At 34.3% G+C, this 122,500-nt stretch overlaps 1 protein-coding gene across 1 annotated transcript; it reads left to right on the top strand.

Annotated features, from left to right (window-relative positions):
* Positions 1-6,956: 6,956 nt before the first annotated feature.
* On the top strand, positions 6,957-99,778 carry LOC115881389 (dynein heavy chain 6, axonemal-like). The gene is made up of 5 exons (XM_030898847.1): positions 6,957-7,113; positions 18,485-18,708; positions 19,762-19,973; positions 56,167-56,422; positions 99,634-99,778. Exons 2-5 carry the CDS (start codon positions 18,506-18,508, stop codon positions 99,671-99,673), a joined length of 711 nt encoding a protein of 236 aa, XP_030754707.1. The 5' UTR covers positions 6,957-7,113; positions 18,485-18,505; the 3' UTR covers positions 99,674-99,778.
* Positions 99,779-122,500: the final 22,722 nt, after the last annotated feature.

Here is a 122,500-nt window from a genome sequence, read left to right as displayed (position 1 = left end):
CTGTAAGCTTTTCGGAGAATTTTGCTGCTAGTTGTTCGGTATTCAAGCTGGGCTGTGGTTTATCTAGTGCAATGAAGCTTTGCTTGATCCAACTTTCTGACTTGCCATCCGGTATCATCTGGTTTAGGACACGGAAGAGGAAAATCTTCCTTTGCTTACAAAGTAAATATATTTGTAGATATACCTCATAAGGACTCTCTTTCTAGGACTTCCCAGTCGATTATCCTTGATAATAGCTTTTCAGTTGTTATTGTTAAGTCTAGTATGGATCCATAGTTTTGTACCTGAAAAGTTGGCTGATCTCCTTGATTAGCGACTGACAAATCATTGGCAGCTATCCATTCTTCCATTACCTCACCCCTTTGGTCTGTGGTACTCATTCCCCAGTGCGGAGATTTTGCGTTAAAATTCCCTGCTATGATAGCTTCTTCTTTTCTTGTTCTGATGAGGTAAGCTATTTCGTCTAAAGTTTCTTCTAGGTTTCGTATTTCATCGTTACCCGAACAGTAACAGCTATATATGGTGTAAGTACAAGTATTTATGTAGGTGAATCCCAGACCCTGTCCCCAGTTATTTATGGCTATGTTAGTGTCTATGATTTTAATGGCAGTTTTTAAGTCTTCACTATGTATCCAGTCTTTTCTACCTGATACAACCTTGCGGTTGGGTTCACTTATGACCAAAATCCCGGCTCCAACTTCCTTTGCCGTAGCTAGTGCCAAGTCCATAGCAGCGCGACTTCTGTTGGTGTTGATTTGAATTATTTTCATTTGTGTTATTGTGGCTCGGTTCTACCCTCCGACACTTTTATTTCTGATCTTTTTGGACATCTTAAGTTTCCGGACTGGTGACCCTCACTATCACAAAATACACAGAAAGGCTGGTTTCTGCAAGTATTTGCTTTGTGTCCCTCTTTTCCACATTTTAGACAGAGGTGTTCTCTATTAGTACCTTTGCAATCCATTTTTGTATGCCCAAGCCTCCAGCATCTCAAGCATCGAGGTTCTTTTTGCCTTTCCTGTATTCTGCAGGTTGACCAGCCAATTTTAAGCGTATGGTTTTTGAGAAGGTCGTTAGCTTCAGTGTCTCCCATGATCAATGTGGCATTCTGTTTCCCACCGTATGATGGCCGTAGGGCTTTAACCGCTATATCTTCAGGACGGGCGCCAATGGCTTTTACAATAGCTTCCTTGACCTCATCTTCCGTTGTTAACTCATCCATATTTTTTATATGTAGCACTTTTTTGCTAGCCAATACTCTAGCTCTAACTGTTGGAAGTCTTTTTTCTAATTCTTGTTTCAGGGTCTCCGCCTTGTCTGTTCCATTCTGGATGGTAAGGATAAGATCATCGTTCCTTGATTTCTTCAAATCTCTTATGTCTACTCCCAATTCGCTAGGGTTCACTGTCGACTTAATCGTTTTCAGCAGATCCGCATAGCTTTTTCCTTCCATCTTTATTAGGAGAGCATCATGTTTAGGCTTGTTGGTTGCGTTCCTTTCTAGAGTACTTTGAATACGCCCCCGAGACCTCTGAGTAGCTCTAGCAGGCTTATATATCACTATTTGGATGGACGTGTCTGAAGGAATTTTAGCATTTAATTTTGCCTGTCGTTTCTTCCATTTCTGGTATTGCAATACTTGTCCTATTTTGTGTTAGCATAAGATCCTTTCTCATTTTAAGAGATTTAAAGAGCAGATCATCGTCTTCATCGCTATCTAAAACTGGGTAGTATATCCATCTGTTTTTGTTGCAGATCTGTCCATTTGCATCAGGAAATCCCAAAGAGTGCGTCATCAGTGCAACTTCTCCTGGTTGTTTATTCTGGCTCTTGAGTTGTGTTTTAGCTCCAAAATTTTCTATTGCTCTGCTCACAAATCTGTTGGTCGATTCAATATTTACAGTGCAGGGCAACACAATATCATGCTCCATGGGTGCATTCCATATACATTCTTGAGAGACTAGTGGTTTTTGGAATATTTCAGTATTCCATTCCTCTTCTTCGACTGACTGAAAGACTTCTAGTGATTGTTGGTGCAATTGCTGCCTTCTAATATGTCTCCTTTGGGTTGCTTTGCATTCTTCACATTTTTGGTTGTCTGTTGCAATCATGTCCAGATATATATATATATATATATATATATATATATATATATATATATATATATATATATATTTGAAATAAACAAAACTAATATATATATATATATATATATATATATATATATATATATATATATATATATATATATATATATATATATATATATATATATATATATATATATATATATATATATATATATATATATATATATATATATATATATATATCAACAAATAAAATAAGTAACTTTATCTGAATACATACTTGTCCATCAAGACAAACTTAACAAAAGTTGCGATTTCTTGATTTGTGTCCAGTATGAAACTTGTGCCTGCGTCTTGCAGGAGGTGCATCCTATATAAAAAAAATTAAATGAAAAAATGACCAGTATTTAATTTTTCTTCCATTTACATCACTGTTTTCATCATGTTGACGATGGCTGATGGATACTTCATTTATTTTTTCAATAGATTTGATTAATTTGATTTTGTTCCCCCGAACATTATTTACAAGAATGCTCACTTCTTCTTGTAGAAGGCACTTTATTACATCGATTCCGCCGATATTTTGCTCTGCAAGAAAACAAAGCATATTTTACCAACAAGACATTCACAATACAAAATATGAACAAGAGCTGATAAAATTTTTTTGGCTCAATTGTAATGAAATATTTACCTTGTGCTACAAATGCTCCCTCATTTAACCTAAGGACACGAAGGATTTCGGGTGAAAAAAGATGGATGTACATCACCAACTTATTGCAGTGCAGTGGCGAAATACCCATAAAGGATTTTTTGGAGAGATATATCCGTCACATAGGTATAGACATTTTTTACCAAATTATTGTCTGTAGTTCTTTCTGATGAAATCACGAATTTTCTAAGATACTTTTATTATTTTGCTAAACAAATAAACTATAACCAACACAGTGCTATAATAATATTATTATACTGTGCTACCAAGGTAAATTTATGTAAAAAACATCTATAACCGAATCGTAGATCGCAGCTTTATATTGCATCTTATTTTTTTAACATTCTATGATTGAATAGTCAAAAGTACAACCAACAATGAGTGAGATATAAAAAAAACAAAGTAAATAGTAAAGTAATCTCTTTGTTTGTTGTTTATAAACTGTATGTAAGTTTATTCCCAGAAATTTAAGCAAAACCTTTTATCACGTTATCTTTGTTCATTCCACCCATTGTTTATTTGTTTTTAAATAAATCCTCTTAGGAAATCATGTATAAACCAGCGACGGCTCGTCAGAATAGGCAAGACCCTAAAATTTTGGCAGAATTTAAGCGGTTTATTACATTACATTATTTACTATCCAATACATAAAAACACTGTTAATACACGGAAGTGTGTTTTAATAATCAATATTATTTTAATATTTGTGGTCTTGTATATTAAAATATTCACTATCGCTGGCGTACGCTGACTGTGCCTACTATGTGTACTTGTGTAGAAAACAAAATAATTTTGACTGTTGGAGTGCCTTTGTTCAGAAGTGTCTAGTTCTAGCAGTCAACTATTAAGCTTGACCAATCAGGTTGGTTAGCGTGGTTATTTGGAGTGTGTTAATTCATTTGCGTTTGTCAAAAACTCTAACGTGATTGGTCGGGCTTAACAGTTGCCTGCTAGGACTAGACACAAGTCCTCTGTTCGGCGATTTCTCCATCGCCTACTATCAGAGTCGATGCACAACGTACGGCAGTCTTCTATCTCTGTCTAACTCATCGTGCGGTAGCATAACGAGACGTGAGTCGGATTGTTATCGTATTAAGGCGGGGCTTAGGTGAAATCTCCGATCGACTTCGCATGAAGTCGTGGAGGCTCGGTAGGCTTTGAAGTTAAGGGGATATTTCCGATATTTCATAAGGGGATATATCACATTTTGTTAAGAGGATATTTCATATGATTCATTATACGTAGCATTTAAAAATTTTATATGAAAATTCAAAAAACGTTTAAAGTAAATTGGAAATATTTTTCGGGCTTGTCCTAAATTATTCAAAATAATATAACCGGTTATATTTCAGAACATGCCACAGAAATAAAATAATATGAAATAAAAGCGCGTTATTTTATTCGGTGCAAGACGATACAAGAGATTACAGAAAAGTCTCAGTGTGCTATTTCAATTCGATATGTTAATAAAAGCGGCTAAGTCAAATATCTTTGCGAATTTTATTTTATGAAATATTAGATAACATTGTTATACATTTAGAAATAAGGCTTGCAGATAGGTACTCGTATGTCTCAATTATTTTTATTTATCTCTTGCGGATCCGAAAGTTAAAGAGTACTATAAAAATTTCCAAAGCGTTTAACATCTGATTTAACAAACTTGTTATATTGATACATTTCCAATACATTTAATAGTGATTTATTGACCAACGTAAATTAATGAATAAATTGCAGGTATTAACAATAGATATAATTTCGATTATAAAATAATTTAAATAGAATAATCCTAGAAATATATTTCCAGAGGCTTTCAAATTGTTTTTTTTATTTGTTACTACACCAGAAGTACTTCGGTTGAAAGAAAATTTTCATGTTTGAAATACATTAAAATTTATAGTAGAGATTCCATGAAAAATAAACGTTTATCGTCACTTGCCTTACTTTCAATCTAAAAAGATCTTTTCACAGCTCTTCAACATCTGATGATTTTACTGATATAATAATAAATCACTTTTCTTTATTAAGAGACCGACTCATCAATTTAATATATAAAACATAATTATTCTTTCTCTCAAAACTACCAATTTTTAAGTTTGCGTAAATAAATAAAAATAAAATAAAATTCTATGATATACTTCAGTGTGACTCCATAATAATAGATAAAAATCATATACTTGTGCATTATGTCAATCGTTATGTCATTACGTTGAAATCTGTTATTTTTGCTTCTGTTTTGTCCTAAATATTCTTGAGTTATGTTTTTAACCTAGAGATAACAGAGGTATTTACAAACTGGGTTAGGGTATTGTGTAAAATTAGGGGGGGGGGAATAGACGCAACTATAATTTTGTCGCCTACCCAGTCACAAGGGTCACGAGCCGCCACTGGCATAAACAAATTCAAACAACGCCTTACTGTTTTTACGTACCTTGAAATGTTGACAGCAAATGTTCTAGGCGCAACTTGGCCAAAAATTCTTCCACGCTGCTCATTGCTCATACTCGTCGACAAAACACGCACCACTTGCTGGTTGTTCAAAGGGACCGATGATAGTAATACTAACATGCACGTAACAGGTTGATCGTGTCACGATGCAAATATAGGCAACAATTGCTACTTATGCCAAGAGCACCGGCTTGCTACCAAAAGCATGGCTTTCAGCTGAAAAGTTTGACATTGGAGATAAAAGCATATAATTCCAATGAAAGGAGTATCCACGAGTAAGTTGAATCCACGGAAAATTTGGTCCAAATGCAATAATTTTCTGCTAATCCGACTTGCCAAAAAAAAACAGGATTTTAAATAATTTTGAAACTCTTAAATTTGACGTGTAAGTAATTCATTTGCTTGAAAGGCACAAGGCAAATGCATGGTGAATTTATCCCAATTCCAGTGGTTTTGTTTGGCACAAAAGCAGTGCTATTGAATTGAAGGAGTCACCCTTGGCAAAAAAGCGAAAACGGCAAATGCGCGGAATCATTTGCCATTAAAGCATTATGTAGTTTTTTCAGTGGGTCACTTCCTGTTTCACCGGAAATGACTACAACTTTCGATTTTCAAATGGCACATGGCAGTCTCGGTTTTTTTGCTTTATTCGATAGAAAATGACATTCTGGACTAAATAACATAAATGACAACTTTTGACATTTGCGACTATGGTTTATTTGAAATTATAACATGGCGGTTCATAACGAAAATTTGACTGAAATACCAAGTGATATCAAATTATTCTAATGAGCCACCTTCGTTCCATTTGAAAAATTGAGATATGATTAAAAATACGATTTGGGCATTTTTTAACCGGTCAGGACAAGACACTAAAAACATTAGTAAATTAGTGTTTTTATCACGGCTATGGTACTCGAGAATGAAATTTAAAATACGATTTATTAAGGGAAAATGTCAAAAGTTCTATTCAGAATGTCATTTTCTATCGAATAAAGTAAAAAAATACCTGGGGTGTTATTTAAAAATCAAAAGTTGTAGTCATTTCCGGTGAAACAGAATGTGACCAAAAACAATTGAATACGTCAATCAATACTAATTTATCTCACATACTAACATACCGAATCTCGTTTTTTATCTGAAAAAATAAAAAAGTTATAGGGGTGAGCCACTTTTAAGACGCACCCGGTATAAAAGCGGTCGATAAAAGAGTATTTAATACAATTTTTTAAATAAAAAACAAGCATCATTACACAATGAAAATAAGATTATGACATATGATTATGATAAGATTATGAGAATATGATGACAATGAAAAGTTGGTTTTCATAACAATTAAATGTATAATTTGTACTTTCTAAACCGTATAAAATTGTGATTATTTTGGAAATACGTGCAACTTTTTATGGGCATGCGCAAAGTAAGGTCCTCGGAAAAGACAAACCTATTAAACATTTCATAAGTGCAACAAAGAAGGTTTGAAAATGGCATGTCGTAATGTTGGAGACATATTTTTTAATGCTAAACTTATGGCGTTAATTTATCCACTAAGTATATATGACCTAGGACCACAATAGATCTGAGAAGGTCGCAGTGGATCAGGCCAATAACCACCTTAAAGAATCTAATCTAATGTAGGTATTACAACTTATTATTGAAATTTAAGTTTTATATGTGTTTAGATGTGGTATGGTATATATTGATTCTGAGGACATAAAATGGCTACCTTTTGTAAAATCATGGATTAATAGCATAAGTAATCAATTACTTATTGATGAATATAAAAGTTTTTTGCTTAGTTTATTTGAACTCTACGTACAAAATGGATTTGATTTTGTTAAGAAAAATTGCATTTATACAATACATCAGGTAATTTTTGCCAATCATATAAATAATTATAAAGCATCATTCAGAATCCAGAAATTAGTGGTTGCTAGACTTTTTACTTAAAAGTTTACGATAATTTACAATGTTTAAAAAAATTAATAGAATAGCTTTAGAGAACGCCTATAATAATAGTTAGCTTATAAAACAATAAACTTTTGATTTTTAACCATAATGTCTGTTGACGGATGATAATCAAAAGCGGCGTTAATCGCAACTTTTGAAGTATGTGGAGTGGCATGGAAGTAAGTGGAGTGGCAAAGTTAAAAGTTTGTTAATTTCTTCTACTAATTGAAAATTAATAGCACTAATTTTGACGTTCTAAATGCTTATATTGAAACCACTAATTTATTTTACTAATTTGGACGTTCTGAATGAAGCTTTATATTGTATACTCGTATAATATTTATATATATATATATATATATATATATATATATATATATATATATATATATATATATTATATATATATATATATATATATATATATATATATATATATATATATATATATATATATATATATATATATATATATATATATATATATATATATATATATATATATATATATATATATATATATATATATATATATATATATATATATATATATATATATATATATATATATATATATATATATATATATATATATATATATATATATATATATATCTAAAAAGTTCACGATCATTTGTAATGCCTAACTAATACAATTAAAATTAAATCAACAATCATTTCTAACTAATTTCTCTGCAGGGATGACAATCAAAGGCCAAAATAACACTACTCGCAAATTTTAAAGTATAATTAGTGGCAAAAAAGTTTGTTAACTTCTTCTACTAATTGAAAATTACTAGCATTATAGAGGAACAAACTTTTACGCTAATCGAAACCACTAATTTATAGGTTCTGAATGAAGTTTAAGCTATAAATATACTATAAAAAATACTTACAAGAGAAAATAATATCTATAAAAAAATCTTCGAGAGACAAAACAAAAGAACATTAAAAATAGACGCATTACTCAAAAAGATACCAAGTAATACCAAAGAATATTTTAATAAATTGTAATATTCTTTGGGTAGAAAGGTTTTTGCAATGGCGGACTAAGACTGTCGGGCGGCGAAGCTAAATGTGGCCACCGGTCTATTCAGATAATGATATACTTCTAATACACATTTTGTATGTATTAAATTATTGAACATAATTTTCCTGACGAGCCATATACTACCATTCACGGGCCATGCAGTATTAGATCAGGAAATCCCCGACCGAATGTTCGCATGTATTTAATGGCATCTGATGATGACAAAGTGATAGAAATACCCGTTCTACATGATATTTGCCGCGTTACTTTTGCGACCGTTCCAGGGAAATACCGCGACAAAATATCGCGATTTTGTAAGTCCTCCAAGATACGAGGGGCCCCTTTGCTGTCTCAGGCCAGTGGCCCCCGATATACTAAAGAAGGCACTGGCTCATCATCGGTAAAGAAGCTAGAATACAAGTTATGCTGTGCATTAGTTGTAATTTAAAATGTTTATTCAGTAAAAATAAATAATGAAACCATTGAAAAATAACTTAAAAGCTAAAATAAATATATTCAGTCTGAAAATACATAAAAAATAATAATTATTAGATATTTTAAACACAGAAAATTACCCCTTGGTTTAATTTCCTAAATAGAAAATGCCATTGATAATTACTGGGGCCTGATAATTGAAAATTAAGTAAATATCCACTTCCATTTATACTGTTTATAGTTTGCGTATACGTATGGTTTGCATACTCCACCTACAAACTGCTTCATAACTACTGAAAACATATTGGCCTTGTTTGCCAGTTGAATAAAAAATTATTTATTAAGATTCGGAGGGCCTTTAAAAGACGGGGCCCGGGGAGAATAGCCCCTAGTAGTATATAATATTCTTTTGTAATACTTTCAAAGACAATCAATGTGGAGTTATTAGTAATTGATTCGTGATCAGTTCATTTCGCTCTTAAAAATTATCAAAAGAAAATGCTCAGGAGTCATGGTTCTGACCGTAATATTATATTTTAAGAAAATTTACACACGAATTTATTGCTTAGGGTGTTTTAAAATTAAGGTAAAAGAACAACCCCTTGATTAACCCTGTATAATGTACCAAATACTAAAGTTAAAAAAACTTAGTTTACGAATTTTACAGTTTGCTAAAAAAATCATGAAAATAGGGCTAAAAATAACAAAAATATAACACTTTAAATTCGATCAAAATTTTCTCCGTTGCGTTTTTGTGTATGAAACCCACACTGAGTGTACTCACACTTCGCTACTTCACTTCTTTTCTTCGCTTCGTCCCTTCGTATAAAATCCTATATTTATCATGGGTTATTGTTGATTTGATACGACTGTTTGTTCCTTCGTCCCTTCGCTCCTTCGTCCATTTACTTCGTCAAAACGGTACTTCGCCGTACTCTAGGTTTTTGGGCGAAGTATCAAAAAACATCGATGATATTTCGAACAAAAAACGAACACAAAAAATATAAAAATATTTAAATCGGTCTTGGATTTCATCCGTAGTTATTTTTTTTATTTGGCAGTACGTCTGTACAGGGTGAGTCAAATTCGGCGTTTTTAAAGGGAAACCTCTTTTCTATAGGAGATAGACGAAAACTAATATTTTTGTTATGTTATGCTATATTTTTGGAAAGGTAGTATTAAATTATTTTCAATGAATTAAAAATATACAGGGTGTCCCATATAAAAAAATTAAATTTTTTGTTGTTAATTCTTCAATTATTAATTTAAACAAAAAATATACTTAAACCATTAAATTCTAAGTAAAAAGGTGCGTAGGAAATGTTTTCACAAAAATGCAAAATTTTCCAAAGCAAAAAGTTACAGCGATTTGTTAAAAATGCACATTTTTGAAAAACACCCTGTAACTCCCGAATGGTAACAGACATCAATGTGCGGTTTTCGCCTTCATATTTTTGATAAAAATTGAAAACTAACTCTAAACTCCAGACACCGATATTAGTTTTCGTCTATCTCCTATAGAAAAGAGTGTTTCCACAGTTTAAAGAATTCTTTAACCTGTGGCGTTTCCCGTTAAAAGCGTCGAATTTGACCCGCCCTGTACAGGGTGTCCCATTCTCGTGTATTTTGCAGGGTTTCTCGTTTATGAATCGAGGTACAAAGATGCGGTTTTCACATTACGACGTTACTTTTTGATGAAAATGAAGATGCTACATATAGATATGTCCTAGCTCTTTTACTTCCTAAAATACAGGGCGAATCTGAAAATATTTTCAATCCCCTTTGTATCTCAGTTATATTAACTTATCTAAACGATGAAAACGGTGTCTCGTAGGTACAGTTTTTCACGTAGAATGCAGTGACGTAACTAGTTCTTCGTTGGAAGCTGTCTTTTTCTAAAGATGACTAAAACTTCTATGTTTTTTTAAATGCGATAATTTGTATATTATTTTATTTTCCTTGTTACGGGCTTTCTAAAATACTTGGAACTAATTAGACAGCTATGTCGAAGTAACGTCAGACATCGCAGCCACCTAGATTTTATGAAATAATAAAGATCTACTCAGATCAAATCATGTAAATGATATCTAGTAAAATTTTTGTTTGAGGGGTAGGCAACCTTAATAGTATTTTGAAGAAACATGAATTCTCCATTGAATATCGGAGTAATATACTGGGTGTTTATAATATTTATTTTTAACACCTATTTAAAATAAAAGAGTAACATGTTTTTAAAGGTGACCAATGTTCAATATTTATTTTGTCTCACCCTGTATAATTTTTTGTGTCAAGTTTTAATTTGATTTAATATACAATAGCTAATTTAACTACGTATTAGATTATAGCGGGTAAATTCCAATTTAGGTAGGTTTTATTGTAATTTAAAAATTGTTCTTTATTTCTAGAAAATGTTAAATAACTATAAACAAATAATCCCAAAACACCATTTTGATATGTAACTTTTTTTGGCGACTCTGTAGAACTCCCTATATTTTTAAAATGTGCTCTGAATTAACCTACATATGCTCACATAATTTCATCTCAATATAAACTGTCGTTCTCCTTGGAGTAGTGATAGGCAAAACTGTTATTTTTAGATAACAGTTGAAACCGTTAAAGTTATTTATAAAAAACAGCTTAAAATAACAGCTTAAAAATAACAGGTTTCTTTATTTTACTGCTAAATATCTGAAAGAGTATGAGGCGGTCCACGCCAGGCGTATTAACGCAGTTGCAAGTTGCAACAATGACGTGCTCGGTGGTAGTATTTCCAGGGTGTCAAAACATTTCCAAATATCGATTGTTATCTAAAATACCTCTCTAAAAACGGTGGTTGTTTACAAATAAGCGCTGTTTACAAACTGCGATATAAAAAAGCCAAAATTCCGCCACTCGTCTATACCTCTACATTCCGATCTACCTACCCTCTATATCCTGAATTGCGTAGCAGTGTACAGGGTGCATCTCACTCGACGAGCGAGAAGCTCTTAGTTATTATTTTACCATTTGCGGTCAAAAATAGCAATATAACAAAATGTGTAGTATATTCTTCATAAGTAAACTAACTACACACTCGAGTACGAATTAATTTTACACTTAAACTAGCGTGTACCCGCGACTTCGTTCGCGTCGAATTAATAATTTCTAATGGTGATGATCAAAACAAGAATCCATTAACATACAAACTGGATAAAAGTTTCCCACATTTGCCAAAAATAAGCTTTAAACGTCGAGCAGTTTAAACAGAATCGTGGTTAATCAATTACTCAACTTTTTGGAATACCCTGTATGATTTTTTAAAAAATTTCAAAATATGTAAAAAAAAATTATGCGTGTCCAGGCGTTTTCCCGAAAGACTAACCGTTTTTTAAATAACAAATATTGTAATATTTGAGGGGCGTTTTCACCCTGTCGGAATTTGAGATTCAAGAAACCCCTCCTTATCGAACCTCAACCCCACAGTCAATCCGTTTGCCAAAAATCAGCTTTAAACGTCAAGCAGTTTAAGCAGAATAGTAATTACTCAATGGTCATATTTTATGAAACAACCTGTATATATTTTTTAAAAATCTTAAAATATGTAAAACAACATAATAAAATATATGTGTTGTAAGAGTTCTTCCGAAAAACTCACCGGTTTTTCAATAAAAAAATATTCTAATAATTGAGGGTAGTTTCACCCCCTTAGAATTCGAGTTTCAAAAAATCCCTTCTTATCGAACCTCTACACCCTAAAGTCAATCCGTTTTCCAAAAATCAGCTATTTACGTCAAGGGCTTTAAGCAGGATCGTGATTAATCAATGACCAGATTTTTTAAAACACCCTGTATACATTTTTAAAAAATCTTAAAATATTATTCTGAAATGTGTTCTTTTTTTATAAATTGGATTAGGATCGAAAGAAATCAACAGAAGTCCTTTGTTTTAAATTTGTCGACGTTTCGCAAAATTTATTTGCATCTTCAGGACACTACAAAGTTAAGAGAGCAAAAAATACAATCAAATAAAAGTTTTTTCAAAAATTTAACAAACAACCTAAAATACATATCAGTGGAATTCCACACATATACAATTGGTAAAACTACCCTAATGTTAACAATTAAATAAAATATATGTATATGTTACTCACATTTAAATCTGGACTTTCTTAGTCATATCCATTAATACACGGATGGTATAGAGGGGAGTGGTATATATCCCTTTTTTCCTTTTAAAACACATAACACACTTACATAAAAAAAAACATATAACACAATTATGTATAGAGAAATATCACGAAAATCTTTTCCTTTCACAGACAAGCAGTGCAGATGTACCTACGTTGACCGTATACAGAGAGCAACTAATTCTAGTTGATAAAATACTAATATAATTTTTACCTGGAGATAAAGAACAGTTGAAAAAAGAAACATATAAAAATATTATTTGGATTTAAACCATTATTTTGAAGTTATATTATTTAATTTTTGAAAGAATATTAAAATATGCTGTACTCAGGTTTTCTACGTCTGTTCTTTTATTAACGCAATTTTTGTTTTTTTGGATTTCTATCATCTCTGCAAATAATCTTTTCTTATAATTAGATTGTGTTTGTAAAATAGTGGTATTGTCAAAATCGAAGTTATGGCCTGTCTCTATTTTGTGTTCTACTAATGCGGTAGGATTAGATTTCAAAAGAAAGTTCCTTTGATCATTTTTATGTTCATTCAATCTTTGTTTTAAATATCTACCGGTCTGCCCAACATAGCTTTTAGGACATTGAGTACAAGGAATGTTATTATTATGCCGGATTTCAGTTCTTTTTTATTCTTTGATTTTGTTTTTGAAAAGAACCGTCTCTTTATGGTGTTATGACTCCTTGTTGTAATTTTTATTTTTTCCTGTTTTTTTGTAGTATGACCCTTAAATGTGTTTTTAATTTGTTCTGACAGACAGTCGATATAAGGTATTTTACAATAAACTTCTCTATCATTTTGGTTAGTAGATTTTACAACGGTTTTCTTGTTAAGAATTTTTTTAATCATAGATATTGGATAATTATTTTTAATCAACATGCTTTCGATATATTTTAAATTTTTATTATGAAAATTAATTGATGATAGTGATGTAGCTCTGATTTTCAGGTTATTAATAACATTAATTTTTTGTTTCAAAGAATGTTCGGAGGAATAATTGAGAAATCTCTCAGAGAATGTCGGCTTGTGATACCAATCTGTCTCTATTAATTGATTGTGTCTAATTAGTCTCACGTCAAGGAATGCTATGCTGTTGTTTATTTCTTTCTCCAATGTAAATTGTAGTTTAGGGTGATAACAATTAAATATGTCTAATATACTTTGTTCTTGATTAATAGGAATTGAAGTTATAATATCATCAACATAACGTTTAAAAAACGGCAATTGAAAAGGAAGTTTTTTAATACATTGATCCTGTAAATCCTGCATAACTAAATCAGAACAAATCGGTGATAAACAATTACCCATTCCCAGTCCATATATCTGTTGATAAAACTCATCTTGGTATTGAAAGTAGTTGTTATCAAAAATAAATGTTAACAGTTCAACAAATCTATGTAAGGGAATTTTTATTTCATTTTCTATAAGATGCCATTTCTTATTAACTATATTAATTACTATATCTGTAGGAATGTTAGTAAAAAGTGATATAACGTCCAAAGATATGAGTTGATAATCTTTAGGTAATTTAATGCTTTTTATATCATTAACAATTCAAATGAATTTCGGACATAACTGTCGTTCTTGACAAACATACCATTTAAAAGAGATGCTAAAAAACCTGTCAGAGAGTACAGAGGTGATCCCACAAACGATACTATGGGTCTGAAAGGTCGATTATTTTTATGTATTGTAAATATATATAAATATATAATATAATATATATTTATGATTGTAAATCACAGTGATGTAGATGTACCAAATGAGGTACAGTATATACTAAGTTTAGGAGAAAATTTTAATTTACCTTACGAAAAAGGAAATGAACCTTTAAAAGACCTAATTATAGATTTGGAGTATATTTTAGATATGTTCGAAGACGAGACGACCATTCAAATACGAAATCAATGTATAAATGTTACAACAAACTTTGTTCGTTCCAATAAGTTTCTTTAAGTTTTCAAAGAAAGCAATTTCAAAACATGATAAAACAAACGGCTATTTTTCTTAGTAAGAATAAAGATAATATATTAGTATTAAAGGCAGATAAGTGTAATACTACCGTTATCATTAATAGAACTGAATATCTTGAAAAATCTCAAAATATTCTAAGAGATGAAACGACATATAAAAAATTAAAAAAAGATCCAACGATAACAGTTCAAAATAAAAACAAAAAAATTATTGACACTTTAGTAAGAGAAGGTTTTATTGACAACGAGCAAGGTAAGAAATTAAAAACTGGTGCTGCTAATCCACCGAAGATTTATTTTCAGCCAAAAATACATAAAAATAATCGACCTTTCAGACCCATAGTATCGTTTGTGGGATCACCTCTGTACTCTCTGACAGGTTTTTTAGCATCTCTTTTAAATGGTATGTTTGTCAAGAACGACAGTTATGTCCGAAATTCATTTGAATTTGTTAATGATATAAAAAGCATTAAATTACCTAAAGATTATCAACTCATATCTTTGGACGTTATATCACTTTTTACTAACATTCCTACAGATATAGTAATTAATATAGTTAATAAGAAATGGCATCTTATAGAAAATGAAATAAAAATTCCCTTACATAGATTTGTTGAACTGTTAACATTTATTTTTGATAACAACTACTTTCAATACCAAGATGAGTTTTATCAACAGATATATGGACTGGGAATGGGTAATTGTTTATCACCGATTTGTTCTGATTTAGTTATGCAGGATTTACAGGATCAATGTATTAAAAAACTTCCTTTTCAATTGCCGTTTTTTAAACGTTATGTTGATGATATTATAACTTCAATTCCTATTAATCAAGAACAAAGTATATTAGACATATTTAATTGTTATCACCCTAAACTACAATTTACATTGGAGAAAGAAATAAACAACAGCATAGCATTCCTTGACGTGAGACTAATTAGACACAATCAATTAATAGAGACAGATTGGTATCACAAGCCGACATTCTCTGAGAGATTTCTCAATTATTCCTCCGAACATTCTTTGAAACAAAAAATTAATGTTATTAATAACCTGAAAATCAGAGCTACATCACTATCATCAATTAATTTTCATAATAAAAATTTAAAATATATCGAAAGCATGTTGATTAAAAATAATTATCCAATATCTATGATTAAAAAAATTCTTAACAAGAAAACCGTTGTAAAATCTACTAACCAAAATGATAGAGAAGTTTATTGTAAAATACCTTATATCGACTGTCTGTCAGAACAAATTAAAAACACATTTAAGGGTCATACTACAAAAAAACAGGAAAAAATAAAAATTACAACAAGGAGTCATAACACCATAAAGAGACGGTTCTTTTCAAAAACAAAATCAAAGAATAAAAAAGAACTGAAATCCGGCATAATATATAACATTCCTTGTACTCAATGTCCTAAAAGCTATGTTGGGCAGACCGGTAGATATTTAAAACAAAGATTGAATGAACATAAAAATGATCAAAGGAACTTTCTTTTGAAATCTAATCCTACCGCATTAGTAGAACACAAAATAGAGACAGGCCATAACTTCGATTTTGACAATACCACTATTTTACAAACACAATCTAATTATAAGAAAAGATTATTTGCAGAGATGATAGAAATCCAAAAAAACAAAAATTGCGTTAATAAAAGAACAGACGTAGAAAACCTGAGTACAGCATATTTTAATATTCTTTCAAAAATTAAATAATATAACTTCAAAATAATGGTTTAAATCCAAATAATATTTTTATATGTTTCTTTTTTCAACTGTTCTTTATCTCCAGGTAAAAATTATATTAGTATTTTATCAACTAGAATTAGTTGCTCTCTGTATACGGTCAACGTAGGTACATCTGCACTGCTTGTCTGTGAAAGGAAAAGATTTTCGTGATATTTCTCTATACATAATTGTGTTATATGTTTTTTTTTATGTAAGTGTGTTATGTGTTTTAAAAGGAAAAAAGGGATATATACCACTCCCCTCTATACCATCCGTGTATTAATGGATATGACTAAGAAAGTCCAGATTTAAATGTGAGTAACATATACATATATTTTATTTAATTGTTAACATTAGGGTAGTTTTACCAATTGTATATGTGTGGAATTCCACTGATATGTATTTTAAGTTTTTGTTAAATTTTTGAAAAAAACTTTTATTTGATTGTATTTTTTGCTCTCTTAACTTTGTAGTGTCCTGAAGATGCAAATAAATTTTGCGAAACGTCGACAAATTTAAAACAAAGGACTTCTGTTGATTTCTTTCGATCCTAATCCAATTTATAAAAAAAGAACACATTATATATTATTGGATCGACAACAATAAAAATTATATTATTCTGAAAATTTCTCAGAATAAATAAATACCTAAATATTGAAACTTAATAAGTAAGTACTGAAACATACAGCGCCATAATATCTCGACCTCCGCCCGTTATGCTCGTAACAGGTTGCAAAACAATGTACTATCTAAAACAACTGATGCGTTATTCTCCAACCTGTTTCGAACCTCCATCGACAATCGACCGATGCAGCAGCGTTCCTTTCCCACTCCGATTATCTCGACCGCCGCTCTGTTATGCTCGTAACAGGTTAAAAAACAACGTATCTAAAATGACTGCTTCTCCAACCCGTTGCGAGCCTCCATCGGCAATCGACCGATGCAGCAGCGTTCCTTTCCCACTCCTGTTATCTCGATCGCCAGGCGTTATGCCCACAACTGTTTCAAAAAACCTGCTTCTTTTATATCCTATTATTTTTAAGCTGTTGCAAACCCAATACGACCATCGACGGCATCGACCGAAGCAGCTACGTTCGCCGTAGCGCATTCCCCACTCTGTTGTCCGTTGTCTTGCCGCCTGTATCGATGGTTGACGAAATAACATGTTTTCCATCCATACTAGTTGTTTTTTGGAATTGCTTCGAGCAGCATAGAATTTCGTGACGGTGCAGAGCGCCGACTTCGTTTTTCGTTTTACGAGCGGCCGATCTCTACGTGTCGTTATTTTATATCTGTTATATTTTAGAAGTAGTAACGGTTGCGTTATCTTATTTACAAATAATTGTTATGAAATAACAGATAGTTAAATAACAACCCATCACTACCTTGAAGCCTCCGCGGCGTATGAGAGGCGAAACCCTGTATTATGTTATTCCATTAGAAAAAATGCAACTTTGATGTATAACTTTTTTTGGGACACCCTGTAAAATTCTATATATTTTTATAAAATGCTTTCAGTTAACCTACATAATATGCTGCCAAAATTTCATTTCTATATAAACTACCGTTCTCCTTGGAGCTTCCGCGGCGTATGAGAGGCGCCACCCTGTAAATCGTTCCGTTTTCGTATAATCAACCGAGGCGAATGAGGTGCGCCACCACCGCAAACCTGTATGTGTTGTGATTTGTATAAATTTATTTTTTTCAAATAAAAAAAGAATTAACAAATTTTTTTGTTAGCAAGTAAATCGAAATTGTATTTTGTTATAGACAAGATACTGATGAAGGCTTAGCCGAAAGGTTTGTTTTTAAAGCTAAATAAAGGTTTTAAACCAAATGAAAACCTCATTAGAGTTCTTCCCAACCTAAATTCCAAGAAAATCAAACTCGAATAAATATATAAAATATAGATGTTCGCCATTAAATCTTTTATCCATTTATAGGTAGATGTGTCCAAAGCAAAAATGGTTTGTTCTTTAATTGAAAGTTTATTTTCTATGCCTGGTGCCATGGAAAAAATTGGAGAAAAACTAAAAGTAAGAAACTTTATTTGCCAAACATTTATCTTCTCCTATATCTGGGGATTAGGAGGCAACATAAACGAAGATAGTCGAGAGAAATTCGATGTTTACGTCCAAAGCCAATTTGATGACTGCGCTGATGCTAGGTAATTTTTGCTGGGATTTATAGACATTATAAAATTTTTCTTCTTTTTCTTCTTAATACTTCAAACCTTTATCTTAGGGTCAAGTGGTGTAAAAATGAGACATTCAAATAAAACTACTGAAAACTTATATTCAGTCAGTTTTCTTTGTAGTAACATTTTACAATAATTAATTGTTAAAAGTGCATCCCCATAATTTGTTTAATCCTTGTGTGATGAATCATGTAAAAACTGAAATTACAAATTGATTGTCTCTTCTTTTGAGATCTAAAGCTTTTGAAACTGACTACTAAACTTTTTTCGAGTGACATTAGTATCATAGCATCAGTATTTTAGAATTAGAATTTGACAACAACACAATCATATTTTTGCTGGTGTTTTAATTGTAGCTTCTTCTGAATCGTATTATAAACTTTTTATTACTCATGCGGGGAAAGTAGTATCTTTTCGCTTTCTTTTGGAGTCGAAAAGATGCTAATTGCCCACTTCACAATAATTTCACCAGTTTTGAGCAAATTTAATGTCGATTTGAGTGTGACAAGTAAACTTCTCGAACCCAAATTTTCATTGGCACACACAAAATTGACAAGCAATAAAGACAGTCTCGAAGTGTCAATATTAAAGAAGGGAGGTTGATATTTAAATTATTTTTTTGTTTATTTGATTACGTTGCATTTTTTTAATTAATAAAAAACATAAATTATTAAACACCATTATGAGTGCGCTCATTCGCTGGAGTTGCACAACGTACTATTACTAATTTGGAGGTATATTTTTGCAAATAATATTTAAATGCCCCTTCCGAACAAAATAAAAAGTGACATTAGTCAACATACATACAACTTTAACGCTTCTTCAAGTCTAATACAACGTTTATATAAAATCTGGGGAGAAAATATTTAACCTTTTCAAAATTTACATGGGATTTCATACGTCCCGTGTTTCGATGCACCACACGGTATATGTTTTTTTTTATTTTTTACGTACCTATTTTCTTACAAATATTAGATTTTACCTTAAAACAATTATTGACCAAAATGCATATTATTAATTAAGGTTGCCTCCTGGTCAAGATTTATGGTATAATTTCATGGATACTCAAACTCACAGACTTACATCTTGGCAGAAATTAATGCCAGAATATAGTTATGACAAAAAGGTTCCATTTTTTGATATATTAGTTCCTACTTTGGACACAGTTAGATTTGGATATATAATGGAAAGACTTTTATATGTAGGTCATCCTGTGTTAGTAACAGGAGATACAGGTACATAGTTGACTATTTATTATTTTGATTTTAAGATAAAAATTGTTTAGTAGAGGGAGATGGGGGTTTCTGCGCCTGAAGGAGCAGGAGCAAGGAGCAAGAAGTAACGTCAAGAAGTCTCCCTCCTCTGACGTCATCTGTCACCTGTCAATCCTGTCAGCTGTCAAACGCCAAACATGTCACCTGTCATCTATCTAACGTCAAACCCAGTACACAGATTAACTCTGACTGAGAGGAATCCATATTATATGTGTCTCAGGTTATTTAATAAACTATCAAATAATATAAAAGAAATATTAAATTTTAGAAGATTCAAACAAAACCTTAAGGCACTTATCATTGGTATGGAACCATACTCGGTCAGAGACTTTCTGGAGGGGACATAGGTGTGTGTGTGGGTATTATAAAACAGCTTGTTTATAGAAAAAAAGTACATTTTTAAGACCTTTATTATCTGTGGCACTATTTCCTTTGTGATATATTTTCAGATTTTCTGTAAAAATTTATGCACAATGTGAAATAAAGATGATGATTATTATTATTGACTTATTATTATTATTATTAAACCTGTCACCTGTCATACGTCAAATCTGTCTTACGTCATATGTCAAACATGTCATCTGTCAAACCTATCTTATGTCACCTGTCAAATGTCAAACCTGTCTTACGTCAAACCTATCACCTATTAAATGTCAAACCTGTCAATCCTGTCTTACGTTATAAATACAGGGTGAATGAAAAAACAAATAGAAATTTTAATCCATACATATATTTATAAAAACTCAAAGGTTCTTTTTACATCCATCCCTCTGAAACTTCTTCACCAAGCTTGACGATTCTTTTTTTAAATAAAAGGTATATTATATCTAGATTTGTTATGAAGTATTTTTATATCGTTTAATGGCTATTTATTTATGTAAAACGAATAAATATTAAAACATACCTGAAAACACCTATCCACAATACCTCCAGAAATAAATTATTCGTCATTGTCAGTGGTGTGTCAGTTAGATTATATATTAAGTTTCTAGATATTTTAAGGGTTAGTTCATGCCGATGCCGCCAGCTTTAGATACATAAATATTAGCACAAAGGTTCGTTTAAATGACATTAGTGATTAGTGAATTAGCTACGTAAAGCGATTTTAGGAACTTCATCCTCTTAGAGTGTAAAATTATGTCGAACAATTTGTTGTATGAAAATTCCTAACTATCTGATCTAGACCCCCCAGGGGACATAGAAATTTGATTAACTTCTGTGTCGCGGGCTTGACGCTCCCGGGGTTCCCCAGTCCTGTTTGTGTGTTCCTGGTTCTGTACTGTTTTCGTCCTTTTGTTTCATATTCGTTGATATCCTTAAGTCAAATTGTTGGCTACCGTGATGAGGACTGAATGGTACCTGAGGATATCAGGTGCCTCGGACGATGCCTATGGAGTATCTCCCGTCCCTCCATAGTAATTAGGGTAGCTGAGGTATTTCATCCATACTCGTGGGACTCCTATGGATAATCTCAATTTAAAATTCCCCTCTTTAGGGTCCAAAAGATTTTTTGTAGTTTCTCGTACTGATAATGATACTTTTGTTTCAGTATCTTCATTTTTTATACACAAGACTTTGACTAATACTGTAGGACAATTAAAAGCTGTTAAGAAATTAAAAAACGGTTCTTTATTACGTGAATCTGATAGTGAAAAATCATCTATAAAGTACATGGACAGGAAACTTTTTGGTTATAATTATGACGTTTGTATCATCTGCGATAATAGTATTTAGTACATGCATACTTTAAATAAATACTAGGAGGGGGAGGGAGACACGAGTTAGAGGACGTGGTCGAGTATTTGTTTTTAGAACTGTTATTGGTTTGGGCATTTTTATTTTTTAAAGTAGCCGAATAGTCTATTTTTGACATGTCACACTGTATACTGATTGAAGTCTCGAGATTGGTTTAAGTTTGGATGCAAAAGAACTCGTTGGAGTTACAACTGAGGACTTTGCTCTTTCTTTAGCTTGATGATACGTCAGCTTCTCTATGATACGTTTTTTTTTGTATGTCATATTCCATTTCATATATTGGACATCCTCTGTACCTTGCAGAATGATCTCCTTCACAATTAGAACATACCGGAGAAGGCAAACAAATTGAATCCGCATGAGTTTTACTGCAAGAAGGGCATAATTGGGGGGTGATTACATGCTGCAGACACATGTCCAAAACGCTGACAATTGAGGCAGCGTAGAGGATTAGGCACATATGTACGGACAGAGAGTTTTAGATAGCCAACATTTATTTTCTCTGGTAGACAGTGAGTTTTAAATTTTAATATAATCGTATTTGTCTGTATAGTTTCGCCATTTTTTTTGAAGGAATCCTTCTAACTTCTACAACCCAAGCTTTGAGACCCTCTAGTAATTCTTTATCAGTGCAGAATTGAAGTTGACTTGAGGATATAACACCTCTACAAAAATTAAGAGTTTTATGCGGAGTAACTGTAACAGGGATTGAACCAACCAGGGTTTGAACTGTCAAAGTGTAATCTGAATGAAAGATATGAAGTTGTAAAAGTTGGACATTCAGAAGGACCAAGTCTCAGCACGACTTGTGCTGAGTACATGAAACCTTGGGTCGAAACTGGTAGCGAATCCGAGCCGTATTTCTAGTCAGTATGGCCGAGTGTGGGTTTTAATTTTTTATCAACCTTATAATTCATTTTAATACTTAAATATATTCTAATACGACTATTGTTTTTAATTTCAATCTTCGCGGAACGCAACGTACTTAAGATGCCCGGTCTAATTTCTTAGGAGGGGATTAACGCGGGGATTAGTTAGCGATTAAGAAAAATAAATATTTATGGAATTTGCAGGGGTCTATTCGTGAACAAATTTATGCCCTAGCTCAGAAAATTCGGAGATTAAGGGCGGGTTAAGAGCGCCACTGACTTTAGACGGAAAAAGTCAGAAATCCCCCAAGGTATATTTAGGACCTCACAAGTTCCACAAATACATAAATAAAATAAACAAAAAAAAATAAGAATTTCAGAGAATTAGGTAGACATAGGGCCAAAGGAAATATAAAAAAAATAATGCAAACTGATTAGTTTCAGTACCTCTATTAAAAATAAAGATAGGAAACAGTAAATAGAAAATACCAAATAGCAATTAATAAATTAAATAAATCGATAAAAAAATTGTGCACCAAGAAATATATATATATCATAATACGCAAGTAGCAAAATTACGTAAATACCTAGGTACCTTTCGTTATCACGTAAGATTTGCAAAAAAAATATATATGTAAACATCAGCGCAACCAAATTGAGATAATATATCAAATTAATCAACAAAGTAATAAATCAAATAAATAATACTAAACTAATTCATTAATAATAAAAATCAATAATATAATTATTAAATAAATAAAATAATCAACTAATAATCACGAATTCATCAATTCAAGAAATATAGATATCGATAATAAAAAATGAATAGATTTAAATTTTAAATAGAGACAAAAAGAAACTGTTTTAAGTTTACAAAAAAAATTAAAGAGAAAAAAAATTAAATATTTTATCAACAGAATTGGGTATGTGAAAATTTCTTCTAATTACATTATAATGTTAAAAAAATTAACTACGCTCAGTATTTGTTGGCACCATCAAAATTCAAATCGTAAGATAGAAAAAAAACAATAAAAAAAATTGGATTGTACGATACCAACTAGTTGAAAATCTTCTATCTATCTTGGGCAGACACCGTCGGCTGTCAACTGTCAACCGTCGACTGTCAACTCCTCCAGAAAAGTAAAATGGGTACCAGCAAAAAAAACTGCTCCAACAAAAAAAACTGCTTCAGAGAAAATGTCTTGCAAGAACGCAGAAGAAAAACTTCTTCGGCCCAGACAAAAAAACTTCTTCGGCCCAGACAAAAAAACCCTACGGAGAAATAATATTACAGTTTCTTCATAGTACGAGATACCATAAAAAAAGTTTTTTTTAAAGAAGAAAAAAGAATGGAAAGAAATGTATTAATATAAAAAATAGGCTTTACCTGCTAACTCAGAGTTTTCTACGAATCCTCAGGTGATTAATTTAGTTCTTCCCCTGGATGGAATGGGGTGCTCAATGACAAAAAAAATGCGGACTGCTTGGTTGACCTACGTCAGCTTTTTGAGGTAAAAATCCTGTTACCGGCAAACTGTAGCACCGTCCAAAAAAACAAAAGGTAAGATAGGGTGCTGCAATCATTTTTGAGGCACACTCGAAAATCCCCAGAAGGGTAAAAATCAAAAACTTGACAAAAATACCGAGATGCCTCTGTACCTCACACTAGCTGAACATAAAGTGACCAAACCAAGGTAGTTCCAAGAAAAACGAAAACCTTTTTTGCCACAAAGAAATAGCCAGATAAAAACACAAGCGCTTGATAAAATATGGATTGCCAACCATGAGCTGAATAAAGACATAAAGAGAGAAAAAGTTATATGTCAAAGGAAAATATAATTAATATCAATCATTTATATAATTAAGAGAATAAATAAAGCTAACGAGATTAATGAAAGTTATATTGAAATTTGCTTATCAAAACATTTAAAAATTAATAAATAACAACAATCTAGAGATATTGCGCATGACACACTTGCCGGATCGATACCTACATTATGCCTAGAAAACTACTTAAAAATTAAAATAGAGCAACATAAATTTAATGAGTTTAACTAAGTGACAATAGGCTCATTAACTACTGTTGATTAAATAAAATACAAAAATATATAATCAGTTTATTAAAGTAAATTTTGGTTAGCCTAATAGTTAATGTTAATAAAAATATAAATAAATATTTGACGTTTCAATTCAAATATTTCTAACCTATGTATTTAGTCAATAAACAGAATTAACGGCGGAAAGAATTATTTTATCTATTTCGGCTAAAATAAATATTAAATTGTATTAAATCGAACTAGTTTTGTGCTGCAAAAAAAATGTTATTAAGTGTGAAATATGTTTAGTTATAAATAAGGATGGAATAATTACTTTTGTTGACATGTAAGTACGATTTATTTATTCTTGGTTTACTGAATTAAACTGATCGATATTTCAGACTAATAAAAATATCTCTAACGTTAAATTATTGAAGGAAAGTAAATAAAAAGTTTAGTGAATTTTTGGCTAACGACCATTGTTATTTAGTGAATTTTTTTTACAAGTGATAACGACCATTCTTTTGTTACTTTTTCGCACTATCATTAAAATTTGCTAAATCTATAACGAACATGTGTGTTTTTTTATGACTATTACCCCTAGACAACTGAATAAAACCCTACAAATATAAGTCACTTGATCAGGTCTGATGTAGTCTTAAACCTAATTTTACAAGTAACTCTAAAATTCAATTTAACTAACTCTCGATTTAAAATTACTCGAATGTCCTCCATCGTGAAACAAAACGGTCCATCCAAACACGTCACTGTAATTATCTACTATTCTAAGAATTTGCTTGTTTTAACGGTGAAATTTGTAGATAGTGCTTGAAAAGTTTTCTCCATTTTCTCATCTTCAGGCACCAAAACAAATGATGATGCAATGTTCAAAAACTCGAAGCAATCGGTAACGTCGAAAGATATTGTCATTAATTCATTGGGTGGGTTGAATAATTTGTTCACATTTCAATTGATTCACATTTCATTTTAACTGATGGTACCAATCCTCTTGCGATACTAACACCAGCAACAATATCAAAGTTCTTGGTGGAATAACACGTTTCAGCCAACAATCTGCGTTCCTTCTTGATTTCCATATTACTTCGTAAAACTATACTGTTTAGATACACGAAATAATCTTGTGAGGAACATGATGAATTTGAGGTTATGTCTAACGCTTCCATGTTGACATACACACAAGCAGCTGTCTTCACAATTACTAATCGATCGTATACGTTTATTTCCTATATAGTTATCCCTATCACCAAACTAATTAATTTGTTTAAACTTGTTTATATTCAATTCTAAAAATAGAATCTTACGTAACGATCAACCGCTATCTCTTTCTTGGAAAGCACCAGATTTCGTCACTAAGACTTGTTTAAACTAGTCTAATACTTCATCCAGATTTGTATTTTCGTAAACAACATCATATCGGGAATTAAACGATTTAATATCTTCTCTCGTTTCAGATCCTAATATATATGAACAAAATAATTCTATATTGATTTTGATACAGGTAAGAATCGACATATTTTCTTGCAGTAAATGTACAATAGTATCCTTAAGAGCATCTATATATTAGGATATATTATTCGGATGCAATCCAGAGGTTATCCTATAAGATTTAATTCGATTTTTAAAAGAACACCTAACAAGCTGAATTCCAGGTTCTAATTCTACACAACACTTATTTTTATATTGAAAACTTAAACAGTGAAGATTACACTCCTTACACAATAAATTCATTTTGAATACTGTAGAGGTTTAGACAATGTTTTTACTTTTATCAATCCCACTGTTATGTGATCAATCAATCACAACCAAAAAACAATTAATCGCAACCAAAATATATTTATACCCCTTATTCTCTCGAGAATATTGATCTAATTGAGCAAGATCTGGGGCAAAAATATCGTCTATACCATACTGAATAAATCTTCGTCTTTTGAATGTAATACGAGCGGGTCTATAAGTTCCCTATCAACTTGTTCTCTAGGGCTTATCGTATTGTCTAACAAAATAGTACTAGTATACTTGTATTTATACTTATTTTTGGTTAGAATTTCTACTTAATAACAAATCTTCAAGGACGCCTTTTACAGCACCCAAATCGTTTGATAGATAGTTTAGTTTCTGGTTCGATTTTTTCTTAAACGAATCAAGCGCCCTCTAATACTGCGTTTTTATATCGATATGAATGTTCTGTAAATCATACTCAATGTTGTCAGCTCTATCTAGTTCTAGAGGTTTAGCCTTATTGGCTTTTTCAATCACTGTATCTATATAATTCATTATCGGACTTTCCAGCACATCAAGGTCTATATGCAATTTCTTGACTATCTCATCCATTGTTTCAAATTTCTTATTTAGTTCTCCGTTAGACAGGATTAGGTCTCCGTTAGACTTAAGAGATTAGGTCTCCGTTAGACTTGTGGAAACTTTTGAAAATTCATCCTCTAATGTTTCCTATTCGTCTCTAATCTTTCGGGAAGAACATCGCTTAAAAAATCAGCTTAAAATATCCAAACGAAAAGCTTGAAAGTTTATCTCGAACTTTCCCTGAATCAGTATATCGTTTAGTTTGACACATCGCTATTCTCTGTAGGGTAGTGCTGTAAAAATTCTAAGTAATCGTTACAAAGTAACAGTTACTTTACGAGGATTCGAAGTAACGCTTACCATTTGAATTTAGGACTCGTTACTAAGCTAATTCGTTACTTTTGCGCCGGCAGTTATCGTAATCCCTGAAAATGCACGAATCGATAGGACTCGAAACTCAATACTGAAATTATCAATACTCTCTCGACACTGAGTTATCAATATATTTATGTTTAAAGTGTTGACGTCGGCCGGTGTTTTGGATGACAAATGTGTGATATTTTTAAAAAATGCCTGTACCTATGTGGCTGATTCATCTATCCAAAAAATCCTTTATGGGTATTTCGCCACTGCACTGCAAGAAAAATCTACAAAATGAAATAGTTATTTTTTGTAAACACTTCTGCGTTAAACCTAAACGGACGCTGCTTGTCAGAAGTTGTATTTACAGTAATAAAAATTTGTCTAACAAAGAAAAAAATGCATAACGTTTCGGAAAGTTTTCTCTTTCCGACGTCGGAAGCAAAAAAAAATATAAAGAATGAAGAAAAAACGATTTAAAATATTTAAATTGAACTATTCGAGAACACTTTACTTTTTAAAACAGATACGTCTACAAGACCACCTGAAAACGATGTACAGATGACAAGGGTACACCACCCCGTATTCAAAACCATTTACCGATGCGTAGGGAAAGGGCCAGAATCAAAAAACTGTAATTTTACCTAAAATTAGACAGAAAAAAAACCGCCGCCAATTTGTTAAGGGTTGTGTCGCAACGAGACCATCTGGAAACGATGTACAGATGACAAGGGTACACCAACACCTATTCAAAATCATTTGCCGGTCCGTAGGAAAAGGGCCAAGTGCAAAAAACCGCTGTTTCTCTTGAAAATTAACAGAAAAAAATTTGTAGCTCATTTATTAAGGGTTGCGCCGCAACGAGATCACCTGGAAACGATGTACAGATGAGAAGGGTACCCCACCCCGTATTCGAAATCATTTGCCGGTCCGTAGGAAAAGGGCCAAGTTAAAAAAAACCGCTGTTTTTCTTGAAAATTAACAGAAAAAAAATTGTAGCTCATTTATTAAGAGTTGTGCCGCAACGAGACCACCTGGAAATGATGTACAGATGACATGGGTACACCACTCCGTATTCAAAATCATTTGCCGGTCCGTAGAAAAAGGGCCAAGTTCAAAAAACCGTTGTTTCTCTTGAAAATTAACAGAAAAAAATTTGTAGCTCATTTATTAAGTGTTTTGCCGCAACGAGACCACCTGGAAACGATGTACAGATGACAAGGGTACACTACCCCGTATTCAAAACCATTTGCCGGTCCGTAGGGTAAGGGCCGGTATCAAAAAACTGTCATTTTACTTAAAATTAGAAAGAAAAAAAGTCGCCGCCAATTTGTTAAGGGTTGTGCCGCAACGAGACCATCTGGAAACGATGTATAGATAATAAGGGTATACCACACCGTATTCAAAATCATTTGCCGGTCCGTAGAAAAAGGGCCAAGTTCAAAAAACCGCTGTTTTTCTTGAAAATTAACAGAAAAGAAATTGTAGCTCATTTATTAAGGGTTGTACCGCAACGAGAGCACATGGAAACGATGTACAGATGACAAGGGTACATCACCTCGTATTCGAAATCATTTGCCGGTCCGTAGGGAACGGACCGAGTTCAAAAAACCGCTGTTTCTCTTGAAAATTAACAGAAAAAAATTTGTAGCTCATTTATTAAGTATTGTGACGCAACGAGACAATCTGGAAATGATGTACAGATAATAAGGGTATACCACCCCGTATTCAAAATCATTTGCCGGTCCGTAGAAAAAGGGCCAAGTTCAAAAAACCGCTGTTTTTCTTGAAAATTAACAGAAAAAAAATTGTAGCTCATTTATTAAGGGTTGTACCGCAACGGGACCACCTGGAAACGATGTACAGATGACAAGGGTACATCACCTCGTATTCGAAATCATTTGCCGGTCCGTAGGGAACGGACCGAGTTCAAAAAACCGCTGTTTCTCTTGAAAATTAACAGAAAAAAATTTGTAGCTCATTTATTAAGAATTGTGACGCAACGAGACAATCTGGAAATGATGTACAGATAATAAGGGTATACCACCCCGTATTCAAAATCATTTGGCGGTAAGTAGGAAAAGGGCCAAGTTAAAAAAACCGCTGTTTTTCTTGAAAATTAACAGAAAAAAAATTGTAGCTCATTTATTAAGGGTTGTGCCGCAACAAGACCACCTGGAAACGATGTACAGATGACAAGGGTACATCACCCCGTATTCGAAATCATTTGCCGGTCCGTAGGGAACGGGCCAAGTTCAAAAAACCGCTGTTTCTCTTGAAAATTAGCAGAAAAAAATTTGTACCTCATTTATTAAGGATTGTGACGCAACGAGACAATCTGGAAAGGATGTACAGATAATAAGGGTATACCACCTCGTATTCAAAATCATTTGGCGGTCCGTAGGAAAAGGGCCAAGTTAAAGAAACCGCTGTTTTTCTTGAAAATTAACAGAAAAAAAATTGTAGCTCATTTATTAAGGGTTGTGCCACAACGAGACCACCTGGAAACTATGTACAGATGATAAGGGTACACCACCCCCTATTTAAAATCATTTGCCGGTCCTTAGGAAAAGGGCCAAGTTAAAAAAAACGCCGTTTTTCTTGAAAATTAACAGAAAAAAAAATGTAGCTCATTTATTAAGGGTTGTGCCGCAACGAGACCACCTGGAAACGATGTACAGATGACAAGGGTACACCACTCCGTATTCAAAATCATTTGCCGGTCCGTAGAAAAAGGGCCAAGTTCAAAAAACCGTTGTTTCTCTTGAAAATTAACTGAAAAAAATTTGTAGCTCATTTATTAAAGGTTGTGCCGCAACGAGACCACCTGGAAACGATGTACAGATGACAAGGGTACACCACTCCGTATTCAAAATCATTTGGCGGTCCGTAGGAAAAGGGCCAAGTTAAAAAAACCGTTGTTTTTCTTGAAAATTAACAGAAAAAAAATTGTAGCTCATTTATTAAGGGCTGTGCCGCAACGAGACCACCTGGAAACGATGTACAGATGACAAGGGTACACCACCCCCTATTCAAAATCATTTGCCGGTCCGTAGGAAAAGGGCCAAGTTAATAAAAACGCCGTTTTTCTTGAAAATTAACAGAAAAAAATTTGTAGCTCATTTATTAAGGGTTGTGCCGCAACGAGACCACCTGGAAACGATGTACAGATGACAAGGGTACATCACCCCGTATTCGAAATCATTTGCCGGTCCGTAGGGAACGGGCCAAGTTCAAAAAACCGCTGTTTCTCTTGAAAATTAGCAGAAAAAAAATTGTAGCTCATTTATTAAGGATTGTGACGCAACGAGACAATCTGGAAGGGATGTACAGATAATAAGGGTATACCACCCCGTATTCAAAATCATTTGGCGGTCCGTAGGAAAAGGGCCAAGTTAAAAAAACCGCTGTTTTTCTTGAAAATTAACAGAAAAAAAATTGTAGCTCATTTATTAAGGGTTGTGCCGCAACGAGACCACCTGGAAACGATGTACAGATGACAAGGGTTCACCACCCCCTATTCAAAATCATTTGCCGGTCCGTAGGAAAAGGGCCAAGTTAAAAAAAACGCCGTTTTTCTTGAAAATTAACAGAAAAAAATTTGTAGCTCATTTATTAAGGGTTGTACCGCAACGAGACCACCTGGAAACGATGTACAGATGACAAAGGTACACCACTCCGTATTCAAAATCATTTGCCGGTCCGTAGAAAAAGGGCCAAGTTCAAAAAACCGTTGTTTCTCTTGAAAATTAACAGAAAAAAATTTGTAGCTTATTTTTTAAGGGTTGTGCCGCAACGAGACCACCTGAAAACGATGTACAGATGACAAGGGTACACCACCTCCTATTCAAAATCATTTGCCGGTTTGTAGGAAAAGGGCCAAGTTAAAATAACCGCTGTTTCTCTTGAAAATTAACAGAAAAAAATTTGTAGCTCATTTATTAAGGGTTGTGCCGCAACGAGACAATCTGGAAGGGATGTACAGATAATAAGGGTATACCACCCCGTATTCATAATCATTTGGCGGTCCGTAGGAAAAGGGCCAAGTTAAAAAAACCGTTGTTTCTCTTGAAAATTAACAGAAAAAAATTTGTAGCTCATTTATTAAGGGTTGTGAAACGATGTACAGATGACAAGTGTACACTACCCCGTATTCAAAACCATTTGACGGTCCGTAGGGTAAGGGCCGGTATCAAAAAACTGTCATTTTACTTAAAATTAGAAAGAAAAAAAATCGTCGCCAATTTGTTAAGGGTTGTGCCGCAACGAGACCATCTGGAAACGATGTACAGATAATAAGGGTATACCACACCGTATTCAAAATCATTTGCCGGTCCGTAGAAAAAGGGCCAAGTTCAAAAAACCGCTGTTTTTCTTGAAAATTAACAAAAAAAATTGTAGCTCATTTATTAAGGGTTGTGCCGCAACGAGACCACCTGGAAACGATGTACAGATGACAAGGGTACACCACCCCCTCTTCAAAACCATTTGCCGGTCCGTAGGAAAAGGGCCAAGTTAAAAAAACCGCCGTTTTTCTTGAAAAATAACAGAAAAAAAATTGTAGCTCATTTATTAAGGGTTGTGCCGCAACGAGATCACATGGAAACGATGTACAGATGACAAGGGTACACCACTCCGTATTCAAAATCATTTGCCGGTCCGTAGAAAAAGGGCCAAGTTAAAATAACCGCTGTTTTTCTTGAAAAATAACAGAAAAAAAATTGTAGCTCATTTATTAAGGGTTGTGCCGCAACGAGACCACCTGGAAACGATGTACAGATGACAAAGGTACACCACTCCGTATTCAAAATCATTTGCCGGTCCGTAGAAAAAGGGCCAAGTTCAAAAAACCGTTGTTTCTCTTGAAAATTAACAGAAAAAAATTTGTAGCTTATTTTTTAAGGGTTGTGCCGCAACGAGACCACCTGAAAACGATGTACAGATGACAAGGGTACACCACCTCCTATTCAAAATCATTTGCCGGTTTGTAGGAAAAGGGCCAAGTTAAAATAACCGCTGTTTCTCTTGAAAATTAACAGAAAAAAATTTGTAGCTCATTTATTAAGGGTCGTGCCGCAACGAGACCACCTGGAAACGATGTACAGATGACAAGGGTACACCACTCCGTATTCAAAATCATTTGCCGGTCCGTAGAAAAAGGGCCAAGTTCAAAAAACGGTTGTTTCTCTTGAAAATTAACAGAAAAAAATTTGTAGCTCATTTATTAATTGTTGTGCCGCAACGAGACCACCTGGAAACGATGTACAGATGACAAGGGTATATCACCCCGTATTCGAAATCATTTGCCGGTCCGTAGGGAACGGGCCAAGTTCAAAAAACAGCTGTTTCTCTTGAAAATTAGCAGAAAAATATTTGTAGCTCATTTATTAAGGATTGTGACGCAACGAGACAATGTGGAAAGGATATACAGATAATAAGGGTATACCACCCCGTATTCAAAATCATTTGGCGGTCCATAGGAAAAGGGCCAAGTTAAAAAAACCGCTGTTTTTCTTAAAAATTAACAGAAAAAAAATTGTAGCTCATTTATTAAGGGTTGTGCCGCAACGAGACCACCTGGAAACGATGTACAGATGACAAGGGTACACCACCCCCTATTCAAAATCATTTGCCGGTCCGTAGGAAAAGGGCCAAGTTAAAAAAAACGCCGTTTTTCTTGAAAATTAACAGAAAAAAATTTGTAGCTCATTTATTAAGGGTTGTGCCGCAACGAGACCACCTGGAAACGATGTACAGATGAAAAGGGTACATCACCCCGTATTCGAAATCATTTGCCGGTCCGTAGGGAACGGGCCAAGTTCAAAAAACCGCTGTTTCTCTTGAAAATTAGCAGAAAAAAATTGTAGCTCATTTATTAAGGATTGTGACGCAACGAGACAATCTGGAAAGGATGTACAGATAATAAGGGTATACCACCCCGTATTCAAAATCATTTGGCGGTCCGTAGGAAAAGGGCCAAGTTAAAAAAACCGCTGATTTTCTTGAAAATTAACAGAAAAAAAATTGCAGCTCATTTATTAAGGGTTGTGCCGCAACGAGACCACCTGGAAACGATGTACAGATGACAAGGGTACACCAGCCCCTATTCAAAATCATTTGCCGGTCCGTAGGAAAAGGGCCAAGTTAAAAAAAACGCCGTTTTTCTTGAAAACTAACAGAAAAAAATTTGTATCTCATTTACTAAGGGTTGTGCCGCAACGAGACCACCTGGAAACGATGTACAGATGAGAAGGTTACACGACCCCGTATTCAAAATCATTTGCCGGTCCCTAGAAAAAGGGCCAAGTTCGAAAAACCGTTGTTTCTCTTGAAAATTAACTGAAAAAAATTTGTAGCTCATTTATTAAGGGCTGTGCCGCAACGAGACCACCTGGAAACGATGTACAGATAACAAGGGTACATCACCCTGTATTCGAAATCATTTGCCGGTCCGTAGGGAATGGGCCAAGTTCAAAAAACCGCTGTTTTTCTTGAAAATTAACAAAAAAAAATTGTAGCTAATTTATTAAGGGTTGTGCCGCAACGAGACCACCTGGAAACGATGTACAGATGACAAGGGTACACCACCCCCTATTCAAAATCATTTGCCGGTCCGTAGGAAAAGGGCCAAGTTAAAAAAACCGCCGTTTTTCTTGAATATTAACAGAAAAAAAATTGTAGCTCATTTATTAAGGGTTGTGCCGCAACGAGACCACCTGGAAACGATGTACAGATGACAAGGGTACAACACTCCGTATTCAAAATAATTTGCCGGTCCATAGAAAAAGGGACAAGTTTAAAAAACCGTTGTTTCTCTTGAAAACTAACTGAAAAAAATTTGTAGCTCATTTATTAAGGGTTGTGCCGCAACGAGTGTAACAGTCAAATTTCCTCGCAACGACCTCTGTGTGCTAGCTCATAAAATATCGCAAATGGCTATTGTTTTTGCATCATGTTTACTATAATTTTATTGTTATATATTATTTTATTTAAATTTTACAATTATGCAACCCGATATACACCGCGATATAGAGCCACAGAATATTATCACTGGATGCCGCCCAGCATTAGAATTTTTGTCCATCTCTCTAAATCTTTGGTCATCACTTGTCCCTTGTCACTGTCAGATCAAATCAGATGTTTTTGGATTTATTTATCCTTTGTTTTGGTTATTGAAATTTTATATTTATCAGATAAAATTTCGTAGTTAAATTGGTTATTTTTGATGTGGATCGCAGTGTGCAATTCGTTCATTTAATGGTGGGAATTTGTGAATAAGTTCGTTCATTGACAGGATATGAAATATGACAATGAAAAATATTCTAGAACGTCGTTTTTTATTTATGCCTTTTTGTGAGTTGGACTAGTCGAGATATATAGTTGTCTCTCTATATCCTGGAGGGAGATTTCCGGTTGAAATCTGATTTTGGGAAGGAAATCGAATCCTTGCATCACTTCTTGTGTACTCCCCGGCTGAAGAGTGTCGTCGTGAAGAACTGGCTGCCGTTTCGTGAAGCATTCCCTGTGGGTGAATAGCAGGTCTTCCTAGAGAAGGATTAAGGCTTCCGAAACACCTTTGGTTAGAGGCGTGGTTGGATTTTGATGATTTTTATGGACCGCCGACCAATTTCCGTGAGGGATTAAATAGCCAAATTTTTCCGACCGATATTCCGATTCCACGTGACCAAGAAGTCCCCGATAGTTCCAAGGTATGCTATAATTCTTCTGCCTAGTCTAAGTCAATGCTCAACTGATTTTTATTCGTATTGTTGACTGGTTTTCGACTTTTCCACGCCCACGTGGTGTAGAAAGATTAGTTGAGTGTTATCTTTCTTAAGTCTTATTTGGTTGTTCGTAATTGTAGAGCAAGAAGACCGATCCAGACCGTAGCACAGAAGAGTCCAGAATTCCATCCGTTCCTGTTGCCCGTGTGTAGAGTTACCCATTGGACATCATAAACCCTCGTTGAGGTAAAGTTCAGATTTGATTAGTCCTTCTTTATTACCTTTATTAACTCCTACACGTTGTGCTAGTCCTTGTTCTATAATTGAGGCTCTTTTCTAAGACAACCAATATTATTTAGGGTTTTTATGTTCACCTCTTGAAGTCCTACACCTGGCCGGCATCCGTACGTCTGCTGACATCCGTGGGCTCCAGTGACAGTACACCGAGCTGCTGTGCACCGCCGTAGCCACAATGTAGCTATACACCGTAGCTCAGCCGGAGGAACTTCCGAGTTGTTTCAAGATTGTACATCGATTAGAGTAAGACTGTTTAGATTTAGATTTGTTTTATGTAAACCACCCTGTTTGTATCTAGTATTAAGTTAGATAAGGGGGTTTGACGTCATAGATTTAGTTTTATTGATTTAAATTTCATTTCACTTTACATCTATTTTCATTTACCTTCAATTACATTTCATTCATTTCTTTTCTTTATATAATAACTTTTTTTATATATTCTATTTAACTTTTTAATATTTCAATATATTGCTTAAATATTTTTAGTAGTATTATTTACAGTCTAGTCTCATAGTTAAGTTACAGTCACTTAAGTACAAATAGTTATAGAATATTTGAAGTTCATGATAGTTGCACTCAACAGTTCGAGGTTAGTGTTGAAGTCTACTTAATAGTTACATCTTTATTGCCGAGTTCATAGAGTATAATCTCGTGGCGCCCTTTTATTAACATCTCTGAACCCCGACCACCCGGCTGTTAAAATTAAAAAGCTAGTGGCCTCTATGTAACTCATTCTGCTTTAAGTAAACTTTGTGTTTTATTGAACTTCGAATTAGAAAAGGCGTGGCACGAGACCACCTGGAAACGATGTACAGATGACAAGGGTACACCACCCCCTATTCAAAATCATTTGCCGGTCCGTAGGAAAAGGGCCAAGTTAAAAAAACCGCCGTTTTTCTTGAAAATTAACAGAAAAAAAATTGTAGCTCATTTATTAAGGTTTGTGCCGCAACGAGACCACCTGGAAACGATGTACAGATGACAAGGGTACACCACTCCGTATTCAAAATAATTTGCCGGTCCGTAGAAAAAGGGCCAAGTTTAAAAAACCGTTGTTTCTCTTGAAAATTATCTGAAAAAAAATTGTAGCTCATTTATTAAGGGTTGTGCCGCAACGAGACCACCTGGAAACGATGTACAGATGACAAGGGTACACCACTCCGTATTCAAAATCATTTGCCGGTCCGTAGAAAAAGGGCCAAGTTAAAATAACCGCTGTTTTTCTTGAAAATTAACAGAAAAAAATTTGTAGCTTATTTATTAAGGGTTGTGCCGCAACGAGATCACCTGGAAACGATGTACAGATGACAAGGGTACACCACCCCCTATTCAAAATCATTTGCCGGTTCGGAGGAAAAGGGCCAAGTTAAAATAACCGCTGTTTTTCTTGAAAATTAACAGAAAAGAAATTGTAGCTCATTTTTTAAGGGTTGTGCCGCAACGAGACCACCTGGAAACGATGTACAGATGACAAGGGTACACCACCCCGTATTCAAAATCATTTGCCGGTCCGTAGAAAAAGGGCCAAGTTCAAAAAACCGTTGTTTCTCTTGAAAATTAACAGATAAAAATTTGTAGCTCATTTATTAAGGGTTGTGCCGCAACGAGACCACCTGGAAACGATGTGCAGATGACAAGGGAACACCACCCCCTATTCAAAATCATTTGCCGGTCCGTAGGAAAAGGGCCAAGTTAAAAAAACCGCTGTTTTTCTTGAAAATTAACAGAAAAAAATTTGTAGCTCATTTATTAAGGGTTGTGCGGCAACGAGACAATCTGGAAATGATGTACAGATAATAAGGGTATACCACCCCGTATTCAAAATCATTTGGCGGTCCGTAGGAAAAGGGCCAAGTTAAAAAAAACCGCTGTTTTTCTTGAAAATTAACAGAAAAAAAATTGTAGCTCATTTATTAAGGGTTGTGCCGCAACGAGACCACCTGAAAACGATGTACAGATGACAAGGGTACACCATTCTGTATTCAAAATCATTTGCCGGTCCGTAGGAAAAGGGCCAAGTTCAAAAAACCGTTGTTTCTCTTGAAAATTAACTGAAAAAAATTTGTAGCTCATTTATTAAGGGTTGTGCCGCAACGAGACCACCTGGAAACGATGTACAGATGACAAGGGTACACCACCCCCTATTCAAAATCATTTGCCGGTCCGTAGGAAAAGGGCCAAGTTAAAAAAACGCCGTTTTTCTTGAAAATTAACAGAAAAAAATTTGTAGCTCATTTATTAAGGGTTGTGCCGCAACGAGACCACCTGGAAACGATGTACAGATGACAAGGGTATACTACCCCGTATTCAAAACCATTTGCCGGTCCGTAGGGTAAGGGCCGGTATCAAAAAACTGTCATTTTACTTAAAATTACAAAGAAAAAAAATCGCCGCCAATTTGTTAAGGGTTATGCCGCAACGAGACCACATGGAAACGATGTACAGATGACAAGGGTACACCACCCCCTATTCAAAATCATTTGCCGGTTCGTAGGAAAAGGGCCAAGTTAAAATAACCGCTGTTTTTCTTGAAAATTAACAGAAAAGAAATTGTAGCTCATTTATAAAGGGCTGTGCCGCAACGAGACCACCTGGAAACGTTGTACAGATGACAAGGGTACACCACCCGGTATTCAAAATCATTTGCCGGTCCGTAGAAAAAGGGCCAAGTTCAAAAAACCGTTGTTTCTCTTGAAAATTAACTGAAAAAAATTTGTAGCTCATTTATTAAGGGTTGTGCCGCAACGAGACCACCTGGAAACGATGTACAGATGACAAGGGTACATCACCCCGTATTCGAAATCATTTGCCGGTCCGTAGGAAAAGGGCCAAGTTAAAAAAAAACGCCGTTTTTCCTGAAAATTAACAGAAAAAAATTTGTTGCTCATTTATTAAGGGTTGTGAAACGATGTACAGATGACAAGGGTACACTACCCCGTATTCAAAACCATTTGCCGGTCCGTAGGGTAAGGGCCGGTATCAAAAAACTGTCATTTTACTTAAAATTAGAAAGAAAGAAAATCGTCGCCAATTTGTTAAGGGTTGTGCCGCAACGAGACCATCTGGAAACGATGTACAGATAATAAGGGTATACCACCCCGTATTCAAAATCATTTGCCGGTACGTAGAAAAAGGGCCAAGTTAAAAGAACCGCTGTTTTTCTTGAAAATTAACAGAAAAAAATTTGTAGCTCATTTATTAAGGGTTGTACCGCAACGAGACCACCTGGAAACGATGTACAGATGACAAGGGTACATCACCCCGTCTTCGAAATCATTTGCCGGTCCGTAGGGAACGGGCCAAATTCAGAAAACCGCTCTTTCTCTTGAAAATTAACAGAAAAAAAATTGTAGCTCGTTTATTAAGGGTTGTGAAACGATGTACAGATGACAAGGGTACACTACCCCATATTCAAAACCATTTGCCGGTCCGTAGGGTAAGGGCCGGTATCAAAAAACTGTCATTTTACTTAAAATTAGAAAGAAAGAAAATCGTCGCCAATTTGTTAAGGGTTGTGCCGCAACGAGACCATCTGGAAACGATGTACAGATAATAAGGGTATACCACCCCGTATTCAAAATCATTTGCCGGTACGTAGAAAAAGGGCCAAGTTAAAAGAACCGCTGTTTTTCTTGAAAATTAACAGAAAAAAATTTGTAGCTCATTTATTAAGAGTTGTGCCGCAACGAGACCACCTGGAATCGATGTCCAGATGACAAGGGTACACTACCCCGTATTCAAAACCATTTGCCGGTCCGTAGGGTAAGGGCCGGTATCAAAAAACTGTCATTTTACTTAAAATTAGAAAGAAAGAAAATGGTCGCCAATTTGTTAAGGGTTGTGCCGCAACGAGACCATCTGGAAACGATGTACAGATAATAAGGGTATACCACCCCGTATTCAAAATCATTTGCCGGTACGTAGAAAAAGGGCCAAGTTAAAAGAACCGCTGTTTTTCTTGAAAATTAACAGAAAAAAATTTGTAGCTCATTTATTAAGGGTTGTGCCGCAACGAGACCACCTGGAATCGATGTACAGATGACAAGGGTACACTACCCCGTATTCGAAACCATTTGCCGGTCCGTAGGGAAAGGGCCGGCTAACCATTAGAAAGAGAAAAAAATACTCTATAAGTAGGGAAAGCAAACACATTTTTTCCCATTAAAGATTTTTTTTTATTTTAACTCAATAATATCTGCTAACTCCTAGTGATCTGAAATAGCCACCAAAATTCTGCTATCTCCGTAATTTCCGTTACGATCACGCTAAAAGCAAACACACAGATTCTTAGTCGTATGTTTTTTTAGTACAGGACGTCGATCCAGGGTCGCACTAGGCCAAAGGGACCCGGGTGGCAATGTAAAGAGGGGCCCGGGTGTTTTTTTTGCGTATTTTTTCGCCTTATGATTTGGTCAATTCTTCCCTTTTATATACAGGGTGGGTCTTAAATAAGTACAAATATTTTTAGGGTAGTATATTTCGACCCACGAAACACGATGAGTTTTTTGCGCGATTTTTTTTTGAAAATTTGGAATTTAAAAAAAAATGGACTTTTTTTTAATTTTTAGTTTAAAAACATATCTTGTTTGTAATTTGTTTGTAATATGGTAACATAGGTAGTAGATTAAATTTACAAGAAGTAAAATCCAATATATGATTCTCAAAATTATAGCAAAAAATTGGAAATTTTAAAAGTGAAATAACTCGGTTGTTTTGGATTTATTTGAAAAAAAAACGGTAAAGAAAAAATATTATGTTTCTTTTATCGAGATTTACCAGCCCTAAACATATTTGCACTTATTTAAGTCTCACCCTGTATAGAAATCAGGGAACTACCCTAAAAGCAAGGTAATCAGGGAAATACCCTAATCCAAACCAAACCAATGCAATGCAAATTCAATAATGCAATGCAAAAGCAAATATTGTTAAGAATAAATAATGAACTATAAAGGGGGCCGGCGAAGGCTGGACCCCCCTAATAGTTATCTATATAATATGGCCAGTCCAACCCTGCGTCGATCCATTCTGTAAATACGGGGTATCCGTACAGGGTAAGGGGAAAAACGAAATTCGCTATATACGAGTAATTCATCGGCGTGCTATTTTTTTTCTGTCTAATTTTAGGTAAAATGACAGTTTTTTTATTCTGGCCCTTTCACTACGGACCGGCAAATGGTTTTGAATATGGGGTAGTGTACCCTTGTCATCTGTACATCATTTCCAGGTGGTCTCGTTGCAGCACAACCCTTAATAAATGAGCTACAAGTTTTTATCTGTTAATTTTCAAGAGAAACAGTGGTTTTTTGAACTTGGCCCTTTTCTTACGGACCGGCAAATGATTTTAAATACGGGGTGGTGTACCCTTGTCATCTGTACATCGTTTCCAGATGGTTTCGTTGCGGCACAACCCTTAATAAATGAGCTACCATTTTTTTTCTGTTAATTTTCAAGAGAATCAGCGGTTTTTTGAATTTGGCCCTTTTCCTACGGACCGGCAAATGATTTTGAATGCGGGGTGGTGTACCCTTGTCAACTGTACACCGTTTCCAGGTGGTCTCGTTGCGGCACAACCCTTAATAAATAAGCTACAATTTTTTTCTGTTAATTTTTAGGAGAATCAGCGGTTTTTTGAACTTGGCCCTTTTGGATGATTTGGACCGGCAAATGATTATGAATACTGGGTGGTGTACCCTTATCATCTGTACATCGTTTCCAGATGGCCTCGTTGTGGCACAACCCTTAACAATTTGGTAGCGATTTTTTTTTCTGTCTAATTTTATGTAAAATATCGGTTTTTTGCATCTGGCCCTTTCCTTAAAGACCTGCAAATGGTTTTGAGTACAGGGTAGTGTACCCTAGTCGCCTATACATCTTTTCCAAAGGGTCTCGCTGTGGCACAACCTTTAATAAATTAGTATCGAATTTTGCTAAGAACTAGATAGAATTTAAATTTTTAAGAGGATTTTTAAAGTTAAATTTATATCTTATAAATAATTGTTCATTATATATAAATATAAACTCGACCATTTCTATTAACTTAAAATATAATTCTTCTAAATCTTTAATAATATTTGTAACAACAGAAAAGTGCGGCTGTAGATATATTTTAATTGAGGCGTTTCTACACCGAAAACCGTGGATGTGGCTGAAATCGGACGAAAAGCGTCGTTGCCATATGTTTACTATGGTTGGGATTTTTCTGAAACCGTGGAAGGAAAACCGTGGCTATCTTCACGCCGGTAATTTTATTTTCTCCTGCGTTACTTTTTAGGAAATCAAAAAACTAATTGCACATTCTCATTGCCACTTTATAGGGCTATCTGATAGTATTTTTAAATTTTCATATTAGCTGATAATTTGTGAGATACAGAGACCAACTTAATTTTTTTAAATACGGACCTGGATTTGTTATTTTAGATTTTGAAAGAACTCGGCCTCCTGAGTACAATGGTATGCCACAATTATTTTTTTTTGTTTCGGACATTTGAATATAATTTATTTAAACTAATTTCAAGTCCGACTCTATTTTTTTTAAGATTTAATCTAGTCATCGTTACAATATTGATAAGCTTTCAAACTTCTCAATGACGTGGGGTAAAACATTGAATACGGAAAATAAAATGCAATAACAAAAGGGGCATTTATAAAAGTGAAATAAATACATTTCAACATTTACAATAAAGACTACAAAATGCATTCGGAACTATAATAAGAAGTTATGTTCAAAGAGCTATAAATAAGTTTGAACAAAAAAATAAATTTGTGCGATAGGGAGGGTGGTAACCCTTTCGAACATGTAGAGCATTGGAAACTAGTTCGTAGAAGTTTATTTATTTTTTATAACTACGATTAATATTATGAATATTATTAGATCGTATACTAAGATTTCAAATTCACAATAAAAAAAGTTAAAAATAATATCTTTAAATTGCTGACTTGGATATTATTTATTTGAATCTTTCAATTGGCTCGATTTTCCTTATTCACTGTTAATTAGTTCTAATCAATATTGTTACGATGAATATAATAATCAGATTAAATGATTTAAAAAACCAGAGTCGTACTTGAAATTTTTTAAAATAATAATTAAATAGTTTTGTTGTTAAGGTAGCCAAAACAAAAAAAGTGTAAAGTGTGGCATATCATTGTACTCAGGAGACGGAGTTCTTTCAAAATCTGAAATAAAAAATGCAGGTGCGTATTTAAATAACTTAAGTTGACCTCTGAATGTCACAAATTATCAACTAATTTGAAAATCTTAAAGTACTGTCAGATAGCCCTAATAAAAAATAAAAAAGTGGCTATGAGAATGTGTAATTAGTTTTTTGATTTTCTAAAAAGTAACGACAGGAAAAAATAAACTTGATTTTCCAAAAAATCCGGTTTTTTTTTCAAAAAACTCAGCAATCCTTGAAATTTTTAAAATTGTTTTGATGGCATCTTGCTAAACATCTCAAGGCGCAACTTTGCCCCAATTTAACCATCTTCGTATCTATTACGGTTTCCGTGATACCAATGCTCGTACCTCGAATTTGTAGCACCCTGTATAACACTTATAGGTTTGTTATTAAGGCCCCTGCGCGAACCGACCAAAACGCGTTTTTAGCTAAATTATAAGGCGCACATAGCGGAAAAAGTGCCACTCCAGCTAATATCGATCTTTCACCCCAGACCTTTTTGACATCCATCCCTATATACTTAATATAATTATATATATTAGAGTTTCTTACTTTGAACTGCTAATATAGAAATTAATTCCACGCTGTGCTCGTCATAATGTGGATCAACCTGCATATATTTTTTATATTTTTTTTATTATTTTTTTTTTATTTTAATTTTTTATTATCATATATTTTTTATATTTTAAATATAACAAATGTTCATTATTTATTCTGCATTTAATAAAATTATAATATACAGAGTGTTCCATTTAAAAAAATGAAGTAAAAATATTTTATATTTTAGAAAGTTTGGCGTTGAATTTTGAAGACCCCGTATGATTTAATACGATATTTCTAGCAAAGTAACTAAATACCAACTGCAGTAAATGTCTAGTATAATTTGCATTTTAAATCAAATAATATCAAAACTTAATATCTTTAGGATTATTTAAAGTGATCAGAAAGAAAGCCAAAAATGCGATAATATACAGGGTGTTCTATATAAAAAAAAATCATCTCGATCTACCATACTATTTTGAGCCACCTTGTAGAAGTTAAAATATTTTCCTGAAATACATCCTAGTACATACTTTAGATGTGGAAGGAAAATTCCTAAGTTTTTATATTATAGGAGCTATAGATGTCTGACGCACTTCATTGCAGTACACTATACAGGGTGTCCCAGAAATAAGTGCAAATATTTTAACTGGTAGTATAGTTCAACCCCAGAAACACGCCTATGAGTTTTTTTTATGAAAAAAAATGTTGAAAATTTAAAATTTTTCTTGACATTTTCCGGGAAATTTGAAAAAACTTTTTAGTGTCACTTGTTTATTCACCTGAGATTTCCCTACGGTGTATCTAAACCTTGCAGTGTTGCAACCTCCTATGTTATCCACATTCTACATAGTTCGGCGGAACATAGTTCTACATTTATAAATTCATAGACAAATTTCTACTCAAAAAATTAGGAATGTTAAATTTAATCTTTTATCAGTGCTCATTATTAATAATTATAGAAAAAAAAACATACTAATTATTTTTAGTACTTACTCTTTCAATGAAAACTTAACAAAAACCACCGAAAATTAACTAAATCATTACGTTTATGACGTTTACGAAAATCTTTGTTATGCTGCAAAATAACTTTATTTTGGAATAAATTTAATAAAATGATTCATATTATTCACAATCAAGTCACAAAAAGAAATTCCTAAAATGTTTATCGTAATTTAGAATTCAATTCAAGAAATTTAGAAAACAGCCCAACGAATAATCGATTCATTTTTGTTTTGTTTGTTTTCTTTCCTGTTTCTCTGTTTTATTTGAACCACTCTTCGTCGAGGCGGGCTTGCGTCAGACGACGATGTTAAGCAACGTTGCCGTAGTTACAACAATTTCAAATTCAAGACATTCGAGGCAATCAAATTCGTATTAAATTTTAAAAATAAAACAGAGAAACATGAAAGGAAATAAACAAAACAAAAATGAATTGATTATTCGTCGGGCTGTTTTCGATGTATTGAATTCTGAATTACGATAAACATTTTTGAAATTTCTTTTTTGTGACCTTATCAATAACCAATTCATTTGTGTTTTGTTCTGTTTTATTTTTAAAACTTAATAAGAATTTGATTGCTTCGAGTGTCTTGAATTTGAAATTCTTGAAACTATGGCAACCTCGCATGACGCAAGCTCGACACGGCGGCGCGACAAAGGAGCAGTTACCAGTGATGCGTCGCTCTCTTGGCCGACGCGACGTTTGGGCTGTCGATGGAATTGTTGAAATACATAGAAAAAATAGTGAAAAAACAAAATACGTATTTAAAATTGTTGAGTGAAACATGTATTTTCTTAGATTGAAAGTAGTTTGGAAAGTGGCTGTAAGAGACAATAATTCTCAACATTTATTCATTCAGAAAGGTATTCAAAGTAATGTGTGCTTTTCAAGGTGTCTTGTAAATCAGTGGTTCAAATTGTGATGAGGCCTATATGAAAATAATGTGTTAAAAACGGGGACTGTTATTTTAGTAGTTATTATAATAGCATGTACAAGTAAAGCAGCACAATGAAATGTATTTTAGTTAAGTGTATATCGAAAAAAAGAACTGTCACAGTTACATCGATCTGTCATAAGTATCTTTTTTAATGTAGGGTAAGTTTTTAATTTAACTTTTTTAACACATTTTTTAACACATTATTAAACATTTAACTTTTAATTTATTTTACGTAATAATATCACAATCTTAAAAATGTAATGCATCTCTGCAAACTCCTCAGGTGTTGTGATTTTATGACTTACTTTTAACATATGTATACTTTTTTGTCCCTATGGCAACACAGTGCGTCGAACTAACTGAAATCCGGGTTTGATCCGGGTAATTGGATGTAGTTGGCGGTTCCCAAAATGTTGCGATTATTTTTTTAAATTTTCAAAGTTAAATAACTCGGTTATTTTCAATTTATTTTAAAAATGGTAAAGAGAAAATATGTTTATTTTGACCAGATCTTCCACCCCTTAAAATATCTGCACTCACTTCTGGGACACCCTGTATAAGAGGGTGAATAAATACATATAGTTCTATTTGTTATTTTGTAAGATGAGATTGGTGTATGACGTAAAACAGGCTTGAGGTTTGACTGGTGACAGGTTTGACGTTTGACGTTTAACATTGACATTTGACAGATGACAGATGACGTAAGAAAGGTTTGACAGATGACGTAAGATAGGTTTGACGTTTGACATTTGATAGGTGACAGGTTTGACGTTTGACAGATGACAGGTGACAGGTTTGACGTTTGACATTTGACAGTTGACAGATGACGTCAGAGGAGGGAGTGACGTCACTCTTTGGTCCTTGCTCCTGCTCCTCCTGGCGCAGAAATCCCCATCTTCCTCTACTTTGTTACGTCTATACGAGTTAAATGATGCACTGGGAAAAAAATTGTTTAAAATGATTGTATTATTTAATTAGAATAACTCCTATAATTGAAACCGCTAATTTATTCCATTACTTTCAAGGTTCTGAATGAAAAACTTTACGATCATTCACAATGTCCAAAAAATACAATTAAAATTAATAGAATATCCTAGCGACAGCTTGCGGCAGTCAGTTGTATCAAGAAAGTCGCTATCGATTATACCTCGTTTTCTTTGTATCATAACGAAATACTAATAATTAGCTTATAAGAAAATAAAGTTTTAATTTCTAACCTCAATAATTAATAGTGAGAAAAGTTAAAAGTTTTTAAACTTGTTCTACGGATTGGAAATTACCTACTACCACTAATTTTGACGTTCTAAATTGTTACATTAAAATTAGAGAAACGAACTTCCTTTGAAACCACCAATTTATTTCACTAATTTCCAGGTTCTGAATGAAGCTTAAAAATGTACTATTTTGCTTTTGCCTTCCTCAATTTAATTGGTAGTAATCCGGCATAATTATTGTTAAATTTCCTTAAATTAATTTTCTGCTGCACCTCGTATGCAGAGGTGATTACTCTAGAGATACTATAACGGTACAACTATTTCATGATGGTTACATTAGCCTAGGTTGGGAATTTTAGTTATCAAAACTACCGTATGATCGAAAAAAAAACGGCGTCAGCGATGGCTATGAAATGAAGATCGCTGTCATTTTATATGGAAAATTATATGGGGTATGTTATCGATCGTCATTTCCAAGCCAACTGGATGCCGTTTTTTTTCGATCATACGGTCGGTATAACTTATATAGGGTGGTGACAATTTCGATGCTCAATATTGGCATTTCAGAAACTACGAGAGGTACGAATTCGATTAAATGGGATAATAGTTGCGTAATTGGATGTTTCACAATCATCTATGAAGAAAACTCGGTATCTTTATTAGTTTAGGATTTATGTCAAAAAATGAAAATAATACGTTTATATTAAATTGCAATATCTTTAGAACTATTCTATCTATTGAAACGTATGACTCGAACGATTGGATCTCGGCCAATTAAATGCCGTTTTCAGAAAATTTCTTAAAAAAATCGCTCAAACGATCAAGTCTGCCTTGTAAATCCAATTGATATTTCATATGACAAATTAATTTTTGTTTACTCTATTAAGTGTCAAATATGGACACAAAAATTTATAATAAATAATGTAAAATGTATTAACAGTCAACAATATGTTCACAAGTGAGGAAACACGAGATATGTATGTTGTTTACTTAAAAATAATGGAAATTCCGATATGGCATGCGCAAGTTATAGAATATTGTATCCTGAAAGTATGCAACCCTCGACGCAACCTTATCGTAGAATTTTCGCAAGAATTTCAAGAAATTCAGCAGTTGCTGGTAGCTTTAAGAAACAAGAGGGCAATATTTTAAAAGGCTTGATGATATTAATGTGCCATTCATATTGAAATAAATCCGGAAACTTCTAGTAGTAAAGTAAAATAACTCGCAAGTGAAGATTAAAATTTTGCAAATGGTTCCGGGAAAGTGTTCAAGAGCCCCTTTTTTCTAGAAAAATATTATGGACGGATGAATATTTATTTAGAAATTCTGGTACATTTAACAGAAAAAAAATCATATTATTATGCAAAAGAACACCTCATTTAATTAGAGAAATCAGACCACAGTAATATTATACATTGGTTCTGTATTGATCTTAACTCTACTATACCATTTTTGTGCATCCAGATTTGACACTTAATAGAATAAACAAAAAATAACTTGCTGACATATAAAATGTCAAATGGATTTCCAAAGCAGACTTGATCTTCGGCGAATTTTGAAAAAATCCATCTTTTACAAAAACTTGACTGATTAGATACCACCGTATGGACATTTTTTCGCTCTATCTAACATGTAAAAATTCAAAATGGCGGCCATAAGAAAACAAAAACTTGATTGTTGTTGTGAGAAATCTAGAAAGCTTAAAATTTTTCTGAAAACGGCATTGTAACAATATTTTACGGTCGCTACCGGTATAGTGGTCTGCCGCGTCCGGTTTGGCTGAACCAACGTAGGCCATCGCCAAAGATGTCCCTGAGCGCCGTCGTAACGGGCAAGAAGTGGGAGATTCGCGCCTACGTGCCAAAAAGTGCATAGCGACAAGAGAAGTGAACGCAGCGGCGTCCGTTTAACTTTGAAAGACTCTCTGCTCAATGTATAACCCGTTATTGTTTCTTAATATACAAGTGATTAATTACATTTATGTATTTTAATTTCACTTCCTATCATAGCATCTAATTGGCCAATGTCAAAAATATAAAACTACCAACTTACGTTCTAATATAGATACTATAGTTCTGAAGATATTGTCATTTAATATAAACGTATCATTTTAATTATTTTGACATAAATCCGAAGCTAATCAAGATACCGGGGGTTTCTTCATATTATGTTTTTGTCGAACTTCTAATTACGCATCTTTTGTCCCATTTAACCGAATTCGTATCTCTCGTAGTTTCTGAGATGCCAACGTTGAGCATCGAAATTGTCACCACCCTGTATACCGTATGTTATATATGTTACAGTGAATGTCGGAAATTCAGTGATTGTTAACATTCACTGGGAAATGATAACAATTACTCATTGGACCAGTGAATGTGGTATTTTAAAGAGATTTGTCGACTTTTCCTAGTCATTTGTAACATTCACTATTAAAAGTAACATTTACTAAAGGTTGCCAGTAAAAGTTAGTCTATTGTACAGGACGAGTGTGGTGAGAGAGAATGTCGTTGGAAGTTAGAACAAACAAAACTTTTAAGAATATTGGATCGCCTCAATATTCAAGCTGATCCACATATCTCAAAATTATAATTTACTTCTGTAGTATATTTATTAAAAATTATAGAAAATAACGACATAACCTTCTAAAAATATTAAAGGAGAAAACATAGTAAACATTTTGAAGTGTACAAAACAATTAAAAAAACATTTATAGACATAAGATTACTTATTGATACAAGGTGTTTTTTAATAAAGTTCTTCACCGTGGACAAAATAAAGTATGCTCGAATTTTCTTCAACGGGAGTTATTCGTTTTTTCAAACCCGCTACTTTAAGCATATTAAAACGTTTAATAAGTTCATAGTCACTAGCAGAGGTCACTAGGTTCTTTAATATATTTTTCTCTCGCAATCTTTTGCTATGATTTCATTATATGGCAAAAAATGAAAAACAAGAATTATTACATTCTTGCGAGTGTTAGTTTGGCTTAATTTTTTACAGAAAATTTGTTCCATAGGGAAAATACCGTAAAGCATTTTTTACAACGATAAAAAAACAATTACACATAACCACAAAAAAACAATGCAAATTTACGCCAGATACCCGTCAACGTTACTAACGTTTAGCTCAATTTAATGTTAGGTTAGGAACCTATTATACCTATTATCATATCTAGCTACGCAGCAGAAGCCTCGTTACACGTATAAAATCATAGGTACCAAAGGAAGACAGGCTTTTAAAGCCTGTCTCCAAATCAGATATTTTGATGCGGTAGTTTCGCTACTACATAATAGAGGGCAATAAATTTAAAAGAAAACAGTTTTCTACAAACGAAATTTAAAAGAATTTTATGCAATGTTGCCATTGTGTAATTCATATTGTAATACTTCCTTATAAAGCGTACCTTCAAATTTGCTACATCATTTAAACATATTAAAATAGATCAAAGATCTTTTTTCAAACGTTTAGGTATTTAACTTGCCATGTGTTGCCATGTTAGTTGGAGTTAAGTCTTACGAGCTGAAATACAATCACTTTGTGACGTTTGATTGTAATTGAATTTCCTGGCGTTCCATTGGACTTATACTTGGTACAGTAAGTATCTTCGGTGACATTGTAATATGATATGATGGTACTATGATGCATATAAAGTGGTAACTTAATATAGTACCATATTACGATACCACTTCGTGACGTTGGATTGGGCTCATATTTGATTATACTTGCGTATTTTTTATGACATTGCAATATTATGGTACCATGAAGCATATCAAGAGGTACCATAATATAGTACCATATTACGATACTATTTCCTGGCGTTAGATTAAATTTGGTATACTACGTATTTTCGATGACATTGCAATATGATGGTACTATGATGCATATAAAGTGGTACCTACCTATAGTACCATATTACGATACCATTTCCTGGCGTTCGATTGTGCTTAAATTTGGTATACTATGGATCTTCGGTAACATTGCAATATTATGAAGCATATCGAGAGGTACCATATATTATGCTATCATATATACATATATATATATATATATATATATATATATATATATATATATATATATATATATATATATATATATATATATATATATATATATATATATATATATATATATATATATATATATATATATATATATATATATATATATATATATATATATATATATATAGTACAATATTATGCACTATCATTTCCTGGAGTTCGTTTGGGCCAAAATTTGGTATACTTACGTTTCTTTATAAAGATTTGTTTAGTTAATAATTTTAATTTATTTTACGAATTTTAATTTATTGTACGATGTCGTGACAGCAACTTTTATGCCGAACTAATATATTATTAATTTTACCTGTGTCACTTTTTAAAATCTACCTAGGTCTATATAAATAACGTGACAAACAGAAGAAATTTGTTATTATAGTATTTTTTTAGTCAATTAACATTTTTTATACTGCATTTTAATAAATTATTTCCATTATTATTAAACGCACAAAGAGAAATTTAATTCATTACTAACGTTTCAGCATTAATAAATATAACTATCAATCGCCCTGTATATTATTGTTACGTTTTTCGTCGGTTCCGTGTGGATAGAAAGTCACAATTTATTTAAACACTATTTATTTAACACTAATTAACAAAAACAATAACGATAAAAGACTTTTATCGTTATTGTTTTTGAGAACTATTTACAAACGATTTATAACTAAGAATTTATTTTGAATTTTAGCGCGTCAACTGCACTGGTATATTTATAACTGCCCCCTGTAGGCCACCGCCGCCGGCTTTTATACCGACAGGTAAAGAACTCTAGAATTTTCCATAGATCGTTAGGTGCGTAGAGAAGGTTTTCGAATGTTCTCGTATGTACTAGTCCATTCCAGTGGGACTCGATTCTTCTCAAACGAATGAATCATTGCGGTGTCTATGCGATGTTAAGGTCATCCGAGGGCGGGCCATATTGTGAGGTTAGGTCGAGTCCACACCGGCCCGCAACACTGCCCCTTCTTAGGTACATGCTCGTCCCGAGATGTATACGGTGAATGAAGGTATTTGCAAAGCTGGCCCCTGGTACATTGCGAAGTCTGGTAGAAATAGCAGTCTACAGTTTTCTCTCCCGATCTCAGCTTTGGGTTGTAGCAGCAAACGAGGATCTCGATTCCCGTAAATCTGAACAAGACTTCAATCATGTTCCGGATTGTACGCCAACTCAAACCATCGAGTCCACACGCCAGCTTCGGAATGGCTAATCGTGCAATGTTGTTGTTTAGCAGGGCTTCTCTCAGTTCAATCAGGGTCTTCCATAGATTGAGATAAGTCGGCTTACTCGGGGACCATTCCTTGGTGACCAGGTAGAAGATGTGCCTTGCTTGACCATGTGCATTGTCGGTTAGCCTCAAGACGCTTCCAACCTCTGGATCCTGTCGGCGTAGTTCTCCGACACGCCCAAACTTCTCATTGAACGTCGCAGCGATTCCTCTGGACATCCGCAAATCTCGAGCCACACAATGAGCGAGCGAATAATCAGGAGGCACGGAAAAGAGGTCTCGTTGATCTTCTTTGGTTACACCATAGCGAGCCTTCTCACTGCTGTTGTATCGGGCCATGAAATCGTCAAAGGACATCTCCGAATCAGGGGGATCAAAGCTGCAGGTTCTCACGGTCCCAGCACGATCTTCTATTTCGCCTTGGTAGGGGCTCAAACGGTTGAAATGGACTACCCTCGGTTTTCCTTTTGGCAATTTTCTGATACGGTATACGACGTCATTAATTCTATCCATGACTTCGTATGGCCCTTCCCACGAGGATTGTAGCTTCGGAGATAACCCACGACGTCTCTGCGGGTTATATAGCCACACCAACTTCCCTGGTTGGTATCCTCCATGCTCAGCTTGAATGTCGTAGTGTTCCTTCATTCGGTCACTAGCACTTTGAATATTTAGGCGGACTCTCTGATGAATGTCGTCCATCCTTTGACGTAGTGTGTGGACATAATCTTCTCCGGCGACTTCTTCTCCCGGTCGGCAACCAAATTTCAGATCACAGGGTAGGCGCACTTCCCGTCCCATAACGATGCTGGCTGGAGTTTGCCCTGTAGATTCTTGGACGGATGAACGGTAGGCCAACAGGAACAGGTGAAGAAATTTGTCCCAGTCTCTTTGGTGGTCAGAGACTACTTTGGCCAGATAACGGTTGATAGTTCTGTTCATGCGTTCAACCATCCCATCGGATTGTGGATGTAGAGCAGTCGTCCTGGTCTTGCGGATGTTCAGGACTTCACAGACGCCTTGGAACAGATTGGACTCAAAGTTTCTTCCCTGATCTGAATGAAGCTCCATGGGAACACCAAACCTGCAGATCCATTCTTTAACAAGGGCATCAGCAATCGTGGACGCTTCTTGATTTGGCAACGCGTAGGCCTCGACCCATTTGCTGAAGTAATCCATTACTACCACAATGTATTTGTTGCCATCGTTCGTCTCCGGGAAAGGACCAGCCACGTCGATCGCTATTCGTTCGAAGGGACTACCAACATTGTACTGGCGCATAGGGGCTTTACCACGCTTTTGTGGCCCATTAATGGCTGCGCAAATGTCACATTTCTTACACCAGGCCCTCACATCTTCTTTGCAGTTCACCCAGTAGAACCGTTCACGCAGCTTGCCAAGTGTGTTGCTAACACCAAGATGTCCACCGCTGGTTCCATTGTGAACTTCCTCCAAGACTTCTGGGACCCTCTTCTTTGGAATGACGATCTGCCTTCTCTCTTTTTGTCCCTCCGGTCTCTCGATCACACGGCGAAGTAGTCCGTTATCTATTACCAAGAAATTCCACTGGGCCCAGTACGTCTTTACGTTCGGCGAATATCTGCAAACTTCTTCCCATGTTGGTCTTTGGCCTGGGGTTTTCCAGTTAATTACTAAACCTAATTCTGGGTCACTGGTTTGGTCATTTGCAAGATCTTCGGGTTGCCAACTATCATTAACCACAGTTGTTCTTAGGAGTTTCACTTCTTTCTCTTCTGCTCGGGAACAATGCTTACAGTCCTTAGCGCAAGGTCTTCTGTAAAGTGCGTCGGCATTTCGATGGATTGCTCCAGCTCGATGTTCTGTGTCGAAGTCAAATTCTTGTAATCGTTCAATCTAGCTATCTGCCCTTCAGGATTCTTAAACTGCAACAGCCATTTCAAAGCAGCATGGTCTGTTCTTAACAAGAACTTTCTTCCATGGAGATACTTGTAGAAGTGTTCCACTGCTTTAACTACTGCTAGTAATTCTCGTCTGGTTACACAGTAGTTCCTTTCCGGTTTTGACAAGGTCTTACTAAAATAACCAATGACTTTTTCTTGACGATGTTTCTTGACATTTTGGTGAATTTGACTTCGCTATTTCTTCTTTTAAAATTTCGATTTTTCTGTTAACATCGTCCTCAATCTGTGCTATTTTGTCTTGTGTATCTATTATCTTTTCTTCTAATTCCTTGGAGTTTTCTGTTATCTTGTTGTATAAACTTTGTTCTAAATTCAATATTTTATTATTGAAGCTGGCCTGTATGTCTTTAAAATTTTCTGCGATCTTATCTTCTAAATTAACTTCCAAGTCAGTTATTTTACTATTCAAATTGTTCAAGTTGTCGTCTAATTTTTGAGAATTCTCTGTCATTTTATCATTCAAACTCTCTTCCAACTTTTGAGAATTTTCCGTTATTTTATCTTCTAATTTTTGTAAGGACGAGTCAAGGTCACCTTCCAGCTCAAAGCAAAATGTGTCAGGATCCTCACCTTCCTCAATCAAAACGTCTCTCAGTCTGGCTTGTAAAATGCTTTTCTTTCCATCTGTTTCGCATTCCCCCTCTTCCAGTACGCATTTTAATTCCGACACTTTTAAGTCTTTCAACAATTTTTTCGGAGCCATTGTCTGTCTTTTTATTTTCCTAGTCTATCACACATCCCACACCTGACACCAATTGTTACGTTTTTCGTCGGTTCCGTGTGGATAGAAAGTCACAATTTATTTAAACACTATTTATTTAACACTAATTAACAAAAACAATAACGATAAAAGACTTATAGAACTATTTACAAACGATTTATAGCTAAGAATTTATTTTGAATTTTAGCGCGTCAACTGCACTGGTATATTTATAACTGCCCCCTGTAGGCCACCGCCGCCGGCTTTTATACCGACAGGTAAAGAACTCTAGAATTGTCCATAGATCGTTAGGTGCGTAGAGAAGGTTTACGAATGTTCTCGTATGTACTAGTCCATTCCAGTGGGACTCGATTCTTCTCGAACGAATGAATCATTGCGGTGTCTATGCGATGTTAAGGTCATCCGAGGGCGGGCCATATTGTGAGGTTAGGTCAAGTCCACACCGGCCCGCAACATTATTAATTTTAAAGGTAATTAAAGTTATTTTTTTTAGCTAACATAATAAAGTAGTGTACATATATTAAAAATGTATTTAGTGAGCATATGTTTTCTAATAATATTCTTAAACTTAAAACTATTTTAAAAGCCAAACGAATAATTTGTGTATTAAATACTAATGTGTAAATGTATTTATGTGTACCACTTTTTTCTGTTAATAAACCAGTAAGAAACAATTTGCATTTGGAATATTAAACAGCGCCTATGTGCGGCTTTCAGTCAAGTCCGCGCGCTGCCATAAACGGTTCGGATTTTTAGCAAATTTTGTCAATCCTGCTCCTGCTTGCCGTAGCAGCATCGTGATCGACAAGCTGTTCCCTGCCTCCTAAAGTCGAATGCCCTTGACTCTCTGCAGCGTCCACTGACCTGCGATTCTTGCCATTTCTTTCTTTCTTCGCCAGTCGCTTTGCACTTCATCCCAAAACTACCAACGTGAATCAAATTCGACCATACCCGGTGGTACCATTTGATTTTCAACAAATACACAAGTCGATCTAGGAACAGCTCACCCACACACAGCAGAAATACTTTTACCGTGAACGTGTTTCTTGTGTCGTTTGTGCTATATTGCTACCCAGTTTTTTCGCCGCAACCAATGTGTTTAATTTGTGACTCAAGTCTTAAGGTTATTTTTTGGTGAAATACCTCTTTTACGCTGTTTTTCGTCCGCTTGAAGGTAAGATGTTTTTCTGCAATACCTACTTCAATTTTTAAGAACTCAAATTTCAAAGTATTTATATTAAAAGTGTTTTTTTGTGTAAATTACCTTTATTTAAACTGTATTTCATCTCCTTCAAGGTAACCATTCTTTTTTGTAATATACTGGAATACCATGATCTGAAGACCAATAATTGTTTTTTTATTGTTGCACTTCGTTTTCTTAAAACCAAAGTACTAATAATATATGAATTTTTTTTACACATAAAGTGTATCTGACAAGAAATGAAGAATAGAAAGAAATTATTATACATCAGGAAAAAAATGGGATGCCAATTAAAGTCTTTTTGAATCTGGCAACTGTGCATATTTAACCGAGCTTCAAGGTCGTCGACGTGCCGTCGATTTATCGTCGATCCAAAACCAAAGATTGAAAATTTCCAATGATATTGTGATTATGATATTGTCGCGCCATCTAGTATTTTATTTGTGCAATTTTAACTCTTTCATTTCGAGTATTTTTCTGTTGCGTAGCTAGATATTCTGTGCTATTATTCAACTTGTCCTTATTTATCTTTATATTTTACTACATGTGGCAACCGCGGTAACTGAATATTTCAAACTCACTGCTATTGTCCAGGGAATGCTAACATTCACTAGTAAAAGTTGGTTTTAAAAATAGCTGTTGAACTTTTACTGGCGTAGTATTAGCAAATTCGGTGAATGTGAGTTTTCACTAGTAATTGTTAACAATCACTGATTTCCAACTTTTACGGTAACATTATATTACCATGATCGTTATTTTTAAAGGTGTTGGAAAGACCGCAGTAGCAAAAAATGTGTTTAATGGCCTCGAAAAAAGTGGATTGTTTGTTGCGGTGACAATGAACTTTTCAGCTCAAACAAGTAGTGTGCGTACTCAAGAAATCATCGAGTTGAAACTGGAAAGAAAAAAGAAAACGTTGTTTGGAGCACCGGTCGGAAAAAAAGTGATTATATTTATAGATGATGTAAACATGCCAAAACTAGAAATTTATGGAGCTCAGCCACCGATTGAGCTTATTAGGTATGAATAATACATCATTATGTAAGGTAATTCACGCCCATGGTCCGTTAGACGTTTATAGAGAATGGGATTAAAAAAAATGGATTTTTGCATAAAGGCACCTGTTCCATCTGTCTAAATTATTTTCAACATTACAGTGTTGCGAGTTCATACTAACCTATTCTAATCTTTAATAGGTTTCGAGATAAAAAAACGTTAAAATTCACAAAAACATGATCTATACATATAAAGAAAAATAAGCAATTGCAAAATCTTAAATTTGGCATATTAAGTGGTGAAATTTCCTTTATCGATTAAGTGTGGAAACACTGCGCAAGCAGGTTTTCCGCTTACCGGTAGTGGGCGCCGATCTGTGTACCTGTTCTTGACTGATTTTCTGAATGTTCGCAACTTTGCATATACGCATCACGTGTATTATTGTTATACGAATTTTTCGGAGATGTTAGCTGGCTTCGGCAGTTAATTAAGAGGTAATTTACCTGGTTAACTAGGTACGTGTAATTTTTCTTCAAAAATTTCGTCTTTTCCCGTTTATTAACTACATGAGAACTACGTTAATGAACTACGTATGATTGATATTATGATAAATAAAAACATCCTATAAATAAAAATGTTAATTTTGATAGAAACATGTACCTAATGCATAGGCTTTTTATTTAATTAAAGAATTATAAATTCATAAAAAAAAAGAACATAATGCATGTTAGATATCAGTTGATATCAGGAACACCGAAGCGATCCAGAGCCAAAGTAACTGCTCCGCGTATGCGCGGATCAGGAGGCTACGAAGCTACGAGCTACACAATGCAGGGATAGGTGTTGCGATGGCGCCAACTCCGAGGCAGAACCAGAACAGCAGTACGACCGTACTCGTCTCTATTTAATATACAAGTTGACGTGTAACAGTCTTTTTTTCTAGAGAGCTATTACTAACGCTGAGCAGTCGGTCTTTTGTCTCTCGGGCGCCACCCTCAAAATTTATAGTGTTTGAGAGACCACTTCTGCCAGTACGGGTAGCTTTTCTACAGTGGAGAATCCAGGTCAATGGGGTAAAAGCCAATTAAAGTCTAATCTATTTTATAACGAGATTTATTTAAATAAATTAAATATGAATCCAATATCTTCAAGTTCAAAGTACTCAAATTCAAAAATAAAAAGGAATATTAAAGCATGCAATATCGCAAAATCTAACAAAAATAAATTAAATCAGATCATCTAGTAATAGGTCAAATATCTATACAATGTGTGTTTCCTACGATGTTCTCTATGGGTATCTCGGAAACTACTGGAGATAGAGAGTCGGTTAAATGGGGAAAGAATTGCAGTTTTGTGGGGTCAGAATGTAGAATGTTTAGGAGGGGAGTTAATCACCGCGACCTTATAGATCTATTCTATTTCTGTTCCTCTTTCTTGAGTTATAACGAGTTATAACTCATCATACAGTCTCAGGGCTTTAACAAAAGCCAGTATCTGAGACGGCTCCACAGAGGCCAGCTCTCCATCCTCGACATCAGACGTACCAAGGTTCATGGTCGTCGTCTCGGCGCACACAGTGATAAGGTGTTCTGGTGTTTCCCCATTTTTCCCACAAAATCTGCATTCGCCGTTGTTTCTCAGTTTCAGCCTACTGAGGTGTTCGTTGAGGAAACAGTGTCCTGTTAGAAAAACCGTGAAAATCCGAAGATTGTTTTTACTTAAATCAAGGAAAACCTTTGATTTTTCTCGGTCATAAGTTCTGAGGAACTTTTTCGAGTGTCTTAGACCGTTGGAGGACACCCATTCCAAGTTACGGATGGAGTTTTCCAGATTCTTCAGTTCCGTTTTCAGTTGGTTCCCGTTTGGAAAACAGAACGGTTCTGGTCCTTTTCTAGCTAGATCATTTGCTTTTTCATTGCCTTCTATCCCTTGGTGAGCAGGCACCCAGAGTAGGAGGACTTTATTTTCTTTGCCTAATTTGTTGAGCTTCTCTAGGCATTCTTTGGCCAACTTCGAATTGATGGTTACTGAGTTGATCGCGTTAAGTGCTGCTTGACTATCGGATAGGATGGCAATTTCCTGTTTTCGATAGTTCCTATTTAAGATAAATTGTACGCATCTTTCGATAGCGCATATTACATTCTGCCTGAAGGATACTGGGGTTGGTGCCCATTGGTTCGGAGTATTTAGTTTTCGGCCCAAATACTCATATTCCTGTCCCTGCTTTGGTTTTGGAAGCATCAGTATACCACGTGATGGTATGGTCTTTTATATGCTGAGTAAGCGTTTCTTGCTTCCAATCCTTTTTATTACTCAATACTACAGTGAGGTGTTTCTCAAAGTTGTAAATTCTTGGAATATCATCCACTGGGAGTTGGAGAAGTGGAATTTTCTTTTTGAGGGTGTTCCAAGCCCCTGACTTGAAAATTCTCCCGGTACTGTTTCCGTCAATGACCATTCTAATCATTGTCGCAATGGCATAACTACCGACGACAATGTGCAATGGTGTTAGGTCTAAAATGACCTCCATTGCTGCTGTTGGATATGTTCTCATGGCACCTCTGTTGCAGATACATGCCAGTCTCTGTACTTTGCACAGGTTTTGCCTTGCTGTACGTTGCTCTAGTTTTGTATACCAAGCAACTGCTCCATAAGTAATCATGAGTCTTACTATCATGGTATACATCCAGCGCAGAATGTTAGGGGCGCAGCCCCACCTATTTCCCGCCAGTCTTCTGCATATCATGAGAGCCTTTGTGGCTTTGCTGGTAATGTTCTCAACATGCCTGTTCCAGAGAAGTTTACTATCCAGGGTTATTCCCAGATATTTCACTTCCTGTGATGGCAGTATTTCCTTTCCGTCTATATGGATTCTTTTCAAGTTTTTCAAACTTCGCTTTCTGGCGAATGGTACTACTGCGGTTTTATCTGAGTTAATACTCAGCCCGACAGTTCTGCACCATCTCTCAGCGAGGCGGAGTTCTCTTTGGATAATGTCACACAGGGTGCCTTCATGTTCCCCCGCGCAATGATGACTATATCATCTGCATACCCTATACAGTGTATTCCCGCTAGAGTTAATTCTTCCAGTAGTTTATCCACTACCAAGCTCCACATTCGGGGGGAGGTCGGTCACTCCACCTTGTGGAGTTTCTTGCGTTGTTTTAACAACTACAGTTTTTGTACCTATCTCAGCCTCTACTGTTCGTGTTCAGAGCACTTCCCTAAACCAGCGAATTATTGTACTGTTCACCCCTCTTGTTTCAAGAGATCGCTTGACCACCTCGTGAGGTATATTGTCAAAGCCCCTGCAATGTTCAAGAAGGCACAAAGTGCTGTTTCTTTGCTATCCAGGCTTGCCTGTATTAGCTCAGTTAACTGGTACAGAGCAGTTTCTGTAGATCTGCCCGCTCTATATGCATGCTGACTATCGTACAGTGGTTTAACCTGTACATGATTTACTCTAATATGGTTGTCCACTACTTTCTCCATCGTTTTTAAGATGAACGATGTGAGATTAATCGGCCTAAATGATTTGGGGTTAGCCCAGTCAGTTTTGCCTATGACCCTTCTTTAGAAGGGCAGGAAAATCCTATCTATTCCTGCTGTTTTATAAGGCTAAAAGGTGTCAATAGCCCATTTCAGTTTTTGTTCTGTTATTACTAGCTTGGCCGTCTTTCAGTTTTCCTCCCAGTCTTTCCTTTGTGGGGTCATAAATATGCGCCTTTCAGATTTTTGAAAAAGTTCATGGCCTACTAGATATTTCGAAAAAAACAAATTTCGGCTATTTTAAAAATTGTCTCTAATTCCATTATAAGCTATTTTAGACAAAAAGTTTTCAGATAAAAGCTGTAGATAATCACATCCTTAATGAAACCGTGTCCTCTGTTTTTTTTCTAAAGCCTGTAATTTTTGATATATGACACAAACATATGTTTTTTTTTAAATGGAAACCATAGTTGGCACAATTTCACTTAGTTAGCCATGGAAACAAGTTTAAACGTCTTTCCAACATGACTTTCAGTATGACACACCACCACCACCACCCTTCATAATGAAAGAATTTTTAAAAATCATTTATATCATAATTATACAAACGCAAGGATAGAAAGAGGTTTACTAATTGCATGGGCCTTCTCGATCACCTGACCTATCTATTTTAAAATTTTTTATGCGGTATAGTTAACAATAAGGGATTACAAAAGAACTTATGAATTAAGAGAGGCACTCGAAGTGGCGGTACGAGAAAAGCTTAATTAAGTCGACCGGTCCTTCTGTGAGAATAAGTAATAATTCAGTTTTAAAAAGATGCAACTCAAAACAATGGAGGATTTTTTTAACATTTTCTAAAATAACTTAAGGTGTATGTAGTGATATTATTTTTTTAAGTTTTAGTTTGTGTAATGTAAATTGTAAAAAACCGTTTAGTAATATATTCTGACTTTTTATAAGTTATAAATCATAACGGAATAAGAATACCATGCAATCCAAGTGAAATTAGTCAAGAAAGATAAAAATTGGTTATAACTAAATTTAACTTTTCTAACGTGTCTTGAAGACCGTTCTCTAAAAAACGTAACATTCACCGGTCAGCGTATCCTCGAAAATGTATGGCAAGAAAGGTTGAACCAATAATCCTACACGCTTTTCTTCATTTGAAAAATTCATATTTACAATTTTTGTTTATTTTAATTTACAAAGATTGGATTTGACAGCTTCACATTTATGAGAGCAAAGACGATTAAACTTGTTTCCATGGCTAACTAATTGAAATTGTTTAAAAATGATAAGAATTGGCTATAATTCAGTAATTTTTTGAAGAAAACATATTATAGCTTATATCGCTAAAAAAGCTTAAAAAATGGCGCTTTTATGAAGTCATGGCCAACTATGGTTTCCATTTAAAAAAACGTATATTTGTGTTATATATCAAAAATGACAGGCTTTAGAAAAAAACGGAGGACACGGTATCATTAAAGATGTGATTATCTACAACTTTTATCTGAAAAATTTTTGTTTAAAATAGCTTATAATGGAATTAGAGACAATTTTTAAAATAGCTGAATTTTTTTTTCAAAATATCTAGTAAGCCATGAACTTTTTCAAAAATCTGAAAGGCGAATATTTGTGACCCCACAAAACTGCACTTCTTTCCCCATTTAACCGACTCTCTATCTCCAGTAGTTTCCAAAATACCCTGTATACCAAAAGAAATTAAATCAGTTAATTACAATAGCCAATAATTAAGTACACAGTATTCCAATTCAAACCTGTAAAGAAAATTATTATAATACCTATCCAATAAAATAGAAACTCTAATTAAATTCAAATACGTAAGAAATATTATTATGGTAAAATAAAATAGGAACTTTAATTAAATCCTCATCTGTAAAGAAATTTTAAACCATAAAAATAAAATAGAAACTCTACTGTGCTGAAACTAAAATTTGTGATTACTAGAACTCTGATGGGGTATCTGGCGGTTAAAAAAAAAGAAAGAATGCTATTATCTTTTTTTGAAGGAAATTGGCGTCGGAATAAAACGAATTGATCTGGTTGTCTGAAGAAAATCGGCGTCGGATCAAAACAAATCGGTCTGGTTGTCTGAATCGCCTGAGCAGCCCGGAATTCGGTCACACAAATTATTCACGGTCAGGTAAAAATAATTAAACGCTCGGTTTTTAACTATTTATACTCATAAATCAGAAATACGGTTTATACTTATTTAAATCAAATCTCTAGGACCACGATTTATACTTAATCACTACCAAAAACGAAGATACGGTACTTTTACTTATTTAAACTCAAGAATTCGGTTTTTTACAGCATTGCTGATAAAAAAAAATAACGGATCAGAATCGGCTTAAACTAACGAGGTTTACTTACTAAAGGTCACCGGCACTCAGTCTCGCTTTCACGCTCCCGTCCCTTAAATAACCTTTCCCGTCGGGAACCACGAACCACGTTCGGTTACCATCGTCCTACGACCCATCAAGATTCTTTACAGTAAGAAAAAATGGTTTTTACCCGTCGATTCTACAAAAACCCATTTGCTGTTTGTACCAAAAAAAACTTCAACGTATTCATGCAAATCGACGAAATATTTAACACAATTTTATCAGCAAATAATTTTTAGCATTAAAAATATTTTTCGGTTTTAGACTATCATAACATTTCTAAAAATAAAAATAAACCATACTAAGCTTGCCTAAGAATTATTTGTTACCATAATCCTTCAAAACAAATGAACATATCAAATTCTATTTATCTACAGTTTGGTTCATAAATCCACAAACGCTATCCGTTCTGGCGATCAAAAAACAAATATCTAAATATTTTACAATCAGAATATTAACGATAAAAAAAATAAAAAAGTTATGTCCCAAGGCAGGATCGAACCCTGGCTCTTCGGTGTACTAGCGAAATACTTTCGCGCCGAGCTATCCTGCCGTGTTCGATTTATGTTCACGCCTAGCATTTAACAGATTAAATAAAAAAAATATATGGACTTCATTACAGACGTAATAGTAAAAGTTTTTAACTAGGGTGGTTGATTGTTTAATTTAGGGGCTGATTAAACATAGTTGTTTAACATCAGAAGTGGAATGTTTCCCAATATTAAGCCAGTGTGCCCCAAAATTAGTGAAAAGTGGAGTTTTTGAACATTAAGACATTATTGCGTAACATGGTGAAATGGGATAAATGTGCCAATTTCTGACGATCCCGATTTTGAACTATCAGAAAAATGATTTGTCCTGTGTATTAGTGATCGTTAAAGGACAAATAAACAATAAAACAATTTGTGAGTGCATTCAAAATAAAAAAGTCTTTCAACTTTGCATTGAAGAGAAGACATTGTTCCGTCAGAGTGTGTAGGAGATTCAAATGAAAATGTTTTGCACGTGTTTAGTCGAATTCTGAATATTCTAAAGGTACAGTACAGTCACAATACACTGAAAAGAAGCATTAATTAATTTATTCGCTATCCAACAACGACAAATTGCTGACTTTGTCAAACAAACAAAGATGGCGATGATGTCATCGTCGTATTCGCAGCCAACGCCTCACGTATCTGTAACCGTAGCAGATGTACCATTGCGATAAAAAAAGTAGTACAACAAAATATTATTTAATCTGCTGGTCTATAATAAAATATTTACTTTCAAACTGATAACTCAGTGTCATCAGAATTTTTATACTTTTATTTCTCCACGTATACCTACCAATTATTACCATATCCATGGTAACGCCTAAAAAGTTAGGTGGCATAATTATATCATATCATAATATATCGGTGGCACATCGATATCCTTATAGATCAGGAGTTCTATCTGGGACTACTAATTCTTGTACTACTTTTTTTTTATCGCAATGGTATCTAGTGCGCAAGCTTCATCTTGTTACACAACCTGTAAACGAGCAATCTACGAATCTACGATCAAGACAACAGCGTATACGCAATTCACGAATGATTGAAAGGCTACGAAGCGTGATGAAATTCTTCGAAACACAAAGATGTTAAAGACCGAGTCGGACCGAGTCGGACCGAGTCGGACCGAGTCCAAAGTCAACGATAAGATGACGATTTTTAAACAAGCAAGACTTTAAAAACCTAGAGTAATCAATACTGTCGCCGAATGCCGGACGTTTTATAATGACCTATCATCGCTTTTCCGAGAGAGATGGCTGATAGAACTCAGGCAACTGTTATTACTGGGCAAAAGAAACCAACTTGGATCACAGTGCTTCCTGCTACTTGCCGGTGCAGGAGATAAACGCGATGCATTCGACAGCTGGTAACATACCAAATGTGTTACGACATGGAGCAAGTTCCAGATTATTGGTCTCTCAGCTTTTTCTGGCCGAAGAACCGCCAACCAATGTCGTCGATCCGGACAAGGCCATTGCAGAAGCTGAAAGACGATTGGAAAATAGCCCGAATAAGCGAGCTCAGCACAATCCAACTGATTTGTTTACTTATGAATAGAAGTTGAGTATTAAAAAGTTTTAATAATGATGTATATTATTAATCAAGCTATTTTTATTTTTCATTTGTTTATGGTTCGAGACCTGGACATGACCATGGAGGCTCAGCTGACAGGCATGGAATGCAGTTGCAGTTCATTCCACAACGCCAGATATTCGCTGCCTCAGGAAGGTCGGCGGCGGCGCGCGGCAGACCAATGTGACCGTTCATAAACAACTCCAACCATGACCTGCCACAATATAAACAAAAAGTTAGTAACAGACCATTTATTTGACTTACAGTCTTAAAATTGATTTAATTTAATTCTTACTGGGAATGTAAAAATTGTTAATTTAATAAGTGGCCAGAAAAAACTTATTTGAATTAACTTACAGTCTTATGAACAATTGAATTTAATTCTTTGTCCTCATTTAATAAGTTGTCATTTAAAAACTTGAATAGTTCATTAATACGAGAAAAATAATAATCTCTCCAAAAAATCCTATATGGGTACTTTGCCACTTGCAAAAATCACAACACTTTGCCCAAATCTACAAAATCAAATAGTTATTTTTGTAAACACTTCTGCTCTAATCTCAAACGGAAACTACTTGTCAAAAGTTAGGTTTACAGATTTACAAATTTGCCTAACGAACAAAAAAATGCTTAACGTTACGGAAAGTTTTTCTCTTTCCGTCGTCGGAAGCAAAAAAATACAAAGAATAAAAAAAAATGTATTTAAAATATTTAAATTCAACTATTCGAGAACACTTTAGTTTTTTGTTTTTAAAACAGATACGTCTACAAAAACCATTGACGTTCTCAACACAACGTCAACGGTTAGGTTAGGTGTTATATCAGTTATTTATTTGGATGACATTTTAGTAATCAGCACTAGTGAAGAAATTTGTCGGCAGCATGTTACAAAAACGCTAGTAACTCTTTGTTTATTAGGTTTTGTAATAAATTAGGAAAAAAGTATACTCATTCCATCACGTAAATGTCAATGTTTAGGTTTTATTTTTGACAGAGTTAAAATGGAAATTACTTTGCCTGGTGATAGAGTTAACAAAATTTTCACAGCATGTAAAAACCTTCTTAGGAAAACATTTTGTTCTATTTTGGCATTTGCTAAAGTCTTAGGTATGTTAGTTGCGGAATATCCTGCTGTTAAGTACGGTTGGATGCACACTACGATTTTAGAAAGGGTACAATTTCTAGCACTATTGGACTCGCAAGGCAATTACTCGAAAGAAATGAAAGTTGGGAAAAAAGTTATTGACGAATTAAATTGGTGGTTAAATAACTTAAAAATCAGTAGTTTTTCCATTAGTGATATTGATTATCAGTTAGAGATTTATTCAGATGCCTCAAAGGTTGGATGGGGCGAAGTTTGTAGAGAGGAAAAAACCAATTGTTTCTGGGATAGTACCTAGCATTTTTCCATTTCCTATACGAGTAGCGCTACGCGGAGCGCTACTGGTGTAGGAAACGTAGAATATTAATACTTTACAATGCCTACGCGAGCGACGCACATCTCCTAAAAATGCACTATGGAGCGTTGGTAACATATGAATTGAGCAATAAACAGAGTTCCATTCCCTACGCGACCTACGCACACGCGTACTTCCTGTCAAATGACTAGAATCAATGCATTGTTGTTTTAGTGTTCATCATCATTTCAAATTGAATTTTTACATGTTGCATCATCATTTTAATACTCATTTTAAATTCAACGTGATGCGCAACGTGAAGCAAGTATAGTAGTTAGGAAGCAATAGTAGCAAAAATCCCAGGAGAATATAAAATTATCCATAATTCTGAAGGCATAGACAAGGAGCTTACACTACGAGGAAAATTTCAACTGGACAGGTACAGCAACCAATGCGATAAATTTTTAAAACATTTTTCCTTGGAAACGTATACCCAATGGATTGTTTTTAAAACATATTCCAATCTCCAAAAGTTGAATTATCGGATAGATTGTAACGTTTTCTTGGCACAATGCAAACGGCAGCTTTTCGTCTTTGCGAGCAGTCGTAGGTTCGTTTTTTTAATATTTTTTAATAGGCGTTATAATTAATCAATAAAACAATAATTATTGTACGCCAGGACATTCACACAGAAATAATAGATCTCTTTACCCCAACTTAAATTAATTTATAGTTAAAAAAAATATTAGACAAGGACAGTAATTGATGGATGAAGTTAGGTTTTTAAAATGAATTAATACTTAAGAATAATAAGTAATCAAAATTTAAATGCATGACATAAAAAAATAGTATCACTTGTTCTGTTCATTAAAAATCATTGACATATTAATATTAAATTACGCAAAATAAAGTTAAATAAGTACCTCAAACTAACGCAGTTCTTGAACCTTGTTGTATGCGCACATAATTCCGTAAATCAATCAAAAGTTAATTAAATAAATATTTCAAGTGACACCATCACAAAATACTTGACAAGATATTAAAATATATAAAAATTTGTATATTTAAAATTAAGGAAATTATATTTGAATAACGAAATTCAAAAATGATATCTAATAATTACATAATTAATTACGTAATTCGTCAACAGTAAGTAAATAGATTTGAAATGAGTTAATAAAAAAATTTGAAATTTGGCCTGATTATCCGGTTCAATTCCAGGCTTTGGCTCGTCCTTCTGGATGGTGTGTGGACGTTTGGTGTGATCATCCCCAATCTACCACAGCCTCGAACAGCCCCTTACAGTACCACCAGCCATGTGGAAATCAAACATGGATCATAGATACAGGCTCTCGTACCTCAAACCACCAATCACGACATATAACTCGCCATGTAACTGGACGGTAAAACCCTGGAAACGACACAACTTATGCACAAAATGCATTTTAGAAATTTTAGAACTTACCTCACGATGCTGAGGGTTTACTCAAAAATTAAACTCATGACAGGACAACCATAACCACGTTTAGAAAATCTGTAAAGAGATATGTTGAACATAGTTATGATATGTTAAGATATATATTGAACCAAAAGAGTAAAAATATGATGAAGATCAAACTTACCACCAAAATACCCACGAAAACTTAAAATTGATTCCTTCCCCAAATGCCAGGAACCATTAGGACTAAATTCCAAAGGTTAATAGGGTAAAAAGTTTGAAACTTTTTCGTATGACTTCAGATAAGTATGTCGATGTTTAAGCCACGAAATCTGAATCAAAAATGGTGACTTCCGATAGTCAAAAAGATGCTCTAGTTCTGCGCCGACAAGGGCAAGTACGATAAACAGAGTGTCCGAAATTAGTCAGAACTAATTCGGTAGGCTGTATGTTGGGTTGCGAATTGTATCGTTTTATTAAAACGTTACACTGCCCTCCTCAAAAAAAATGGATTTGAAAAAGAACATTTCTTCAACCATCCAACTAACCAATAGTAGTGAGTAACTGCGAAGGAAAGAAAAATACCGTTCCACAATGGACACACTGGCCAGACATGAAGACTATGGAAATGCGGTACCCATCAATCACCTCAGAGTCACCACAACCTTGCTGTACACACTTTGATGTCCTCTAACTTAGAAGTTACCCTGGTCACTAGGTTATGGCAACGAAGAACTGTCGGTCAAAAGCGTTTAAATTAAAACCCGGAAACTAATTGTAAGAAAATATGTACAAATTATACAGAAAAATTAATGTCATAAAACAAATTTTTAACTAGATATATGAAACATATATTTCTAGAGACCATTACTACTTGAGAGTTGATCAGGCTCACAAACAATAATATTAAAGTATATACTAAGTATATACCGACCAACAGGGAGACTGTTACAAAAAAAATGTATAAAAAAATAGAGACACAGACGCTAGAGAGAGACGCCAGAGAGAAAAGATTTAATAATTAAATAATATTAATGGATAAATGCAAAGTTAAATATTTATTAAAATGAATGAGATAGCTTCACTCTAAAAGTTATATTTTATTTACTAATACTTTTACACCTCAAGCAGGTCGATGCCCATAGGTAGCTCTACGGAGAGTAGGGGAAGTTATATGAACTAAAAGAAAAACATAAATAAGCGCCACCCACTTTAAGACCCTCGGAGTAAAAGTGCTGTTCTTAAACTAAAGTGGGAAATACTAAGCTAAACTAAATAAAACAATAGAATCAGTTGACTCATTTAATTTTACGAAATTCGAAATGTTCCTCAATATTAATTTCTAAATATTAAACAGTGTGGCTCAGCAAATAAGATTAAATGGCTATCCAGAACTCAAATGTAAAACAAATCAAAATATTTATAATTATGATTATTACCAGATTATCTGCTTAATCATAGCAACTCTAAATATATCCAAAATCGAAGACAATCTATACAAAAAAATATTCTGCAATACAAAACGAAATTCCAAAAAGTTACAATTTACAGCAGTAAGTTAAATTGATCTTAAAAAGCAGAATGTCAGTGTTAACTTGAACAGATAATAAAGCTAAAATACTCAATTAATATATCGGTCAAAACCATGAAATTAAATAGATTATATTGACATGTCAAAAGCGTCTTAAATTAATGAACGTTTTCATGGTACTTACTAGTAAGTTTACATATATGAGCCGTAACTCAAGTAACGTATATCTAAATCTATAGTCTTGACATATCTGTCAAATATCAAATATTAAAAAAAAACTATAGTCAAATTCAACTATATATGACTACTATATATGTCTCTACGATTAAAAAAATATAGGTACAGTTTGAAAATATAGAAAAGAAAAAGGTACTTATCAGACCATTCCAGGGGACGTCTTCCAGGGGATGGGCTGATCGTTGCTCTCAGGAAGTTGATGTATTTTGGTTGTGGATCAAGATTAACGGTGACCAAGAGATAATGGTTACTGCATCGGCCAGTCAGTGGGGAACATCTCCAGCTCAAAAACTAAAAAATTATGTTAATTAAGTCCAAAATCCAAAAAGGGCAACCAAACGTGCTACCAAAAGTTCTACCAAAAGTTGGCCTAGATGGAAATCAAAAGGAGAAAATTACCCTCCCGAAATAATATTACAAAATGGCGTACTGCTTACCTGGGATAATGGGTGGCCACGAGTGAAAACTCATAATTATATTAATTAATTAATAATTAAGCTATCAACTATATCTCGAACTCTGAATTAGAATCTTCTATCCGGAACAAATCCGTTGAAAACTATCGACACTACTTAAAATTTTCAATTTAAATCGGCATACAGCCAGATCCAATAGCAAAGACCCTGCTTGCAAAAGGGATCAAATCGAAAAGGAAGTAAAACTCGTACCAGTCCTCGAGAAAACTCTCGCTAAGAAAAAAAGGGTTATGGCCAACTTTAAAAATTTCAACATCCCCAGAATAAGAAGAATGACAACAGATATGCCCATCATATAGAAAATCGCTGTAAAAGAACCAAATTAAAGTAAAAATTAGGAAGATAAGATATGTAAGAATGTTATTTTATGGCCTGATGGCAATATTAAATAGTTAAACTCGATTCTCAACAACCAGAACACATCAATCATATATAAATAAATATTACTCAACTCTGACCGCAGCACCGATAAGATTGATGCCTACACAGTAGGAAACTATCAAACTAACCTCAAACGTAAATACCAAATGACCAATAAACATCTCGCTACTGGATTAAAAATAAGAAATTATCTGCGACTATTTAGACTCGGTGTAGTCCCAGGAGATGAATACATTGGTAAGTAATCCGCTTAAAAGTATGTGTTTCATAATGCCTATCCAATATATCTGCTTTTAGCTACTGATTCTCAGCATTACTGTCTTAGAAGTAACGGCAATCGATGAAATCAAAGTCAAGTTGAGCTGCAATTAAAATTAAACGGTGCCGTAACCCAAAAGAACCCACAATTTGAACACATTTAAAGAGACAATAGAAGAGATACTCAAAATTAATTCTTCAAAACAAATGTTATTGTGTTAAGCATTCGAAAAGACAATCAGTGAAAGAATGTAAAGTTTGTTTATAAATTGACAATTGCTTTGTTAAATTGTAAATATAAATTTAGAACAAATAAATCAAATTTGAACATAGCGAAATTTTATTGGGTTATTTATTTTGTTGTTTAACAGAAATGGCGAATGCGCTAGAATATAAAGAATTATTACAGAGTTCTGTAAGCCATGCAATTTAGTTCCATTTAAATCTACTAGAAGGCCACACATTCCATATCAGGAAAATAAAACCCGTAACAAGACATGGGAGTTTATTAGCACTAGTAACCAATAAACCAGGAAACGATAAATCGATAAAACGATAAGGAGAACTCAGTAAAAATTACCATTTTGACAGAGAAGATACGATAAGAAGTAAAACGGTAAGTAAGTAATGTAATTGCTACGCTCAACAAAATTGCGCTGGGCAGAGTATACGGCATTGAACCAAATTTTTTGGACTTTATATTGAGGACATAGGTCACGTAAAATTCTTCCACTAAGATTCTACTGCGGAATTCCAAAAACCAAAAAAAAAACATTATTTTCGAGAAAATCGGCTATATTTTTAGCCTTAGCGGTACATAATGGGTGAACTATAGTGTACTTTGAAAACCAGTCTCCAACTACGAATAACCAAGTATAACCTTTTTTTGAACGCGGCCAGGGTCCTACTAAATTTAACGCGATAATTTGCCAAGAAAATTTAGCTTCCTTTTCCTTACCCATAAAACCGATTCTTGATGTATTTGTAGCTTTTTGTGCTCCGCAAATCTTACAAGAACGTACATATTTCAAAATTTGGTGACGCATTTTAGGCCAATAGTAACTTTCCTGAACCCTAGCTAGTGTTTTATAAAAACCTAAATGCGCTGAGGTTGGTGGATCATGACACGATCTAATAATATCGAGCCTCTGTGGCTTTGGTACTAAAATTTTCCATTCAACTATATTTGTTTTTAAAGGTAAATTACAAGGTATAAATTTATAAATTAACTCATCCTCAACTTTCCACTGTGGAAATCGATCCGGTGATCTAGAAATTTGTTCGCGCAAATTCGCAAACCATGGATCAATTCTATCAGTATCTACGTTGAGAACAGATATTTTAGGAAAATGGTTATTAGATGTTTCAAGAAAGTTGTTGTCGGAAAACATACGGCTTAACGCGTCCGGAACGACATGATCAGCTGCCTTGCGATGAATTAAATCAAAACTATTTTGCCGTAATCTAAGAGATCAACGAGCAAGTCTAACGTAGTAAGTAGGATTTTTTAAGTTACTCAACCAAAGTAAAGAGTAGTGATCGGTCACTACAGTAAATTTGGTACCTTCTACATATGGGCGAAATTTTTCAATAGAAAAAATAACAGCGAGGCATTCGCGCTCTGTAACTGAATAATTACGTTCGGTACGCGAAAGAGAATGGCTGGCATATGCAATAACCTTTTCTTTGCCATCTAAAACTTGAGTCAACACACCCCCAAGACCAGAATCAGAAGCATCACACTGTATAGTAAACGGTTGCGAAAAATTAGGTTGAGAAAGGACAGGAGACGATACCAATGCTTCTTTGATCTTTAGAAAGGAAGCCTCAGCTTCTGGGGACCACGTTATGGACTGCTTCTTTTTCTTTTTGCCTATTAAAAGGTCATTCAAAGGAGATACAAGAGTAGAAAAATTGTTAATAAACCTTCGATACCAGGAGCAAAGTCCTAAAAATCGCTTAACTTCAGTAGTGGAAAAGGACGTGGATAATTGATCATCGCAGAGATCTTATCAGGATCTGTACGCAAAGAGTTGTCACCAATCACATAGCCCAAAAATTTAAGAGAAGTTTTGAAAAACTCACATTTATTTATATTTATTGTAAGATTAGCTTATTTTAATTTATTCTTGACTTAGATAAAAGTTTAATATGATCATCAAAATTAGATGAACAGATAACAATGTCATCTAGATAATAGATTCAGATAATAGGAACAACAAAATGTTTGGCTCATATCTGGGACCAAAAATTGAATCAACTAATCGCTGTTGTGTTTGGGCAGCATTACACAAACCGAAAGGCATGGTAACAAATTGAAATAAGCCTCGACCGACTACGCTGAAAGCTGTTTTTTTCACGAGAGGACGGGTAAAGAGGTATTTGCCAAAATGATTTTCTAAGATCAACTGAAGATATATATTTAGCATCGCGTAACATATTTAAAATTCTATCTATACGCGAGGCAGTGGGTAACTATCATGTTTAGTTATTTCATTTAGGAGACGTCCATCAAAACAGAAGCCATATTCACCTGATTTCTTTTTTACTAACAACACAGGAGAAGACCAAGGGCTACTAGAAGGCTCAACAACACCGGATTTTAACATGTCATCCAGTTCATCGTTTAAATTTTTTTGCATATAAGGTGACATTAAGTATGGTTTTCTCTTAAAAGGTTTCGCGTCGCCAGTATCAATATTTAATTCAATTTTATTTGTACGACCGAGTCGAAATTCACTATTAATTTCATCAAAAGATTTAACTATAGAATTCGCTAAACTACGTTGAGTTGGAGACAGATTATCAATAGTACACAAATTATAATAAATATCACTTATGTTTCCAGGTAATTTCTTAAAATCATTAGGACAATTTTGAATTTGAAAAGTTGTCATCTTAAAGTCGATAATAGGGGAACTTTGATTAATTAAATCACTGCCAATAATAAAACTAAGATCTAGAGAGGGTACTACTAATGCAGAAATAACAAAAAAAAATTGTCAATTTTAATAGGCAAATCAACTACACCTACCACATCTCTTCTCGAACCATCTGCAAGACTAACACCAGAAACTGATGAACTATTTACATTTATACTTAAATTATCAAGAAATTCAGTTCCCTTAGAACCAATAACAGTATTCGTACATCCAGAGTCGAGTAAAACTATAAACTCATGTGAAAATATTTCTATACTAATATACATTCTATTATCTAATGGTTTTTTAATTAAAAGTGTTCCTACTTGAGGTTCGGAACTTTTATGCAAAAATTCTCTAACTGTTTGGAGCCAGAGTCTCCATTCATTGGCCTTAAGTTTGGGGTAGTACGACGGTCACACCCTTCGGAAACTAAATTAAAACCAAAAATGACAAAACTAATAAGGGAAAGAAAAAAGACTGACAGAGATGCCCCAGAATATGACACCTTAAATAAAACAACTAAAATAGAAATAAGAAAAGATCTAAGGGAAACCAAATTTTGGAAACAATTGAAACAATAGAAGCATGAAACTGTTACGACGCAAACAGATGCGCGGAAAACCAAAAATAATAAAGAGATCAAGAAACACACATGGCACTATAACAACAGACAAACCGTGAAATTAGAGAAATGGAAATACACAAAATTCTACGAACAACTTTATCAGTCTGTTATATGAAACAAGATATAAAATTACAAAACACATCACAAACGTGGGATCAGAGATATGCCAGAAATATCAACCACGGGAATTAAATGCACTTCAGCAAATAAAAATGGCAAAGGCCAGGAGAATATCGTATTACACCTGAGAATGCTGAAGATGGGCGGAAAACCATTAGTGGATGCCATTAGGTGTTGTTTATGGAAAAACGCAGAAGTTGTGTTATTATGCAAAAGGAGGTTTAGAAATATAGAGAATTATAGACCAATAAAGCCTTCTCTCACTTGTCTATACAAGCTCTTCACTAGGATTATCAATAACTAGACTGTCTACGAAACTAGATTCCTATCAGCCAATAGAACAGGCAGGCTTTCCGAAAAAGGTTTAGTACCATCAGTCATCTACAAACAATTAAAACAGTCATTGAAAAAACAACAGAATACAATATACATCTACATTTTGGCTGTAGACTACCAAAGCCTTTTGACAGCATCAGAAACCTGGTCATTTCTAGCTGCAATGGAGGACATGAGAATTGATTCCAGATATTCCAAGTTAAATTAGATGATGACCTCAAAACAGAAAAAATACTACTCGGCAAGGGCGTGAGACAAGGAGATACCATCTCTCCCAAGTTATTTACTGGCACTGGAAAATGTCTTCAAAATTAGAATGGGAATAGAGGTCTAAAGATCGATGGGTACACCTTAGCCATCTGAGGTTTTGCAAACGATATTGTCTTGCTGAGCACCGACATTCAAGAACTAAACATCTCATGCTAAATGGGCTAAATGACCAATCCCAGAAAATTGAAAGACCAAGATAATGAGCAACAATATCCATAACATTACCATTTGGTAACGTTATTGTGAAACTTAGACCATTATATATTTAGGTTATAAAAATCCAAGCTGGGCAAAAGGAAACCAAAATACGGAGATCAAACGCAGGATCCATTTGGCATGGGTAGCATTTGGAAATATAGGCGATATTTTCAAGGGATAAAAAGATGCCCATGAACCTAAAAGAAAAAGGCTTACGACAGCTGCATTCAATGGCTTAGAGATTATGGCAATTACTCGAAAAACAACAGAACAACTACGAGTAGCACAAGAGCCATGGAAAGAATCATGTTGGGAGTCACCATTAGAGGGAAAAATACGGAATACCCATACGTCAAAACAAAATTAATAGATGTCGTTAAAAGAGTAGCAAGTCTGAAGTGGCAATGGATGGGACATATGGCAAGACAGGATCAGACCGATGGCCCAAAAGTAATCCTATGGAGACCTAGGGAACAACAAAGAAGTGTGGGCCGACCAAAAGAGATGGAGTCGATGACGTCAAGAGCAGTGGTGGGAAGAAGACAATGGGTAAGATGGCTAGAGATCATGAAGCATGGAAAAACCTAGAAGAGGCCTATATCCAACACTGGATGGAACCAGGCTGAGAAAGAAGAAGAAGAAGAAGAACGGCGGTCAAAATTGCCTACCTCCCTTATTTTTTTTTGAACAATTAGAACAAGTTTTAATAGTGACATTAGGAGTGACACACCGAAAACAGAATATATTTCTTCTTGACGGAAAAACATGGTTTTCTTGCTTAAAGTTCCAGCAGATAATTGGTTTCTTATTACTGGATATATTTAATCGAGATGTACTAGGTTCGCAAGATGTGGCAGAGGTATTGACAGTATTCGATGTATCAACACTTGACCGAGAGGTCAAGTCGTCTAAAAGCAACCTTATTTGGTTTTACTTTTGAAGAATGAAGCTTAGAGGCAGGGTCATCAGTATATACTGCTGCAAGCACAAATATGTGTAACCGCGGATTTATTTTTATTCACTAACCGTAAATTTTCTTCAAGTTTTCGGCAAAGGTCAATTCGTGAAAACGAAGTAATATCAATTAGAGCTAATTGGGTGAGTAAATTCTGGTAGTAAATTATTTTTAAATATTTAATTTTTGCAGGCTCAGCTGGTGGTCTGCTTAAACGCTTAAATAATGATTCTAAATACGGAAACAAAATAATTATAGATTCCGATTTCTTTTGTTTTCTACATTTAATTTGATCCCAAAGGTCATCATCTATATCCGAGAAGAAAGGAAATCTAGCAATTGTAGCCACTAATGAGTCTCAGTCAGTCAGTGAATCTTTAATAGTCTAAACCATATAAAAGCCTCTCCAGTAAAAAGTTCAACAGCTGATCTAAAGTTCCTCTTTATTGACATTACGAGATAGAGAGGCTAGTTCATGTACTCGTTCAAAAAATTAAAACTTATCCAGGATTCCCATAAATTTTATACTCCATTCAGATTAATTACAACTTTTACTAATATTCACTACTGGTGCTGGCACATTTATAGTAGGTTGAAATTCATTAAAATTTCCAAAAGCTAAATTTCCAAAAGATAAAGGACAAGGAGACACAGCACCACTAACAGTTTGTGCACGTTTGTGTCGTATAAGATTCATTCTTAAAAGTTCTAGCCTGCTGTAATAATTGTTCACTAATATTATCCGGTATAGGCATACGACGAATACGCCCTGTAAGGTGAATAATACGTGACTTTAATCGTTTAAATAATGAATCAGTAGTCGTGCCCTCAAAATCAGAAAGTAATGTTTTAATGGAATCTAAAGAAACATTAATTGCTGTGCATTCCTGTTCAAAAGTTTTATCATAATTTGACATATCTATGAGAACTCCGAGAAGAACGTTCCTTTTCTAAAAGTTTTTCTCAAAATTTTACGTTTTTCGTTCATGTCCCGTTGCGTAATAATCTGACAAATCTTTAATTCATAAATAAGCTCTTCAATAAGTAAATGTCCTACTTGAAATGTAGCAGCGTCCATTTTGAAAAAATTATCAAACTTTAAATTTTACTAAACAAATACTCGCGTATTATAATCGAAATATAAAAAAAATCTCCAAAATCATAAACCAGACAAAGATGTGTACCATCCGTAAAAAAGTTTCATACCAAAAGAAGTAATAAATAAACAATTGTATCGTATTTGACTAAGAGTGGGTCCCATAGGGGACCCTCCACTGAGGCCGCGAGGGCTTATTGTGGCTCAGTTTCTACAAGCTCTAATTTACAAGAGCGTCAAAGTTCATCCTCAAGACCCAGCCTCTTAATATAGGCCGTTATGGCTGAGGGCGATATGTCTCCTAGGTCTGATAGGTCTAGCATGGGTTTGCCAAACATCTCAAACCTGGTCACTGCTCCCAGCAGAGTATCGATTACATAACGTCTTCATTGTTTCATCATCTTCCATACAGAGTCGGCATTCGGCGTCTTCCACCAGTCCCGTCCTCCTGTAGGTTAGATCTTAGCCGGCAGTGGCCCGTGTACACTGCAGTGAGCACCGCGTTCCATTTCCTACCGGCCTTTAGGAGGAGTTCTCCTGTTCTATGTTTGGATGGCCCTGCTAGGATTTTCTTAGCATGCTCCATTTCAGGACTGTCATTCCAGTCTCGGAATGTCTCACCTAACCCATTCACAGAGCCTGTCTCTTGCGAGATTTTAGAACGCTAAGTGTCGGTTCTGGACCCACGAATAGCGAGCCTGCACCAATTTGGCGAGGAATCAGCGTTCATTTCCCTCTAGGCCGACATGTCCCGGTATCCATAATAGCGACACTTTGTTCCTATCTCCCCGGTATATTGAGTAGTTTCTTACAATGAAGAATCGTCATAGACGTGCTTTTCGTTACCTCCAAGTGCTTTCAGCGCGAAAGCGACTATCGAAAATATGCATATTGTTTTTCGGTGTATTGCTGTTCTACCAGCAGTTGCACAGGTTTTCAATAGCATATAGCTCAGCTTGGAAGATCGTGGTGTGTTTCCAAGACTGTGGTAGATCTCGATCTTTGGACTGCTGCAGTAAATTCCTGCGCCAGATCCTTTTCGTTTTGGATCCGTCCGTGTACCAACACATTTCCATAAATAATAAGCCGTTTCCGGCTTATCCCGTCCTGTTCGGAAACAGGATGTTGTAGAGTGCGAGTCAAAGAGTTGGACTGGTGGTGTAGATCCGAGATCCCATTCCCATAATCTCATCCGACTGTGGTTCTTCTACTAGCCGGTTTTGTATGAACATAATTGTTCCTTGGCTTCCCTCGTGCTATATTTAGAAATATATGTAGCCATCTCGCCTCTCTTTCCAAAAGAATTTAAGAATTAGATCGAGTAGGGTTTCCACATAACTTTTGACGGCGTGGAATGGAAGGCACAGTCACCGCTAAGCATGCTTGTCGTTGTAGTTTCGACAAAATTTATTCTTTGCCGTTATTTGGTTGGCTTTCTGCCACCAGGCAACTGCACCATGCGTGATGTCGTCTGATGGCCGTCACGTATAGCCAGTACATATTTTGGGGTTTAATCCCCAGTTTCACCACCACAAATTCGGCAGCATGCCCATAGAGGCATAGCAAACCTTTTTTGATGTTTTTCAGATTAGAGGAGGTCCAGCTAAGTTTTTTGTCAGGTTTAATCCAGATACTTCCTCCGCAAACGGAATTGTCTCACCAAGAAGAATGGGCGGTTTCAGTTTGTCTGTTTTCCTTCTTCTGGTGAATGGTATGATCACGGTTTTCTGTGGTTTACACTTAATTGTTCAGTGTGCACCAGCCGTGAATTGCATCTAGGATTTCCTGTATTTTTGAGGAGATGTCCTCCTCTTTGTGTCCTTACTAGGATCACCAGGTCGTCCGCATGTACCTGTGCTTCAACCTCGTATGCATCGATGATTTGCCATCCGGTCACGTCATAACAGGGTCCACAGAGAGAGAACTCCTCCTTGCGGGCATCCCTGCCGGAACAAACCTAACGGACTCACCACTGAGCGAGTCGTTGCTACTCGATTTTTGAGCATTTGCTCAATCCATTCCAGTTATGGTAGCTTCGACTCCTCGTGCTTTCCGCAGCATAGGGCGATTGAGGAGTGACATTGTTGAATGCTCCTCAATGTACAGGAATATCCTACCTGAATTTCTTTGCGATCAAGGTACTCTTAATTTCCCCTACCAAATTGTTGAGGCCAGTTCTGTTGATTTTCCCTGTTGATAAGCATATTGTCGGACATTCCAGGGGGATTAGACGTAAGAATCCTCCCCTAATGTGTCCATCCAATATCTTCTCCAGAGTCTTCAGCAGAAATGATGTAAGGCTTATTGGTCGATATGAGCCAGGTTGTAGGTTTTGTTCCCCACTTTCGGTATGTATGCCACCTTTGCTCTCGTCCAGTCAGCTGGCAGGTTATTGACCATGCCAGACTTGCCCTAAAATTCTTAATAAACGAGGGACGATAATGTTCTCAGCCTTCTGTAAGGCCGGAAACACTCCAGTCCCTCTCCTGGGGATTTGAATGGGTCAGAAACTTTCGATCGCCCCTTTAGTATCAAGCAGCCTGGAGTGTTTTTGGGCCAAAATCTGTAGCGTTTCTTTCCTGGACTCTGTGAAATTACCGTCGGGGCCTTTGTATCGTCCTAGCTTTCATTCACTGGTTCTTTTTGAAGAATCTTGTGAATTCTGGTGCTGAGGTAGATCGACCAGACTCCACAGAACCTTCTCAGGACTCGTCTTATTTCCTTGTACTCCGCCAACGTCACTTTTACGATAAGTTTCCCAGTTACCTGACACTTTAGCGCGGTTAAAAGCTGCCACTTCTTTTTCTTCTTTTGTCCAGTTTGTTGTTCCTGAGAGGACTTTCTATTATCCTTCTTTGTTTTAAGTGGACAGTTTTTCACTATAAGCCGTTATAATTGCACATCGCAGTTGCTCCGCTGCAATCTCGATCTCGTCGCGATCTCTCTCTTTTTTGCAGTGTAGGTTCCAGCAGATGCACGAGTGAGCGTTTGTATCCTTCCCAATCTGTGCGCAGGATCCCTATATTGCAGGAGAGTTCTTTCACCTACGCTTATTTCAAACTGTGTATCTATGATTCCGAGCACGATGGCTCAGATGATACCCTCAATTGGATATCCTGTGCTCCAAATAGTTAGAGCTGACCGTAATGTCTATAAAACCTCTTTCCTGTTACAAGTAATGAGTTGGTTCGGAGCCTACGTTATTAACTACTAACCTTCACCTATTAAGTAGTGAAATTAACTCACCTCTGAGTTGGTGTCCGTGCTTCCCATGCCTCGTTGTGGCCCGTTGGCGTCGCATCCTATCACCAGCTGTAGGTTTTTCCTCTTGCAGAAGGAGATTAGTTCTCTCACTTTCTTTGAGAGTAAATCCGCTGTGTGTTGTCTCCAGGAAATATGCTGGGCAGGCAATGAACTCCTCCCCCTCCGCTCTCACCGCTGGGATCTTGATATGTTCCGCCACCATCCTGACAGCAGAACTATAAAAGGTTAAAAGAGTGCACACACTAAAATGCATGCCCTAGGTCTGGTTACTCCAGGGGCGGCATTAGCCTACCCTCTGCGCCCCCAAGGCCACATACGCGGCCTGAGTTAACCCAGGTTCTTGAATGAAGGCAGATGCGTCCTCCTTCTTGAACCTTCTGCCAAGAGACGTTAGAGGCGGCCTTGGCATGTTACCAGGAATTAATTTGTATACATTTGACTGCTGCAGCCATCCCTGCAGTAGTAGTCAAATTTAGGTTGCTCCCACCGTCGGGGGTCTACGTCCCCAGCACGGTGAAACCTACATTCGTTCCGCCTGCCTTTCTGGGTGGGTTTGTTTCCCTCGAGTTGCCAGGCTTCCCGAGGCTCAGAGGGTTTGGCTGAACCCTTTCATGGCCGGGTTTCGTCGCCCGCTGCTGCCTCAGCTCTCTCCTGGGTGTTGCCAGACCTCATTGGCGTCAGTCGTCACCCGTGAGGCTGTGGGATAGTCCCCACCATCTCCCGAGACTGACGCCGGTCTGCTCCGTATTGGTTTCATTTCCTTATCTCTGGGTCGGAAGGTAATCTGCCCAAACCCAAAGTAGGCCTGAATCCGTTGCGGCGAAGGAGATCATGGATCTCCTCATCAACCGCAAGGTCAAGGTTTAATCCCGGCCCTCTCATCTGGTGGAAGTTTGCCGCCTGTGTTGTGAGGCTAAGATTCATTCTTCTAGAATCTGTTCCAGCACCACCAAATAAATAGTACTTATAGGTCGAAAAAGTACTAAATAGTCAAAACAAGTCACAAAATTCAATCTAGCATTTTTCTGAGGTGATACTTACCAAAGGGCGAAAAATTCCTAATTTATTGCAACGACTCAAAAAAATTGTTTATATATTTAACTGCAAATGTAAATTTAATCAAATCAATAACAAAATATTTGTTTAAATAAGAAATGCATACATCTATTTATTATTAATAAATGCATCCCAAAAAAAACTATGCACCAAAAAAAACTATGCACAAAAATTATCTTTATAAAAATACACGTACGCTGGTATGTGCTATGATAAATTTCTTATTAAAATTATATTTAAACAATATCAATGCTAAATGGAAAATTCTTGTTTTATTTTGAAAAAGAAAACATAAAATTATTTGGAGTTGTAGGTGTCAAGCTTGTGTAACGTTTTCTTGACACAATGCAAACGGCTTGGCTTTTCGTCCTTGCGAGCAGTCGTAGGTTTTTTATATTTTTTTATTAGGTATAATTAATCAATAAAACAATAATTATTGGGCGCCAGGACATTCACTCAGAAATAATAAGATCTCTTTACTAACTTAAATTTATTTATAATTAAGAAAATATTTGACAAGGACAGTAATTGATGGATGAAGTTAGGTTTTTAAAATGAATTAATACTTAAGAATAATAAGTAATCAAATGTTTAAGCCACGAAATCTGAATCAAAAATGGTGACTTCCGATAGTCAAAAAGATGCTCTAGTTCTGCGCCGACAAGGGCAAGTACGATCAACAGAGTGTCCGAAATTAGTCAGAACTAATTCGGTAGGCTGTATGTTGGGTTGCAAATGGTATCGTTTTATTAAAACGTTACACAATAATTTAAGTTCAACAAAAAACGAAAAAACTTCAAGAACTTTCAAGGTGAGGCGAGCCGTACAGTCCACTGTAATTATATAGTTTAAATGACAGAAAAATAACAAAATAAGAAAACAATTATAATATCATACTTCAATGCACGAAGGAATATACTTAAACATTAGTCAAATGTATTTTGTAGGATAATTTTTACGTGTTTAGTTATGTTAGTTAGAGTAAGTTAAGAATTATAATTATTTTAATTTGTATACAGGGTGTTTCAAAATATATGTGAAAAACTTCAGGGGGTGACTCCTTGTTTAAAATAAAGGGTAGTTTGCTTTAAATAAATAAATAAATAAATAAATAAATAAATGCCTTTATTGTCAAAAAATTTTTCAATTTGTAGACAAAGGTAAACTAACAAACAAATTAAAAAAAATACAAGGTACACAAACAAACAAACAAAAGATAATACAAAACATTATACAAATAATATTGTCAGTCTTATTGTTAAAATAAACATTTATAAATGTTTACAATGTCAAAGAACAAAAAATTAAAATAATATTCAAAATATTTGTAGTTTATATGAAATATCAATGACCTCTAAATAAAATTAATTTCGATGTCATTAGTAAATATGTAATAGCAAACTATTAGACCAGTGTTTTCCAAGTCCAAATTCGATTTTCAATTCAAATATAATTCATTTACGGTGTAGAAGCCTTGCCTAGTAAATAAGAGTTCAATGCTTTGCGAAATGAAAAATGATGTTATGGTTGATTCAAATGGCAGATGATTGTGCATTTTTTCGAGTTGTATAATATTAAAGTTTTAACTAACTCTGAGCGTGGTGGGTAGATAAAGATCTTGCTCCGCGTTCCTGAGTGGATAAGTGTGAATGTAGCCTTTCTTGAGAAAGCTGATACATGTTTACGTATTAGGCAAACGGATTCAAATATAAATAAGGAAGGAAGAGTCCAATATTTTTTAATTCTCTAAAAAGCCCCGGCAATGAGTTCTGCTGTTTAGTCCCAGTGAATATCGAACAGCTCTCTTACAGAATTGAAAATGCAGTCAAATTAGGAGTCGCACAACACGTACCCCAAGATGGAAGGGGCATACCTGAGGTGCGACTCAAAAGTGCATAATAAACAGTTCTAGCCACTGACAAGTTAAGCTCCTTGAAACAGAACCTTAATGCAAAGCAGGCAGAGCTCAATTTTTCGACAAAAGCTTCGATATGTATGTCCCATTTCAGAATTGTCACAACAAGCCTAAAATTTTACAGATTTTACGACGTCAATGGTGGTGTTGTCAAAATTACAAAAGGCTGCAACGAGTTTTTATACGACAAAGCCTTAGTTTAGAAATGTTGAGACTCAGCAGGTTCGAATCGCACCAAAGATTTAATGGTGATTAAAGTCATTTGATATAATCCCTATGAAAATGTTGTAACGTGCCAAAATTTCACTCAAACTATTTTATTTCTTTTCTTTAATAATTTAACGCTAGTGAAATATTATTATTAGTCTGAAATATCCGATCAGTTCAATTCAGTAAACCAAGAATAAATAAATCGTACTTCCATGTTAACAAAGTAATTATTCCATCCTTATTTTTAACTAAACATATTTCACACTTAATAACATTTTTTTGCAGCACAAAACTAGTTTGATTTAATACAATTTAATATTTATTTTAGCCAAATAGATAAAATAATTCTTTCCGCCGTTAATTCTGTTTATATACTAAATACGTAGGTTAGAAATTTTGAATTGAACTGTCAAATATTTATTTATATTTTTATTAACATTAACTATTAGGCAACCAAAATATACTTTTAATAAATTGATTATATATTTTTTGTATTTTATTTAATCAACAGTAATTATTGAGCCTATTGTCCTTAGTTAAACTCATTAAATTTATGTTGCTCTATTTTTCATTTTAGGTAGAATTTTTCCTAAGCATAATTGTCTTAAAAATATCGTGTGTATCGATCCGGCAAGTGAGTCATTGCGCAATATCTCTAGATTGTTGTTATTTATTAATTTTTGAATGTTTTTGATAAGCAGAATTTCTATATAACTTTCATTAATCTCGTTAACTTTATTTATTCTATTAATTATATAAATTATTGATATTAACTTTTATTTTCCTTTAATATATAACTTTTCTTCATGTCTTTATTCAGCTCATGGTTGGCAATCCATATTATTTTATCAAGGGCTCGTGTTTTATCTGGCTATTTCTTTACTGTTGCAAAAGGTTTTCGTTTTTCTTGGAACTACCTTAGTTTAGTCACTTTATGTTCAGCTAGTGTGAGGGTACAGAGGCCTCTCGGTCATTGTCAAGTTGATTTTTACCTTGTGGGAATTTTCAGTGTGCCTCAAAAATTGCGCAGCATCTATCTTACCTTTTGTTTTTTGGACGGTGCTACGGTTTACCATTGACGAGTTTTCACCTCAAAAAAGCTGACGTGGGTCAACCAGCATTACCTTTTTTTATTGAGCACCCCATTCCATCCAGGGGAAAATAATATTAATCACCTGAGGATTCGTAGAAAACCCTGAGTTAGCAGGTAAAGCCTATTTTTTAAATTAATACATTTCTTTCCACTTTTTCTTCTTTAAAAACTATCTTTCTTTATGGTATCTCGTACTATGGAAACTATAATATTATTTCTCCGTAGGGTTTTTCGTCAGACCGAAGAGTTTTTGTCTGGACCGAGAAAAGTTTTTGTCTGGAGCCGAAGAAGTTTTTTCTTCTGTGTTAAAGACTTCTCTCTGAGCCAGTTTTTTTTGTTGGAGCAGTTTTTCGCTGTATCATTTACTTTTCTGGAGGAGTTGACGATCGACCTTGGTTGACAGTTGACAGCCGACAGTGTCTGCCAAGATTGATTTGATTTAGAAGATTTTTCAACTATTTGGTATCGTACAATTCAATTTTTTATTTTTTTTCCCTATCTTGATTTGAATTTCATTGGTGCGTACGAATACTGAACGTAGATAATTTTTTTTAACATTATAATTTAATTAGAAAAAATTTTCACATATAATTCTGTTGATAAAATAATATTTAATTTTTTTTCCTTTAATTTTTTTGTAAATTTAATACAGCTGACACAGTTTCTTTTGTCTCTATTTAAAATTTAAAATCTATTCATTTTATCGATATCTAAATTTCTTGAACTGATGAATTACATAATTAGTTGATTATTTTTGTTTATTTATTTAATAATTATATTATTAATTATTATTATTAAGTGAATTGGTTTTATTATTTATTTGATTTATTAATTTGTTGATTAATTTTTATATTTTAAGCTGAATTTAGTTGCGCTGATATATACATATATATTTTTTATTTTGTAAATCTTGCGATCACGAAAGGTACCTAGGTATTTACGTAATTTTGCATACTTGCGTATTGTGAATATATATTTTCTTGGTGTACATTTTTTTATTGATTTATTTTAATTTACTATTTGCTATTTGGTATTTTCTGTTACTGTTTCTATATTTTCCTTTATATTTCAATAGAGATTACTGAAGAGTAATCAGTTTGCATTGCGCATATTTCCTTTGGCCCTATGTCTGCATAATTCTCTAAGATCTTGACTCTTTTTGTTTTATTTATTTACTTTTTTTATTTATGTATTTGTGGAACATGAGCCCTAAATTCACCTTGGGGATTTCTGACTTTTCGTCTAAAGTCAGTGGCGCTCTTAACCCGCCCTACTCTCCGAATTTTCTGAAGAGCTAGGGCATAAATTTGTTCGCGACTAGACCTGCAAATTCCATAAATGACTATTTTCTTGTCTTAACTTAATAATATTTTTTTCTTCTTCGTATTTTTTACTTCTTTTCTAATTTTTTCTTTTTTTTAATTTAAAGAGGCCAAGACTAAAGGCCAAAACGCGTGACAAATTTTATGGCGCCCAACGTGGGGCATTGATTTAAATATGGGGCAATTGCATTAAAGGGGCAATTCTATTAATATCTATTATTATTATATATCTATAGGGCTTGGGGCCCAAATAATTTTATATTCATCTTGCTGGTTAATATTTATTCATTTTTTTTCTTTTTTAATATTATCTTGACTCCTGATTATTATTGATACTGATTATTTTCATTGATTTATCTTTGATTTACCTTTGGTTACCTTTGATATTTTTACTTACCTTTTGATTGATATACGTTTGGTATATAGTTGATTTGCCTTTTCTATTTATCTTTTTCTATTTTCTATTTACCTTGTTTTTTACCTGGCGGATTAGAACACTAACTTACCTGTGATTTCGATATCAGTATTTTTTAATTTGATATTTACTTACTTTCTTTGCTTTAATTTTGTTAACAAGTATTATTTTGCCATTTTACACCTTAAACACTTGGTTTACTTTTTGGACTGAACTTTATATAATTACTGATATAATAAATACTTCGTATTTTTACTTTATAATTAACATCATTATTATTTTTTTTTAAATTTTACATTTAATAATTAAATTTGTACTTTATTGAAATTTCTTGGCATTATGGATTTCAAAATGAATATTTGTTATCTCAAAAAGGAAATGTTACTTCATGAGCTTAGGGTTCGTGGTGTGTCTGTTGATGATCAAAGTACTGTCGATAAATTGAGAACTACCTTGCGACCTTTATTAAAAATGGAAAAGGCCGGAGCTTTCAAATCTTCTCCCTATAACCTAGAGTTTGATGATGAAAAGATAATTATTCGTACGCTATTAGACGAGGTTAATGAGTCCATTAGTACAGTATCATCGGAAGAGAACGTCCAAAACAAATTTCTGTCCATTCAGTCTAGACTAGTCCATCTGCTTAACCGTGTAAATAGAATACCTGACCAAGTTTTGAACGTCAACCAGCAATCTGAGAAGACCGAACTTTTGATTGATGTTTTAGCAGCAATCGATACTTTAGAATCAACGTCTCGACAAGAACCTCAGTTGAGCAATCACTTTCGAGATCCTGATGATGATATACCATTACATTCCTCACATGTACATAATTCTACTAGTCAATCTGTTCCTTTTGTAAATAGCGTCTCCCCTTCGAAATATCTAAGCCTTGAGAAATGGAATTTAAAATTTACCGGCGACATTAAAAAACTATCAGTCCACAATTTCCTAGAAAGAGTGAATGAGTTGCGCTTGGCTCGTAATATAACTGAAAAACAATTATTTGATTCGGCCATCGATTTGTTCACCGGAAAAGCTTTAAATTGGTTTAGGGCAAATAATAATAGGTTTCAAGATTGGCAGGGTTTAAGCCACCTATTGCGCAGTCATTTTGAGCCACCTGACTATCGTGCTAGACTCTTTAAAGAAATTTTAGAAAGAACACAGGATACCTCCGAGACTATCATTGACTATCTTTCATGTATGCAGGCATTGTTTAGACGCTATGATGGTTTATCCCCAGATACTCAACTGGATATTTTGTGTAGGAATTTATCCCCATTTTATACCACGCAACTTCCTGTTGTAAATACAATTGAAGAGCTTGAGAGAGAATGTCTTAAGCTAGAGGTGAAGAAGTATCGTGCCGAAAGCTACGTACCTCCGTCTAGGAAGAAGCAACAATTTGTCGAACCGGACTTTGCTTTTGTAGGAGTGCAGAATTCACAGCCTTCTACTTCTTATAATTTTATTGATGAAGAAAACCAAGTCAGTGAAATCTCTCGAGGCCTACAGAATAATTCTCATAATTCGTCTAGGGAAATTACTTGTTGGAATTGCCAGAAGACAGGCCACATAAATCGTAATTGTCCTAATCCCAGAAAAATGCATTGCTATCGTTGTGGTACACCAGATGTGATAACTAGAACCTGTCCAAAGTGTTCCAGTTCGGGAAACGGCCCTCGGGGAAATCGTTAGGTCGTGCTATTTCCTCTCAATCCACACTATTAACGGCCCATGCAAATAACACCCAAGATTTTCAAAATAAAATTCTCCTTGACTATATTGTTTCCCATGCGCAAGGCGATCAACGTCCTTACCTTCAAATTAGTATTTTAGGCTATTCACTTTTGGGTTTACTTGATTCCGGTGCGAGTCGTACATTAGTTGGCTTGCCTGGTTACGAAATTCTGTTGAGTCTGGGACTGAAATTAATTAAGCAAGAAAGTTCATGTACAGTTGCGAATGGTGAAGTATGCACTAGTATAGGTTATATTCAAACACCAATAACATTAATGAATAAAACTAAAATTATTGATATTTTGATACTTCCTGGATTATCTCACAAAATTATTCTTGGCATAGACTTTTGGAAATCGATGGAAATTGTACCTGATCTCAGGCAAGACGTTTGGCATTTTTCTGAGAACACTGAACTTGCTCAGATTTGTGGAGTGCAGAGTAAAGACCTTTTAACGCCTGTAGAGAAAACAGCTTTGGATAAATTGGTGGAAGAGAAATTATCTCAGATGGGATCTACTCTTGGTTGTTGTAGAGTTGCTGAACATGAGATAGTTCTTGAACCAGGAACCAGGCCAATAAAACAGCGATATTATCCAGTGTCTCCATACAAACAAAAATTTATTGACGACGAGGTCGAAGAAATGCTTAAACTTGGAGTGATAGAGAGATCGAATAGTCCTTGGTCTAGTCCTGTCTGTCTTGCTCGGAAGAAAGATGGATCTTTCAGATTTTGCATCGATTTTCGCAAGCTGAATGAACGCACGAAGAAAGACGCCTGGCCCATTCCTTATATTTCCACAATTTTAGATCGGTTACGGAATGCCCAATTTATTAGCTCGGTTGATATTAAATCCGCTTTTTGGCAGGTACCGTTGAATGAGAGTTCTCGTGAGTACACTGCATTTACAGTGCCTGGGAGAGGCTTGTTCCAATTTCGCAGAATGCCGTTTGGTCTATCAAATGCGCCTGCTACTTGGCAGCGTATTGTTGATACAATTTTTGGTCCGGAACTTGAGCCAAATGTTATGGTCTACCTCGATGATATTGTTATTTTATCTTCATCTTTTTCCGAACACCTGAAACTTTTGGAAATTGTTTTTGACCGCCTTGCCAAAGCTGGTCTTGTCGTGTCTTTAGATAAGTGCAATTTTTGTAAACCAGAATTGCGTTATCTAGGTTATCTAGTAGATGCCCAAGGACTTCGTCCAGATCCAGAAAAAGTAGAGGCCATTGTCAATATTCCTCCACCCAAGAATATTAATGAAGTTCGTCGATTCGTGGGTACAGCATCGTGGTATAGGCGTTTCGTTCCAAATTTTTCCTCGCTTCTTGCACCTATCCTCAACCTCACGAAGAAGAATGTTAAATGGAATTGGACTGATGATTGTCAGAAATCATTCACACTACTCAAAGAATGTTTAGTTACTGCCCCTATTTTAACAGGACCCGATTTTGAGAAGCCCTTTTGTTTACAGACCGATGCGTCGTCATACGGACTTGGAGCTGTTCTTACCCAAGAATTTGAGGAGGGTGAAAAGGTCATATGTTATCTTTCCCGTTCACTTACCAAGCAGGAAATGAAATTATCTGTAACAGAAAAGGAATGTTTGGCTGTAATATGGTCAGTAGAAAAACTGAGACACTATTTGGATTGCGTACATTTTAAGGTAATCACAGACCATGCCTCTTTGTTGTGGCTGCATAATGTAAAGGACCCTCAAGGTAGATTAGCTCGCTGGCAGTTGCGTCTGCAACAATTTGATTTCGAACTTATCCATCGGAAGGGAAAATTCCATATTGTTCCTGATTTTCTTTCGAGATCCCCTGTTGTTCCTATCGATTCTGTCCAGATTTTAGATTTACCCCAATTTTCTAACACGACCGATAAATGGTATAAGAATATGTTACAAAATGTTCAAGAAAATCCTGTAAAATTTCCTTTATGGCGTGTGGAAAATAATATTTTATATAAGTTTGTAAAATCGCGTATACCAGAGTTATCTTCGTCAACGGAATGGAAGATGGTAGTTCCGAAAGATAAAAGAAAGGACATATTCCACAGGTGTCACGATATTCCTGCTGCAGGACATGTTGGTGTTTTCAAGACTCATGCTAAGATTGGTCAGCTTTACTATTGGCCAAAATTAAAATCAGATGTTATTCGTTACGTGAAATGTTGTGTAGAATGTGCTCAAAATAAGGTTGAACAAAAGCGTCCCGCAGGTCTAATGGGAGAGCGTCCAGAAATAACCGAACCGTTTCAAGCCATCAGCCTTGATTATATAGGACCCCTGCCTCGTTCCAAGAAGGGACATTGTTACATTTTAGTAATTTCGGATTATTTCAGTAAAGCCGTCTTCTTGTATCCTTGTAGATCGGCTAATTCTAAGAGTTTGGTAGAGCACGTCGAGAAATTTTTCTTACTTTTTGGCACACCTATGTTCCTGACGTGTGATAACGGCGTGCAAATGAAATCCAAAGATTTCCAGGATTTGTGTAAGAAATATAAGTCACGAATATTTTACACCGCAAGTTATAATCCCCGCGCTAATCCTGTTGAACGTCAAAATAGAGTAGTGAAAACGATGCTTCGAACATATGTTAAACAGGAAAATCACAGGACGTGGGATGAACATCTACAGGAAATTGGTTGTGCTATCCGAACTTCGCCAAGTGAGACTACAAAATACAGTCCATATTTCGTGTTATTTGGTAAGGAACATAAATTGTATGGCAATTTTAATAAAGTAGATAATAAGAATGTTGATATAGATTCGTATGTGAAGGTCCGCCAGGAAGGTTTTATTAAGTTATATAAACAAGTCCAACAAAGAATCGAATCCTCAAGATCTAACAATGCTCACAGGTATAATTTACGTCGCCGTCCAGCATTTTTCAACCCAGGTGACAAGGTTTGGCGCAGAAATAAAGTTCTTTCCGATGCTGCTTGCTATTATACTGCAAAATTAGCGCCACCGTACATAGGACCGTTCACCATCAAACGCAAATGCGGTTCTTGGTCGTATGAACTCCAAGACGACCTAGGTTGCTCAAAAGGAATCTGGCATGTACAAGATTTAAAACAGTACACCGACCCAGCACTTGCCAATGAAGTTTCAGATCCTGATGAGTAACTGTTTTATTCTATTTTTTTTTCTGAGGTAGCGAGTAGGTATACTCCCAGTGGTGGTCCGACCTACTTCAGGGATGCGCCCCTGCCCACGCGAGCCGTGATTTGCTCTCAATCCTATTTTCCTGAGGGGAATCATGTCCTAACCTTTAATCCTATCCAATGCCAAAATCCTTGTCCTACCTCCTGTTCCATTTAGAATTTAGAGTCCCTAGAATTAGTTATTATTAGATTAGTTTTTTTTAGTTACAGTACCTTTAACCCTTATCAGTTAGTACCTTTAAAGTCATATAGTTTGTAATTTTTATTTCTTTTCGTTCCTAGTTACTTATAATTATCAATTTCTTTCTCATTTATATCTTACTTCAGTTCACTTTTCTATTTGCTTTCAATAATTTTCTTCGCTTTCTCTTAGTATACATTTAGTAGTTCTTGTTTATCATCGTCGGAAAATTTTCTCCTTAAATTTCCCTCCTATTCCAAGGAGAGGGGGGGTTGTAACGTGCCAAAATTTCACTAAACTATTTTATTTCTTTTCTTTAATAATTTAACGCTAATTGATATTATTATTAGTCTGAAATATCGATCAGTTCAATTCAGTAAACCAAGAATAAATAAATCGTACTTACATGTTAACAAAAGTAATTATTCCATCCTTATTTTTAACTAAAACATGTTCACGTTTAATAACGTTTTTTGCTGGCACAAAACTGGTTTGATTTAATGCAATTTAATATTTATTTTAGCCGAAATAGATAAAATAATTCTTTCCGCCGTTAATTCTGTTATATACTAAATGCGTAGGTTAGAAATTTTTAGATTGAACTGTCAAATGTTTATTTATATTTTATTAACATTAACTATTAGGCAGCCCAAAATATAGCACAATAAATTGATTATATATTTTTGTATTTATTTAATCAACGAAGTAATTATTGGGCCTATTTGTCCTTGGTTAAACTCATTAAATTTATGTTGCTCTATTTTAATTTTTTTAGGTAGGAATTTTTTCTAAACATAATTGTCTTAAAAATATCGTATCGATCCGACAAGTGGGTCATGCGCAATATCTCTAGATTGTTGTTATTTATTGAATTTTTGAATGTTTGATAAGCAAATTTCTATATAACTTTCATTAATCTCGTTAGCTTTTATTTATTCTATTAATTATATAAAATTATTGATATTAACTTTATTTTTCCTTTAATATATAACTTTTTCTTCATCTTTATTCAGCTCATGGTTGGCAATCCATATTTTTATCAAGGGCTCGTGTTTTATCTGGCTATTTCTTTGTTGCAAAAAGGTTTTCGTTTTCTTGAGACTACTGGTTTAGTCACTTTATGTTCAGCTAGTGTGAGGTACAGGAGGCCTCTCTCAGTCATTTTTGTCAAGTTTTGATTTTTACCCTCGTGGGGATTTTTCGAGTGTGCCTCAAAAATTACTGCAGCATCCTATCTTACCTTTTGTTTTTTTGGACGGTGCACACGGTTTACCGGTGACGGGATTTCACCTCAAAAAGCTGATGAGTCCAACCAAGCAGCCCTTTTTATTGAGCACCCCATTTCCATCCAGGGGAAGAAATAATATTAATCGCCTGAGGATTCGTAGAATACCCTGAGTTAGCAGGTAAAGCCTATTTTTTTAAATTAATACATTTCTTTCCACTTTTTTCTTCTCTTTAAAAACTATCTTTTGGTATCTCGTACTATGGAGAAACTATAATATTATTTCTCCGTAGGGTTTTTCGTCGGAGCCGAAGAGTTTTTTATCTGGACCGAAGAAGTTTTTGTCTGGAGCCGAAGAAGTTTTTTCTTCTGTGTTGAAGACTTCTCTCTGAGCCAGTTTTTTTGTTGGAGCAGTTTTTCGCTGTATCCATTTACTTTTCTGGAGGAGTTGACAGTCGACGGTTGACAGTTGACAGCCGACGGTGTCTGCCCAAGATTGATTTGATTTAGAAGATTTTCAACTATTTGGTATCGTACAATTCAATTTTATTTTTTTTCCCTATCTTACGATTTGAATTTCATTGGTGTACGAATACTGAATGTAGATAATTTTTTTAACATTATAAATTTAATTAGAAAAAATTTTCACATACTTAATTCTGTTGATAAAATAATATTTCATTTTTTTCCTTTAATTTTTTTTTTTTGTAAAATTTAATACAGCTGACACAGTTTCTTTTTGTCTCTATTTAAAATTTAAATCTATTCATTTTTATCGATATCTAAATTTCTTGAACTGATGAATTCATAATTATTAGTTGATTATTTTGATTTATTTATTTAATAATTATATTATTAATTATTATTATTAATTGAATTGGTTTAGTATTATTTATTTGATTTATTAATTTGTTGATTAATTTGATATATTAGCTGAATTTAGTTGCGCTGATATATACATATATATTTTATTTTGTAAATCTTACGTGATCACAGAAAGATTACCTAGGTATTTACGTAATTTTACTACTTGCGTATTGTGAGATATATTTTTCTTGGTGCACAATTTTTTTATTGATTTATTTTAATTTACTATTTGCTATTTGGTATTTTCTATTTACTGTTTCCTATATTTTCCTTTTATATTTCAATAGAGGGGTACTGAAACTAATCCAGTTTGCATTATTTTTTATATTTCAGCGGCCCTATGTCTACATAATTCTCTAAGATCTTATTTTTTTTTTGTTTATTTATTTACTTTTTTTATTTATGTATTTGTGGAACTTGTAAGGCTTAAAATACCTTCAAATTCTGACTTTTTTCCGTCTAAAATCAATGGCGCTCTTAACCCGCCCTACTCTCGAATTTTCTGAGCTAGGGCATAAATTTGTTCATGACTAGACCCTGCAAATTCCATAAATATTTATTTTCTTAATCGCTAACTTAATAATATTTTTTCTTCTTCATTATTTTTTACTTCTTTTTCTAATTTTCTTTTCTTTTTTAATTTAAAAGAGAGCCGAGCTAAGGCCAAAACGCGTGACAAATTGCCCGCGATGTCCTTGTTGCTCAAGTGAAATGATGTCGTCCATAAAAAGACATATTTTGCCACTGATGTTTATGTTAGCAATGTCGTTAATAAAAGAGAAACAAAATGGGGCCTAATTACTGAGCCTTCTAATGGCACTCCCACATTCACAATGGCTTAGAGACAACGTGGTATCCACCCTCACAAGTTGACTTCTGTTGCTCAGATACGATTTAAACCATTCGAGAGATGATCCCTGAACCCATAGTGCTGCAGTTTATTAATTAGGATCTTATGGTTACACAATCAGACGCCTTAGAAAAATCACAGAAAATTGTTTCTGTAGAATGATGGTTGTTGTTTAGGCTGGGTAGCTTTGTGGGAGGGAAAACATAGCGTCATTTGTGGACTTGTTGTAGAAATCCAAATTGATATTCAGTAAGTATTTTGTACTTAAACACAAAGATACCAGCCTGCTGCTTTTAGCCAACCTTTCTATGATCTTAGATAGCGTTGGAAGGAGTGCAGATGGGCGATAGTTAGAAGCTTAATCTTTGTCTCCTCCCTTTGTGCAGTGGAATGATTGTATTGCCGTCTAAGACATTTTGGAAAAATACCATTTTGGGGCGACATGTTTATTAAAGTTGTTAGGTGGAAGTTAAGAGTGCTTTCTGGCAGATTCAGAAACATTTTTAAAGTTAGCCCGTCGGTCCAGAAGAGGATTTATTTTTGATGGTAGTAAGATTGTGCAGAAGCTCTTCAAGGAACTGGGTGAAAAAAAGAAGCGCCTTAAGTTTACATTATCATTAGAGATAAGAAAGTGGATCATGAGGGGAGGACATATGGTATTAGTTAAGTTTTTTTTTTTCGCTACATTTACAAAGTAATCGTTAAGGTTCTCAAGCGGGTAGAGATATTGCTAGACAAAGAAGCTTTGTTCCTCAAATCATTCACAATAGACCATGTTTCCTTAGCAACATTACCAGAATTGACTATTCTCCTATTATAATAAAAGGTCATAGCAGCGGCTCTTATAGTCTTATGATAAATTTTTCTGTATAGTTTTTACGTAATTGTGGAAAGAAGAGACTGTACAAGGAATTTTTAAATTGAGATAATGAACATGTTTTTAGAAGATATGCGTAGACCTTTAGTGGTCCAAGGTTTATTATGCTTATTTTTTATAGGCCTAAAAAGAGGAAGGATTTGAACTAGACTGGTTCAATGTTTTTACGAAAATAGAAAATTCGGTGTCGACATCATGTAAGAGCTAGTATCCCAGTTGGTTGTTTTACATAAGTGGCTGAACTTTTGAGCATTCTTTTCTGAAAAATGCGGCATAATTTACGAGGGCATTTTGATTTTGGACTTTTATCGAAAATTCAGTTAAAACTGCTTCATGATCAGAGACCGAGGAAAGCTAAAAGACGTTGCAGGCGATGGAGTTAGGATCAAAGATGACACAACATAGTCTATAGTACTAGAACTGGTATTGGATGCTCTGGTGATGAGCCTACATGCATAGTGCATTCAAAAGAATCAAAATGGACTGAAGAAACTCCTGAGCAACACATACACTAAGAAAGTCCAATATTAAGATCACCACACCTAAAATTAATTTGCTTTTCAAGGGCAGGGACTCAAGCAAGCAGTAGATTATGACAGAATAATTGCACGTCAGAGTCGGGTGTTCTATAAATACAAATAATGTAAAGGGTCATAAGCATTATGGTGGACAATGGAGAAAATTCGAATACTTTTCAGATAACAAATCATTGTACCTAGTTACCTCGGAAAGTCGTTGTTTAAGGAACATTATCATAGTACCTCCATGAGAAAAAGTTGTTCTATCAAATCTGGCTACTGTGGTATATTAATTTTTAACAAACACAGGCTCATCAAAATTCAACCAGTGCTCAGTTATGGCAATGATATCTGGAAAATTCAAAGTTCTTCTAGTAAGATATAATTAATCTGTTTATGTCTTAAAGGACTGAATATTAATAAAGGGCAGACCAAGCACTATCGCTTAATTTTTCAGACGGTGCTAGATCACTCTATTCGCGTCAATTCAATAAAATTTTTTACTCTTATTTGGGGAACCACTGGAATAATATTTGCCATGACTTTCCTAATCTTTTGAAGTCGTAGAAGGCTCTCCGCAGAAAAGAATGACCTAAGCTGAAAGATCTGCATCAACTTTAGTTGAACCAATACCATAGGCGTTGTGGAAGCGGTAGTACAACTTACGCAAGGATTCCAGGTCACTAGAGTAGCCCTTCTGATGCAAGCATCAATTTGATGCTGTGGTACTAGTGTGTCCTTCCAAAACACACACTGGATGGTTGATCGTGAAGATATAGCAAGGCGAGAGATAGCCTAAGAGATTTCAAAATGGAGGGTCCCTCAACACAGCCAACACGTAACGTCCATTTTACCGCATCTGGAGTCCTGAGACAGCCATTACTATAGGTGGGGTCATCGGGTCCTCTTTGCCAAACCATCTCTCTTCACTTCCCTGCACAATGAATTTCTGGATTTTCCATCGCCAGGGACTTGCAAGCAGCTATAGCCTCCCTGTCAGACCCAATCTTAATAGTTCTTACCTCCCTTGGCATAGTTGCCAGTGGTGGGTCAAGTAGGTGAGGTAGCTTGCGGTATCTTTATAAACGTTGGGTCAAAAGTCAACCATTAGGTACCGCGGTACAAAGATGGCGAAAAAATAATGTTTTTATTTTTTATCTTGAAAATGAAAAGCGAAAGACTAATGAAATTTTATGGAAGCATTACTGTTCTAACAGACTTAAACACGAACTTAAAACACACATTCTGGTAATTTTCTCACTTTTGTAAAATGAGTGGAAGGGGTTGAAATAAACTACCCCTATCATTCTTGTTAACGAAATTTAAAGAAAAATGTTGTCAAACACATGCAAAAAAAATAATTTGAATAGTTTAGTTTGTTTAGAAACTTTGTTATTTAGAAACTTTTTTTTATCTCTTGTGTTTTTTTGATAAAACTCACCGATTTGAAATTAAAAACTAAAATGTAAAGCATTACATATCACGACCAAAAACATTTTTAGATAAAGAATCTAGTGGGCTGCTGTATTTTTTTAGGAAAAAATCTAGTCGGCCGCTGTCACTTTTTTTAGGATGTTTCTAATATTATTTTATTTGACATTACTCTACTGCAGTACGTTATTATCTTACGATCAATTAATTATTCCGAAGCTTTTTTATGATCTATTTAATTGCGTAAAAAAGGTGTTTTAATTAGGTATTGTAACGTTTTTAGTTCGTTACATGTCTTTCATATATAATATATGATGTCTGGCGTATCACCACCGGAGTCCGTATCGCTCAGGCCTGATCATTTACTTGACGCGCCTGACGTAATTTTTATGTTCTCTAGTCCACAACCCTGTTATCGTTTGACTGCTGTGGAGGCGCTATCAACATCGCTCCAAGGTCTCCGTGCTTAACCTCACTTGGTTTTGCCGCTCTGTTGCATACCCGACTTTTAGAAATTGCAATTATTTAAATATTGCTGTATAATTTGAATCAGCTGCTATTTCGAAGCTACAGGTAAAGATGAGATATTATCCTTTTAGATTCGATATTATTATTGAATATTTTTTTTTAGAATTAAGAGTTACGGATGTCCCAACTTAACTTGTATTTTGCTGGCACGTTTGCGTTCCTTTGCTTGTATCCTCCGGGTACTGTATTGGAAGAAAGGGCAAATTGCCTTTGTTTGTGTATAGACCCTCGGAAGTATTTCGAGCTAGGCTTGTTTTGTTTATTGGACCTTGTTTGATTTTAAACAAGAGTTTCGTAATTTTAGGGTCTTATGGACGGACATTATCTTATGGACGGATGTCCAAGTTACGGACAGTATCCAAGGCACGGGTAGTGTCCCCATATTGCCACAGTATGCCACAGGATGTACCCATATTGCCACAGGATGTAGCGTAAGCCCCATGCTGCTTCATTTCCATTTCTAAGCCTAGTCAGTAGTTACGGCTGTATTGATTCATGGTGTCCTCGTTCTGGCCTCTTTAGAGTGTTGTATTGGCCAACAGGATTGCCGACAGATAGTACAGAAGTAGAGGGCCTTATCGGTTTCGGATTAACCTCCCACCCCTCAAGGTCACCAAATGCGCAGAAACCAAGGTTTGAGAAACACGCGCACACCCATGTTGAAGGTCACCATATCCCTCCCCACCGATCCCCCCCTCACCGTTCTTTCAAAGTCACCATGCCTTCGATCCCCATAATGCTATTTGTTATTAACTTTCTATAACTGAAGTGAACAAATTTGTTAACAAAATATAATACACTAGAAAAGACTAATTATACAAAAAAATTCCATACCTACTTATTATTTGCTGGAGGGCAGAATGAAATGCAGTTAATATGCCATATAATTAAAAAGAAGATATAAAAATAACAGAAAAACAATATTTATTTAACAGGTAATCAGAATATATTATAAGTAAAAAAAAATAACCTATCTACAAATTGACAATTATCCAATTTAAACCTGGTAAAACAGAAGCATCTCGAAAAACTTCCTATAACTGATTGATTAATTAGTAAAAAAACAATATGCTAGAAAAAAGTTATTTTTACTAAAAAACTATATTGTTAGAAACAAGTAAAACATACATGATAGGACAGAAAAAAAGCTATTGAAATGTATATGTTACCCTAAAAACCATATAACTGATCGGTGCCTGCGTGGGTCCCGAGAGGATACGTGACGTCTTGAAAAGTTAAAAGTACGGCTGCTGGTAAAATCTAAAATTCCTCTGGTGGACACGGTATGTTAATAGGGGTTTAAAGTGATTATCTTTTAAGGAAATACATAATAGATATCTTCTCGGTACTCGGTACCTACGTGGGTCCCGAGAGGCATTGTAAAACGGGGCTGCTATCCCTTGGAATGCAGAGTTTCAATTATTCGAATTGATGGGTGGCCTTTGTCATAGGCTTTCGCTGGCCGTGCTTTGTTAATGCCTTCCGCCTCTCTATGGTTTAGTGTCATATTTCTGAAAAATCATGTTGCGAGATTTGTTTTTCGTGATCCTTTTTTCTTTTTATGGTGGCTAAAATATCTCTTCAGTCGAAATCCATCGATTTTCATATGTTAGGAGCTTTTATTTTATTTAAATACAGGTTTATCGCACGGTTTTAATTAGTATCAATTAAAAATGTAAATTTGGTCGTCAAGGATATCACAGCAAACAATAATTAAAAGTAAATTGATCTATGATTATATAACTATCAAAACCTTTGCGATATCTCCCAGAATTAACTTCACTATCTTTATCTATAATGAGAAAACCATATTTATTATCCCAATATTTCGCACATATTTCCAAGAACATATTAAACGATATATCAGGTGATACATGATCTGAATATATATGCCGTAAATTCATTTCATCTTGCTTAAACATTATAATAAAATTTGCATTATCACGAACTAACTGTTATGCCTACCCATAGAAAAATAAGTCCTGATAACATTCTGCTTTTCACACATCAAATATAAAAACTGAATTTAATATAGCTTTGGAAGGGTGAACGATATTAGTTTTATCACAAAATGTATAATAACCTAAACCAGTAATAGGTGTCACAACACTTTTGAGATATTCATATTTTGGTTGGAATAAGGATTTTGGGTAATTTTCTTAAAAAAAAATTAATTTTAAAGTTTGATACTCGATAAATTCATTATGATAACAGAAATCAAATTGAAATATACTTGGGAATGTTGTATAGGGATTTATTTATAAAAACATACATAAAAAGCTGCTATAAAAAACTCGAATTATGTATTTTTTCGTTTTTAGAAAACGCTGTTACTGTACTTGGCACCTTGTGGCACTGTAAGCACTGTACTTGAAACTCTATGGCTCTAAAAAGAAATCTGGCTGTGTATAAAAAGCTATAGTAAAATTTGGAAATTATTGTAATTTTATTAAAGAGAAACACAAGTTTACAATTTTTACAACAAATTAAAGACCTACCTATAGAACAGATTCCTGCAAAAAAGTGAATTTTGAAAAAAAAAATGTCGCTTGGAACCCTATGGTTTCTCAGCCCTCGAATTAATAAGCTTCCAATTGAATTACATCTTCCAGATTATCAGTATTGTGGTCCAGGTACTAAATTGAATAAACGATTGAATAGAGGTGATGATGTGGTCTGAAGAAATATGAATGTGCTATATTAAATTTTGATAGTGTAAATGGGTTAGGGACGCACTGGGTTGCATATAAAAAAAAGATACTATTGCTACATACTATGACAGTTTTGGTGATTGACAACCACCACTCGACCTAATATATTACTTACAAAAAGGATGTTATGCAGCTAAAAATATATATTATACGTATGAACGACAACAAAAATTTGGTACAATATATTGTGGGCATTTATGCCTAAATTTTCTATCGAATTTTTAAACTGATTAAATATATTAATAAACTATTTTGTGTTTTATTACCCAAATATTGTTTAGTTGCTATTTAACATCATGAGTGATCACAGTACAATTGATAAGTTTGGGTGTATGTTACAGTCAAAATCTGATTTAAATGATGTTGTGACAGTGAAATATTTTAATGCGATATTAGAATCTAAAATTCTACGTGTATTAGAATCTCAAAATAGTGTTATAGAAAAAATAAATACAAATTTTCATGAGAATATATTAAAAACCATCACTAGAGTTATAGATTTGAGTGAAAAGAAAGTTGATCAAATCATGTTGATTGTATCATCAAAATCTAATATAGATGATGCTGCGACGACGAAATATTTTAGTGATATATTAGAAGCTAAAATTCAACGCGTATTAGAATCTCAAAATAGTGTTATAGAGAAAATAAATACAAATGTTTGTGAGAGTATACTGAAAGCAATTACTAGGGCTATAGATTTGAGTGAAAAGAGACTTGAAAAAAAATATTCGAGAGTATATGAAGCTCGTATACGAAATCAACCACCCGAATAAATAGTAGTAAACATTATAACATTATACTGTGAAGAAAGAAACAATGAGTCCAGAAAAAAAAATAATAAAGCGGTTAATTGATTATCAAGGTCGTTTTTCGCGTATATATAGCAGATGATGATCAATTCGCATTAGTTCGTTTAACGCATTTACGATGAAACGTCAAAGTGAAGATATATTAAAAAACATAAATACCGCGCTTAATGCATTTAAAAAATGTGGTGGTAATTAATATGACATGTGAGGAATTACAGTATTTACCGAAAAAAGTTATGATTACATGTACATCGGATGAAATTGCATATGTATGGCTCAAATTACCGAAAGAATTACAGAATGATGGTGATATGTAGAAGTACCAATACTGTAATGATCATCACCAATTATACGACGGCGATGTTTATGATGGTCCACCACCTAGAAGAATATTTTGCTGTTATTGTCAAATTAATGATGTTAAAATAAAAAACGAGAATAATATAAAAATGGAGGATGTGGTGGATGATGGAAAAGATGATAAAAATCAGTTTTGCTACAATTGTTTTGAAGTATTTAAAATACAATAAAAGACTGTACAACTATATAATGATAATATTAATAAAAACGACATTCATTTTACTCACGCAGATGTAACTAATATTAGAGTATATCTAAACTCGACTGTGTTTCCTTATGAGAGATAAAATTTAGATTTTAAAAAGAAATGATATGGATCTACATATTATGCATACGAAAATTTTTCAAAAAAGTTATTATGATAAAGACTACTGTGATGCACTTATGGATGTAAAAGATTTTGCAAATCAACCCGTCTTTATTATAGACACATCACACCAGACTGAGGCTATAAAATCTTCAACTGTTGATATTAAAATTGAGTTTTCTACTGCAGAAACGTTCGCTACAAACATTAGAGTATATATATTAATTATTCATGACTCCTATGTATAATATTTTAAACGGCTCTGTCACTGATAAAGCTATTTACTAGTATAGTAATAATATTCACCCCACCACATGTTACTTTTCTACCCCCACCTCCAACTTAAATGTATTTAAGAGGAAAAAATCTGGAGAAAAAATATCATTTACAAATCAAGCCCAAAATGGTAGACGTCAATGGTAGCAGTGAGACTAGCACCTTATATACAGGTGATACAGTACCCAACATTAGTCTGGAGGATGTCTAGTTGAGATCGGAGGGCGGAGATGTTAGCCAGTCGCACTGGTTTTATGATGACAGGAGGATAGATTTAAGAAATTTACCCGACCAAAGCGACTGGCATTACGCTAGTAGGGTGTCTACACCGGATAATGGGCCTTGCGACTCAACAACGCCATGAAGGAAAAAAGGACTGTTATTTTAAATTTTAAGTTTAGATTAAGATATGTTTAGAAAATAAAAATATGTTATTTTAGATTAAGTAGAAAAAAATGTTATTTTAGATTCTAGTTAATTATAGATTATTAAGCATATATTTTTTATTATTTCAAAACCTTAAAATCCGAGTGTTATTTAAAAAAAAATATTTTTTTGAAAATCGTATATATTCTAGAAAGAGATATTTAAATCACATTCTAATTCTAAAGTGAAGGTATGTTATAAAAATAAAAATAAACAAACACACTATGAGGAAAAATATATTTATTGCAATAAGTACCGTATGATCGAAAAAAAATGGCGTCCAGTTGGCTGGGAAATGACGATCAGTGACATCTCCCATATAAATTTACATATAAAATGACAGCGATCTTCATTTCATAGCCACCGTTGACGCCGTTTTTTCTCGATCATACGGTAGAACTAGTACATTACTTAGTTACAACATTGAAGACATATTTAATACAGCCAGACAATATTTATTTAACAATAGGTTGTATTTGAAGACTGTATTATAAAAAAAATAAATAAAACATATATAGTATAACTCGGTATGGTATATCTCTTGCGAAAAAAAAATTTCGGACATTCGCGTTTTTGGAGAAAACGCCATAAAAAGAAATGAAATTCGCGAAAGCGCGAAAAAATTTTTGGTCTCCGCGAATTATTTTAATTCATAGGTCCAAAAATTTTAAAGTAGGGAGAAAAAGTTGGTCTGCACGATCACATCGATTTTTTTTCTTTGTCTTTTTATATTTTTTTCTCTTCTATATTGTATTTTCTTTTATAGATATATTTTTGTTATAAAACTTTTTTTTTGCGTGGAGTTGGAAAAATCCTTCATGGACGACTACATTGCCCATACAATGTACTGTGCCGGATTCCTACCGGCTAAAAAACCAACACCTTTATATGTATAAATATATACTATACATATACATGTATAGTTTATATTTATACATATATATTACTGAAATAAAAGAAATAATTATGTTATGAGGACAAATAATACCCCCATTCGTTGATGCACCATCTTAACACATCAACTTCCTGAAACTCATCATAATTAGGAACAAGCGTTTCCACCGGATATCTTGAGAGAATATCCGGCTCATTTCTCAACATTTCAGCATATTTTTTCCGAGAACAAATTCCACTTTTGAGTATCGTTATTTTCTTTTAGGGCCGTCTCTTTCTTTTCGATGTCGAAGGTTGGTGCTTCAATACTTGCCGATGGCTAGCAGGTTTGTTCTGGGGGCTTTCGACGTGGAAGGGCGTTGCTTGTCGATTTGCGGAATCGACGGCGACGTCGGATTAATTCCCGATATCGCAACATGTTTGTGCCCCTCGATGTTGGTGGCTGGAATTTGCGGGACCGCCTGTAAAATAATTAAATCCTGGTGAATCATTATTTTAGGCCCTAGTGGTTGTGTGAATGACGATTTCTCCACAGATACTTCTCCAGCTCTCAGATGATGGTTCTGTGGACGATTCCTCAACAGATGTAGGTCGGGTTACGACGGGTGATGGTGGCGGCGGTGATCTTGATGATTCCTCCACAGACGCGGATATTTTTATTTCTTTCGCGTGAGCCCCTACTCCAAATCGATTGCGGGGTTTGTCACAAATTAGGTCTAAGTTTTTGATGACAGAACCCTTACCGAACACGCGATTTATCACATCCTCGAACGATTCTTTATCAGATATGATAAAGTTTATTTGTTCTAGGATACAGGAACCCTGAACATCGTTGTAATAGTCCGTGAGTATTGATTGTGTGGGTGTCATGGGTTTCCGGTAGAAAACTTCCGATTTTTCAACGGTATTGGTTGCACTACTACACAGACGTTCTACTATTTCCGGAAATATGTCATCGTCCGACATAATAAAATCTAATTGTTCCTCCGTAATGGAACCCCACGCGATTTTATAATGTTGGCGCAAAAGTTTCCTTAGATTTTCAGACATCTTCACGGGACTATGTCTAGGATCTAACTAGCGACGGTACCTGCTACCCCTAAGCATCCTCGGTTTAGTAAGTGGGCGTTAACGTATGATCACAGCGGCGCGAAAACTATCATTTCTTTTAGCTTTCTGAACGTTTGTGGCAACAACGCTACTTTACAGACGAATGACATAGTATCGTTTATAGAACCAATTCTACCTATACACAGGGTGTTTTAACAAACATAATATAAACACCACTTCATTTTATTTTAATTTCATGAGTGATAATGATATAAATGATAAAAATTTGGTTTGGTATCTCATACTACTATTTTTTTATCAGTTATTTTTATTTTGTTTCACATTATATGTCATATACTACTGATCTATGGGGGTTGGTGTAATATATTTATGAAAAAAAATATAGGTACTTAAAAATATATTTATTAAAAAAAATATATATTATAATGAGTATTTCGGTTATTTCATTAGGTATAGCTGTATATGAAGTCTCCGGTGGCGCTCCCGTTCCCTCTCTCGGAAAGCTTTTTTTTCTGTTTTATTTAGCCCTGCGGCGTCGGCAGGATTATTGGGTTTTTTAACGAGTAGCCTAGGGAGTCATAAGTGGCGCCACCGGGTTCTTCCCAACTTCTATCAGCGGGTGGCCACTCGCGTTGCTTGTTGGAATGTTCCCCAGGAGTGTCCCAGCTGTGGTTTATTGGTGGCCACTCGCGTTGCTTGTTGGAATGTTCCCCAGGATTGTCCCAGCTGTGGTTTATTGGCGGCCACTCCTCAGCGTCTCCCATCGGCGTGTTCTTGATTTCTTGAGTCATGACTTTGAATTTTACTTCGTTGGAAGTTTGGGATGTATATGACTGTACAAGCTATAATTTCAGGTTTTATACTGAAACTATAAGTCCTCCCATCATCCCCAGAAGAAAAATAAAATCCGCCACCTCCCTCATTACATCTTCTATAACCAATCAGGAAAGAATCCCCCACCACCCCAGCCTCTATGAGTTCTAAGATTTAAAAAAAACCTTGGAAGAAAATAAATCCTCACCAATCAAAATCACTATATATTTCAACGCATTTTTGTACTGCAGCAACAACCAATAAAAAATGTACAAAACCCCCACCACTTTTTGATGCATTTTTATACTATGGCAATAGTCTGCAATGTTCTAGATCAGATCATCATTCTTTACAAAAATGGCAAATAAACCAGTTGCTGTTTTAAAGCCTTATATTATCAACCGTAATGTAGAGTGTGTGGGGTGTTCACAGAGAACACACATAATAAGTATGGTTGGTCTGTGTGAAAAATGCACAGCAATACACTTGGAAGCAACAGCAGCAGAAACAAGACAATTAGGATACATGAGGTATAGAAGATAACAACCATACGGTGATGAGATAGGCACTAGTGGAGCTGTACAAGACATCGGCATAGTCGCAGCAGCAGGAGAAGCAGGAACAGCAGCAGCAGGAGCAGCAACAGGGGCAGCAGCTGGAGCAGCAACAGGAGCAGCAGCAGCAGCAGCAGCAGAAACAGCAGCCAACAGTAATATTCAAGATCAATTATTGGTTGCCCTCAATGATTTATATCCAGAAGCAGCAGCAGCAGCAGAAGCAGCAGCCAACAGTAATATTCAAGATCAATTATTGGTTGCCCACAATGATTTATTTCCAGACGCAGCAGCAGCAGAAGAAGCAGCCAGCAGTAATATTCAAGATCAATTATTGGTTGCCCTCAATGATTTATATCCAGACATAATATTAATAGATGATATCATCTAATTTATGTTTTATAAGTTATTAAAAATAAATTGAGTTATACTTATACAATTTTTTTATTAATAAAAAAGTAAAAAAAAAGTTTTATGATCAAGTAGGCTTTGAACCCAAGACTTCCTTTAATACTTATTTATCAATAAATATGTAAAGCTCACTTGACCATAAAACTTTTGGTTAAACAATTATATTATAGTCATATCATCTTACTTTTTTAAATAGTGAGCTTACAATATTTCTTCCAATTGTGACATTAATATTTCTTTAATTTTTTTTTAATAATACGGCTGATGAATTAACTGAGAATTCATGATGAATATAATACTCAAAACATAATATCTTACTACCCTAGAAATGACACTAAATTAAACATAATGTAATAATTTTTATATATCTGATAATCTACATATCTTGTTTTGTATATATGAAAATCTTTTTTATTATACAATTGTTTTGCTTATTGGTGATAATCTTATGGGTGATGAAATGACAGTAAACAATTAAACATATTTATATTTATTTTATTTTTGTGAAAAGTAATGACATTACCTACAACAGTGCTGAAATGCTATATCTATTTACTAAAAGTATTTTTTTAAAATGCTCTATTTATAATTCACAGTCATTAATATTGGAATTTAATAATTCTAAATTTGTATTAAGTAGGTCTATATTTTTATTCACCTAATTAATTTCAAAATCATAGTACTTTAACAACTTAGAATCTAATGGGTAAAATAACGCTAAATAATTAAATAAATTTTGAGTTTATATTTATGAAAAATAATGATTTTTTACACACAAACATTGTCGAAATTATAAAACTAATTACTAAAAATATTCTTCATATGTCCTATTTGCAAATCACAATTCTCAATACTGGAATTCAATACCTCCAAACTCGAATTCAGTACTGCCATATTTTCATTCTCCTGATTTATCTGGGACTGAAGATCACTTAGTTTCTGCTGGATATCTTCAATTTTACATCTAACAACCGCTATATCATTTTCAAGTACTTTTTTTTCTGTCGTCAATCCATTTGAATTTCTTTTCAACGATCTGCAAAAATCATATGTTTTCTCCATTAAAATTCTATGATCTTCGTTTCGGAAATCTACCAACCATTCTCGTTGCGATGGAGGTGATGCTGGTGAAAAACTTACACTGGGCCCGGAGTTGTCAATATTGGTGGTTGTATATTAAAAGTTTTCTTCAGGTTTTCTTTTTTGGTTACCTTCGCAGCTATTTTTTTGCGGTAAAAAGTATTGGGTGATGATAGAAGTAGACTTTCCAACTTTGACGATCTTTGTCCCATTGAACTTCCCCTCTTTTTCTTCATGGAGCTTATTGATTTATTTTTATTTTTTATGACCTTCACTGGAGATTCTATCTGATGTTGGGTATGCATTGGCTCTAAAATAACTGGAGTTGAACCATCTGCAGGTATAATTATTTCTTGATGTATTTGTATACCGTTGGAATTGTATGCGTTAGATGCATTCAAAACTTGATTGGGCAGGTGTTCGTCAAGCAACTCATTTAGGAGTCTTTCGAAATCAGGATTCAAATCTTCCTGTATAATCTCACACAAATCTTCTTGAGATTCTTTTCCCATTATAGTAGACATTTTTTAAAAAGTTGGCTGACAGAAAATCTGTTAGATACTGACTAGCTTAACATTTGGGTCGCTCTTTATAGTTAAGAACTATATACCTCCTCCACGATTTACCTCCACCCCAATTTCTAACTCATAGCCATTCTCAAACGATTTTACCTTTAGGGTATATTAACATATAAATTTTCCAGTTCGTCTTCAGAAATTAGTTTTTGAGCGATATTTAAAAATATGTTTAGATTAATTTCAGGGTCAGTATTATAAAACTCGATGTCGTTAAGGTAGAGTTTTACACGTTAATGGAACAATGAATCTCTTATCGTCACTATTTGACAAAGCAACTTTGTTTTGAATATATGTATATACATCGTGTAACTCACTTTTAAATATTTGCATTTTCTAAATATTAACCCACCTTGCTCTACAATTTTTTTATAATCACTCATTTGAAGATCTTTGGTTATAGCCGATTTTTTTATGCCCTTAGCTTTTTTCATTTCGGTCTCTTGTGATGCAACATAATAAGCTTTAGCACCATAAAAACATTTAATTACATCTCCTGAGAATTCATCCTTCATTCTACCTAATACAGATTCACTAACTTTAATATTATACATATTATCATGTTTAAAATTTGATGTATCAAATTTATCTGGGTTGTTTAAAATAGTATTATAGAAATTCTCAGCATATATTTTCAAAATTAGTGAGTCTGTATCCGTATACAATAAGGAAGCATTGTCACCAAATTTCTTTTTTATGAAGTCATAGTAAAATTGATAGATCACAGTTTTCGACATATCAAGTATAGAAAATCCTATATATATTGGTCTAACATAAATAATTTTGACCCTACCCATGTGAATTGCGACAATATTTTCAGTAAATATAGAACATGTTTTGACATTTGGACGAGATATTAATGTTTGAGCACCTATTTTACTTAAGCGATTCCCCCAATGTGTTACTAGTTTTATATCTCTGCGGTTTTCTACATTTTCCATAGTCTTTCCGAAAACCGCATTATTAAATAGTTTATAGAGATTTTTCTCAAAATTTGTTTTAGATTTGTTTTGTAATTCCCTATTAAAATCGATATAAGTTTTTAACCAAGGCGATTGTTTAAATTTTAAAATTCTATGTGTCTGAATAATCATCAAGCCATGATTGATGGCTTGTTTTAGCATTCTACAATGCACCACATATTTTCGTTTATCATCCAGATTTGGAATTAATTTTGGCAATTTACATTTACCATTTGGTGGAATTATGTTTTCAACTAAAAATGCCAGGTCTGAATGGATATCATGTAAGTCACGCGGATAGTGTACATCAACTTCTAAAACATATCCATATGGATTATTGTCGGGGATAGACATTATATTTAATTTTGATATTTCAGATTGTGATAACCACTCAAAACCACCATAAGGTAGAGCTTGAGACATACTATGACCGTATAAATTCGTAGCATCTAAGTACATTATAAAAGAAGATAGTTGCGAAGGTTCATAATCAGAAAGAAATTTATTATTAGCTATATGTTTTCTTTCCGTACATTGACTTATTCCTCCTCGTATACCTTTCTTAAAAAAGTGAACCATGTCAATGTCTGTCAGAAGCTCTAGCTCAATTTTAGACATTCGTAACATACAGTCAAAAGACAGGCTAGGCAAAGTGTAGTACTGACATGGATCGAGGTTATATGTTTCAATACATTTTTCACGAAAATTTTCAAAAACATCACTTAATAAAAGAACATCGGATTGTAAGTATAAATCCGAATAATCTCCTAAAGTCTTACATTTGAATAATTCCCACACTGTGCGTGCTCTATTATAATCATTTTCACTAATAGATTCAGCATTAAGAGTATTATAAAACTGTTCTTTAGTCGGTAATGAACACATATCCATTTTCTCGATAGAGTCAGTATAGCTATATGGGAAAATACCCTTTTGGCGCATTAAGTTAAATTTTGCCTCATTCGGGAAATACTTTCGGGTCTCCACAAAATTTGCTAAATTCAAACCTTTTCCCAAGTTTTCTAATGATGTAGATAAAAATCTAAAACTATCAATAAATCTAAGCTTGAGATACTTTTTTTTCACTTTTCCATCCTTATCGGCGTAATCATGCATAAAATACTTTTGGTGAAAGAAATATACTTTTCTTTGCTTTGGGCTATTACTTTAATTTTATCCTCATGAGTGCATAATTCCTTTATAAACATATGACAATCGTAGCCGGTGAGATTATGGAATATAATAGGAATAAAATTTGGAATTTTATAATTTAAGTTACATTTTGAATGAGCTGCAATATGTCTTATTTTCCCTGTAATATGGCAATGATCTTTAACTTTAATATCACCTTTTTGAAAAGGTTTCTCACATATTCCACATGTTTTAGCCTCATTATATTTTTTTTGTACTCAAATGATAGTGATTTCATTGATCACAGTGATCCATTGGTACTATATTTCGCAGATATGTATTATAGAGCTCCCTATTATAGAGATCCTTTTCAATATGACACACAAATTCTTCAGCAGCATTTTTACCACGATATATTTTAAATCTGGTTATTTTATCGTCAAATGAACATTTTATTAAATATGCGAAAGAGTATGGTTCATGCTTAAAATTTTTTATTGTGTAAGATTTATCAGGATTTGGCTCGCTATATGCTATAGGTTTTAACATCGATTCAAAGTCCGCATATACTACAAACGGTACCTTCATTTGTTTTTCAATATTTTTAAATTTAAGAATATTTTGCGGCATATATTGTCCATATTTATCAATTTTACATTCGGTTGTTGGAGTTAATGAATACACGTGATTACAATCGTTTTGTTGGTGAATATATAGTGACTGTGGTGATTTATAATACATAAGACAACCGTCGCAAAAGTGTCGTTTATAATTACAATCAGAAATTTGTTTAGAAACTCATCGAGATAAATCTTTAATCCAACAATAATGATATTTTACACAATCTGATTGACAACTGTGATTTTTATCAACAATGTCACAATCTTTTATTATTAATAATAAATTAATATGTTTACTTAATTTCTTGGGGGCATATCTTAATGGACCAACAATTTCATATGATATTTGATTATTCTCAAATTTACTTTCTAAACCGTAAACATTTACCGATATATTATTCATATCCTCAAACTTTTTAATATCTTTAAGTTTAACTGGAAAATCCATACCTGTTACATTGAGCACTAATGAGAAATGAGGGTAGGAGGTAATTTGGTTAGTCATAAGTCGAGTGGGATGTATTGCTGAAGTTATAGCCCATGCAAAACAATAATTGTCCTGATTTATAACATTTACAACACCACCTGTCTTTTTTATACATTTCGGTAATTTAATATATGATGATCCACCCATTGGAGAGTACTTATTCATATTAACTTCCAAATATAAAATTCTATATAGAGCCCAACCTAAAAATGAAATAAAGCAAAATTATTAATATTATTCAACACAGTTTAATCTGCTATTATACCTGAGTCTTTTTCTTGAAATTCACTTGTTTGGGAAATCATTTTTTCAACAAATACTTGATAAATTTGCTTCATATCAGTTGCTAAATCAATAATTTCATTTGTTGTGTTCATTCACATTCTTCTCGCTATATTCATCAGTTGTTGGTAATAAATATAATCCAAATACTTCCATATTCACTTTCATGGTATTATATTATACACACAAAGTATTTCAGAAATTATGTTAATCACTTTATCTTTGATATTTGGTGATCTTCAACATCGGTGTGCGCGTGCTTCTCAAACCTTGGTTTCTGCGCATTTGGTGACCTTGGGGTGGGGGATTAATCCGAAACCGATAAGGCCCTCTACTTACAGAGATATAAGCCCACCTCACGCTGCTACTCTTTGAAACAGGATAGCCTCAAGAACAGCTAAGTGTAGATTTAGGTTCTGGTTTTCAGTCGATTTTCAGTCTTAACATAATAACGTACATTTTAAATAATATCGTACAAACTATGTTTAGTGGTTAGATTATTAAGGACATTTATGTCGATTTAGTAGATACAATATGATTTAGATCTGTAACGTTTTTAGTTCGTTTCATGTCTTTTTTATATATAATATATGATGTCTGGCCTATCATCACCGGATTCCCTCTCGTTCAGGCCGGATAGTTTATTTGACGCGTAATTTTTACGTTCCCTAGTCGCCAACCCTGTTATCGTTCGACACAACCCTGTTATCGCTCTGAGGAGGCGCTGTCAACATCGCTTCTGTCAACTCTCTCCGTGCTTAACCTCACTTCGTTTGGACGCTCTGTTGTATCCCAGCTTTTGGAAATGGTGATTATTTAAGTCTTGCTGTATAATTTGAATCAGCTGCTACTTCGAGGCTACAGGTAAAGATAGTTATTGCCTTTTATAGATTCGATATTATTATTGAATATCTTTAGGGTAGAGTTACGGATGTCCCAACTTGTATTTGTGTTTTGCTGGCACGTTGGCGTCCCTTTTCTTTTGTCCTCCAGAATGTCACATGGAAGAAAGAAAAGGACATGTTGTTTATTATTTATTGAGCCCTCGGAAGTATTTCGAGGTAGGTTTATTTTGTTTATTAGACCTAGTTTGGTTTTAAACAAGAGTTTCATATTTTTAGGGTCCAAGGTACGGACTGTGTCCAAGGTACGGACTGTGTCCAAGGTACGGGTAGTGTCTTATGTACGGACATTATCTTATGTACGGATGTCCTGTGGACGAGTGTCCCCATTAAGAATAATTTTTTCTTACATATAAGTGCCACAGCGTGGATGTAGCTTGAGTCCCATGCTGCTTCGTTCCCAGCTATAAGCTGGTTAGTTGTGGCTGTGTAAATTCGTGGTGTCCTCATTCTGGCCCCTTTGGTTGTGTTGGATGGCTGAGTACAGAGATGCGAGACCACCTCACGCTGCTACTGTTTGAAGCAAGATTACATAAAGAACAGCTAAGTGTAGATTTACTTTCTAGTTTTTATGTTTTAGGTTTTCTATATTTTCAGTCTTAAACAGTAACGTACATTTTAAATAATATCGTACAGACTATATTTAGTGGTTAGATTATTAAGAACATTTATCTCGATTCAGTAGTTACAATGTGATTTAGATTTTAGGTTTCATTATATTACGCCTTGTAATAGTATTACTTTCTATAGATATTATTGCGCTATATTAACAGATGAATAACGAGACATAGATTCTAGAATCTACAGGTTGCAACACATCAGATTTAACACCGCATAAAATTTAACAATTTAAATAAAGTAATGCTACTTTTCTTATATTTTCTATAACGTTACATGCATTGTATTTTTTCATAGTCTTTTCATAGAACATATTTAATATTATTTACATACATAGTTTTACTCAACAAATAACCACTATAATAATTATTAAAATTGTACAATACTATTTACCATCAGAATTCATCATGAATAAATATAGTCATTAGTTTTAAGTAATATACAACTGTGTTTTCTTTCTCTGTACATGCCTGGCGCCCAATATCTATTTCTTTTGTTTATTGTTATTATTAGTTTTCTTTCCAGTGAAATACCTTATCCACGACTGCTCTCCGATGAAAAGCTGCCGTTCGCAGTGGTAGTTGTAGTTAAAACAACGCTACACTTTATTTGGCGCCCAACGTGGGGCTTTGAGAAACTTTTACTCGTAACATTTCACTGGCGTCTGACAATTTTCCTGATTAATTTTCTTAAATTAATTTTTGTAGTTTAATTTTTTTTGGCATGATACAGAGGAGGAAACAGTTGTTGTTTTCTTGGTACGATTTAAGACCGAAGTTTTTATTCTCTTTCTTATTTTTGATATTTCTATTTATTATTATTTGGGTCTATGGAATTTGGACAATTTCATATGACGGAGATGTGTCAGCTGTGTGTTTTGATATATTTTTGAACCTGGTATACAGGGCGGTCAAGATTTAATGCTTGGACCTGAATTTTCTTTGGGGTTAAATTTTTTTTTAATAGTTGTTTAAATTTTTTTCTTGGTAGATAAACTTGAAAGTTTATCTATTGTTGGGACTTCCTTATACAGGGTGGTCAATACTTTTTTGTGACTTTGAAATTTTTTAAATTTCAAGGTGTTTGACATTTGATAAAGTTTGAAACACTATATATACAGAAATTTTGGTTTGTATTTTCCCCATACAGGGTAGACAAGCATTAAATTTTTGACTTTGATTTTGTTTATATCTCTAGGTGTTTGAAATTTGATATAAATTTTGAACGTTATACTTAGTTGAGATTATTTTAATAATTTTACTATACTGGGTGGTCACAACTTGACCATTTTGATTTTGTTTTTGTTGGTTAATTGCTTGTAATTTATTTTACAAGTTTTTGTGATTATCGATAACTGTTAGGGCGAGCTGCTAAACTTACATTTAGGGTTATTTTTATGTATGTTAGGGTAAATCTCATCTCGTTTATTGTTTAGTTTACCTTCAGGTTTCTACGCCAATGTTTTTTATGCCAATATTTTATTTATTTAGTATCGCATTCACTATGTTTCATCACCTGAACCTTCAGTGTTGTCAGTTACTATCGACAGTTGTTAGACTGTCCTGTTTGGTACTTTAGGTATATTTTAAGTTTTTGGTTGTTATGACAGTTATACTAGGACTGTTATGTTGATACAGGAAGTGTATCCTTTGAGTTTTTTTGAGTGTATGACGATGGTGACTTGTCATATTTGATACGTGAGGTATCGTTTTGTTTTCTTTTGACAGCTGTGTCAAAGGAATGTTTGGTACTTGTTCTGTTATGATTGTTGCCAAAAACCTTCATATACAGACATTTACCGTTTAGTTATTTAATATCAGGAGGACATTAAATTTTTTGCAGTGTTGCAGACGACATATGCGGTGAGCATTTGTCGTATTTATGGTTTACAGTTAGCAGGATGCTACTGTGAACATTTTGGTTGTTAATGATTTTTTTTGGAGACGTCCAAGATCATTAACGTGTAACAAGATCATTTGACATGATGATTGTTTTTGAGTTATTTGAGCGATTTAGCGCTTGTGACTCAAGTTTATGGAGGATTGACGTTTGACATCTCTGTTTTCGGATTCTGTTGCCTGGTTTTAATAGTTTTTACTAGATCTGATAGCCAATGCAATGTTTCCGAAGAACTATATCTGTGTCAAAACGAGTCAATAGTTTGAGTTCAGTTGGAGTTCTAGTTTTCTCTGTTTATTTGAAGAGATATTTTTTTGATGACACTTGTGTCAGGTTCAGATCTTGTAACGTTTTTAGTTCGTTACATGTCTTTTTTATATATAATATATGATGTCTGGCATATCGTCACCCGATTCCGTATCGTTGGGGCCTGATGATTTATTTGACGAATTTTTACGTTCTCTAGTCCAAACCCTGTTTTCGTTTGACACAACCCTGTTATCACTCTGTGGAGGCGCGCGCTGTCAACATCGCTTCTGTCAACTCTCTGTCATTTAACTTCACTTTTGGTTTGATCGTTTGGCCTGCCAGACGCCATTAGTCCCAGTTTTTGAGAAATGGTGATTATTTAAATCTTGCTTTGTAATCTGAATCAGCTGCTATTTCGAAGCTAGAGGTAAAGATGAGATATTATCCTTTTAGATTCGTTACTTTTACTGCGTATTTTTAGGGTAGATTTGCGGATGCCCCAACCTAACTTGTAATTGTATTTTGCTGGCACGTTGGCGTCCCTTTTCTTTTGTCCTCAAGAATGTCACATGGAAGGAAGGACAGGTTCTTTATTATTTAGTGAGCCCTCGGAAGTAATTCGAGGTAGGTTCATTTTGTTTATAAGATCTTGTTTGGTTTTAAACAAGAGTTTCATATTTTTAGGGTCCAAGGTACGGATAGTGTCTTATGTACAGACATTATCTTATGTACAGATGTCCTGTGGACGAGTGTCCCCAGTAAGAATGATTTTTTTTCTTACATATAAGTGCCACAGCGTGGATGTAGCTTGAGTCCCATGCTGCTTCACTCCCATTTCTAAGCCTAGTCAGTAGCTACGGCTGTAGTGATTCATGGTGTCCTCAATCTGGCCCCTTTTGTTGTTTTGGCCAACAGGATCGCCGACAGACAGTACAGAGATGCTAGACCACCTCACACTGCTACTGTTTGAAGCAAGGTTACATAAAAGAACAGCTAAGTGTATATTTAAGTTCTAGTTTTACATTTAACATCTAAAACATTTTCAGTCTTAAACAATAACGTACCAATCTTAAGTAATATCGTACAGACTATGTTCAGTGGTTAGATTGTTAAGAACATTCATGTCGATATAATCTTTAAAATATAATTTAGATCTTAGGTTTCATTGCATTACGTCTTGTAATGGTATTACTTTTATAGATATTATTGCACTATTTTAATAGATGGATAATCAAACATAGATTCTAGAATCTACAGGTTGTAACATCTTCGATTTAGCATCATATGGAATATATCAAATTAATTAAAGTAATGCTACTTTCATATTTTCTCTTAAACTTTACATGTCCTGTATTTTATCGTAGTTGTTTTTATTGATATTTAATACGACTCTTACCACCACTTTCTTTGACATATAACCACTATATATTTACTAGAACTCTACAATGTTGTAACGTTTTTAGTTCGTTACATGTCTTTTTTATATATAATATATGATGTCTGGCCTATCATCACCGGATTCCCTCTCGTTCAGGCCAGATAGTTTATTTGACGCGTAATTTTTACGTTCCCTAGTCACCAACCCTGTTATCGTTCGACACAACCCTGTTATTGCTCTGAGGAGGCGCTGTCAACATCGCTTCTGTCAACTGTCTCCGTGCTTAACCTCACTTTGTTTTGTCACTCATCCCAGCTTTTGGAAATGGTGATTATTTAAGTCTTGCTGTATAATTTGAATCAGCTGCTATTTCGAGGCTACAGGTAAAGATGAGTTATTACCTTTTATAGATTCGATATTAATTATTGAATATTTTTAGGGTAGAGTTACGGATGTCCCAACTTGTATTTGTGTTTTGCTGGCACTCTGAGTCCCTTTTCTTTTGTCCTCCAGAATGTCACATGGAAGAAAGGACATGTTGTTTATTATTTATTGAGCCCTCGGAAGTATTTCGAGGTAGGTTTATTTTGTTTATTAGACCTTGTTTGGTTTTAAACAAGAGTTTCATATTATTAGGGTCCAAGGTATGGACTGCGTCCATGGTACGGACTGTGTCCAAGATACAGACTCTGTCCATGGTACGGACTGTGTCCAAGGTACGGGTAGTGTCTTATGTACATACATTATCTTATGTACAGATGTCCTGTGGACGAGTATCCCCAGTAAGAATGATTTTTTTCTTACATATAAGTGCCACAGCGTGGATGTAGCTTGAGTCCCATGCTGCTTCACTCCCATTTCTAAGCCTAGTCAGTAGCTACGGCTGAAGTGATTGACGGTGTCCTCAATCTGGCCCCTTTTGTTGTTTTGGCCAACAGGATGGCCGACAGACAGTACAGAGATGCTAGACTACCTCACGCTGCTACTGTTTGAAGCAAGATTACATAAAGAACAGCTAAGTGTAGATTTACGTTCTGGTTTTTATGTTTTGGATTTTCTATATTTTCAGTCTTAAACAGTAACGTACAGTTTAAATAATATCGTACAGACTATATTTAGTGGTTATATTATTAAGAACATTTATGTCGATTCAGTAGTTACAATGTGATTTAGATTTTAGGTTTCATTATATTACGCCTTGTAATAGTATTACTTTCTATAGATATTATTATTGCGCTATATTAACAGATGAATAACGAGACATAGATTCTAGAATCTACAGGTTGCAACATATCAGATTTAACACTGCATAACATTTAACAATTTAAATAAAGTAATGCTACTTTTCTTATATTTTCTATAACGTTACACGCATTGTATTTTTTCATAGTCTTTTCATAGAACATATTTAATATTATTTACATACATAGATTTACTCAACAAATAACCACTATAACAATTATTAAAATTGTACAATGCTATTTACCATCAGAATTCATCATGAATAAATATAGTCATTAGTTTTAAGTAATATACAACTGTGTTTTCTTTCTCTGTATGTACATGCCTGGCGCCCAATATCTATTTGTTTCGTTTATTGTTATTAATTAGTTTTCTTTCCAGTGTTCCAGTTTCTTTCCACCTTATCCACGACTGCTCTCCGATGAAAAGCTGCCATTCGTAGTGGTAGTTGTTGTTTAAAAAAAACGCTACAGATCTTAGGTTTCATTACATTACGTCTTGTAATAGTATTACTTTCTATATATATTATTATTGCGCTGCGTTAACAGATGAATAACCAGACATAGATTCTAGAATCTACGGGTTGCAACATCTTCGATGTAACATCATATAAAATATATCAAATTAATTAAAGTAATGCTACCTTTTATGCATTTTCTATAACTTTACATGTATGGTATTTTTTTATATTCTTTTTATTGGATATATTTAATATTATTTCTAACATAGCTTAACTCGACATATAACCACTATAATAATTATTAAAATTGTACAATGCTATTTACCATCAGAATACATCATGAATAAATATAGTCACTAGTTTTAAGTAATATACGACTCTGTTTTCTTTCTCTGTTCATGCCTAGCGCCCAATATTTGTATTTTCGATTTATTATTGTTAGTTAGTTTCTTTCCAGTGAAATACTTTATTCACGACTGCTCTACCAACGAAAAGCTGGCATTATCTATGTTTTATAAAAAAACGCTACAGTATTACATAATCAGTAAAATAATAATGGTTAATTTCACTAATGCTGAAATGGCAGGTATGCATTTAATGGGCATGCAAATGGAAATTCCTTGAAAGCTTATCGTCTTTATACAAAAACGAATCCGAATCGTAGACCTCCCCAACACAGCACGTTCACTAGGCTTCATCAAAGGCTCCATGATTCTGGAACTTTCGAAAAAAGAAGTTTTGATATCGGCCGACACCACGAAATTCGAACACCCGTATTAGAATTTGCTGTCCTAAATATTATTGAAGCGCATCCTGAGACAAGTATCAGGAAAACTGCAGCGGAATTAAATACTTGTGCATCAACTGTATGGAGGATATTAAAAGAACAGAAGTTATATCCTTACCATATACAAAGGGTTCAAGCTCTCTTACCAAGAGATTTCGAGCCGAGAATGACCCCCCCCCCCTCGAGAATGGTTTCATCAAATGTTTTGCTTCATCAATTTTTTTGTTCAAAAATTATTTTTTTGGATGAAGCTAGTTTCTCAAGAGATACAATTCAAAACTTCCATAATAGGCATGTATGGGCTGAAGAAAATCCTCACTCAATTACGGAATCTAGACATCAATATCAGTTTTCCTTTAATGTTTGGATAGGAATTGTCGATGAACATTTAATTGGGCCCCATTTTCTACTTAAGATTAACTGGTGAGTCGTATTTTTATTTCCTACAAGAAGAATGCCTGTTCTACTAGAACCCTTGCCTCCTCTTACTAGAACATTTTTTTAACCCCTGCAGATTAGACGAGAGTATTACATGCATGATTGTAATACAGCACATTTCCAGCATATCCAGCACATTTCACCATAAATGTACGAAGGTATTTAAATCTTAATTATGAAAACCGCTGGATAGGAAGAAGTGGGTTTCATTTCTGGCCACCTCGATCCCCAGATTTGAATCCTTCGGATTTTTGTATTTGTGGATATTTAAAAGAATTAGTTTACGCTACACCAGTTCAGGATATCGAAGACCTACTAAATCGCATAATTGCATCATGTGATATAATAAGAAATAATACTGGTATATTTCAGCGTATTAGGGGCTCAATGTTGCGTAGGATAAATGCATGTATTACATCACAATGTAAACATTTTCAACACTTGTAAAAAAATAGATAATTGAATAGAAATTGCTCCTGATAGAAACGTTGTGTTTTTATTTGAGCTGCAATGTTTTAACATTATTTTTTTAACGATATTATTTTGTACATTCATGAATTAAAATGCAGAATTAAAAATTGTCTTGGTAAATTATTTTTAAGAGGTTATCGTTTAGAAGAAAATGTAACGATATTATTACGAAATAAAACTGTTTGACAGCAGCTCACTAGATTCTTTATCTAAAAATGCTTTTTGTCCTGACATGTAATGCTTTACATTTTATTTTTTAATTTAAAATCGGTGAGTTTTATCAAAAAAAACACAAGAGATAAAAAAGAGTCTAAACAAACTAAACTACCCAAATTAATTTTTTTGCGTGTGTTTGATAAGGTTTTTCTTTAAATTTTGTTAACAAGAATGATATTAGGGGTAGTTTATTTCAACCCCTTCCACCCATTTTAAAAAAGTGAAAAAATTACCAGAAAGTGTGTTTTCATAACAGTAATGCTTCCATAAAATTTCATTAGTCTATCTCTTTTCGTTTTCAAGTTAAAAAATAAAAACCTTATTTTTCCGCCATCTTTATACCGCGATATCTCCCTAATGGTTGACTTTTGATCCAACGTTTATGAAGCAAACTACCCTTGATGAATCAGATATCATGGTATCGTTAGATGTCACCAATCTGTTTACTAATATACCTATTGCTGAGGTATTGAATATCATTAAAAACAATTTAATAGCTAATGATTTTAGCTTACAAGCTGTTAATGAATATCTAAAATTGTTGCCTAATGGTTTGGCAATGGGTTCACCCTTATCTCCAATTTTGGCCGATATATTCATGCATAATTTTGAAACAACTTATATAAATAATAACAGTGGTTTTACTAAATATATTAAAAAATGTCTATACCTATGTGGCGGATTCATTTCTCCAAAAAAAATCCTTTATGGGTATTTCGCTACTGCACTGCAAGAAAATCTACAAAATAAAATAGTTATTTTTTGTAAACATTTCTGCGTTAAACCTAAACGGACACTGCTTGTCAGAAGTTATGTTTACAGTGATACAAATTTGCTTAACAAAGAAAAAAAATGCTTAACGTTTCGGAAAGTTTATCTCTTTCCGTCGTCGGAAAACATTCTTAGCAATACGTCAACGGTTTCTTGTAGACGCATCTTTTTTAAAAAAAAGTAAAGTGTTTTCGAATAGTTGAATTTAAATATTTTAAAGAGTTTTTTTCTTTATTCTTTGTATTTTTTTTGCTTCCGAACACAACTTCCATAACACAACTAACCAAAAAATATGCTCTATTACGTAGTTACTTACATCGTCAGTTACATAATAGGACCGATAATCAATTAATTACATAATGTTGTAAATATCGCAAATTCTATTGTCGACCGATCCGGATTAAGTGGATGGTAATAAACTTCTCATTTTTCTCTCGTATTTTATAGTCTTTTCTCTTTCAGTATATCGTATTGAACTGAACACACGTTGACTGTATTCTTCATACACACGTTGTACAACGTACAACGTTGTACGTTTTATTAAATAAATTAATCTTTTTGTTTATTTATTGGTTCGTTTATGCTTTATTTAATGATTGATATTATTTTGTTAAGTTATACTACCAAGTGCTATAAACTAGTACAAAATTAAAAAAGTTAATTTTATGTAAAGTTCTTTGAAATATATCTATATTACTATTATGAATGAGGACTCTTATCGATTTTTAATTTGGAATTATATTAATCGCCATGTGTCATGTTTTTATTATTATTGTCAATTTTCCGCGGATAGCTTATAAATTAATGTATTGTCAATTCAATTTGATTATAATATGATGTTCAAATACCATTTCGTTATTCATAAAAACGGCTTTTTTATTACTTCTCTGCTATACTGATCCATCAATAAATATTTCTTACGTGTTTGAACAGAGCAGACGAGCAAAATTTATTAATTTTAGGGTCCCTTATATTTACTCGTTGCTGTAATAAGGACATCATCGCTGCTGAAATGCAAAAACAAATCATAGATTTAATAGCACTTACTGAAACCAAGAAAAAAGGCCAAGGCACCGAAAATGTTGGAGAATATATTCATCTCTATATCGGAGTGACAAAAGAAAAAAGAGCAGCCAGAGGAGTATCAGTGTTAATAAAAAAAGAGCTGGAAAAACGAGATTAAGAATTGGGAAGCTGTTAATGAAAACATCATATTATATGGCTATAATATAACTATCATAGCAGCCTACGCACCCTCAGAGTACGAAAGAGACAGTGTCAAGCAAGACTTCTTTGACAAATTAGATCAGCTCCTAGAATATTTTGGTAGACATAGGGAAGTTACATTGCTGGGCGACTTCAACGGATGAACGAGAAGAAAAAATAACAGCCAAATAGTAGGGCCCTTTGGAGAGGCAAGAACTAATGATAACGGTGAAAGACTTATTCATCTTTGTGAAACTCACTATCTGAAAATGAACAACGGCTTTTTCAAGCACAAAGACATTCATCGATACACATGGACACAAAATACCCGAAACCTAAAATCTATAATCGACTATGTGATAAGTAAACAGGAAACACATATTGAAATAAACGACGTAAGAGTCCTAATAGGTATCACCTGTGGATCGGATCACTTTTTAGTAAGAGCCAAAATAAGGATATATTTTAGAAAAATGGGTAAGCTCCAAGTAAATTGTAACACTGGGATACCAATGGAATCAATGAATACAATACAATATAACTTTAACAGTTTTAATGATGACAGTACTGTGTTTTTGTATCAAAGACGACTTGATAGTAAGCTCTTGGATCCTCAGGAATGCACATTTAATGAAATCTACAAGAATATTAAAAGTAGTCTAATTGCCGCTACCAAAGAAGCAATAGGAACAAAAGAATACTCTACCAACAAGAAATACTGGTGGAACGATGAGATGGAGTCTTATGTCCAAGAAAAAAAAACAAAAATATCTGAAATA

The sequence above is a fragment of the Sitophilus oryzae genome, unplaced genomic scaffold, assembly GCF_002938485.1.
Source record: "Sitophilus oryzae breed Bouriz unplaced genomic scaffold, Soryzae_2.0 scaffold_1718_pilon_pilon, whole genome shotgun sequence".
Taxonomy (NCBI): domain Eukaryota; kingdom Metazoa; phylum Arthropoda; class Insecta; order Coleoptera; family Curculionidae; genus Sitophilus; species Sitophilus oryzae.
Note: the sequence above shows the minus strand (reverse complement) of the source record. Positions and strands in the feature narration are given on the sequence as shown.

Coding starts and splice junctions, on each gene's coding strand:
- LOC115881389 (XM_030898847.1), top strand. CDS start 18,506: ATGGTTTGTTCTTTAATTGAAAGTTTATTTTCTATGCCTGGTGCCATG. Junction 18,709..19,761: donor GATGACTGCGCTGATGCTAG/GTAATTTTTGCT, acceptor TTATTAATTAAG/GTTGCCTCCTGGTCAAGATT. Junction 19,974..56,166: donor GTTAGTAACAGGAGATACAG/GTACATAGTTGA, acceptor TTATTTTTAAAG/GTGTTGGAAAGACCGCAGTA.